General features: G+C 40.8%; 1 protein-coding gene and 1 pseudogene across 2 annotated transcripts; one reads left to right on the top strand and one right to left on the bottom strand.

Annotated features, from left to right (window-relative positions):
- Nucleotides 1–16,497: 16,497 nt before the first annotated feature.
- Nucleotides 16,498–16,598, bottom strand: LOC113247548 (U6 spliceosomal RNA; annotated as a pseudogene).
- Nucleotides 16,599–20,209: 3,611 nt separating this feature from the next.
- On the top strand, nucleotides 20,210–129,937 carry PHF8 (PHD finger protein 8). Of its 2 annotated transcripts, XM_026488669.4 has the most exons (21): nucleotides 20,210–20,308; nucleotides 45,051–45,136; nucleotides 45,503–45,611; nucleotides 51,243–51,403; nucleotides 52,021–52,162; nucleotides 53,779–53,965; nucleotides 56,182–56,344; nucleotides 62,637–62,724; nucleotides 63,093–63,199; nucleotides 64,733–64,824; nucleotides 67,284–67,373; nucleotides 69,225–69,527; nucleotides 70,288–70,391; nucleotides 74,724–74,902; nucleotides 75,193–75,278; nucleotides 75,825–75,958; nucleotides 76,559–76,872; nucleotides 106,067–106,162; nucleotides 121,636–121,745; nucleotides 125,989–126,325; nucleotides 127,302–129,937. In XM_026488669.4, exons 1-21 carry the CDS (start codon nucleotides 20,211–20,213, stop codon nucleotides 127,388–127,390), a joined length of 3,075 nt encoding a protein of 1,024 aa, XP_026344454.1. In that variant the 5' UTR covers nucleotide 20,210; the 3' UTR covers nucleotides 127,391–129,937. The 2 variants fall into 2 exon arrangements, with proteins under 2 accessions (XP_026344454.1, XP_026344455.1); XM_026488670.4 differs by lacking the exon at nucleotides 69,225–69,527.
- The last annotated feature ends 3,002 nt before the right edge of the window (nucleotides 129,938–132,939 follow it).

Here is a 132,939-nt window from a genome sequence, read left to right as displayed (position 1 = left end):
GGTGGTGACAAGTTTCCTTTCACAAATAGAACAGAGCACACCTGGTTAAAAGGCACAACATTCAGGCCAGGGACCAAACATTGCCCACAACGGGCAAACAGAGCCTCTGCCTGAAGGAAAAAGTGGCCAGGACATAACAGCAGAGCACATGCAGCTCACATTGGAGACACTCCTGGAAGCACCAGGCCCTGGAGAATGGGGTACAGCACAGGACAAGGCACCACAGGACCTCCTATTGATAAGGCCATTACCCTCAAGTACAAGAGACACAGATGACTTTCCTAATAAACAGAAACAGGCACAAAGACTTAGACAAAATGAGAAGACAGAGAAATTTATCCTAAATGAAAGAACAGGACAAGACCACGCCAGAGACCTAAGTGAAACAGATATAAGTAACATGCCTGGTAGAGAATTTAAAGTAATGATCATTAGGACACTCACCTGACATGAGAAAAGAGTGGAAGACATGAGTGAGACCCTTAACGCAGAGATAAGGAGTAATATAGCAGAAATAAAGGGTAATATACCAAATGGGAAGCAAGCATGGTGGAATGAATAGCAGGATGGAAGAAACAGAGGAATGAATTAGTGAGCTAGAAGACAGAATAATGGAAAGTAATCAAGTTCAACAAAAGAAAAAAAAGAATTATGCAACACGAGACTAGATAGGGAACTCAGTGGCTCCATCAAATGTAATAACATTTGTATTATAGGAGTCCTTGAAGAAGAGAGAGATTGGGGGGCAGAAAATTTATTTGAGGAAATAACAGCTGAAATCTTCCCTAATCCGGGGAAGGAAACAGACATCCAGATCCAGAAGGCACAGAGAACTCCCATCAAAATCAACAAAAAAAGATCCACCCCAAAACATATTGTAATTAGATTTGCAAAATACAGTGATAAAAAAATTATAAAAGCAGCAAGACAAAAGAAGACAGTTACAAACAAGCGGAAACCCCGTAAGGCTAACGGGATTTTTCAACAGAAATGTTGCAAGCCAGAAGCGAGTGGCATGATAAGTTCAAAATGCTGAATGGGTAAAATCTGTAGCCAAGAATGCTCTATTCAGCAAGACTATCATTCAGAATAGAAGGAGAGATAAAGAGTTTCCCAGAAAAATAAAAACTAAAGGTGTTCATGACCACTAAACCAGCCCTATAAGAAATATTAAAGGGGATTCTTTGAGTGTAAAGGAGAAACCAAAAGTGACAGCATAAATGTAGGAAACAAAAGCAGTAAAAATTAATATTTCCATAAAAAATCAATCCAGGGACTCACAAAATAAAAGGATATACAATATAAAAACCTATACCTAAAATGTGGGGAGGAGAGGAGTAACAATGGGTTCAAACCTAAATGATCAACTTAATATAGACTACTATATACAGAAGAGATTTTATACAAACCTAATGATAACCATGTGTCAAAAACCACTAATACATGTGCAAAGAATAAAGAGAAAGAAATCCAAATATATAAAGAAAATCAGCAAGCCATGAAAGAGAGAAAGACAAGAAAGGATCAGAGAAAGTATTTAGAAACAACCACAAAACAAATAATAAAATGACAATAAATACATATCTATCAATAATTACTTTGAATGTAAATGGACTAAATGCTCCAATCAAAAGACATAGGTGCAACCACTCTGGAAAACAGTATGGAGGGTCCTCAAAAAGTTAAAATTAGAGCTACCCTATGATCTGGCAATTTCACCACTAGGTATTTAGCCAATGGATACAAACATAATGATTTGAAAGGGCACACACACCCCAATATTTATAGCAACAATGTCCACAATAGCCAAAATATAGACAGAGCCCTGATTTCCATGGACAGATGAATGGATAAAGAACTGGTATATGTATATGATGAATATTACTCAACAATCAAAAGGATTGAAATCTTGCCGTTTGCAATAACTTGGATGGAGCTACAGGGTATTGTGCTAAGCAAAATAAGTCAGTAAGAGAAAGTCAAATACCATATGATTTCAATCGTATGTGGAATTTAAGAAACAAAACAGATGCGCATAGGGGAAGGGAAGGAAAAATAAGATAAAAACAGAAAGGGAAGCAAACCATAAGAGAAACTGAACTCTATTTTTAAAAATATTTTATTTATTTATTTGACGGAGAGACCAAGAGAGCATAAGCAGGGAGAGGGAAAAGCAGAGGGAGAGGGAGAAGCAGGCTCCCCTCTGAGCAGGGAGCACAATGCGGGGCTCAATCCCAGGACGCTGGGATCATGACCCAAGTTGAAGGCAGATGCTAACTGACTGAGCCTCGCAGGCGCCCCAAGACATGAACTCTAGGAACAAACTAAGGGTCGCTGAAAGGGAGGTGGGTGGGGGGAAGGGATAATTGGTAATGGGCACTAAGGAGGGCACTTGATGTAATGAGTACTGAGTGTTACATGCAACTCATGAATCACTAAATTCTACCTCTGAAATAATTTTTAAAAGTCAGTGCAAAAAAAAAGACATAGGGAGACAGAATGAATAGAAAAACAAGATGCTGCCTACAAGAAACTCATTTTTAACCTAAAGACACCTACAAATTGAAAGTGAAGGGATGGAGAAACATCTATCATACAAATGGATGTCAAGAGAAATCTGGGGTAGCAATACTTATATTGGACAAAATAGACTCTAATACAAAGACTGTAGGGGCACCTGGGTGGCTCAGTTGGTTTTGCCTCTGATTCTTGGTTTCAGCTGGGGTCATGATCTCAGGGTCCTGGGATTGAGCCCCACGTCAGGCTCTGTGCTCAGTGTGGAGTCCAGTTGAGGTTCTCTCCCCCCTCCCTGTGCCCCTCCCACTGGTGCTCTCTCCCTCTCTCTCTCTAAAATATATGAATAAATCTTAAATAAATGAATGAATAAATAAATGAATGAATGAATAAATAAATAAATAAATAAATAAATAAATAAATAAAACAAAGACTGTAATAAGAGACAAAGAAAGACACACATAAAAATAAACGGGTCAATCCACCAAGAAGATGTAACAATTATATATATTTATGCAGTCAACATAGGAGCACCCAAATACAGGAAACAGTTCATAACAAACACAAAAGAACTAATCAATAATAATACCGATCATCTAAACAGAAAATCAACAAGGAAACAATGGCTTTGAATGACACACTAGAACAGATGGATTTAACAGATGTATTCAGAACATTCCATCCTAAAACAGCAGAATACACATTCTTTTCAAGTTCACATGGACATTCAACAGATCACATATTAGCCCACAAAATAAGCCTCAACAAATTCCATAAGGTCAAAGTCATACCATGCATCTTTTCTGACCACAATGCTATGAAACTAGAAGTCGAACAAGAAAAAGTCTGAAAAGACCACAAATATATGGAGGTTAAAGAACATGCTACTAAAGAATGAATGGGTCAACCAGGGAATCAAAGAAGAAATTTTAAAAATATGGAAACAAATGAAAAAGAAAACACAACAGTCTGAAACTTTGGGATGCAGAAAAAGTGGTTCTAAAACAGAAGTTTAGAGCAGTACAGGCTTACGTCAAGAAGCAAGAAAAATCTCAAATAAACAAACTGACCTTACCCCTAAAGGAGCTAGAAAAGTACAACAAATGAACACTCAAACCAGCAGAAGGAAGGAAATAATAAAGATTAGAGCAGAAATAAATTATATACAAAATAGAAAACAACAGAACTGGTCAATGAAACCAGGAGCTAGTTCTTTGAAAAAAAATCAATAAAATTGATAAACCTCTAGCCAGAATTATCAAGAAAAAAGAGAAGGGATTCAAATAAATAAAATCACAAATGAGAGAGGAGAAATAACAACCAATACCACAGATATACAAACAAACATAAGAGAATATGATGAAAAACTATATATCAACATAGTGGACAACCTAGAAGAAATGGATAAATTCCTAAAACCATATAAATTACCAGAACTGAAAACAGGAAGAAATAGAAACATTGAACAGACTGATAACCAGCAAAGAAATTGAATCAGTAACAACAACAACAACAACAAAACCCTCCCAGCAAACAAAAGTCTAGGACCATATGGCTTCACAGGCAAATTCTACCAAACATTTAAAGAAGAGCTAATACCTATGCTCAAACTATTCCAAAAAAGAGAAAAGGAAGGAAAACTTCCAAATTAATTCTTTGAGGCCAGCATTACCCTGATATCAAAGACACCAGTAGAAAAGAGAACTACAGGCCTATCTCTAATGAACAGAGATGCAAAAATCCTCAACAAAAAACTAGCAAACTGAATCCAACAATGCATTAAAAAAATTGTTTACCATGATCACGTGAGATTTATTCCTGTGTTGCAAGGGTGGTTCCATATTTGCAAATCAATCCACCTGATACATCACATTAATATGAGAAAGGATAAGAATGATATGATCAAGATGACTGAATTAAGAAGATGTGGTCCATATATACAATGGAATATTACTCAGCCATCAAAAAGAACGATTTCTCAACATTTGCAGCAACATGGACGGGACTGGAAGAGATAATGCTAGGCAAAATAAGTCAAGCAGAAAATGACAATTATCATATGGTTTCACTCATTTATGGAACATAAGAAATAGGAAGATCAGTAGGAGAAGAAAGGGAAGAAGTAAGGGGGGGTAAAGAGAAGGGGGAATGAACCATGAGAGACTATGGACTCTGGGAAACAAACTGAGGGCTTCAGAAGGGAGGGGGTGGGGGAATGGGATAGGCTGGTGATGGGTATTAAGGAGGGCACGTATTGCATGGAGCACTGGGTGTTACACGCAACTAATGAATCATCGAACTTTACATCAAAAACCAGGGATGTACTGTATAGTGACTAACATAATATAATAAAAAAATTATTAAAAAACAAGAGTGATATGATCATTTCAATAGATGTAGAAAAAAACATTTGACAAAATACATCATCGATTCATGATAAAAACCCTCAACAATGTAGGTTTAGAAGGAACATACCTCATCATACTAAAGGCCATCTATGAAAACCCCACAGCAAACATCATCCTTTTTTAAAAAATTTTTATTTCAAGTTTTTATTTAAGTTCTAGTTAGTTAATAGATATGGCAAAATTGGTTTCAGATATAGAATTTAGTAATTCTTCGCTTACATATAACACCCAGTGCGAACATCATCCTGAATGGGTTAAAACTGAAACATTTTCCCCTAAGATCAGCAACAAGACAAGGATGTCCCACTTTCACCACTTTTATTCAACATAGCACTGAAAGTCCTAGCCATGGCAATCAGACAACAAAAAGAAATAAAAGGTATCCAAATCAGCAAGGAAGAGGTCAAACTTTCACTATTCACAGATGACATACCGTATATAGAAAACCTGAAAGACTCCACCAAAAAACTGCTAGAACTGAGAAACAAATTCAGTAAAGTCGCAGGATAAAAAAATCAATGTACATAAACCTATTGGATTTCCACACGCCAATAATGAAGAAACAGAAGGAGAAATTAAGAAAATAATGCCATTTACAACTATACCAAAAATAATTAGATAATAATAATAAGGAATAAACCTAACCGAAGATTGAAAGACTTGTACTCTGAACAGTATAAAAAAACACTTATGAGGGGCGCCTGGGTGTCTCAGTCGTCAAGCATCTGCCTTCGGCTCAGGGCGTGATCCTGGCATTCCGGGATCGAGCCCCACATCAGGCTCCTCTGCTGGAAGCCTGCTTCTTCCTTTCCCACTCCCCCTGCCTGTGTTCCCTCTCTCGCTGGCTCTCTCTATCTCTGTCAAATAAATAAATAAAATCTTTAAAAAAATTAAAATTAAAATGCTTATGAAAGAAATTGAGGATGACAGAAAGAAATGGAAAGACATTGTATGATCATAGATTAGAAGAACATATATTGTTAAAATGTCTATACTACCCAAAGCAATCTACACATATGATACAATCAAAATACCAATGGCATTTTTTCACAGAACAAAAATAAACAATCTTAAAATGTGTATGGAACCACAAAAGACCCCAAATAGCCAAAGCAATCTTGAAAAAGAAAAGCAAAGCTGGAGGCATCATAATTCTGGACTTCAAGTTATATTTAAAAAAATTATGGTATTACAAGAAACAAATAAATCATAAAATGGGCAGAAGATATGAACAGATACTTTTCCAATGAGACATACAAATGGCTAACAGACACATGAGAAAATGTTCAAAATCATTAGCCATCAGGGAAATTCAAATCAAAACCACACTAAGATACCACCTTACACCAGTTAGAATGGCAAAAATTGACAAGGCAGGAAACAATTGTTGGAGAGGATGTGGAGAAAGGGGATCCCTCCTACATTGTTGGTGGGAATGCAAGTTGGTACAGCCACTCTGGAAAACAGTGTGGAGGTCCCTTAAAAAGTTAAAAATTGAGCTACCCTATGACCCAGCCATTGCACTACTGGGTATCTACCCCAAAGATACAAACGTAGTGAAGAGAAGAGCCATATGCACTCCAATGCTCATAGCAGCAATGTCCACAATAGCTAAATCGTGGAAGGAGCCGAGATGCCCTTCAACAGATGACTGGATTAAGAAGATGTGGTCCATATATACAATGGAATATTACTCAGCTATCAAAAAGAATGGTTTCTCAACACTTGCTGCAACATGGATGGCACTGGAGGAGATAATGCTAAGTGAAATAAGTCAAGCAGAGAAAGACAATTATCATATGGTTTCTCTCATCTATGGAATAAGAACTAGGAAGATCGGTAGAAGAAGAAAGGGATAAAGAAAGGGGGGTAATCAGAATGGGGAATGAAGAATGAGAGACTATGGACTCTGGGAAACAAACTGAGGGCTTCAGAGGGGAGGGGGTGGGGGAATGGGATAGGCTGGTGATGGGTAGTAAGGAGGGCACGTATTGCATGGTGCACTGGGTGTTATACGCAACTAATGAATCATCGAACTTTACATCAAAAACCAGGGATGTACTGTATGGTGACTAACATAATATAATAAAAAATATTATTATAAAAAAATTACGATATTGGCACAAAAATAGACATGTAGATCAGTATAACAGAAAAGAAAACCCAGCAATGAACTCACAACTCTTTGGTCAATTAATCTTCAACGAAGCAGTAAAGAATATCCAATTAGAAAAAGACAGTCTCTTCAACAAATGGTGTTGGGAAAACTGGACCACTTTCTTACACCACACACAAAAATAAATTCAACACGGATTAATCGCCTATATATGAGATCTGAAGCCATAAAAATCCTGGATGTGAACACAGGTAGTAACTTCTTTAACATCAGCTACAGCAACTTCTTTCTAGATATGTCTCCTGAGGCAAGGCAGATAGAAGCAAAATAAACTGTTGAGACTATCACAATAAAAAGCTTCTACACAGCAAAGGAAATAATCAACAAAACTAAAAAGTAACTTACAAAATGGGAGAACATATTTGCCAGTGACCTATCCAATGAAGGGTTAGTATCCAAAATATATAAGAACTTATAAAACTCAACACCCCAAAAATGAATAATCCAATTAAGAAATAGGCAGGAGACATGAATAGATATTTTTCCAAAGAAGATATCCAGATGGCCAACAGACACATGAAAATATGTTCAAAACCATTAGCCATCAGGGAAATGCAAATCAAAAGTACAATGAGATATCACCTCACACCTGTCAGAATGGCTAAAATCAACAACACAAGAAACAAGTATTGATGAGGATGTGGAGAAAGGGGAACCCTCTTGCACTGATGGTGGGAATACAAACTGGTGCAACTACTCTGGAAAATAGTATGGAGGTTCCTCAAAAAGTTAAAAATAGAACTACACTATGAGCCAGCAATTTCACTACTAGGTATTTACCCAAAGAATACAAAAATACAGATTCAAAGGGTACATGCACCCTGATGTTTATAACAGCATTATCAACAATAGCCAAACTATGGAAACAGCCAAAGTGTCTACCGACTGATGAGTGGATAAAGAAGACATGGGAGATATATATATATACTTATAGATACACATACACATATACAGATATAATATATATTTATAATATAAATACCTAGAATATCTATAATATATCTATATATGTGTATGTGTATATATATCCCACATCTATATATCCCACATTATATATAAATATCTGTGTATATATCCATAAACAATGGACTATTACTCAGCCATAAAAGTGAACAAAATCCTGCCATTTGCAATGACGTGGGTGGAGCTAGAGAGTATAATGCTAAGCCAAGTAACTCAGTTACAGAAAGACAAGTACCATATGATTTCACTCATATGTGTAATTTAAGAAACAAAACAAATGAGCAAAGGGAAAAAAAGAGAGAGAGAGCAAACCAAGAAACAGACTCTTAACTATGGAAAATAAACTGACGGTTACCAGAAGGGAAGTGGTTGGGAGGATGGGGTTAAATAGGTGATAGGGATTAAGGAGTGCACTTATGGTGAGCACCTGGTGATGTATGGAAGTGTTGAATCACTATATAGTACACCTGAAATTAATATTACACTGTATGTTAACTAGTGGAATGTAAAGAAAAACTTTAAAGAATAAAAAGTTCTGGCTCCCTTTTCTGCAAATTCAATTAGTCATCAAAGTTTATATTTTTAGGAACCTCATTTTCTTTAAAAAATGTTTTTATTTTATAGTTTACACACAATATTGCATTAGTTCCAGGTGTACAACATAGTGATTCAACTCCTCCATACATCATGCTATGCTCACCTCAAGTGTAGCTACCATCTGTCACCATACAAAGTATCATTGACTATTAAAGTATCATTGACCATATTCCCCATGCTGTACATTTACTACCATGACTTACTCATTCTATAATTGGAGGCCTGTATTTCATTCCTCTACACCCATTCATTCCTCTACATCCCCCCAACCCCCTCCCCTCCAGCAACCATCAGTTTGTTCTCTGTAGTTATAGGTTTGATTCTGCTTGTCTATTCATTCATTTTGTTTTTTAGATTTAGCAACTTTATTTCCAACCAATATAATGGAAAGCACCATCAGTCACAATGTCGTAAATAATATTTGATAACTTTTCATTTTGAAAGGGAATTCTCTGTTGGTGCAACTGTTACTGGGACTGTTTTTTGTAGGCTGTGGCAACATTATGATGGATTTCTGATAAGTTATTTCAAAAGAAAAATTTTAATGCATCTAGAGCTGGTAACTCTTGTGAAAGAATTTTTCTTAAAAAAAAATTTACTTTTGGGCGCCTGGGTGGCTCAGTTGGTTAAGTGACTACCTTTGGCTCAGGTCATGATCCTGGGGTCCTGGGATCGAGCCCCACATTGGGCTCCCTCTGCTCTGTGGGGAGCCTGCTTCTCCCTCTCCCTCTGCCTGCCACTCCCCCAGCTTGTGCTCTGTGTGTGTGTGTCAAATAAATAAATAAATAAATAAATAAATAAAATCTTTAAAAAAATTAACTCTTCATACAAATCATTTTGTGAAAGTCTGAATCGAATTTTATTTTATTTTTTTTTAAGATTTTATTTATTTATTTAACAGAGACAGCCAGCGAGAGAGGGAACACAAGCAGGGGGAGTGGGAGAGGAAGAAGCAGGCTCCTAGCGGAGGAGCCTGATGTGGGGCTCGATCCCACAATGCTGGGATCACGCCCTGAGCTGAAGGCAGACGCTTAATGACTGCGCCACCCAGGCGCCCCTGAATCTAATTTTAAATATAAATTTATACAATGGCATTTGGTGTTTCCTCTGACATTTCCTGTAACTTGTGGAGCTCTGCTATAGACTGAATGCTTATGTCCCCCTGCCCAGCTTTATGTGTTAAAAACCTAACCCCTAATGTGATAGTATTAGGAGATGGTGCCTTTAGTAAATGATTAGGCCTTGAGGGCAGAGCCCTCATGAATGAGATTAGTGCCCTTACAAAAGAGACCCCAAAGAGCTCCTTCACCCCTTCTACCACATAGCAAGTAGATGGCCATAGATATGAACCAGAAAGTGGGCTCTCACCCGACCCTGAATCTGCCAAACCCTTGTTCTTAGACTTCCTAGCCTCCAGAAATAAAATTTTGCTATAGCAGCCTACACAGACAAAGACAAGGTCATACAAGAAATAGAAAATGGTTTCACAATTTATCCATAGCTCAAAATGCCTGTTTATGTATTCTAGCTCTGTATCTTTAGTTACAAGGAAAACACTTTTAAACTGTCTTCCTCATTAATAATCAGCTCGTCGGAAGCTTTCATCAAATGTGTCTAATGTGATGATCTTTAAATTTCATTTCCATTTTTATGCCTGTGGGTATTTGTTGCAATGTTGCAGCAGTTTTCAAAACCAGAGATTCTAAACTCTTCAAAGGATTGTAACTCCCGATGTTCTTTACTGCAACGTCCATGGATACACTTTTATTTTGTAACAATTTACTGACAAAGTTTACTGCCTGGGCACCAGCAGTTCCTGTTCCAGTGCTCAAGCCAGAGTTAATATTTTGCAGACGCTGCAAGGACAGGCTCTGCTGACAGAAGGGCAAGATTGCCTCTCACCCGGGCCCCATCACTGCCTCTAGGCAGAAGCCATCTTTCTCTCAGGGCTATTGCCACTTCCCCCCGACTGCTGCTTCTGCTACTGTTGCCACCATTGTCACTGGCCCACTGTCTCCCCTCCCGGCTGCATGGTGCACCAGACTGCCCCAGATGTGCTTGTGCACACCAGGCAGCCTGACCAATGCTCAGCATGCACATAACCTACTAAGCCCACGTGCTGTGCACATTGCCATCCAGCGTATCTCTACTGCTCGTGAGTAAACTCCATAGTCACATTGGACTACAAGTACAAAACACAAGTTCAAAGATAAAATTATTAAGAATGTCAAGACAGCAACCCCACAGGTGGCACATTCTTAAAGCTAGCCCTGGAGGAGTGGGTTGGTGTCCTTAACCTACCTAGTTTTGGCACCTGAGGGACCATCCTGCTAGTCTTTATCCCAAGTGAGTGTAAACCCTATTTTGCTTTCTGTGATTCAAATTATGCAAAGAATGGTTGATTACCTTCCCCCACTACATTGATCTTAGAAACACCAGTTGTTTTTAAATCCAACTAGTGGAATAATGGAGTGGTGAAGGGCCTAGACTCTGGACCCGGATCACCAGGAACTCCATCTTGGATACGTACTAGCTATATGACCTTGAGCAAGTGATAAAGTCTCTATAGAGGCATACCTCGTTTTATTGCACTTTGCTTTATTGTGCATTGCATATAGTAGGGTTTTGTTTGTGTGTGTGTTTGTTTGTTTTTACAAATTGAAGGTTTATGGCAACCCTGCAACCAGCAAATCTATTTGTGCCTTTTTTCCAACATTATTTTCTCACTTTGTGTCTCTGTGTCACATTTTGGTAATTCTTAAAATACTTCAAACTTTTTCATTATTATTATATTTGTTATGGTGATCTCTTATTAGTGATCTTTAATGTTATTACTGTTACTGTTTTGGGGCACCATGAACTGAGCACATATAAGGCAGGAAATTTAATTGATAAATATTGTTGTGTTCTGTTTGCTCCACCCTCCAGCTGTTCCCCATCTCTCTCATTCTCCTCAAGCCTCCCTATTCCCTGAGACACAACAATATTGAAATTAGGCTAGTTAATAACCCTACAATGGCCTCTAAGTGTTCAAGTGAAGGGAAGAGTTACGGGTCTTCAAATCAAAAGCTAAAAATGATTAAGCTTAGTGGGGAAGACACGTTGAAAGCCGAGATAGGCCAGAAGCTAGGTCTCTTACACTAAACAGTCTAATTGTGAATGCAAAAGATAAGTTTTTGAAGGAAATTAAAATTATTACTCCAGTGGACACACAAATGATAAGAAAGTGAAATAGCCTTGGGACGCCTGGATGGCTCAGTCATTTAAACATCTGCCTTCAGCTCAGATCATGATCCCAGGGTCTTGGGATTGAGCCCCACATCAGGCTCTCTGCTCAGTGGGGAGCCTGCTTCTCTGGCTGCCACTCCCCCTGCTTGTGCTTGCTCTGTTTGTCAAATAAATAAATAAAATATTTATTTAAAAAAAAAAAAAAGCGAAACAGCCTTAGCGCTGATATGGAGAAGTTTAGTGGTCTGGATAGAAGATCAAACCAGCTACAACACTCTGTTATGCCAAAGCCTAATCCAGAGCAAGGCCCTAACTCTTCAATTGTGGGAAGGCCAAGAGGTGAGGAAGCTGCAGAAAAGTTTGAAGCTAGCTGAGGTTGGTTCATGAGGCTCAAGGAAAGAAGTAGTTTCCGTAACACGAAAGTGTAAGGTGAAGCAGCAAGTGCTGGATGTAGAAGCTGCAGCAAGTTCTCCAGAAGATCCAGCTAGGGTAATTCACGAAGGTGGCTACACTAAACAACAAATTTTCAATGTAGACAGAATGGCCTTCGATTGGAAGGAGATGCCATCTAGGACTTTCAGAGCTAGAGAGGAAAAGCCAATCCCTGGCTTCAGGCTGACTCTTGTTCCGTGCAAATGCAGCTGGTGACTTTTAGCTGAAGTCAATGCTCATCTACCACTCTGAAAATCCTAGGGCCCTTAACGGGGCACCTGGCTGGCTCATTTGGTAGAGGATGTGACACTTGATCTCAGGGTCATGCGTTTGAGCCACACATTGGGCATAGAGTTTACTTCTTAAAAAAAGAATTATGTTAAATCTACTCTGCCTGTGCTCTATAAATGGAACAAAGCCTGGATGACAACACATCTGTTTACATGGTTTATTGAATCAAGTCCACTATAGAAGCCTACTGCTCAGAAAAAAAAGATTCCTTTCCAAAGGACAGTGTACCCAGTCACCCAACATTTCTGATAGAGATGTACAATGAAGTTAATGTTGTTTTCATGCTTGCTGCACAACATCCATTCTGTAGCCCATGAATCAAGGAGTAATTTCAACTTTCAAGTCATTATTTAAGAAATACCTTTCCTAACAGTATAGCTGCCATAATGATTTCTTCGATGAATCTAAGCAATGTAAGTTGAAAACCTTCCAGACCTTTCCAGATATCATTAAGAACATTCATGATTCATGGGAAGAAGTCAACATATCAACATTAACAAGAGTTTAGAAGAAGCTGATTCCAGGCAAAGCGTTTTCCCTCTCAGAATCTTGATTTGCCTTCAGCCAAAGAAAAGGTGATTGCTTTATAGACTTGTGCCTGCAACCAGGACCCTGCAATGGCCATCAGATGCCCTGTGGGGATTTCAGAGACACTGAAGGAGAAAGGGGGACTCACATTGTCTGCACAGCTTCAGATGGTTCCTCACCCCTCTCCCTCCACTCACTGCCACTAAGGAGTTGCTGATCAGGGTCCACCCCATGGCCCAGGAGGAGTGCAGAGCAGACAACCAGAGCTGCATAGCCCCTTCCCTTCACAAGCTTGGAGAAGGGCAGGGTGCCTGCCTCCTGAGCCCTCTCCATCAGGAGTCTCATTCTTCCTCTGAGGCTCTGGTAGAGGTGGGTGTCCTCTGCCAGGCCCAGCAGATGATGTGAGGAATGAATTACATGCCCAGTTCTTATTGTTAAGTTTTGTTGTGCAATCACAGCTGCCGTGATAGATATTTTTATCAGTGCTTAGTTGCTTTTAAATAAAATGTACGCTATTCTTTAAAAAAAGTCACAGATGACTTTTGACTTTGAGGTGTTCAAGACTTCAGTGGAGGAAGCAGTTGCAGATGTGGTGGAAACCACAAGAGAACTAGAATTAGAAGTGGAACCTGATGGTGTGACTGAATTGCCATGATCTCATGATAAAATTAACCAGTGAGGAGTTGCCTCTTATTGATGAGCAAAGAAAGTAGTTTCTTGAGATGGAATCTGCTCCCGGTGAAGCTACTGTGAAGACTGTTGCAATGACAACAAACGGTGTAGAACACGACATAAACTTAGTTGATAAGCAGTGGCAGGGCTTGAAGGACTGACTCCACTTTTGAAAGAAGTTTTACTGTGGGTAAAATGGTATCAGATGGCACTACATGCTACAGAGAAATCACTTCTGAAAGGAAGAGTCAATCCATGAGGCAAACTTCATTGTTGTCTTATTTTAAGAGATTGCCACAGCCACCCCGGCCTTTAGCATCTACCACCCTGATCAGCCAGCAGCCATCAACATCAAGGCAAAACCCTGCACCACCAAAAACATTATAACTCGCTGAAAGGTCAGAAGAATGTTAGCATTTTTGAGCAATAAAGGATTTTGTAAAGTAAGTTCAGTGCTCAACATGGAGCTTGAACTCATGGCCCCAAGATCGAGAGTCACATGCTCTACTGCCTGAGCCAGCCAGGTGCCCCAACAATAAAGTATTTTTAAATTGAGGTATCTATGTTGGTTCTTTTACTTAATGTTATTGCACACTGAATAGACTGGTATAGTGTAAACATAACTTTTATATGCACTGGGAAACCAAAAAGTTCATTTGACTAACTTTATCATAATATTTACTTTATTGCAGTGTTCAGGAACTGAACCCACCACATTTTCAAGATATGCCTGTATTCCTTATCCTTAAAATAGGCATAATACAAGAGGTACTTTAAAGACTGAGTTAATGCATGCATGTAAGGAGCCTAGAACAGTGCTTAGCACATAGTAAATCCTCAGATAATGTTATCTGTCATTATTTTTCTTTTGTTTTCACTGTCCTTGTACTTCCCAGTTTGTTTTGGAGCAAGCCTGTTCTTCCTTGTGCGATTTTTTTCCCATTTCCCCCTCTTTCTCCTGTACTTTACAGTAGTCCACTTTAGCCCTTATCATTTTTCATCTCAACAGTTAAATGTACATAACATATGCAGAGAGATGAATTAGAAAAGAGGCCACTGAGGTTCCCCCTAAGGAAGCAAACAGGGATTGAGTAGTGGTCAGAGGGTATCTTCAGCCTGTTTGAATGTTTACAGTGGGAATGCATTTACTATTGCATCTGCAATTAAAAGGAAATGTTCATAACTGTTAAGTGGAGGTGGGGTAGGGGAGGAAAGATTCCAGGGCAGCTTCCTTCTACGGCAGCCAGTTCACATCACTGACGGCTGCTGTGAGGGACACATCCAGACAACACATTTCCAGGGCTGCAGCCAGCAGCCTCCTACCCATGGCAGTGCCAAGAGTTCCTTTGTTGCAAAATCTGCCTCAGATTCACCTCCCTGTCTGCTTTGCCTTTCCCATTACCCTTTAGCACCCCCACCCTACCTCCCAAGAACACTGGGGAGGAACTTTCAGGGATGAGTACTATTGTACCTGGGTCAGATGCCAGCTCCTGTGAAGGCTTTTCCTGACATACTAAGTGAACATGTTTGAATTAATTGTGGCTTTTTGTTCCCACACATGTTGCTGATACCTCTATAGGCAACACTTAGGGTTTGACTTTTTTCAGCCTTGTGTTGTTCAGTGAACCTTGACTCCCTCATTAGACTGTTTACTTCTTATGGGTGAATACAGGGTCTCTTATTCATGGCTGGAGACCCCACCCCAGTCACCACCTGTATCCGGCCCAGTCCATCATAAATGTTCAGGAAGTGTTATTGAAAGGGCATCCTGAACTGCCCCCCCACCCCATTACGACTTTTGCACTTTTTATTCCTTCTGTCCTGTCCCTGGCCACTTCGTATTATTCAGATCTTGGATCACATGTCACCTTCTCCAAGCGGCCTTCCTTGAGTACCCTATCTAAAACAGACTAACTTCTACCCGGATCTTTATCTTCTTTTTGTTTTTATTATAATATTTTTTATTATATTATGTTAGTCACCATACAGTACATCCCTGGTCTATCTTCTAACTTGCTCATAGCACTCACTACAATCTGAAATTCTTGTGTTTGACTCACTTTATTGTCTGTTTCCCTAGCTGGAATGTGAATCCACAGGAGAGCAGGGACCGTGTCTTTTTGTGTTTGCCTTGAGTCCCCAGTGCTTAGAACAGTGACTGGTATATAGCAGGTGCTCAATAAATATATGAATAAACTGTATTTGTTTGGTTATTGACTGATCCCCGAGTACAATGTCAGCTCCATGGAGGCCAGGCTCTTATCGGGGTTACCGCTACATCCTCAGCACCTAGCATGGTGCCTGGTGCATAGTAGATGCTCAAGAATTTCTGGGTCAGTGAATTAATGTCCCCCACACACTTGAACTCAACGTGCTCCAAACTGAACTTAGTTTCTTCTTCCCCACCAAACCTGCTTTTCCTTCTGTGCACTCTAGTTCAGTCAATGGCACCCATTATCCACTCCAGACACCCAACCCAGAAATGAACTCACACTCCTTTCACTCCTTCACCTACTATTTTCAATTAGTCTCCAAGCTGCACTGCCTATTCAACCTCCAAAATATCCCACTTATCTAATCCTTTTCTACCTGTGTTGCAGCTATCCTGATTCAGGCCTCATCTTTTTTTTTTTTTTTTCATTACTAATGCAACAGCCTCCTCCTTCCTGTCTCCCTTTATTTTTCCTTTTTATTATGGAAGACTTCATAACATTGCATGTCATCCGTGTGCAGGGGACATGTTAATCTTCTTTGTGTCTTTCCAATTTTATTACGGCCAAAGTGAAACCCCTCTTTCCTCCTTGTGAAGCTAAGAAAGCTTTAGCTGCAGGACCTATCACCTGCCATATGGTCACAGGGTCATATGTTTTTATAAAGTTTGCAAAATATATTTAAAGCTCAATTGGTTAAAACTGCTTCACCTTCCACTGGTTTCCTCCTAGTCACACTTTCTCTTGTATTAGGTGGTGTTGGAGCTGCCCGGTTTTTTTGAGACCCAGCTAAATGGAAGTTGCTTTAGGGTTTACATTTAGTTTGGGTTTAGTGAGACATTGTATCTCTTCTATTTATAGCTATTATCCAGGTGTAGGAATAGCTTCTAGAAATACTCTACCTTGGAGCCTAATTTTGTATTCACAAGTCTATATTTTTTCCTTAAAGTCCTACCTCACAAACTGTACAAGCTTCAGGTCCCACTAAACCTCACTCCCACTAAACAGGGGAAACCTGGCTAAGACACAAGTGTGACTCAGTTGCCCTTGCTCAAACACTTTCAGTGGTTTGTTATTGCTTACAGGATAAAATCTAATATTTAACTTCTCTTTGGATGGTTTCCCATGTGCCTCCATGCATTTGTACATGTTGATCCTTTTATCTACAATGCTCTTGCTTGTTAATTTAGAGAACTTTCAGGTCTCCGTGAAACCTTCCTTGACAGCAGTAAGCAGCTTCTGGTGCACTTTCATGACTTTACTTTGCACTTTGCAAGAGGTATCTGTGTACCTACTGGACCTGGTAATCCAATTGTTGACTTGCAAGCTTGTCTCCTGCCCTGGCTAGCAATTTCCCCACTGCAGAGTCCCTCTTCAACACTGTATCCCCAGGGCCTAAGCCACCACCACTTAGAAAACTGGTGTGCACACACATGTTTTCTTGTTTAAAGTGGTGGGACCCTTTAAGAAAATGAAATAGTAAGAGGATTCCTAGAGAATATTCTAGAATGTCAGAGAACACCAGCGCCATCTTGAAGCATGTGTGTGGAGTTCCATTCATTCAACCCCTTCTCCCACCCCACCCTCAGGCTGTAGTCAGAAAATCCTGGACTTGTGCATGAAAATCCTTGCGCTGTATCTGAAGCAAGTTGAACTGAAACAATGGAGTCAAAGAAAAGACAATTCAGAGGGAGCTAGGAAGTCGACAGAAGCTTTATGGAGGAACTAGGAATGAGGGACCGACGGCGGGACCAAAGACTGATAGCGGGGGTAGTAGAGGGTGCAAAGTTCAACTTCCCGGCTCTGAAATTCAAGCCACTTGTCTTCCCTAAGCCTGTGTCCTCACTTGGGAATAACAACAGAGCTTTCCTTACAGGGTGAAGAATAAACGCTTCGGAGACCGTGCAAGGCAGCCTAGCCCGCTGAATATGCTCAAAGAGCAGAGGCTGCTGTGAGTACTCCACCCCTTCCCTGGCCAAAGCCCGCCCCCGCCGCCACCCGTTAGTTTTGCAGTTTGCAGTCGCTGAGTTCACCTCCTCTCATAGGACGAGAAGGCTGCGGAGGGGGAGGAGGGGGGGAGGTAGGGCAGGAGGGGGTGGAGGAAGAGTGGGGGTGGGGGGGGGGGGTAGGGAAGGAGTGGGTGGAGGAGGAGTGGGTGGGTGGGTGTGTATGTTGGTGCCGGGGGGGGGGGGGGGGGAGGTGGGGTACTTAACTCCCTGTTTACCCGGAGGGGGAGGAAGGCTGGGAAGGTTCTGGCCCCACTCAAAATGGAGCCAAGCGACTGCCTCGCCTAAGATGGTGGCTTAAGGTCCTAAGCCTCGATTGGTTACCTAGAGGAAACGAGCAGGTCCAAAGGTAGCCGAATCCCGTCCCCTTTTCTCAAGGTGGCGCCCCGCCTCTGCGGGCGTCACGCGGGAGCCGCTAGCCTCCCTTCCCCGCCTCTGCCACGGTTACCTCGTGTGCCCAGCCCTCATAAGATGGCGGTAGGGTAGCCTCCCCGCGGCGGCGCCGCCACTCTCAATATGGTAGCTGTTTACCCCATATTTCTCCTCCCCTCTCCGCTTCAACTTCCTCCTTGTTTTGAATAAACTTTATTGACTACTTCGAACCGCCTATCACCGCCACCAGGCTTCTCCCGGCGACTTTTCGGGCAGTTTCCCCTCCGACCTGGCCGCCGGCGCATCTCATTCCTGGTTGGTTTGCTCGCGGCGATCTCCTGCTGGCCCAGCGACGACGCCGTTTGCTTGTTCACCAGGCGGCCACCGGACTAGGCCTGAGTCGCGGACTCCAGTAGGCCCTAACGCCGGGCCCGGGGCAAAACCGTGTGGAAAGCTGCCCTGAAGCACCGCCGGGCGCCCAGGGCCGCGCGACCCAGCGGGTGGTTCTGGGGGAAGGCGAGCAAGGTTCGCAGCGTTGCCGTGACGATCCCAGAATTCGGCGCGCGCTGCCGGTGGGGCCGGAACTGCTGGCTGATCGTCCGCTGAGCTAGGCGCCCAGGCGCTCCAGAGCGAGCCCGGCAGCCGGCGCGTCGCTGGAACTGAACTCCGCGAGTGTGAGCAATCCCTGCAGCTTTGCAGATGAGGAGGTCTCTGTAGGGCTTGGGACGAAAGACATTCTTGTCAGGTTTGGGGCGTGAGGAGGTTCCTGTCATTTGGGAGGCGTGAGGAGATCTCGTAAGTTTCGGGGGCTGCAAGACTATTCCTGTCAGTCTTGGGATCTGTGATGAGATCTCTGTCAGTTTTGGGGGACAAGGGAGTCCTCGTCACTTTGAGGGGGCTGTGAGGAAATGCCTACCGGTTTCTGATCGGTGGGGGGAAAATCCTTGCTTAGTTGCAGGAGTGTGAAGAAATTCTAGTCAGTTTCAGGGGTTTAGAGGAGATCCTTTTTAGTTTGGGGGGTGCAACGGGAACCTTGTCGTCTTTGAAGTAGAGGACGATCGGATCAGTTCTGAAATTGAGATTTATTTCATTTGTTGGGGTGATGATACTCCTGATTGGTTGGGGATGGAATGATTTTGAGAGTGAAGGAGAAGACCATTTAAACTCGCAGCACGACCCCACAACTGTGATTTGAGTTGGGCGCCTAGTCTTGTTTGCCTTGTTCCTGAAGGCATCGAGGTAATTCTCGAGTAATCTGAGCCAACTTCCAGGGATCCCTCATCTCTCTCTACTTGCCCCTATTTTGGGGATGAGGCGTTTTCTGAGGTATCCCAGCCTATTTCTTTAGTCTCTGGTTTACGTCATAATAGAGCCCTGGGAAGAAAGGTTGTGAGCAAGGAGAGGGTACAGTGAGGGATTAAAGAAGCTTCCTGAAAAGGCGTCAGATATTTCCCTGAAACCCGGAAAGAAGTTATCACTGACTCTGGGGCCGAAGGAGGTAGGGAAGGGGAAAAAAAAAACCCAAAACCCTTGACGGTCAAATGCCGTCTTTTATTTGTTAAGGAAATTCTAGAGGCGGGTGGACTTTTCTCCGATTGCCCCCTACAGCCACACCAGCTGTGTTGCATCTCGGCAGCACTAACTGCCCATTCGTGAACTGAGGGTTGGTACCCTGGGGGACCTGATTCACTAGGTAAAAAGTGTTGTTTGTGCCCAGCCATCGTCCAGAAAGGACGCGTGCTGCTTGCTGCCTCCTGCTTCTCTTGACGCTACGAACCTGGCCCGCCGCAGAGCGCTCCAAGGCCGGGCGAAGATGGCCTCAGTGCCCGTGTATTGCCTCTGCCGGCTGCCTTATGATGTGACCCGCTTCATGATCGAGTGTGACATGTGCCAGGACTGGTTTCACGGCAGGTAAGGAGGGCAGGCCAGGCTGGACAGGTGCTCACTAGCTCGCTCCTTTCTCAGCCCAGTTTTAGGTTCCCGCTCAGAAACACACAGCCCCCCTTCCCGGACTCCGGCAAAGAATTACCTCCAACCCACCTCCCAGACCCAGGTTCTCTCATCCCTCCTTGCAGACCAGGGCCTAGCTGACATTGGCTTCTGGTGTCTCCCCTTTTTCTCTTTTCCCATATATGTTTCTTCTTTGCCCCCTTTTGAGTTTATTTAATTTACAAGATATTTTTTCTGCCACAAAGAATGTATCATTTTTGTATCCTGGCTATTTTGTTTTGCCTTAGACTCTGGCTTTGTAGGATACAGTACTATATTCTTGAGATAACTGAGTCCAACAAACATGGATTTCAGTTGTGGCTTTGCAACTTAATATCAGAGTGTCCTTGGGTAAGTTGCTTTGCCTCTCTGAGCCCCATTGTCTTTGCCTATAAAATATATCTAATACATCTGTCCTGGTTATTTAAAGCATTTTGCATGCACTCAGTGAGTGCAGAACCATCCAACTAAATTGAATTAAGCAGAAGAGATATTGGGTAAAACAGCAGGAGTAAAACCACTAATGAATTTCCTCTAGTTAACCATGTGTGCACATAAGCACCTGTCACCCAGGATCCCAGAGAGGTTAGTGTGTGGGGAAAAAACTGGTGTTATCCCATTATTGGGGCTTTAATCTCAGCTATGGAAAGAAAACCATGAGAGGAATTTTTGCACTGGAATACAACAGAACAGTATATGATGCCCTTCTCCTGTTGCATGTTAGAGTCTACAATTTTCAGTTGTCACTAGTCCCTTCCAAATGAGTTTCTATTGTTTCACCCAAGACCAAACTGAAGGTGCTGGTACTGCTAAAATTCTGCTCTCGGCAGGGATTGCCCCCTGCAGCGCATTCACATTCATGTTCAGCTGTTCTTTATTGAGTGTTTACTGTGTGCCAGGTGTGGAGTTCTGTTTGCTGCTTCATGTTATTTAAGAGAGGACAAACCTACAGGGTGGGGCCTTTTTCTTTCCTCTGGAAATAAGCGGGATTAGGATGATTTTCAGGATTCCTGGTATCTTTGCTAGTGCTGATCAAGTCACTCCTCTGTTTAAAATTCTTTTGGTGGTTCCCCTACAGAGTAAAATTCAGTCTCCTTTGTGTGACAGACAACACCTTTGTGATCTACTTGTTCAGTCTCCTTTCCCGCTACTCCTCCTCCCGGTTCTTTCTTTATGTCCCAGCAAAACTGAACTACTTATAGTTCAGGAAAATTTTATACTCCTTTATGCCTCTTTCTTTGTGTGTGCTATTCCCACTAATGTCCTCCCCTTTATAACGCACAGCATATACCTCCTCTGTAAAAAGCCTCCTTCCTCCTGGTTCCCATTGCACTTTGTGTACATCCTTATTGAAAGTAATTATTTCATCATATCATAGTCATAAATACACCTGTGTCACTCATTAGCCAGAGCTACTTGAGGGCAGAGATGTCCTCTTTTCAGTTTTGGTATCCCCAGAACCTAGGTCAGTGCTAAACATGTCGTAGATACTGAGTGCATTTTTGAATGAATGAATGAATGAATGAATGAATGAATGAGTGAATGAATGTATGTGTCTTGTTAAGAAAAGCCATTGCCTGTGGCCTTTGCTTTGGATTATGTGAGAAGTGTGTAGGTTCAAACCTGGGAGGTGAATTCCTTCCTGCCCACAATATAGAGACCCTAACTGCACAGTCTAGGAACAGAAAACTAGAACAAATGCTTTCTCATGTGCTAGGCCCCATGACAGGGACTTTGCATAAATTATTTCAATCCACACCCAACCCTGAAAGTTAGATATTTCTTTTTTAAGTAGTATTTTAAGTTTTTTCCTGATTACATATGTGAGACATGCTCACTGTAGAAAAGACAGAAATAATAAAGAAGGAAATAAAAATCATCTATGAATCTGCTATCCTGCATAATCCACTGTTAAATGTTTTATTGCATTAACTTCTGTCTTTTGACTTAAAATATGAAACTATATTTTTATAACACAGGACTGTATTATAAATACCATTTTAAAGCCTGATTTTTATTCCTACTTAACATTATAATGTGAGTATTTTACCAGGTTGTCAAATATTCTTCTAAACCTCATTTCTGTTATCCCACCATATATATGTGTCATCAATTACTTGGTCATTTCCTCTGTGGTTGGATACTTAACATTATTTCTACTTTTTTATAATAAAATATTGTGATATGAGGGAAACTTGGGGATTCTGGAAATGTTTTTCGTTTTGATATGGGGTGCTGGTTAAAACAAAAAGAAAAACGTTATGGTGAACACTGTTGCACAGTAGAGACTGGACATTTATAATGAACACCACAGAGGAGGGCTTCAAGAATTCCAAATTTACAAATACAGAGATGGGTTTATGGGTCAGGCTCCTCCTTAATCACATTTCTGTGGTGAGTCCTGTGTTTCTGTGAACACCCTGACACAGGTTAATTGCCTTAATTTGTTTTTTCTATGAAAGAGACCAGATTTTTATGTCTCTTCGTGCTTCTGTTTATGGACTAACAGAAAACAAGGAAGCCAGCTGACAACCAGGTCCTTGGTGGGTTGCTCGTGCTTACGCAGTGCGTTGTGTACCTGCACGCGCACACACTAGGCTCACAGTGCTCCATGTAAGATTGTACTTAAACACAGTTGAAAATGACTCAATATCGTGGACTTTTCATGGTTGCTCACAATAGGTAAGCCTACAAATGCCTATAGGTGATATAAATCTATGTTTCTGATGACTTCCATAGGCTGGATTTCTTCAGTTAGGGAACAGTAATGCCAAGTTACCTCCTGGAAAGGTTATAATGGAAGGTGTCTATTTCATTTTGCTGGTGAGAGTCTACAATTCATGGAATTACTTTCTAAGTCTGGATTTGAACTTAGAATTACCTGGCTCCAGATCCCAGGTTCAGAAAGAAATTGGTATTAGCTTAATTTCTCCTACTATAAAGGGCAGGGTTTTTGCAAATCACTTTGATTTGTAGAGCAGTGGTTCTCAAACTTTAGCATGCATCAGAATCATGTGGGAGACCTGTTAAAAGACAAGATAGGTGGGCCCCACTTATAGGGTTTCTGATTCAGTAGGTGAGTGGGGGCCACCCTCAGAACCACTGATTTAGAGCATTATTCTGTCTCAATTCCTTCCCTTTCTGTGGAGTGTGACAGCTTCTGATGTTGGGGGATGGGCAGGCTAACATATCGTTATTGTACACTGTTCTCAAAGTGTGGTTCAGTAATGGAATTTGTTAAACATGTGACTTCTTGGGCTGGGACCCAGTGATCTCTAACAAAAAGGAAGATTCTGATGCACCTTAACTTTTGAGACTCGTACACTGGTGGAGAGTTAGTTGGTGAGCATTTATTGATGTCTGGGGCTTTGGCAAAACCTCACCCCTTTGCGGTTTTCCTATCTATAAGGGAAGTATTGGTTGGGACATCCCCCCGGGATGACTCTAAACTCTAGAGGAAATAGCACTGGCTTCAGAATTGGGTTTGAATTCTGACTCTTTAGCAAAGGATTTCATATCTGCAAAGCCTCTGTTTCCCCAAGAGTCGTTGTGATGATTTAAATAAAATGATAATGAAAAAAATAGTAATGGCCTTTGTTTACCAAGTACTAGCTAATGTGCCAGCCACTATGCTAAATACTTTGCCTAATTAACTTTGTTTAATCTTTTAAAAATTTAATTGTTTGGAGATTATGGATTATATTTATTTAATAGTTTTAGGACTATTAAAGTTATGTATTTAATATCGAGTACGTTGTGGTAGTTTGTGCTTGCCACGGAATTGATACATTTCATCTAAGTTGTCAAATATAAATGTGTAGAATTGTTCACAGTATTCCCACAGGCTAGCTGTGTGGTGATATTTCATTCCTGATATTGAAAATTTGTATCTTCTTTTTTTCTTTCTCACATGGTAGACATTTGTCAGTTTTACTTATCTTTTCAAAGAACAAGCTTTTTGTTTCATTGGCATTCTCTATTGTCTTTCTGTTTTCAGTCTCATTGATTTCTGCCTTTATTATTTCCTTCTGCTTGCTTTGGGTTTATTTTGCTCCTCTTTACCTAATTTCTTGAGGTGGGAGCTTCGGTTATTGATCTGAGACTTTTCCTGTTTTCTGATGTAAGCATTTAGTGTTATTAATTTCCCTCTTAGTACTGATATAGCTGTGTCCCACAAATTTTGATATGTTTTCCTTTTTGTGTAGTTCAATGTAATTTTTTTTAAGATTGATTGATTTATTTGAGAGAGAGAGAGGGTGGGGGGCAGAGGGAGAGGAAGAGAATCTGAAGTAGACTTCACGCTGAGCACGGAGCCCAGTGTTGGGTTCGATCTTATGACCCTGAGATCATGACCTGAGCCGAAACCAAGAGTCAGATGCTTAACTGACTGAGCCACCCAGGTGCTCCTAGTTCAATGTAATTTTTAATTTCTTTAGAGACTTCATGTTTGACCTATGAATTGCATAGCAGTGTGTTATTTAGTTTCCATGTGTTTGTAGATTTTCCTGTTATTCTGTTACTGACTTCTGGTTTGGTTCCTAGTGGTCAGAGAATATACTGTGTGTGATTTCAGTTTCTTTAAATTTATTGAGGTCTGTTTTATGGCCTGGTATATGCTCTGTCTTGGTAAATGTTCCATGGTCAAACGAAAAGAATCCTGCTGTTGTTGGGTTGAGTTTTCTATAAATGTTGATTTACTCCTGTTGGTTGATGGTGTTGCTGAATTGTTCTCTGTCCTTGCTGATTTCCTATCTAGGTCAGTCAGGTGTTGAAAAGGAGGTATGTAAGTGTTCAGCTACAAGTGTCAATCCTTTCAGTTCTGTCATTTATTGCTTCGTATTTTGCAGCTTTGTTGTTTGATGCATATGCATTTAAGATTGCTATGTCTTGGTAGATTGACGTTTTGTTATTATTATGATGTCCTTCTCTGTCTCTGATAATTTTTTTGCATGAAAGTCTACTTTATATAATAATAAGATAGCCACTCCTTTGGATTAAAGGTTGCATGGTATATCTTTTTTCATCCCTTTACTTTCAGCTTACTTCATTATATATAAAGCTAGTTTTTTGTAGTTAGCATATAGTTCAGTATTATTTTTACCCAGTCTGCCCGTCTCTTTTAATTGGTGTATTTAGACCATTTCTACTTAATACAGTTATTGATATGTTAGGGCTTAAGTCTGTCATTTTGTTTTGTTTTATTTTCTGTTTGTTTCCTCTGTTCTTTTCTCGGTTTTCTTTATCCTGCCCTCCTGTGGAATTTTCTAGAATTCCACTTTGACTTATCTATTGTGTTTTTGAATATATCTCTTTGTATAGCTTTTTCAGTGCTTGCTCTTGGTACTCACATAATACATACATAACATACCACAATCAACTGTTACTGACATCTTACCAGTTTGAGTGAAGAGTAGAAACCTTACTTCCTTGAAACTCCTTTATGCTTCCCTGTTTATAATATGATTATCTTGAATATTTTCTCTACATACATTGAGAAGCATGTCAGATAGTGTTACAATTTTTGTTTCAACTGTCAAACATGGTTTAGAAAACTCAAGAGGGTAAGGAAAGTATGCTGTATTTACCCATATTTTTACTCCTTCCCCTGTTCTGTCTTACTTCCTGATCTTCTCAAAGATTCCTTCTTTTATCATTATCTTTTTAGAGAGCTTCGTTTAGCCATTCTTTTAGGATATGTCTGCTGGCAACAAATACTCTGTTTTCCTTCATATGAGAATGTCTTGATTTCCCTTGGATTCCTGAAAGTCTTTTTTTTATTAAAAATTTTATTTATTTGAGAGAGAGTGAGAGCGAGAGAGAGCACAGAGGGATAGGGAGAAGCAGACTCAGTGCTGAGCAGGGAGCCAATGTGGGGCTCGATCCCAGGACCCTGAGATTATGACCTAAGCTGAAGGTAGCCACTTAACCAACTGAGCCACCCAGGTGCCCCTGAAGGTCTTTTCATTTGATATTAGATTCTGGGTTTTTTTGTTCTTAACTTTCAGCACTTGAAAACTATCATGCTACTTCCTTTTGGCCTCCATAGTTTCTGATGAGAGATCGTCATTCACTTGAATTGGTGTTCTCCTTTATGTAATGTGTCATTTCTTTATCACTACTTTAAAGATTTTTCCTTTGGAGGTGCCTGAGTGGCTCAGTCAGTTAAGCATCCGGCTCCTGATTTTGGCTCAGGTCATGATCTCAGGGTTGTGAGATCAAGCCCCACGTCAGGCTCCCTGCTGGGCGTGGAGCCTGCTTAATATTTTTCTTTACCTCTCCCTTTGCCCCCCCCCCACCCTCTCCCTCACTCTGCTTGAAAATGCTCTCTCTCTGAAAAAAAGATAAAGATTTTTTTCCTTTGTCTTTTGTGTTCAGGAGTTTGATTATGCTATTTTTCAGTGTAGAAATATTTCAGATTGTCTTTGGTTTTAGTTTTATAGGTTGCTGAAGCTCTGTTTGTATTTTTTAATCTATTCTTTCAGTTTTGTTGAGATATAATTGACATACAATACTGTCTAAGTTTAAGGTGTAGAGTATAATTACTTGACTTGAAATGATTACCACAATAAGGTTATTTACTATCTATCACTTCATATAGACACTCCAAAAAAGAAAAGAAAACAAAACTCTTTTTTTCCCCTTGTGATGACAACTTTTAGGATTTACTCTCTTAGCAGCTTTCAGATATACCATATAGCAGTGTTAACCATAGTCCTCATATCATACATTACATCCCAAGTACTTATTTATCTTATAACTGGAAGTTTGTACCTTTTAACAGTCTTTTCTAATGCCCCCATCTTCAATCCCCCCACCTGTGTTAACCACAGGTCTTAGCTCTTTTTCTATGAGTTTGTGTTTTCTTGGGGTTTTTTTTGTTTGTTTGTTTAGATTCCACGTATAAGTGAGATCCTATGTTATTTATCTTTTTCTGACTGACTTATTTAGAGTAATGTCCTCAAGGTCCATCCATGTTGTTGCAAATGGTAGGATTTCTTTTTTTTTAATGGCGTAATAAAATAATATTCCATTTTGTGTGTGTGCATGTCACATTTTCTTTGTCCATTCATCTTTTTTTTTTTAAAGATTTTATTTATTTATTTGACAGGGAGAGAGACAGCCAGCGAGAGGGAACACAAGCAGGGGGAGTGGGTGAGGAAGAAGCAGGCTCATAGCAGAGGAGCCTGATGTGGGGCTCGATCCCATAACGCTGGGATCACGCCCTGAGCCGAAGGTAGACGCCTAACCGCTGTGCCACCCAGGCGCCCCCTGTCCATTCATCTTTTGGTAGACACTTAGGTTGTTTCTGTGAGTTGGTTATTGTAAATCATGCTGCAGTGAACATAGAGGTGCAGATATTTCTTCAACATAGCAATTTTGTTTCCTTGGATATTTACCTAGAAGTGGAATCACTACATCATATGGTAGTTTTATTTTTAATTTTTTGAGGAACCTCCATACTTTTTTTCATAGTGGCTATACCAATTTGAAATCCAGCCAACAGTGTGTAAGTGTTCCTTGTATGGACATTTTAACGATATTCTTCCAATACATAAACACAGGTTATCTTTCCATTTATTTGTATCTTCAGTTTCTTTCATTGATGTCTTACAGTTCTCAGTGTTGAGATCTTTCACCTTCTTGGTTATTTTTATTCCTAAGTATTTTACAGTTTTTGATGCTATTGTATATGAGCTGATTTTCTTTATTTTTTTTAGATGATTTGTTGTTAGTGCAGAGAAATGTTACTGATTTTTGTATATAATTTTGTATCTTATAATTTTACTGAATTCATTAATTAGATCTAAGTTTCTTGGTGGAGAATCTTACAATTTTCTATATATAAAATCATGTCATCTGCAGATAGAGACAATTTTACTTCTTCCTTTCTAATTTTGGTGCCCTTTATTTCTTTTTCTTGCCTGATTGCTCTGGCAGGGATTTCTAGTACTGTTTTGAATAGGAGTGGTGAGAATGAGCACCCTGGTCTTGTTCCTGATCTTACAGGAAAGGGTTTCAACCTTTCACCATTGAGTATGATGTCAGCTGTGGGCTTGTTGTATATGGCCTTTTTATGTTGAGGCGCATTTCTTATAAACCCTGTTTTTTGAGAGTTTTTTATCATGGACAGATGTTGAATTTTGTCAGATGCTTTTTCTGGGCTTTTTGAGATGATTACATGATTTTTTTCTTTTCTTTTCTTTTTTTTGTATCACCTTTGTTGATTTGCTTATATTGAAACATACTTGCATCCCAAGGCTAAATCCCACTTGATTATGGTAAATGCTTATTTTAATCTGCTGAATTCAGTTTGCTAGTATTTTATTGAGAATTTTTACATATAAATTCATCAGGGATATTAGTGTGTAGTTTTCTTGTAGTGTCTTTTAGTGTCTTTATTTGGCTTTGGTATCAGGATAATGCTGGCCTACTAAAATGAGTTTGAGAGTCTTCCCTCCTCTTTGATTATTTTTGAAGAGTTTGAAAAGAATTGAAATTAATTCTTCTTTAAATATTTGGGTAAAATTCCCTGGTGAAGCCATCTGGTCCTGGGCTTTTCTTAACTGGAAGTTTTTTGTTGTTGTTTTTGCTGATTCAGTCTCCATAGTAGTTATTGGTCTGTTCAGATTTTCTATTTTTTCCTGATTCAGTCTTGGTAGATTGTATGTTTCTAAGAATTTATCTACTTCTTGTAGGTTGTCCAGTTTGTTGGTGTAGAGTTGTTCATAGTTCAGTCTATTTTCTTTCTGTTGTTCAAATTGGGTAATCTTTATTTTATCTTCAGGTTTACTGTTTTTTCCTCTGTTGTTTCCATTTCGCTGTTGAGCCCATCCAGTGAATTTCCATTAAAGTTATTGTAGCGTTCAGTTCTAAAAGTGCCATTGGTTCTTTTCTGTATCTTCCACTTTGCAGAAATTCTCTATTTTTTTGCTGACATTTTCTGTCCATTTGTTTCTGGCATGTTTATAATTGTTCGTTGAAGCATTTTTATGATTACTCCTTTAAGATCCTTGTCAGATAATTCCAACATCTGTGTCATCTCAGCATTGAGATTATTGATTTCCTTTGTTCATTCAAGTCGTGATTTGCCTTGTTCTTGATGTAATGAGTACTTATTTTCATGATATCCTGGATATTTTGGGTATTATGAGATTCTGGGTATTACTATATCTTCTGTTTTTGCAGGCCTGTTTAGACACTGCTCTTTAGTGGCAGGGGAAGGGGGTGCTACTTAGTTACTGACAGGTAGGAGCGGAAGTTCAAGTCTCTTAGTCTGTGTTGACACCCACTACTTCAGGTTCTGCTCTCCCTAGTCAGATTGCCTTCTTCTCTCCGTCTAACTTCACACATCCAGTAAGTGGCAGAGGTGATTCGAACCCAGGCAATTTGGCTCCCAACTCTATTTTTAACCCCTGTGCTATAGTGCCTCTGAATACTGTACAGAATGCCCTGATTGATTGTGGAGATTAAATGTAATGATATATGTATAATTCATAGCTCAGTTTCCTCCCAGTTCCTTCTGTGCAGGCTTCAAATTCGTGTTTTCCCCTCATCCCCTTAGCCTGCTCTTTTACTTTTTACTACTTATGAAACTTGTGGCACCACTTGTCTGTCTCCGCCTCTAGAACGTCCACTCCATGAGGACAGTGGATGTTCTCAATCAACATTTATTGAATTTGTGCATTCACTCCTTTAACAAATACTGATTGAATGTCTACCATGTACCAGGCTCTCTGGTACACGCTGGGGATAATTCATCTTAATCTTGAGACCTGGTGCTAGGATAATTGGCCTCTTCACTAAGGAAGCAAATTAGCATTTAGGGCCATTAGTCCCAGGTGATGATTATTGAGACAGTGCAGCCAGAAGTCTGATTTTCATCCATCTTCCTGATGTGAGGAATTATCTAGCCCAATGAATGTTCATTGAGTTGAAGAATAAATAAAACAGGACTGGGAGATGGATAAGGTGAGGACTTCTGGTGAACAAGGTCAATGCTGTCTGCCAAATGTAGTGGGGGCAGATAACAAGTAAATAAGAAGCCGCAAGTCCATGTGGTGAGTGCTGAAGTAGGGATAGTGTGGGGGGGGTGCCATGGTGGCAGGAAAGAAGAAGAGCAGGAATGTTCTAGGCACAGGGAGCCATGTGTGATGAGACTCAGAGACCAGAAAAAGCATGGCACTGAGAGTCCAGCTGACTTTTTAGAGCAGGGCTGACTTCATGGGCATGTGACCAGTCACACAGAGCCTCATATTCAGAAGGGGACCCCATGCTTGAGGTTTAATGCTCTGTGATTGTTGTCTTGAAATTCTTAATAACTTTTTACCTTTGAATTTGTGTTTTGTATGTGAAATCCAGTGGAACAATGGAATGTGTCCTAGGGACTTAGAGCTTTCAGTCTCATGTGGTCCTCCCTCCTGCTGCCTCTCCACTCCCTAAACAGGTTCTCATTTGGCTGCCTGGGGCACCAGGCCTGGATGCAAGTGCAAGAGAGCCAGGGTTAGGTGCATACATCCTATGCACTGAGTCACGGGGTGTGGCCTGTACTTGCCCCTTGAGTATTCTCATGCCAAGGGAGCATGGCAATAAATAACAAATAAAAAGCCCTATGACAAGTTGAGAGAGAGACCGTAGAAGAAAGGAAAAAGCTTTTTTTTTTTTCTGTTTTATGAACAAGGTTTCCTTGGTTTTCGTTTGCACTGGGCCTCACAAATTATGTAGCTGACACTGCATGTCAGAGGTCATAGGTGAGGCCAGAGACGCAAGGCCTTTTAGACCCTGGTAAGTTTAAACTTTACTTTAAGAAAAATAGGAAGCCTGTGAGGGGTTTTGAGCAAGAGTTGACAGGATCAAGCTTGTGTTTTTAAAACGATCACTTCGGCTACAGTGTGAAGGTCCAGTTGGGTGAGGATGGAGTAGAGGCCAGGAGCCCAGTTAGGAAGGCAGGACAGTAATCCCAGTTAGAGATAACAGGGGCCTGGATTAGGGCAGGGGCAGGAACGATGACAGCAGGGCACAGTTGATAGCTAATCAGGAGATAGAACGATAGGACATGATAATAACTTGAATGGTAATAGCAACACATACAGAACACTTAACTGTGTACCAGGCACTGTTGTAAACACTTTGTATGGATTAACTCTTTATTTTTTATAACCTTATGATGTACTTAACAGTTTTTATCCCTACCTTAGGGATGAGGAAACTGAGGCACAGAGAGATAACATGCCCAAGATCCCACAGCTAATAAGTGGCAGGGACAGCCAGGATATAAACTCAGGCAGTCTGAGGTTATGGTGCCAATTGCCAAAAGAGGGAGCAGGTTTAGGGTGCAGGCAGAGGGAGAGATTGAATTTGGACATGTGAAATTTGAAATATGTAAGGAGGCTATCCAGTAGAAGTACCAGGAGGCATTTCGAGGGAGGGGTCTGAAACTCAGCAGAGGGATCTGGCTTGCTGTTATAGGTATGAAGAAGGCACAGGGAGCCCTGGGGGTAAGATCAACAAGGGAAAGTGAGGAGAGAAGAATGCCTAGGCAAGAAGGCCTCAGAAACATCAACCTTTAAGGAGTGGGCAGAAGAAAAAGAGTGCAGTGGGAAACAGAAGAAGCAGCCAGAGACATAATTAAGATAACGTCACGTCCCTGCTCATAATTGTCCCGTGGATTTCACCCAGTTTTTCACTCAGGAAAAGCCAATGTCCTTTATGATGGCCTACAAGACCCTACTACATGAGCCCATTACCTTTCTGCCCTATCATTGTCCCCCTCCCTACTCTCTCTATTCCAGAACACTGCCCTCCCCTCCATTGCTTCAATAATCTAGGCACACTCCTGCCACAGGGCTTTTGTACTTGCTATTCTCTCTAATTGTGATGCTCTTCCCTCGTGTCTGTATGGCTTGCTCCCTTACTCCCTTCAGGTATTTACTCAAAAGTCATTTTGTGGGGCACCTGGGTGCCTCAGTGGGTTAAGCATCTGCCTTTAGCTCAGGTCATGATCCTGGGGTCCTGAGATCGAGCCCTGCATCGGGCTTCTTGCTGGATGGGGAGCCTGCTTCTCCCTCTCCCTCTGCCTGCCGCTCCCCATGCTTGTGCTCTCTGTCAAATAAATAAATAAAATCTTTAAAAAAAAGTAATTTTGTCAGTGAGTTCCTACGTAAAATTTCAGTACCTACTGGCTTCCCTACCTAAAATTTCAGCACTGTTGTCATTCCCCCACCCCAGTGTGTGTGTGTGTGTGTGTGTGTGTGTGTGTGTAGTTATGTACACATGCATATATATTCCCCTTACTGCTGGATTTTTCTGGTTGGCTCTTCTCACTATGATACAATGTATTTTACTGATTACATTGATTTATTTTGTTTCTTGTTTGCTTTCCCCGCTAGAATGTCAACTCCATGAGGGCAGGGATTTTTGTATGCTTTCTTCTGTCTTTATCTCCCCGGCACTTGGACCAGGGCCTGGGAGATGCTCATTAATTGTTAACTGAAGAAATGGACATCAGACAGATGGGGTGTTCTGGAAGTCAAGGGTAGAGAGCTGCTAAGAGATCAAGTGAGATAAAGGAGAGAAGTGCTTATTGCATGTACCACTAAGGAGGTCAGAATATTGATGAACTCTGTTTTAAAGAAGGTGGGGACTAAAATCAGACTGCAGCAGTGGGTGAGAAAGTATACACAGCAGCTCTAGAAAATTCCTCTTACAGGTTTTGGCTCTGATAAAATGTCTCTGGACAATACCAGGTGGCAAGAAGTAGGTGGACTTTTCACTGTACACAGTTTTGTACCTTTTGAGTTTTGTACCAAGTATATGTGACAACTATCCAAGTAAGTCATTAGGATCCTGCACAAGTTTAAACAAAGAAGGTATTTGGCTGTGAAGTGGCAGAGAGGGGCAGAGAGGAGGGAATGTCTGTTCTTTTTTATCTGTAAAGATCCAGGTGAGCTTGTTTAAATGCTGTTGTGAAGGAGAAGGAAGAAAGGGAGGGCTGGAGAGGTTGAAGATACTGAAGAAAGAAGGGTTACTTGATTGAGAAGATAAAAAAGATGCGACCCAAGTGGAAAAGCTGACTTTAGAAAGGAGGAAGGGTATTCGTTTCTTTGTAACAGGAGGAAAGGATGGGTGCAGAAGGAGGTGGATTTGGTGTGGGAAGTTGAGATAGTTCCCGTCTGATTACTTCGTGTTGTCTAAGAAGTAGGCAGGGTCATTTTCTGAGAGAGAAGAGGGAGGTAGTGGAATCAAGGACTTGAAGGAGCCACTGTGGATAATGGGAGAGACGGGCGCAGGGAAGTACAGGAGGATTGTGAGGAAGCATGACCCAGATATTTTTTCAGTAGACTTGAAATTTTAGAGTAGTTTAAAGTTCACAGTCAAATTGAGAGGAAGGTACAGAGATTTCCCAAATTTCTCCTGCCCCCACATTCATAGCCTCTCCCGTTGTCAGCATTGCTCACCAGATGAATTCCTTACCATCAACGAACCTACATTGACACATGATTACTACCCAAAGTCCATTTACATCAGTGTCTACTCTTGGTGGTGTACATTCTATGGGTTTGGACAAGCGTATAATGACATACATCCACCATGATAACATTTTCGTAGCATACAGAGTAGTTTCACTGCCCTAAAAAAATTCTCTGTGCTCTGCCTCTTTATCTCTCTCTCCCCTCCTAACCTCTGGCAGTTGCTGACGTTTTTACTGTCCCCGTGGTTTTGCCTTTTCCAGAGTATCCATAGTTGGAATCATATAATGTGTAGCCTTTTCAGATTGGTTTCTTTCACTTAGTAATATGCATTTGAGTTTCCTCCATGCCTTTTCATGGCTTGATAGCTCATTTCTTTTTAGCGCTGAATAAACATTTCATTGTTTGGATGTACCACAGTTTGTTTATCCATTCACCTACATCTTAGTTGCTTCCAAATTTTGGCAGTTATGAATAAAGCTGCTATAAACATCCATGTGTAGGTTTTCGTGTGGACGTAGTTTTCAGTTCCTTTGAGTAAATGCCAAGGAGTGTGATTGATGGATTGTATGTTAAGAGTATGTTCAGTTTTGTAAGAAACTGCCAAACTGTCCTCCAAAATGGCCGTACCATTTTTGCATTCCCACCGGCAGTGAATGAGAGTTCCTTTTACTCTGCTTCCTCATCAGCATTTGGTGTTGTCAGTGTTCTGAATTTTGGCTATTCTGATAGATGTACAGTGATACCTCATTGTCGTTTTAATTTGCATTTTCCTAATGACCTAGGATGTGGAGCACCTTTTCATATGCTTATTTGCCATCTGCATATCTTCTTTGCTGAGGTTTCTATAGAGATCTTTTTGCCCATTTTTGAGTTGGGTTTGTTTTATTGTTAATTTTTAAGAGTTCTTTATATATTTTGGCTCACATCCTTTATCAGATATGTCTTATGCAACTATTTACTCCCAGTCTTTGGCTTGTCTTTCCTTCTCTTGACAGTGTCTTTCAAAGATCAGGTTTTTAATTTTAATGTAGTCTGTTTTATTAATTCCTTCTTTCATGGATCATGCCTTCAGTGTTACATCTAAAACATCATTATTGCTATACCCAAGCTCATCTAGATTTTTATCCTATGTGATCCTCTAGGAGTGCTATAGTTTTGTATTTTACATTTAGATCTGTGGTCCATTTTCAGTTCACTTTTGTGAAGTGTACAAGGTCTGTGTCTAGATTCATTCATTTGCATGTGGATGTCCAGTTGTTCTAGTACCATTTGTTGAAAAGACTATCTTTTAGTCACATTTGTTCTTTTGTCAGAGATTAGTTGACTATAGTTATGTGGATTTACTTCTGGGATCTCTGTTCTGTTCTATTGATCTACTTATCTTTCGGCAGTACCATACTGTCTTGATTACTGTAGCTTTATTTGTTTCAAATCTTTTTGTTTTTTGAAGATTTTATTTATTTAAGAGAGAGATAAAGACAAAATGCACATGAGCAGGGGGAGGGGCAACGGGAGAGGGAGAAGCACACTTCCCACTAAGTAGGGAACCCGACACAGGGCTCGATCCCAGGACCCCGGGATCATGACCTGAGCTGAAGGCAGCTGCTTAACAGGCTGAGCCACCCAGGCACCCCTGATTACGGTAGCTTTACAATAAGTCTTGAAGTTAGGTAGCATCAGTCTTCCAGCTTTGTTGTTTTCATTCGATATTGTGTTGGCTATTCTGTGACTCAGTTATTTTGGACAGGGTGAAATTTTTGTGGCACTGATCCAGTGGGTGATTTTTCTCCAGCCATGTCCAACGGTCCAGTGTTACGTAGCTGGATTGAGCCAGGGCTGGGATTTGCATGTGGGGGTGATGGAAAAGCAGTGGGGCAAGAGAGTTGAGAATGGCTGACGTGAGGAATGCTAGAATCTAAGCTAGATTGGGGAAGAAGGATGAAGTTAAGAATGGGTAAAAAGTAGGATCAAGGGATTTTGAGGGCAAAGAACAGGTATAATGAATGAGAGCTGGATGATTGCGTTTGTGGTCCTATTGTGTGATGTATGAATTTCATGTTCCAGATGTGGAGCAATTGCAGGTGTTGACAAGGTCTGGATGATGACCATGAGAATTGATAGCTGAAAGGGGAATAGGCAGTGCAGCCCCTGAAGATGAAAAGGTCAGAGAGCTAAGAGGCCAGGATGTTGGGCCTCTGACTCAATACTGATGTCATGTGGGATATTGGCAGGACGAGGGATGGAGAGAAATCTGTGAGCAGGTTCTTTAATGAGTGAAAGGGTTATGTTGGGGAGTTGAGTAGCTGACAGTGAAGAGGAGTGGGAAGAGGCATGGCTAGATGATAGGAAGCTCAGGAGTAAGAGATCTTACACAGGGGTAGAGAAGAGACGATCTCAAAGTCTCACTGGAAAGTGAGGGGAATGTCTACCCCCAGCACAGCCCTGAGTTGTAACGGTCTGGTAGAATTCACAGCTTCTGCCTGACAAGACTCTAGCACAGTGCTTCTTAGACTTTCTGTGGCTAAGAACCAGGCTGGTTTGTTTCTTTAACTTTCTAATCCATAATGGACCAATTATTTGGTAAAATCAAAAATGAATTACTAGAAAAATGGTCGAACAAAAAAAGCTATACGAAATGTAAGCCCCAATTTTTTTTATTATTAGATTCAACAATAGACATAAAATTACTCAGCCAAATTGCGATACAAGTTTATGGATACTTGCTCTCACTTTTTGTACTTAACCACAGAGCTGTGGGAAACAGCTCACGGATCAGCATTAGTCTGTGGACCACATTGAGTGGCACTCAAAAAGGGAAAATGGCTTTCTCCTAGGAGAAGCTGTTGTCAGTTAAGCCAGGAAGGTGAAGAAGGGGTTTGTTGAAGGGGGTGTGGATTAGAGAGGTTTGTTTACCAAGGAATGGGGTTGCCGGGGGTACAAGAGAAAAGTTAGGAATGTCGATGACCAGTGGATGTTTGGGGGCAGAAAATGCACATAGCTATATGGGATGAAAGTTCAGGAGAGAGGAACGACTGGAGGGGTTCCTTTTTGAGCAGTGTCCAAGGCTAACGGGGGTGTGAGACAGAAAGCATGTAGTCTGAGAAAGTGAATTAATGCTACAGGGTCTGGGGAATATATTTAAAGAAAGTTTAGGTAGGTGAAGGGTGAGGTGTGCTTCTCTGTGCTCACTGTGCTAAGCACTTTATATACATTCTCCGAGCCCTCAAAAAAAAGCTCTACCAAGTCGATGGTATACCAATTTATATTGATATGCAGCAGGTTTTACAGGCATAGTATTAGCGGTTGGGATGATGGTGGGGTCCTAATCCCAGGAAGTCAGTTTGTGAACGTGATCTCGGACAAAACAGTTATAGAGTTCTGCCCTATTTTTATGCTCCCTGCTGTGTGTGGCTGACCAATAATTTAGGAGTTTGATTTTAGCCAGATGTTATTAGGAGGGCTGCTGATGAATTCTTTGGTGAGGAAGGGTTTAATTTTGTAAGATTGCCACCTCACATACATGCAAACTCAAATTTTCAAAATTTTTTTTTTTTTTTTGGAATTAAAAATTTTTTTTTTTTTTTTTTTTTTTTTATTAATAATGATTTTTTATTATATTATGTTAGTCACCATACAGTACATCCCCGGTTTTCGATGTAAGGCTCGATGATTCATTAGTTGTGTATAACACCCAGTGCACCATGCAATATGTGCCCTCCTTACTACCCATCACCGGTCTATCCCATTCCCCCACCCCCCTCCCCTCTGTAGCCCTCAGTTTGTTTCTCATAGTCCATAGTCTCTCATATTTCATTCCCCCCTCTGATTACCCCCCCTTTCTTTATCCCTTTCTTCCCCTACTGATCATTCTAGTTCTTATGTTCCATAGATGAGAGAAATCATATGATAGTTGTCTTTCTCTGCTTGACTTATTTCACTAAGCATTATCTCCTCCAGTGCCGTCCATGTTGTAGCAAATGTTGAGAACTCATTCTTTCTGATTGCTGAGTAATATTCCATTGTATATATGGACCACAACTTCTTAATCCAGTCATCTGTTGAAGGGCATCTCGGCTCCTTCCACGATTTAGCTATTGTGGACATTGCTGCTATGAACATTGGGGTGCATATGCCCCTTCTCTTCACTACGTCTGTATCTTTGGGGTAAACACCCAGTAGTGCAATGGCTGGATCATAGGGTAGCTCAATTTTTAACTTTTTAAGGGACCTCCACACTGTTTTCCAGAGTGGCTGTACCAACTTGCATTCCCACCAACAATGTAGGAGGGATCCCCTTTCTCCACATCCTCTCCAACAATTGTTGTTTCTTGCCTTGTCTATTTTTGCCATTCTAACTGGCGTAAGGTGGTATCTCAGTGTGGTTTTGATTTGAATTTCCTTGATGGCTAATGATTTTGAACATTTTTTCATGTGTCTGTTAGCCATTTGTATGTCTTCATTGGAAAAGTGTCTGTTCCTATCTTCTGCCCATTTTTTGATTTGTTTATTTGTTTCTCGTGTATTGAGTTTGAGAAGTTCTTTGTAGATCTTGGATACCAGTCCTTTATCTGTAGTGTCATTTGCAAATATATTCTCCCATTCCGTGGGCTGCCTTTTAGTTTTTCTGACTGTTTCCTTGGATGTGCAGAAACTTTTAATCTTGATGAAGTCCCATAAATTCATTTTATCTTTTGTTTCTTTTGCCTTTGGGGATGTGTCATGAAAAAGGTTGCTTAGGCTGATGTCGTAGAGGTTGCTGCCTATGTTCTCCTCTAGAATTTTGATGGATTCCTGTCTCACATCGAGGTCTTTCATCCATTTGGAGTTTATTTTTGTGTATGGTGTGAGATAGTGGTCAAGTTTCATTCTTTTGCACGTAGCTGTCCAATTTTCCCAGCACCATTTATTGAAGAGACTGTCTTTTTCCCACCGGATGTTTTTTCCTGCTTTATCAAATATTAGTTGCCCAAAGAGCTGAGGGTCCATTTCTGGGCTCTCTATTCTGTTCCATTGGTCTATGTGTCTGTTTTTGTGCCAGTACCATGCTGTCTTTGTGATCACAGCTTTGTAGTACAGCTCGAAATCCGGCATTGTGATGCCCCCAGCTTTGTTTTTCCTTTTCAACAGTTCCTTGGAGATTCGGGGTCTTTTCTGGTTCCATACAAATTTAAGGACTATTTGTTCCAGTTCTTTGAAAAACGTTCTCGGTATTTTGATCGGGATAGCATTGAAAGTGTAGATTGCTCTGGGTAGCATGGACATTTTAACTATGTTAATTCTTCCGATCCATGAGCATGGAATATCTTTCCATCTTTTTATGTCTTCCTCAATGTCTTTTAAGAGTGATTTATAGTTTCTAGAATAAAGGTCCTTTACGTCTCTGGTTAAGTTAATTCCAAGGTAACGTATGGTTTTTGGTGCTATTGTAAATGGGATGGATTCCCTGATTTCTCCTTCTTCGTTCTCGTTATTCGTGTACAGAAATGCAACTGATTTCTGAGCATTGATTTTGTATCCCGCCACGTTACTGAATTGCTCTATAACTTCTAATAGTTTGGGAGCGGCTTCTTTTGGGTTTTCCATATAGAGTATCATGTCGTCTGCGAAGAGAGACATTTTGACTTCTTCTTTGCCGATTTGAATACCTTTGATCCCTTTTTGTTGTCTGATTGCTGTTGCAAGGACTTCTAGTACTATGTTGAATAATAGTGGCGAGAGTGGGCATCCTTGTCGTGTTCCTGATCTTAAGGGAAAGGCTTCCAGCTTTTCCCCATTGAGAATAATATTTGCAGTAGGCTTTTCATAGATGGCTTTTATGAGATTGAGAAATGTACCTTCTATTCCTACACTCTGAAGGGTTTTAATCAGGAAAGGATGCTGTATTTTGTCAAATGCTTTTTCGGCATCGATTGAGAGGATCATATGGTTCTTGAGTCTTTTCTTGTTGATATGATGTATCACGCTGATTGATTTGCGAATATTGAACCACGCTTGCATCCCAGGTATGAATCCCACTTGATCGTGGTGGATAATCCTTTTAATGAACTGTTGGATTCTATTAGCAAGTATCTTGTTGAGGATTTTGGCGTCCATATTCATTAGGGAAATCGGTCTGTAATTCTCCTTTTTGAGGGGGTCTTTGCCTGGTTTGGGGATCAATGTAATATTGGCCTCATAGAATGAGTTTGGTAGCTTTCCTTCTGTTTCTATTTTTTGAAAAAGCTTTAGGAGAATAGGTATTATTTCTTCTTTGAATGTTTGGTAGAATTCCCCAGGAAAACCGTCCGGGCCTGGAGTTTTGTTATTTGGAAGGTTGTTTATCACTGACTCAATTTCTTCATAATTAATTGGCCTGTTTAAGAAATCAATTTCTTCTGGTTTCAATCTTGGTAGTTTATAGGTTTCCAGGAAGGATTCCATCTCTTCCAGATTGCTTAGTTTATTGGCATATAGCTGTTGATAAAAATTTCTAATAATCCTTCCAATTTCAATGGTGTTCGTCGTGACCTCTCCTTTTTCATTCATAATTTTAATAATCTGGGTCCTTTCTCTTTTCTTTTGGATAAGTCTTGCCAGTGGTCTGTCAATTTTATTGATTCTCTCCAAGAACCAGCTTCTAGTCCTGTTGATCTGCTCTACTGTACTTCTGGTTTCTGCTTGATTGATTTCAGCTTTAATTTTGGTCAGCTGCTTCCTTGTGCGTGGATTAGGCCTGTCCCTCTGTTGCTGTTCCAGCTTCTTGAGGTGAGAATATAAAAACTGCATTTTAGATTTTTCTATTCTTTTGAGTGAGGCTTGGATGGCTATGTATTTCCCCCTTAGGACTGCCTTTGCAGTATCCCATAGGTTTTGGACTGTTGTATTTTCATTCTCATTGGTCTCCATAAATTGTTTAATTTGATTTTTGATTTCCTGGTTTATCGAGTCATTCCTGAGCAGGATGGTTCTTAGTCTCCAAGTGTTTGAGTTTCTTCCAAATTTTTCCTTGTGGTTGAGTTCCAATTTCAGAGCGTTGTGGTCTGAGAATATGCAGGGGATAATTTCAATCTTTTGGTATCGGCTGAGACCTGTTTTGTGTCCCAGAACATGGTCTATTCTTGAAAATGTTCCATGGGCATTAGAATAGAATGAGTATTCTTTGGTTCTGGGGTGTAGTGTTCTATATATATCTAAGAGGTCCAACTCGTCGAGTATGGCATTCAAAGCCTTTGATTCTTTGCTTAGTTTTTGCCAGGGTGTTCTGTCTATTTCTGAGAGTGGAGTGTTGAGGTCCCCTACTATTAATGTATTTTTATCTATATGTCTCTTTATTCTGGTTAAGAGTTGCCTTGTGTATCTTGCTGCTCCCCTGTTGGGGGCATATATATTTATAATTGTCATATCCACTTGTTGAATACTTCCTTTAAGAATAATATAGTGCCCTTCTGCATCTCTAACTATAGTCTGTAGTTTAAAATCCAATTTATCTGATATGAGAATTGCTACCCCAGCTTTCTTTTGAGGTCCATTTGCGTGAAAGATGGTACTCCATCCCCTTACTCTCAGTCTGAATGCATCTTTGGGTTCGAAATGAGTCTCTTGTAGACAGCAAATGGATGGGTCATTTCTTTTTATCCAATCTGCAACCCTGTGGCGTTTGAAACCAGAATTTAAACCATTAATGTTCAGGCTGAGTACTGAGAGATATGCTTTTAATTCTGCCATGTTGTCAGTAAAGTCTTTGTTTGTATTGGCTGTGACTTTCTGTTTTGTATCACTCTTGGGGCCTTTTTACTTTTATAGAACCCCCCGTAATACCTCCTGTAGGGCTGGTTTCGTGGTTACGAAATTGGCTAGTGACTGTCGATTCTGAAATGTCTTTATTTCTCCATCAATTCTGAATGACAGCCTTGCTGGATAAAGGATCCTTGGCTGCATGTTTTTCTCTGAAAGAGCTTTAAAAATGCTCCCCCAACCCTTTCTCTCATTCCAGGTCTGTGTAGACAGGTCTGATGTAATTCTGATGCCTTTGCCTTGGTACGTGAGAAATTTCTTTGCCCTGGCCGCTTTCAATACTGTATCCTTGGATCTCATATTTGCGAGTTGCACTATGACGTGACGTGGTGTAGGTCTGTCATGGTTGAGCTTGGGAGGGGTCCTCTCTGCCTCTTGGACACGAATTTTTGTTTCCCTTGCTAGATTAGGGAAGTTTTCAGCTACAATTTGTTCAAATATCTCTTCTAGACCTCTGTTTTTCTCCACCCCCTCGGGGATGCCGATGATTCTAACATTGGATCGTTTCGTTGAGTCAGTAATCTCCCGTAGCCAACATTCGTGGGCGTGGATTTTTTTAAGACCATCTTCTATTTTTAATTTTTCCTCTATTAACCCATCCTCCAATTCACTAACCCTTTCCTCCGCTTCCGTGACCCTGGCCGTCAGAGCCTCTAGTTTTGCCTGCATTTGGCTCATAGAATTTTTAATTTCTGTCAAATTCGCTCTCATTTCCGCCCTTAGGGATTGTATATTCTCAGTAATATTTTCCTGAATACTTTTTTCAAGTCTACTCATTATCTTGACCATTGTTACTCTGAATTCCATTTCTGATAATTTGGTTACATCCATATCCGTTACTTCTGTGGCAGAGGCCCCTGACTCACTGTCCTTTCTTTGCTGGGGGGGGCTTCTCCTTCTTGTCATTCTGATGAAGAGAGGTTGCGGGGTTTCCAGAGCCCAAAATTATTGACTGGGTCCCAGGCCGTGCCCCTTGTTTTATAGGGATCTTAGAGATGTGGGCTTCTTCTTTAAAGATTTTATTTATTTACTTATCTGAGAGAGGGAGACAGACAGCAAGAACGAAACAGAAGCAGGGGAGTGAGAGAGGAAGAAGCAGGCTCCCAGCGGAGGAGCCCGATGAGGGACTCCTTTCCGGAACGCTGGGATCACGCCCTAAGCTGAAGGCAGGCGCTCAATGACTGCGCCACCCAGGCGCCTGGGTTGTGGGCTTCTTGATTTTTCAGCCTGCCTTCTGTGTTCTGGGGGAGGGGCCTGCCGCGCCGATACTCAGGCAACCCTGTTTGGTTAGAGTCTCCGTGTCCCCTGCGAGGGAGGATGGGGATGGGCACTCTCTGAGCCGGTATTTCCAGGCTTTTGTTCTCTGGCGGCTTTCCCTGGCGGCCGGCTATGCCTCTTCTGAGGGTCAGAGCAGCAGAGGCTGCATTGTCGCAGAACAGAGGGATTGCGGCCCGTTCTCCACTGATGTTCTGGCCACTTTAACTCTGTTACTGTTGGTGCTGCTCAACCCTGCGGCGTCCCGGGATGTGCGCACCAACTCGGCGACCCTGCCCTCACTTCCAGGGCCGGCGCGTCTCTGTCCTTTGTGTTTCTAATGCCGCCAGCCACCGGCCGCCCCGTCTCTGTCCTTTGTGTTTCTAATGCCGCCAGCCACCGGCCGCCCCGCGCACTCCCGGGTCTCCCGGTCTCAGTCTATGCCCGGTGAGCACACCTCGATTCCGGAGTTTCGTGAGAAGCCTGGTGGCGCGCGCACCCGGTTCAGGGTCTCAGTCTGCTGTTTCGCGGGTGCCGACCGCGAGTCCGCCCGCTCCCCCGTGCAGGTGGCCCGCCAGCCGCCAGCCGCCCCGCGCGCGCTCCGGGAGCTCCCGGTCTCAGTCTGGATCCCGTGAGCACACCGGGATTCCGGTGTTCCGGGAGATGCCTGGTGGCGCGCGCGTTCACGGCTCACCGGTCTCAGTCCGCTCTCTCGCGGGTACCCTCTGTGTGTCTTCCCGCTCCCCCGTGCAGGTGGCTGCCGCTTCCCGGCGCCCAAACACGGCGGCTCCCTCCCCCTTCCGTTTATCTTCCGATATCCGTGCACGGTTTACAGCTCCCCTCTTGGTACCTCAATACTCAGCGCTGGAGATGTTCATTTGTAGAGATCCAGATGCATCATCCTGCGTCTCAGGCTGATTCCGTGGTTATTTAGGCTGGTCTGGTACCTATCCAGCTCGACTCAGGGGACCGGCTGAAAAAGGGGTCCCCTACTCCTCCGCCATCTTAACTCCCCTCAAATTTTCAAAATTAAATAAATCTTTTTTCAGACATTACAGTATGAAATAAGTAACACATGTTCATTGTGGAGAATTAGAAAATATAAATAAGGAAGAGAAGAATGATTGTGTGTGATCCTTCACTCAGAACCCGTCATTTATAAAATTCTCTTTTCAGTCCTTTTCAGTTAGTCAAATAAAATAGCTCAATAAAGTTTAAATTTTTTATTATATGTTGAAGTAAGAATATTTTGGGTATATTGGTTAGCATAAATATTAAAATTAATTTCATCTGTTTCTTTTTACCTTTTTAATGTGGCTATTAGAACATTTAAACTTACATATTTGGCTCACGTTATATTTCTCTTGGGCAGCACTGTTCTAGAATCTCTTCTAGCTTTGACCATTCTGAGTCTTCTTTTTAAAAACAGATTTATTGGGGCGCCTGGGTGGCACAGCGGTTAAGCGTCTGCCTTCGGCTCAGGGCGTGATCCCGGCGTTATGGGATCGAGCCCCACATCAGGCTCCTCTGCTATGAGCCTGCTTCTTCCTCTCCCACTCCCCCTGCTTGTGTTCCCTCTCTCGCTGGCTGTCTCTATCCTGTCGAATAAATAAATAAATAAAATCTTTAAAAAAAAACAAAAAAACACATTTATTTATTTATTTTAGAGAGAGAGAGTGTGTGTGTGTGTGAGCAGAGGGAGGGGCAGAGGGAGAGGGAGAGAATCTCAAGCAGACTCCCTGCTGAGTGAGGAGCCTGACGCAGGGCTCAGTCTCACAACCGTGAGATCATGACCTGAGCCAAAAACAAGAGTCAGATGCTTAAGCGACTGAGCCACCCAGGCTCCCCTTGACCATTCTGAATCTTAATGAAGCTTTGCTGTCTACATTTTTAGGTCTGTTATAATTGTTTTAGACCAGTGTGCTTCAATATAACTTTTTTGTACTGATAAATATGTTTGATAATCTGCCCAATATGGTAACTTTTAGCTATATGTGGCTACTGAGCTTTTGAAATGTAGCTAATATGATGAAGGGAGTGCATTTAAAATTTTATTTAACTTGAATTAATTTAAATGTAAACAGCTATGTGTACTGGACACCACAGTTCTAGACCTTGTGAAAAATAAAATTTCCATAAATCTTGATTGATTTTTTTCTCTTTTCTAGTTGTGTTGGTGTCGAAGAGGAAAAGGCTGCTGACATTGACCTCTACCATTGCCCCAACTGTGAAGTCTTACATGGGCCATCCATTAGTAAGTAGATCTTGGGGTTTCCAAGAGGAGATGGTCCAGAAGTGAGACAAAGCAAGGAGCTTGAAAGGGAGATTGCCTTTGCCTGAGTGCTTGGGAAATACCAAAAGCCTGTGTAGGTCCCCCACAGGCTAGCAGCTGTCCCACTGAGAGGGCAGAAGTGCAGAGCTTTATCTCCCTACGGACTTCCCCAGAGGAAGCACCAACCTCACCAGGAACTTTCCCTGAGTTTGTGAGGGCCTCATTGACTTCAGGTGCTCTAAGAGGTTATTAGATCGGAAGAGAAGCAGGATCTGCTGAAGCCTTTGCTCTTGGAACCATAGCTCATGGCCATTCTGACTCACAGTATCATGTCTTTTTCTGGCTTAGTGAAAAAACGCCGCGTATCTTCAAAAGGGCATGATACACACAAGGGGAAGCCAGTGAAGACTGGAAGCCCTACGTTCATTCGAGAGCTCCGGAGTAGGACCTTTGACAGGTGAGGGTTGGTGCATGCCAGGGCTCTGGGAGGCTAGGATCCATCTCTTCCCAGCTTTCCCACTGGCTGTCTTATTAGGTGCCTCCCCCGTTTGGGAATGTCTGCAGGGCTCTGTGTGTTTCTTTTGGGGAGGGATTGTCTGTTTTAGTCATTTTCTTTTTTTTTAAGATTTTATTTATTTATTTGAGAGAGAGAGATAGAAGAGAGCACAAGCAGGGGGAATGGGAGAAGCTGACTCCCTGCCGTGCAGGGATCCCAACACAGGGCTGGATCCCAGGACCCCGGGATCACAACCTGAGCTGAAGGTAGACGCTTAACCAACTGAGCCACCCAGGCGCCCCTGTTTTAGTCATTTTCTAAGAAACATTATTAGAGTTTGATTTAATATGCAGAGTATGTTAACGTCTACTTGTAAAAACTTTTGGTAGATTGGGAATCAGTTTTTGCCTGTCAGGAGAGGATATTTCCATGCACCCAAGGAATGTTTCAACTAGGAGTCTAAAAATCAGAAAGTTTAATTCTCTCATTGTAGAGAAAAGGAAACTTTTTAAAAATAAAAAAAATTTGTTCATGTATTTCTTTTAAATCACAAAATATTTTCCCTTTTTAAACTTTTTTTATTTTTAAATTTTTATTTCAAAATTAAACTCTGTGCCCAACATGAGGCTCGAACTTATGGCCTGGAGATCAAGAGTCTCAGGCTCTACTGACTGAGCCAGCTAGGTGGCTTTTTATCCCTTTTAAAAATATTAAAATGGGCTTTTTAAAAATAAATTACTTGAATAAAAATAATGAGTTAGAAAAAGTAATGAATAAAGCACTCTCTTTTGCTTAGTTGTTAATTCATGTGACCATTTTCAGCTTTCCTGTAATTGAAATGTTATTTAGAATTATGTGTTTCTTCAACTTAATATTCTTTGATTTGTTTTTTTTCTTGTTTTTTTATAATATTTTTTATTTATTTTTTATTTTTTTAATTTTTTAATTTTTTTTTGATGTAAAGTTCGATGATTCATTAGTTGCATATAACACCCAGTGCACCATGCAATACGTGCCCTCCTTACTACCTATCACCAGCCTGTCCAAGCTGTGATCACAAAGACAGCATGGTACTGGCACAAAAACAGACACATAGACCAATGGAACAGAATAGAGAACCCAGAAATGGACCCTTGGCTCTTTGGGCAACTAATCTTTGATAAAGCAGGAAAAAACATCCAGTGGAAAAAAGACAGTCTCTTCAATAAATGGTGCTGGGAAAATTGGTCAGCTACATGCAAAAGAATGAAACTTGACCACTCTCTCACACCATACACAAAGATAAACTCCAAATGGATGAAAGACCTGGATGTGAGACAGGAATCCATCAAAATCCTAGAGGAGAGCATAGGCAGCAACCTCTACGACATCGGCCAAAGCAACCCTTCTCATGACACATCTCCAAAGGCAAGAGAAACAAAAGATAAAATGAACTTGTGGGACTTCATCTTTGATTTGTTTATTCAGAGGCAGTGAGTCTCCTTTCTCCTCCCTCAGATTTCTTCTCCAGTCAACCAATGTCTTGTGCATTCTTTAAGAAATAGTTTTGTTTATATAAATGTGTGTGTGTGTGTGTGTCCTGCTTTTCTTTTTTTTCTTAAGAGATTTTATTTATTTATTAGAGAGAGAGAGGGAGAGAGCACAAGCAGGGGGAGCAGCAGAGGGAGAGGCAGGCTCTCCGCTGAGCAGGGAGCCGCATGTGGGGCTCAATCCCAGGACCCCAAGTTCATGACCTGAGCTGAAGATAGACGCTTAACTGACTGAGTCACCCAGGTGCCCCCTGCTTTTCTAAAAAAGCATAAATACACTCTATATTCTGCACCTTACTTTTTTCTTCTAACCTAAATTATATATCTTGGAGATTAATTCATAATAGCACATACAGATGTTTTTCATTCTTTTTCATGGACATTTAGTATTCCATTGTATGGATATATAATTTATTTAACCAGTCCCATATTGAACATTTAAATTGATTCTAATATTTTTCTGTTAGAAAAAAGTGCTGCAGTGAATGTCTTTGTACTTAAGTTTTTGCATATTTGGATAAGTATATGTGTAGATTTACTACCTAAAAGTGAAATTGCTAGACCAAAGAATATGTGCTTTGTTTTTGTTTTTTTTAATAATAATTTTTTATTATGTTATGTTAGTCACCATACAGTACATCATTAGTTTTTGATGTAGTGTTCCATGATTCATTATTTGCACGTAACACCCAGTGCTCCATGCAATACGTGCCCTCTTTAATACCCATCACTGTCCTATCCCAGTCCCCCATCCCCGCCCCTCTGAAGCCCTCAATTTGTTTCCCAGAGTCCATAGTCTCTCGTGATTCATTCCCCCTTCTGTTTACCCCCCCTTCATTCTTCCCTTCCTTCTTCTACTGATCTTCCTGCTATTTCTTATGTTCCATAAATGAATGAAACCATATGATAATCGTCTTTCTCTGCTTGATTGGGTATTTACCCCAAAGATACAGACGTAGTGAAGAGAAGGGCCATATGCACCCCAATGTTCATAGCAGCATTGTCCACAATAGCTAAATTGTGGAAGAAGCCGAGATGCCCTTCAACAGATGACTGGATTATGAAGATGTGGTCAATATATACAATGGAATATTACTCAGCCATCAGAAAGAACAATTACCCCACATTTGCAGCAACATGGATGGGATGGGACTGGAGGAGATTGTGCTAATTGAAATAAGTCAAGCAAAGAATATGTGCTTTAAAAATGTTTATAAATGTTGCTAAATTGTTTCCAAGGTGAGGATACTGTTTCATATTCCCACTAGGCAGTGAATGAGGGTGGCTGTTTTCCTATATCCTGGCCAACACTGTTTATTATCAAACTTTTTTTTTTGCCTTTCTGATAAGATAAAAGTGAAATGTTGTTTTCCCTTGCATTTAATTATGAAGAAGGCACATATATTTTTGTGCCTTTATAACTCATCTTTCTTTCTTTTACTGTTTACTGCCTGCTTATGTCATTTGACAGTTTTTCTTCTTTTTTCTATTTTTTTAATATTTTTATAATAATTTTTTATTATGTTAGTCACCATACAGTACATCCTTAGTTTTTGATGTAATGTTCCATGATTCATTATTTGCACATAACACCCAGTGCTCCATGCAATACGTGCCCTCCTTAATACCCATCACTGGCCTATCCCAATCCCCCACCCCCCTCACCTCTGAAGCCCTCAGTTTGTTTCCCAGAGTCCAGAGCATTTGACAATTTTTCTGTTGGGTTACTGCCTGTTTTTTACTGATTTATAATAGCTTTTCTTGCAGAAAAATTTTATTTAAGCTTTTATTGTTGAAGTATAATTAACATACAGTGTTATATTAGTTTCAACTATACAGTGTAATTGAGCAATTCTATGCATTACTCAGTGATCATTGTGATCCACATGAGTGAAATCCTATGGTATTTGTCTTTCTCTAACTTATTTCACTTAGTATTATAACCTCTAGGACAGTCCATGTTGCAAATGGCAAGATCTCATTCTTTTTTATGGCTGAGAAATATTCCACTGTATGCGTGTGTGTGTGTGTGTGTGTGTGTGTGTGTGTGTGTGTACGCACATCTTCTTTACCCATTCATCTATGAATGGACATTTGGGTTGCTTTTATATATTAGCTGTCGTAAACAATGCTACAGTAAACAATGAAATTATCACCTTACACCTGTCAGAATGGCTAGAATAAAAAAGATAAGAAATAACAAGTGTTGGAGAGGATATGGAGAAAAAGGAACCCTTGTGTACTGTTGGTGGGAATGCAAACTGGTGCAGCCACTGTGGAAACAGTATGGAGGTTCCTCAAAAAATTAAAGATAGAAATAGCATATGGTCCAGTAATTCTACTACTGGGTATTTACCCAAAGAAGATGAAAACACTAATTCAAAAAGGTAAATGCATCCCTAAGTTTCCTTGTAGGAAATTTTAATGTTTGTGTAGTTACATTTATTGCTATTTTAATTACTACTGGGGCTTGTCTCTCCCATGTTTTTTCTACTACTCTATGACTTCATGTTTTTCAATTTAATATTAGGTCCATCTAGAATTATGTAAAGAGTGAGATAGACATTGAGCTTAGTGTTTTTCCAGATGTTTGTTCCAACACAGCTTGGCCAAATAGTCTATCTCCAGTATGATTTAAAAAAAAAAAACAACTGTTTCCTAGTTAACTGAGTATATGTGTTGAGAAGGTGGTTGTAAAAATTGTTTTTTAGATCAGTCTTTTTCTTCTTTTTTAAATTTATTTTAATTCTAGTATAGTTCACATACAGTGTTATTTTAGTTTCAGGTGTACAATATAGTGATTCAACAATTCTATACATTACCCAGTGCTCATCATGATAAGTGTGCTCCTAATCCCCATCACCTATTTTACCCATCCCCCCACCCACCGCCCCTCTGGTAACCATCAGTTTGTTCTCTATAGTTAAGAGTCTGTTTTTTGGTTTGTTATTTATTTTTCCTTTGTTTGTTTTGTTTCTTAAATTCTACATATGAGTGAAATCATAAGGTATTTGTCTTTCTCTGACTGATTTATTTCGCCCTGCAGTATACTCTGTAGCTACATCCATGTTGTCGCAAATGGCAAGATTTTATTCCTTTTTATGGCTGAATAATATCCATTGTATATATATGCCACATCTTCTTTATCCATTTATCTGTTGATGGACACTTGGGCTACTTCCATAATTTGGCTATTATAAATAATACTACAATAAACCTAGGGGTGCATATATCCTTTCGAATTAGCATTTTCATATTCTTTGGGTAAATACCCAGTAGTGTGATTGCTGGATCATATGGCAGTTCTATTTTTATTTTTTTGAGGCACCTCCATACTGTTTTCCACAGTGGCTGCACCAGTTTGCATTCCCACCAACAGTGCGTGAAGGTTCCTGTTTGTCCACATCCTCGCCAACACTTGTTTCTTGTACTTTTCATTTTAGCCATTCTGACAGGTGTGAGGTGATATCTCACTATAGTTTGGATTGGATTTGCATTTCCCTGGTGATGAGTGATGTTGAACATCTTTTCATGTGTCCCTTGGCCATCTGTATGTCTTCTTTGAAGAAATGTTTGTTCGTGTCTTCTGCCCATGTTTTAATTGGATTACTTATGTTTTTTTTGTGTTGAGTTGTGTAAGTTTCTTATATATTTTGGATACTAACCCTTTATTGGACATGTCATTCAAAAATCAGTCTTTTCTCTTTATTTGCCAGTGTTTTAAATGGGTGATGCTGCTCTGGGTTAGATTAAATTAGCTAAATTTGCAGATGTATCTTTTCTTTCTAGGCAAGCTGTTGGTTGATTCCTTTTCTTGCCATCCAGAGAAGAGTACGCTATTGACAGGATATCCTAGGTTTAGCTCCCCACCTCTGCCAATGACCAGGCTTCCTGCCTAGGATAGGTCATTTCTTCCCTGACACATGGGGTATATGCCATTAGTTGCCAGCCCACATTAAGGTCCACTAAAGAAGGCCCCACCCCTTGGGTGAATGGCAACATCAAGTGAGGCCTTCAGTGGCAGAGCCTCTGGGGCTCAGGCTTTCTTTTGTGTGGCCCACAGCTCAGATGAAGTGATTCTGAAGCCCACTGGAAGTCAGCTGACCGTGGAATTCCTGGAAGAGAACAGCTTCAGTGTGCCCATCCTAGTCTTGAAGAAGGATGGATTGGGGATGACGCTGCCCTCACCATCATTCACTGTGAGGGATGTGGAACATTATGTTGGTAAGCACCATGGGCCCTCTTAACTGGGACATTGTTTATTCCTATCAAGTCCCATGACCCTTCCTCTCCAGTCTACCTTTGTATTTCTTTTCTAGCCATCTTGGGAATCTGAGGTAAAGTGATTTACCCAGAGTCATTCTTTGGCAAAACTAGAACCAAAATCCTGCTTTTCTTTTCCTTTTCCTCTGGGTGGGCCACAAACCTCCAGGTTAAGCCCCATTTTTCTTTTGCCTGGGGAATTCCAGGGATCATGGTGGTCTCTCTTCTGTTGAGATGAGAAAGCCTTTGACTTTTGCCCTCATGTGCCAGTTGTCTCCTGGGCATGAGTTTTTGGGGATAGAAAGAGAAGTGAGGAAATAGGGCCCCAGCACGTGGACTGTACTGTGAGTGAGGCTGTATGTCAGGCTATTCTGTTGCTCTGGCAGGCCTGGACCCAGGACATAGATCTAAGGAGAATGTGAGGGATTCCTGCCCCTACCTCCCAAACATGCACACACGGATACAGTGTCTGAGGTGAGAAGTTTTGAGTGTCAGTCCATTCTAGGGACAGATGAGGAGGGGAGGGAGGCTTCCTTGGTCCGAGACCATTTGGTGCAGAACCCATCTCGTTATTCCAGGTTCTGACAAAGAGATTGATGTGATTGATGTGACCCGCCAGGCCGACTGCAAGATGAAGCTCGGTGATTTTGTGAAATACTATTACAGTGGGAAGAGGGAGAAAGTCCTCAATGTCATTAGTTTGGAATTTTCCGATACCAGGTAGGAGGGGCAGGGGTAAGTAAAAAGCCTGACAAAGTCCCTGGAAACTTGTGATATACTGAGTGTAAGTGTTCCTTTCCCTCTTTCTTGGGAGTTTCTTCATTTGGAATGATGAGCTGGTTTATACTTTCTAGGGTAGGTGATCACATTATAACAACCAAATTGTGTTTCTCTTCTACAATTTCTAGCTTTGGATAGAGTGTACAGAAGCTATTTAAATTAATTTTTGTCTCCTTCAAGACCTAGGGCAGCTTTCTTATACCTTTTATTGGTATTTAGATTGTGGCATGGTCACTGTTTAACTCCCAGGATAGGTCCTCTGTCCCTGGAAATAGATTTACTGAATTAACCCCAAGTAGTTTCTCTAAGGATAAGGTTTCTTAGATTTAAAAGAAAAAAAGCTGATAACCTTTAAATGATTCTATGTGGACTAATGAACTCAATAGATATATGTAGTCTCCTCTGTGCTCAGAACTGTGGGAGATCCCCCAAAATTATAACATATCTGTTTGTACTTAGAAAGCTTACTGTCTGATTACTTTTTTAACTTTTAATTTTGGCATAATTATAGATTTACAGGAAGTTGCAATAAATACACAGGGAGGTCCTGTGTATTCTTCAGCCAGTTTCCATCAATGGCAACATCTCACAGAACTGTAGTACAGTATTAAAACCCTTGCTGTTGTTTTTTTTTAAAAAAAGATTTTATTATTTATTTGACAGAGAGTGAGACAACGAGAGAGGGAACACAAGCAGGGGGAGTGGGAGAGGAAGAATCAGGTTTCCCTCTGAGCCGGGGAGCCCATTGCGGGGCTCGATCCCAGGACTCCGGATCATGACCTGAGCCTAAGGCAGATGCTTAATGACTGAGCCACCCAGGCGCCCCCTTGCTGTTGGTTTTAACATGCAAAGTTAACAACCTGAGGATTTAAAAAAAAAAAAAGACTGTTTGTTTGTACCTCACTTCATCTTGCAAGACTATTTGAAGTGGCTTACAGAGATACAGAGGGAAAAAATAGACACAAGATTTGAACAAAAGGAAAATAAAGGTGGGGAAATAGGATGCATCTGTTGGGTAATCTACACACAGAATGCATGTGTGAGTGTCTGGATAGTTGGTAGAGAAGGACTGTAGAGTTTTCAGTGAATTTTGTAGGTCAGGACAAGGAAGGGAGTGCAATATTATAAGGTTTGTGGTTTTACATAAGATAAAAACAACCAGATGTTTGGGAGAAGTACTTCTTTACCTGAAACTGAGCCCTTGAGAGGTTTCTTTAATGGTTCCTCATAAAGACGCTGTGGGATGGGGACAGTACAGTAATTGTTATTGACCAAGTACCAAGTGAGTGGACCTGGGTTGGGAGAGTTGTGAGCATTTAGTGGAGGAAATGATCTCCTTTAACTGGGGAGTGCTGTGGAGCTAGGACTTGGGACTTCTAGAGCTGAGTGGAATGAGGATGCTGACCAGACTTACAGAATTAAGTGTCTTATGTGCCCTTAGGGATTCTGTGGAAAGAAATTCATTTGACTCTCACTGGGATGGGGAACATTTTATTCAAGCTCTAACCTTTAATTCCCAATCAGCTGACATCTGCTTTCCACCCCTTCCTTGCTAGGCTTTCTAACCTTGTGGAGACTCCCAAGATTGTTCGGAAGCTCTCATGGGTGGAGAACTTGTGGCCAGAGGAGTGTATATTTGAGAGGCCCAATGTGCAGAAGTATTGCCTCATGAGTGTGCGGGATAGCTATACAGACTTTCACATTGACTTTGGTGGCACCTCGGTCTGGTACCATGTACTCAAGGTAGGAATGACTGACTTTTAGAGGCAGCCTGGCCTTGGGCCTCCCTCTTTGTTTCAGGTGGCGCTGCTGAGGTCTACCTGCCTCCCGGATTCTATTTGGGTGAGATTTCCATATGACTATTCTCTTGGGGTTGGGCACTTAATGGATATGCCATATAAATTGTCTCTACAGTTTTGATGCTTAACATTTTTTTTGAATAACCTAAGGTTTTCTCTGACTGTTAATCTTAATTGAACCAATCTATACTCCTATGACTATGTATGGAAATGTCCATATTTACTGTAGAAATTCTTGGTAACATGAGAAACTTCCCCTCCCCCATCTTTATTGAGGTATAATTTATACACCATAAAATTAGTCTCCAAGTGTATAGTTTGATGAGTTTTGACAATTATATGTAGTCACATAACTGCCACTACCATCAAGATAGAGCATATATGACAAGTTTTTTTTTTAACGTCTGCCTTCCTATGGGTAGTTTCCCTTTTAGTGGTTGTTAAAATTTTGTAATTAGCATATTGATTGTCGGTGACTATGAAGGACTTTTGAGGTCTGGAAAACAAATTTCTTAAGTAATTTTGATTCTTTTCCACCCTCACACTATTGAATTTTCTTATCAGAAATGCCAAGGAAAGAGCAGAAAACTTGGATATGGCTCTTGTCCAAATGATCACAAATCCTGAACTACTTGTTGCCATTGGCTTAGCATGAAATTGGAGAATGTAAATCACTATTATGCAAATGTTAGATTTCACTTTTTTATTTTATTTTACTTATTTGAGAGAGAGCACAAGTGGGAGGGGCAGAGAGAGAGGGAGAGAGAATCTCAAGCAGACTTCTGCGCTGAGCGTGGAGCCCGATGTGGGGCTCAATCACAACCATGAGATCATGACCTGAGCCAAAACCAAGAGTCGGATGCTTAACTGACTGTGCCACCCAGGTGCTCCTAACTATTTTATTTTAAAATAATTCCTTTTTTATAGAAAAATTGCAAAATGGTAGGAAGAATTCCTGTGTGCCCTTCACTTAGATTTCCCAACATTACCATTTTATTATATTCTTTCTCTAAAGCAAACATAATAAAATGGTTCCCTCTATATATTTTTTTCTGAAACATTTGAGACTAGTTGCAGACATGCTGTCTCTTTATCTTGTAATAATTCAGCGTGTATTTCTTTTTTCTTTTTTTTAAAAAGATTTTATCTATTTATTTGACAGAGAGAGAGACAGCCAGCGAGAGAGGGAACATAGGCAGGGGGAATGGGAGAGGAAGAAGCAGGCTCCCAGCGGAGGAGCCTGATGTGGGGCTCGATCCCAGGACCCTGGGATCACACCCTGAGCCGAAGGCCCACGCTTAACGACTGAGCCACCCAGGCACCCTTCAGTGTGTATTTCTTGAAAATAAGAGCATTCTCTTATATAACCACAGTATAGTTATCAAAATGATGAAATTAATATCGATATAATACTATTATCTAATCTGATCTCATTCAAATTTCTCCAATTTTACAATAGATAATTTCTAGTGTTGTTGCTTTTCTATATTGAAATTTATTATCATGAAATATTGGTTAAACTAATCAAGCTGTGGGTTGGGGATATTTTTATTCTAGTGGGCTTTTGTTTCTTTTCTGCCAAATAATCTGTCTGGTGATCGTCCAGGCAAAACATAATTAGGAAATAAAATGTTTTTCTAACAGATAATTGCCTAACATATAATCTTCTAGAAGTCCTTGGGCAGTTACTGAACTTTTAAACTTTTATTAGCTTTGATTGCAGGTGTGAGAAGGAACACTCTCTGTAAATGGCATTTAAAGACAAATTCAATTTTCTCTTCATCAGTAATGTGGCCTTAAATTCTCTTAGGGCTAGTAGTATTGATCTACTCATCTATAGAGGCCATTTCTCATTCGGCATTGCATTTAAAATAGGAGCTTTTGGTGTACATTTGTCCTAAGTTGAACAATTTTGTTTGGAATGCCCTTTCCAAATCGTTTTTGTCAATCTTACAGAAGCTTAAAAGCACAAAGTGCAAAAGGACCGTTTAAAGTTTTTCAGATCCACATGAAAATGATCCTTGGATGGGTTTGGGAAAGAATTCTGTCATATTACATGGTCATGGAGCATGAGAGAGAGAATATCCTTTTGGAGACCCTCTGGAGGACTTTTCTGGAAACTCTTGATATTTTTGGCACTTCAACCTCTTTTTGTTTCAGGGTGAGAAGATCTTCTACCTGATCCGCCCAACAAATGCCAACCTGACTCTCTTTGAGTGCTGGAGCAGCTCTTCCAACCAGAACGAGATGTTCTTTGGGGACCAGGTGGACAAGTGCTATAAGTGTTCCGTGAAGCAAGGACAGACACTTTTCATTCCTACAGGTCTTCCCTGGGCCCCTCTGGGAGGGTTTCAGGAGGGCGGGAAGCGGAAGGGAGGTTGTGGCACCAGAGCCAGCTCCTTCCCGTGGTGGATTGATCTGATTATGTGGGATATCCCTCTCATATCAGCTGATAACTCAGAACTGGACCACAGAAAAATTCACATGATGGCCAGTGGACAGCATGGTCACTTCATGAAGCTATAAGTGGAAAGGTCCAGGAAAAGGTTGATAGATTTCCCTTGAACTGGGCTGATGTCAACTTGGTAGATGGATAGAGAATAGGTCTCTCAGCCCCATGACTCTAGGGATAGTGCCTGGGAGGCTAGCTTTGCAGGCTATCAATCAGACTTGGGGTCTGCCAAGTCTGCAGACTTGGGGGGGGCTTCCCCCCCCCAAACAATACATGCCTAGGCTTCACCCCTAGAATTATGAATTTGTAGGTCTGGGGTGGGATCTGAGTGTGTGTTTTGGAAAAGTGTCCCCAGTTGTCTCAATTTGGGGAAGTTGACATCTTTACCATGTCGAGTCTTCCATGAACTCAGAATGTCTTTCGTTTATTTATTTTTTATTTTTTTATTTTTTTAAATGTTTTTTTATTATATTGTTAGTCACCATACAGTACATCCCTGGTTTCCAATGTAAAGCTCGATGCTTCATTAGTTGTGTATAACACCCAGTGCACCATGCAACACGTGCCCTCCTCACTACCCATCACCAGTCCATCCCATTCCCCTGCCCCCCTCTCCTCTGAAGCCCTCAGTTTGTTTCTCAGAGTCCATTTATTTAGATTTTCCTTGATTTCTTAATCTTCATTCTTTGATTTCAGAATTAGTGTTAAATTTTCTCAAAACTCTGGTAGAATTCTCTAGTGCAGTCACGTGGACCTGGAGATTTCTTTTTTGGGAAGTTTTTAATTGATATTCAATTTCCATGAACGTTAGTAGGCTGTTCAAATTATCTGTTTCTGGGTAAGCTATGATAGTTGTGACTTTCAAGGAATTAGTCCATGTTATATAAGTTGTCAAATTTATGTATGTAAAAGTTGTTCATAGTATTTTCTTACTATCTTTTTGATGTCTTCCAAGTCTCTAGTGATATCCTCTGCTTCATTCCTGATATTAGTTATTTGTGCCTTCTCTTACTGTGTCAAGCTTGATGGAGGTTTGCCAATTTTTCGAACTTTTTAAAGAACTGCTTTCTGTTTCATCAATTTTTTTCTGTTGTCTTTTGTTTTCAGCTTCATTGATTTCTGCTTTTATCTTTGTTTGTCCTTCCTTCTACTTGCTGGGGGTATATTTTGCGCCTTTCTCCAGTCTTGAGACAGGAGCTTAGATTAGTGATTTCAGGTTTCCCTCTTTTCTAATGTAAGCATTTAGTGCTATAAATTTCCCCCTCAGCACTGATTGAGCTGTGTCACATATTTTGATATGTTGTGTTTTCATTTGCATTGGTTTCATTGGTTCATTTTCATTTCATTAGTTAAATGTACTTTTAGAAAAATTGGAATGTAGTTCACACACCATAAAACTTACCATGTTAGGAGCGCCTGGGTGGCTCAGTCGGTTAAGCATTGGACTCTTGATTTTGGCTCAGGTCGTGATCTCAGGGTCATGAGATCGAGCCCCGAGTTGGGCTCTGTGCCAGCAGGGAGTCTGCTTAAGATTCTCTCGCCCCCTCTCCCTCTGCCCCTCCCTGTCCCCTATGCCCGCTCTCTCTGTCTCTAAAATAAATAAATCTTTAGGGACACCTGGGTGGCTCAGTTGGTTAAGCGTCTGCCTTCAGCTCAGGTCATGATCCCAGGGTCCTGGGATCGAGTCCCACATCAGGCTCCTTGCTCAGCAGGGAGCCTACTTTTCCTCTGCCTGCCACTTCCCCTGCTTGTTCTCTCTTTCTTTTTCTCTCTGACAGATAAATAAATAAAATCTTTTTAAAAAATCTTTTAAAAAGCTTACCACTTGGCGCCTGGGTGGCTCAGTCGGTTAAGCATCTGCTTTCGGCTCAGGTCATGATCCTGGGGTCCTGGGATCGAGCCCTGCTTAGCGGGGAGCCTGCTTCTCCCTCTCTCTGCTGTTCCTCCTGCTTGTGCTCTCTCTCTCTCTCTCAAATAAATAAAATCTTTTTTAAAAAGGAAAAATCTTACCATGTTAAAGGGTGCATGCAGTTCAGTTTTGTTTTTTTAGGGGGAGAGTGAGAGAGGAATTGAGAAAGGGGGGCACAAAGAGAATCTGAAGCAAGCTCGGCACAGAGTGCAGAGCCCCACACAGGGCTTGATCTCACAACCCATGATCCTGAGATCATGACCTGAGCCGAAATCAAGAGTTGGACACATAATCGACTGAGCCACCCAGGTGTCCCTCATGCAGTGTTTTAATTTTTGTTTCAACTGTCAAACATAATTTCTAATACCCAAGAGAAGGAAAGTCTATTGTATTTACCTGTATTTTTACTCTTCTGCTGTTCTTTCTTCCTGGTGTTCCAGGATTCTTGTTTTATCATTTCCTGTCTATTTAGTGTGTGTGTATGTGTTTTTTTGTTTTGTTTTGTTTTGTTTGTTTGTTTGTTTGTTTTTTAGTGAGAGAGAGAGAGTGACAGGTGGGGGGGGAGAGAATCTGAAGTAGGCTCCCAGCGCAGAGCCTGACACGGGGCTTGATCTCACAACCCTGAGATCACCATCTGAGCTGAAATCAAGAGTCAGATGCTTAATCCACTGAGCCACTCAGGTGTCCCTGTTTAGAGTTTTAGGGTAGGCCTGCTGGTAGTAGATTTTCTTAGTTCTCCTTCATCTGTAAATGTCTTAATTTCCCTTTTATTCCTAAAGGATTTTTTTGCTGGTACAGAATTCTGAGTTGGTAGTTCTTTCCTTTACGCACGTGGAAGAATGTTGTGCTGCTTCCATCTGACCTCCATGGTTTCTGATGAGATTTTAGCTGTCATTCAAATTGTTTTTTCCCTTGTATGTGTCATTTCTTGCTATTTGTAATTTCTTTTTTTCTTTAGTTTCTAGCAGTTTGACTATAATGTGTCTTGGCATGTATTTCTTTCGGTTTATACTATATGTGTTCTTTGAGCTTCCTGAATGTGTAGGTTTATATTTTTTGTCATATTAGTGAAGAAATTTTTAGCTATTATTTCTCTGAATGCTTTTTCAGTCCCACACTCTAACTTCTTTTCTTTTGGGTCTCTGGTTATATGAAAGCTATATATATTTGCTGTAGTCCCACAGGTCCCTGAGTTTATTTTTTTCAGTCTATTTCCTCTCTTTTATTCATATTGAGTATTTTCTATTGTTATGTCTTCAAGTTTTCTGATTCTTTTCTCCATTGTCTTTATTTTTCTGTTGAGTCCATCTGTTTCATTATTTATTTCAGATATAGTATTTTCCAGTTCTAAGATTTCCATTTGTTTCTTATTTATATCTTCTCTTTTTCTTTTTTTTGTTTCAAGCATGTTTGTAATTGTTCATCGAAGCATTCTTATGATAGTTCCTTTAAAATTGTCATATGGGGTGCCTGGGTGGCTCAGTCAGTTAAGTGACTGCCTTTGGCTCAGGTCATGACCTCAGGATCCTGGGATCAAGCCCTAGGTCAGGCTGCCTGCTCATTGGGGAGTCTGCTTGTCCTGCTCACTCTGCCCCTCCCCCACTTGTGCACTTGCTCACTCTCAAATACATAAATCTTTAAAAAAATAAAATAAAATTGTCATATAGTTCTAACATCCTTGTCTAATATATTGTATAATGCTGGGTGTTCTTTTCTGTTGCACAGATCTATTTGTCTATTCATATATCACTATCATGTTGATTTGATTACATTGGTTTTATATAGAATGTTTACTATATGGTGAGGCATGTTACTGCCCCCCATAGCCATCTGCTTTTCTGTTTTGTAGTTTTCTGTGCCCAGGCATTTATTAATTCATTTATTCATCTTTGAATCCTTTGCCTAATAGGGTGTCACATAATACCTTTTCTACACTGGGCATTTAGTAACTGATTAATTGAATTTGCCTGTCAGAGATTTGAGTTGGATTAATTTGCTTATTGGTATGAAGTCCCATGAACTGGGTATAATCTACTTAGTTCCACAAGCATTGTATGTCTACTGAATACCCCCACATGGAGCTAGGTGCTAGAGACAAAAGATCGATAGGCCATTTCAGTATCATGTTCTAATAATCACAATAGGCATTTACCACAAGTTTTGGGAGTGTGGAGAAGAGCACTTATTCTAACTAGAAGTTTGTGAAAATCTTCTCAGAAGAGTGACACCTGACAGGTAAGTATGGACTGACCAAGGAAAGAAAGGCAGAAAAGTCTTCTCAGACATAGGGAAAGGCATAATAAGCAAAGCAAGGCTGTGTGAAGTAGTTCATGGATACTGGAGCCTAAAGATCAAGAGAACGTGAAGCTTAGAAGGTAGGCCGACTGAACTTACCCCAGAGGTGACTGGGGGACCATCAAAGATTTATTTGTTTATGTAGCAAAAGATACAAAGAATAATATAATAAACACTTATGTGCTTGTAACCTAACTAAAAGTATAAAATATTACAGATATATTTGGAACCTCCCATATACCTCTCCTCAATTCCATTACCATTTTTCCCTCATTGAGCTAGCCATTGTTCTGAAGTTGGCAATTATTATCCTCATGCATTTCTATTCCTTTATTATACAGGTAATGGCTCATCAAGCCAATATCTAGTATTGTTTTACTTATTTGTGAATGTTATATAAATGGAGTCATATTAGGTAATTCTTCCCAACTTGCTTTTTTCTCTGAACACTTTATGAGATTCATGTTGATACATGTTCACTCATTTTACTTACTTTCCAGTATCCCGTTGTATGAGTATATGGCAGTTTATCTGTTCTCCTGTGGATGCACATTTCATTGAAGCTTTTGAGTGGGATGACATGGGCAGATTTGTATTTTAGATATATCACTTAGGGTTCAGATGTGGAGGATAGACTTCAGAGATTGAGATTGGTATAGACCCGTGGTTTGCAAATGCTTTGGACTGAGGACCCCTTTATACTTTTTAATATTACTAAGGACCCAAAGGCTTTTATTGATGTGGTTTATATTCATCAATATTTACTACATTATAAGTTAAAACTGAGAAAAATTTAAAATATTTGTTTATTAATTCATTGGGAAATAAACTCATTACATGTTAGCATGAGTAATAATTTTTTTAAAGATTTATTTATTTATTAGAGAAAGCACGCAAGCAGGGGGAGTTCCAGGCAGAGGGAGAAGCAGGCTCCCCGCTGAGCAGGGAGCCTGATGTGGGACTCGATCCCAGGACTCTGGGATCATGAACTGAGCTGAAGGCAGATGCTTAACCTACTGAGCCACCCAGGCATCCCATGAGTAATAATTTTTATGAAAAATAAACATTTTCAAATCAAAAAATGTAGTGAGAAGAGTGACATTTACATTTTTGCAAACCTTTTTAATGTCTGGATTAATAGAAAATGACTGGATCCTCAAGTCTGCTTCTGCATGTTGTGATATCATGTTATTTACCCTCTGGAAAACTCCACTGTACACCTGTGAGAGAATGAGGGTGAAAAAGACAAATAACTTCTTAGTATCATCATGAGCATAGTTTTGACCTTGCATGTGCTCTCAAGGAGTCTCAGGGAGCCCCAGGATTCCCTGGACCATACCTGGAGAACTGCTGGTATAGAGGAGCTAGTTTGGAGGCTGTTGCAAGTAGCCTAGGGGACAGGTAATGGGGGATCTGAACCAAGGCATTGGTAGGATGGATGAATGGGGAAAGGGAGATGAATATGAGAGAGGTTTAAGAAGAAAAATTAGAAGGTCTCAGAAGGCAGTGTAGAGTCAAGGGCAAGGAAAATAATGGAGTTCCAACTAGGTGCATACTTCACAACCAACCTGTGAAGTAGATGTTTAGCTAGAAAATGGCAGACTTTGAACTTGGGTTTGTTCAACACAAAAACTTTGTTTTACCTAGAATAAGTTAGAAGGGAGAGACTTGGCAAGGAGGTGATGCCCTTCTAAGAGATGAGAGAGAAGATGGGCAAGGCAGCAAAGAGACTTGAAGTCAAGAGGAGGGAAGTAGAAGGAGTTTAATAACCCCATAAGTTGGTCCAGTTCAGGGTTATAATAGTGGCAGAATGGGTATTGGGAGAGTGGAGGAACTAGAACTTTCTGAGTCACTGCCAGGTTGGCTGCTCTAAGAAGTTGTGTTTGAGCTGAGTTGGGGCAGTGATGTCCAGAGGAAGTTAGGCCCTGCCAGCTATGATTTTGCCATGTTACACTGCAGGATGGATCCATGCTGTGCTGACCCCGGTGGACTGCCTTGCCTTTGGAGGGAACTTCTTACACAGCCTTAACATCGAAATGCAGCTCAAGTGAGTGCTAAAGCTGTTGTGATCCCAAGTTGGCCCTTCCCATCTGCTAGAGTCCTTGGGTTCTCCCCTTTAGTGAGGAGCGCAGCATAGAAGGAGGCGAGATGATCAGAAAGGAATAGATACTGGTTCCTGATAATGATCAGTGTGAGGATGAATACCTCTTCCTCACTTAGTCGTTTATGTGACTTTGGGCAAGTCATATAACCTTTGAGCTCAAATTTCCTAACCCACCAAGTTGGATTTTACAGGGTAATTGTGAGGATTAGAGATAATGGATGCACAGCATTCAGAACATACCCCATACATAGTAGGTGCTCAGTAAACAGGATCCTTGTTATCATCATTGTTGTTGTGCCTACTTCTTCTAGAGCATATGAGATTGAGAAGCGGCTGAGCACAGCAGACCTCTTCAAGTTTCCTAACTTTGAGACCATCTGTTGGTATGTGGGAAAGCACATCCTGGATATCTTTCGAGGTATGGATCCCTTTGCCAGCTGCCCCTTCTGCCCTGCTTCCCTGAGCATGTGCATGCATGTGTGTGTGTACATGCATATAACCATCACGTCAGTGAAGATACAGTACTGTTCCATCACCGCAGAGATCTCCCTAGTGCTACCCCTTTATAGTCTCACCCATTCTTTCCCCTTGCATTATCCATAACTTCTGGAAACCACTGATCTGTTTTCTATCTCTGTAATTTTGTCATTTCAAGAATGCCATAAATATGGAATCATATAGTGTATAAACTTTCGAGATTGGCTCTTTTACTAAGTACAATGTAAGGTAGAGCATGGATTTTAACTTTATTTAGCAAAGGTGGCTGAGAAAATTGAATTACAATGAAATTATCCCTATTTCCTGCTAATTAAAGTAACACTCAATCTGGACAATCTCAGAGTTTCCTGAATGTGCTTCCTCTGGGGTGGGGACAAGGCCCAGTGCTGACCATCCTGGCATCATCGTGTTGGTTCCCAGGTATCAGAACAGGTAGAGGCCAGCCTGCTGGGATTCCTCTTTTCTGGTGTGTTTTGAAATAGAGCAGCTGCCTTGCTCAGACCTGAGATTCTTCAAGGTAACTTGGCCATGAGGAATCAGTATTTGAGAGTTACAAAGAACCGCAGAGGCAGGGGTGTCTGGGTGGCTCGGTTGGGTTAAGCATCTGACTCTTAGTTTCAGCTCAGGCCGTGATCAGGCCATGATCTCAGGGTCATGACATCAAGCCCTGCATTGGCCTCCGTGCTCAGTGCGGAGTCTGCTTGAGATTCTCTCCCCTCCCTCCCTGCCTCCTCTGCTCCTCCCCCTGCTCACGTGTGCACACGTTTGCTCTCTCTCAAATAAATAAATAAATAAATAAATAAATAAAATGTAAAATGTAAAGAACCTCAGAGGCCAATGAGTACAGTCTCCTACCTCAGGCCTTTATTCTGCCACCTAGACAGGTTATCACTTAAGTGTTCAATCAGAGGCTAGATGACTAACCAATTATTACCTGTTCAGAACAGCTCAGTTCAGTAGAAGATTCTGTATTGAGCCAAAATCTGGCTATTTGTCCTAACCTCCTTCTGGAGTAACTCAGAATAAGGGCATTTATTAATGGTCCTTCAGGTCTGTGTAGGTGGCAGTCCAGGTCCTCCTGAGTGTGGTTGCATTTTGAAACCCAAGAAGCAGAGCACTTCCAGTGTGGTAGAAGAAACACAGGTCTCAGGTTCAGATAGACATAGCTTCAGTCTTGGCTTTGGCTCTTACTGGGTATGTGCCCTTGGTTAAGTGTCTTTGTCTCTCTGAGCCTCAGTTTCCTGAACTGTAAAGTGAAGATAATGATACTTGGTAGATATTAAATGTCTGGCATGTAGTAGGTACTCATTAAATGAACACTATTATAAGAACTGAGATCTGGAGTTGTGCTTAGAACCTTGAGTATTTTCTCTGGTTGCCTGAAAAAAAGTAACAATTCCTTCACTTCCCTGCGTGGCTTCATTGACCTTCACATTCCTCTTTCCCCCTTTAGGTTTGCGAGAGAACAGGAGGCACCCAGCATCCTACCTGGTCCATGGTGGCAAAGCTCTGAACTTGGCCTTTAGAGCCTGGACAAGGAAAGAAGTAAATATACATTTTTCTCTACTTCCTCTAGAGTTCTGCCCTCAATAGGGACTTGCTTTGGGTAGATGCTTTGGAGAGGTGGAAGAGACTGGGGAGGCTTGTGGGCTCCTGGATTATAATGAAGGACTAGGCTAGGACTCCTTGGATTACATTTTTAAACCTTTCTTTCTGATTATAAAAAGTAATACATGCTTACTCTAAAGAATTAAAAAAAATGCAGGAGAGTATAAGGAAGGAAAAACATCACCTGTAATTTTAACACTCAGAGGGAACTAACATTAACATTTGGGTATATTCTGGTCTTTTTTATATGCATTTAAGAAACATGATTGCTGTCACTCTGTACTTACAGTTTTGTATCTGAATTTGTTGGCTTATATTCATTTTCCTGTGTTCTCAAAGTTCTCCACAAACATTTAATAGTTAAGTGATATTCTTTTGCAGGGATGTGCCGTCCTTACCTAACCACTTGTGTATCGTTGCTTCATTTATTTGGGGGGGGTAGTTACAGAAAATCATGCAGTGACTGTCTGTTTGCACCAACCTTTGTCCCTCATCTCTTGATTGTTTCTTCAGGATACATTCCTAGAAGAGCAATTATTTGCTCAAAGTATATGAAAAAATTTAAGGCTCTTGATGTATACTGCCAAAATGGCTTTTTAGAAATAACACCAGTATCCATCTATCCAGTTGAATCTGAAACAGCTATAAAAGAGATTCAGGAAGTTTTCTCTGTACTGACTTGGAAAGATCTCCAGAATTTGTCAAGTAAAGGTGTACAACCATGTGTATAATATGCCACCTTATGTGTTAAAAGGTGGGGGGAAATCAAGAATTATTGAAGACACAATCTGGAGGGATGCAGAAGACAGTAATAAAGGTGGTTACCTGTGGGTGTGGGTTAATGGTACTGATGGCAGGGACAAACATATAGTGAGGCTTTTCGATATGTATCTTTTTATATTGTTCGATTTTTGAGCTATGTAAATGGATTACCTACTCAAAATGTTGACTTAAAAAAAACAATTTTAAGAAATGCAACAAAACAGAAGAAATATCAGTATACTCTCCTATGCTTTTGATATTCTTTATATAGACTTTTCCCCTGTGTACAGTGGCTTAAGGAGACCTTTCTGCCATTGTAGGCTTAATTTGTACAATCTCCCCATTTCCGTTGCCAACCTTCCCCCCAAGTCCCCTTGGACTTCATGTTTTGGGCCTTCTTTTCTCCCTGGACATACCTACACCTGGGACTTAGCCTAGCCTTCTGATTCTCCATATCCCTCAGGTGTGGCTTCCTTGGGTTTCATTTCTGACAGCCCCCCCACCCCATGAAGTGACTCTGTCCCAGGAAAAACAAAAGGATGGGGAGTCCTAATTATACTCATGCTCTGAGCCAGGATGGTCTCAAATAGCATGGCCAAAAGGAGCTGGAGAAGAGTAGAACACAGATCTGAGGAGCCCATTCTCATGGAAGTAGGCTTTTGTGAAGTGAAGATGACTTCCGTGGGAGGTACTTTCTCCCTTACCCTTCCAGAGCCCCTGGCAAGGAGGAGGGAGCTATTAAATTTATCCAGCTGGTTCACATGGGTTCGCATATCCCACCCCTATCCAGCCACCAAAATAGATTCCAGATGGCTTAAAAGAATTAAAGAAAAAAAAGACTGAGACCATGGGAAATAAGAAGGTAATGCTGAGGAAGTTTTATCAGTCCTCTGGATATAGAAGGGAAGTGAAAACTGGTAGAAGAAATCACAACGGAAAAGCTTGAGAGATCTGTCAGCATAAAGATGTAAATCTTGAGGACTCGAAAAGGTTGCAAACAAATTAAAAGAGAGACACCCGAGAGGTCTCAGCTTGGGTTGCTGTTGAGCTAGCTATGGACCTGTAGATGCTCAGCCCTGAGCTCTGTCCTCACAAGTGGAGAGGCTGGGGTTGTCCCCAGGGATCTCCTCCAGGTCCTTGACTTTTTGAGGGATATGGCCCAAGCCCACCACTGAGTTCCTCACACCCCTTGCCACTGTCCTTTATCAGATATAGGTTTTGCAAATATTTCCTCGCTGTCTCTGGTTTAACAGTGTTTTTCAAAGGGAAGTTTTTGTTTTTTATTAAGCCCAGTTTATCAGTTGTTTTTCTTTTAAGGCTCATGCTTTTTGTGTCCTCAGAAATCTTGGTCTAACCCGAGGTCACAAAGATTTTCTCCTTTGTTTTCTTCTAAAGGGGTTATAGTTTTAGATTTTACATTTCAGCCTTTGATCCATTTTGAATTTGCGTGTATGTGTGTGGGGGGGTACAAGATATGGATTGAGGGGTTTTTTTTTGCATATGGATATCCAACTGGTCTGGTACCAGTTGTTAAAAGAGACTACCCTTTCTCCATTGAATTACCTTGGTACCTTTGTCAAAAATCAGTTGTCCATTTATGTGTGTGTCTATTCCTCATGCCTTTTGTTTGACAGGCTCTGCCAGACCACGAGGATGAGATTCCGGAGACAGTGCGGACCGTACAGCTCATTAAAGATCTGGCTAGGGAGATCCGCCTGGTGGAAGTAAGAAGCAGGGGAGCAGGGGAGGCGTTTGGGAAGGGCTCAAGGCTCAAGTGGCAGGTCAGGCTTCTTCAGTTGGCTTGAGAGCTCAGGGGAAGGGTTGGGAAAACCCCCCACCAAGGACTCTATTTATTCATTTAAGTAATTATTATGTGCCTCGAGTGTGCCTCCCATTAGTCTAGGTGCTTATAATACAGAAATAATTCCTTGTCTGTGCACAAAGAACTCAGAATCTTATAGAGGACCCCGGGCAAAGTCCACTGCCTGAGCCTCAGTTTCCTTGTTTCTAAAGTGGGGATAATTATACCTACTCAGAGGTTGATAAAAGTAATACAGGCTGAGCATTAAGTGTAGTACTTGGCACATAGTAGGTGTTCAGTAAATTTGGATGGTGGGTCATGGTAGTGGTGGGTGGTGGAGGTCATAGTAGTAGCTGTTGGTATTAACCTTTTGACTCAGTCTCTGCATTCTACAAAATGACAGTTCTCCCAGGTTAAACGTGATTTCAAAGCCATGTTTCAACAGGTGGCTTATACCACGAGGCAGTAAGGTGTAGATGGTAAGAGACTCACAGAAACTTGGATTCTGGTTCCTGCTCCGTCACTTGCAAGCCTTTCAGAGCCTTAGTATCCTGATCTGTAAAGGGGGAATAACACCACCTTTTCAGAGTTTTGTTAGGCTCAAGGGCTAATGTATGTAGAGCCCCTCGCACAGTGCCTGGCAGAGTAAGTACTCAATAAATGTGAGCCATTGTTATTAATAGACTTTGCAGCAAAGAGAGAACTCGGTGTGGGCTGGTGAAGTAGCAGAGGCACCAGAGGAGACTTGAACTTAAGGAAGTTGAAACTCTCCTTTAGTTCAGGAGCTGTCAATTTCCATTTAGCATTCAGGATATAGGCACTAAGTCTATGCTGAAGGGTGGTCAGAGTGAGCGACTGGGAGGTTGGGCTTCTAGCCTCACCGCCTGCAGCATGTTTCACTGCCTACACCATTGCTTACATTGTCCACCTCCTACCTCCTTTTCCTCCATTCCCATCTGTCAGAATCCTTCAGAGTTTAGTTACAAGGCCTGCCTTTCCTCCAGCTCTTTCCACTTAAACGAATTTTGTATACACAAAACTTTGGGCTCATTAGAAAAGGACTTAGAGATGGATCATGTCTGGCCCTTGGCTTTCAAATGTTTTAAAGTGATGGAACCTTTTTTTTTTTTTCCGTCAAATGAGATCTTACCTGGAAGATCAGTATACAACTAATCAAAGCATGGCTGCTGTGAATAAGGTGAAGGCAAGAGGCTTCGACTTCCACATGTTCCTCTTGTTTGCCTTCCACCTACCTCCAGTCTTCAGGGCTCCTCCCAAGAAGTTCAAAGGAGCCACAGAGCATGTTTGAAAACCACCTTTCCAGTCTGCTCCTTTAATTTTGTAGCTGAGCAAACAGGGCCTCAGAGTAGTCAGACCACTTACCTGAGGTCGCAGAGCTAGCTAGTAGCAGAATTCGGACTAGACCCTCTCTCAAATGCAGTCCTTAGGGTTGGAACCACGCAGTTTAGTACTCAAGTATTTTCTGCCTCATGCCAGCTGCATTTGGAGTCTTTTCTCCAATGTTGACAGTAGTGCTGGGCTTTTTCTCTGCTCGTCTTCTCCTTACTTGTCAATGGCCGGGTAAAGAAATGCCACCCAGTAAATTCTTGATGATCGACTGATTGTGAAAAAACTAGGGTGCGCATCTAGATGTGGAGCATCTGTCAGCCACATCCATGGCAGTAGTGCCAGTGCCGTGAACGGACCTCTGCTTTTAGCATAGAGAGAACCCTTGAGTAAGCTCTAACCCCGTCATGTACTAATACTCTTGTAGGATATCTTCCAACAGAACGTTGGGAAGACGAGCAATATCTTTGGGCTGCAGAGGATCTTCCCAGCTGGCTCCATTCCCTTAACCAGGCCAGTCCATCCCACTTCAGTATCCATGTCCAGGCTGTCACTGCCCTCCAAAAGTGGTTCAAAGAAGAAAGGCCTGAAGCCCAAGGAACTCTTCAAGAAGGCAGAGCGAAAGGGCAAGGAGAGCTCAGCCTTGGGGCCTGCTGGCCAATTGAGCTATAATCTCATGGACCCATACAATCATCAGGCACTGAAGACAGGCTCTTCCCAGAAAGCAAAGGTGGGTGCTGGCCCATGGGTTCAGCCCAGTCCTTTCGGGTCCCTTGGAAGAGCAGGGTATCGAAAGGATTGTCCTGTCTTCCCACCTCCCTTAGGGCCCCTGGTGTTTGGCTACCAGTCCCACTCATATAACAGGCATTTATTGAGACCTTGTCTGTGCTGGGCACTGTGATAGGTGCTGTGAATGTAACCCTCAAGAGGCTGACAGGCTAGTGAGAAAGACAGGCATTAAAAACAAATGAGTGTAATGAGGTATTGAGGATGCCATATTCAAGGGTGTGTGTGGGACCCTCAGACACAGAGGGGGGATGAGTTTATGTGGGTAGGAGCAATGGTCAGGAGCTCTTCTCAGAAAGCATGACACTTGAGCTGAATCTTGAAATGCTGGATGGGAATGACATTTAAGAACATGGTGAATGAGTGTCAGGTTGGGGTCTTGAACAGGTCATTAAGAAAAGCCCTTCTCCAGGGCTCCACCTTGCTTCAAGACTGTGGTGCTCTCCATGGGCACATGAAGATGCTCTCCCCTCTTTTTAGGGAACATGTTTTGCAACATTGGTAGGTTTCCCCTGAGGTAGCTATATGTTCTTAACCTCCTATTCTTGTGATCATTTGGGGTGGGGGTGGGGAACAGTGTAGCAGGAGGCCTTGGTTCAGGTCATTTTAACAGTGAACTCAGCCGGTGAAACTGGAAGGAACTGGTCATCGTGATTCACATGGGAGTCCCAGACAGGTGACAACTGAGCCTCCTCCTTCTGCAGTTCAACATCACTGGTACCTGCCTGAATGACTCAGAGGATGACTCACCAGACTTGGACCTTGATGGGAATGAGGGCCCACTGGCCCTGTTGATGTCTAATGGCAGGTGAGGTGGGAAGAAGGAGCACAGAGATACTGGAACTGTCAGTGGCAACATGTCACTGAGACAGGGTGTAGAATTGGGACCTGGGGCTGAGACATGGGTGGGGGAGGGACTGTACTTCGGGAAATACCCAGATATTATCAGATATCATTGCTTAGTTCAGAGAACCATGGTAATGTTGGGGGAGAGGCCTGGAATCTAATTGGCAGTCTGAGAAAAGTCTTGTATAAGTTCTCGAAATTTCAGCAAGTCAGTGGGTCAGAACCACTGGCAGATATAAGAGGGAATATAGCATGCTGATTAAGAGCATTAGTTTTTTTAATATAGCTTTTGCTATTAGATTTTTAGGAATTTTGCAGAAATATTTGCACAGGTGTGTTAAGAGAAATATTCAGTGTTCACAGCATCATTGTAAGAGTAAGTAATTAGAAACGTGTTCGTAAGTGTTGGTTAAATGAATTATGGTACCTCTGTAGAACAGAATACCATGTAGCTGTTAAAGAGAATGGGTTTAATATCTGTTGGCATGGAAAGGTGTCCGGGATATATTCTTAAGTGAAAAAATCAGGTTACAAAATAATACCTAGTAATAGTTCTATTTTAATTTTTTAAGAAGTTGTGTGTGTGTATGCTTGTGTAGAAAAGTAGCATACAAGATTTCTTTATTTTTAATTTAACTTTTTTGAAGAGGTTTAAAATTTAATAGATGCAGTTTAAAATTGAAAAAGTATGCAACAATACAAGAGTGAAAAATTTTATTCCTGCCCCTCCCTGTTCCCCAGTTCCCCTCCCCACTGATAACCAGTGTCAATGATTTTCTTCTGGAGATAATCATACAGATTCATGCAAATAAATATATTCGTTATATATTTTGTACTTGTCACACCAAACTTATAAGAGTAGTTATCTCTGCAAAGTAGTATAAGGGAGCCAGGAGAGGAAATTTTCACTTCAATAGCATTTGAATTTTGTACAATGAGCATGTATTACTTTCTAACAGAAATAATAATTTCTGTAAAAATTCTGTAAAATTACTTTCTAACAGTAAAATAATTTCTAACAGAACATTTTCTAAAAGAATAAAATAAAAGTGTTCACAACAAAAAGTACGGGCTTGGGAATCAGACAATCCCAAGTTTGAGACCCAGCTCTGACACGAATTCACTGTGTGACCTTGGCAAGTTAATTAACCCTGCATCTCAGTGTCCCCATTATATCTCTTCTATAGATGAAGCTTTTACCCTAGGGTTGTTGGAGGACTAAATGAGATATGTCAAGCGCTTATCACAGGGCCTGGCACATAGTAAATGCTTAATCAATGGTAGCTCTTACAACTAAAATGTTGAAGATGAAAGGTGATAAGGGTAGTGGTGGTGATGATGGTATGGGTATAGCCAGAAGCTAAGTGGCAGGTGGTAGGGAGGCAGAGGAAGACAGTAAGTGTGATCGTCTGGACACTCAGAACACCAGATAGGAGCAGTCAAGAGCCAAGTAAAGTATGAACAGTATAGGAACACAAGCGCCAAGGATACCTTCATAGCCTTTTTGTGGGAAAAGGTCTTCAGATCCCAAGGGCAAGTATAGTAGGTCCACCTGGCTGGGAAATGAGGGAAAAGGGAGAGTGAGAGTAGGGCAGATTCTGAAAGCCGCAGAGCTATTCTTAGGGTTTGAGACCTAGTTACTAAACAATAATAGAAAGACTGTTGAGCACTGCGTTGGTCCATCGTAGGTCTCCTGGGGAGGAGAAAATTGAGAGTCCTAAGGGTCCAGCCTGTAATGGCTATGGAGGACATGATGAGATATTTTCCCCTTTCCCACTGGTCGTCTTTATGCTGCTTCTATTACCTCCTGCAGCTGCCAGAGACTGCTGTTATGTGAACCTAGAGAGACAAGATATAGAAATATTTACAGACAATATGATATTATGTCTGGGCTTTTCTCCAAAATTATCCAGTGTTTTTCAAGGACTGAGGGGTAGATGAAACAAGGTTGGCTATGTGTTGATAATTGCTGAAACTTAGCTGGGTGAAAGGTACATGAGAGTTAGTTATACTTTTATATTTTTGTCTGTGTTTGACATTTTTCATATTTAAAAGTTAATAAAAAATCAGTGTATAAATAGCTACCATTTATTGAGCTCCTGCTCTCCCTCAGACTTTATCTTAGCTGTTTAGTACACTATTTTATTTAGTCCTCACAACAACCCTGTAAGGTAAATGTTGTTATCCCTATTGTATTAATGTGGAAACTGAGGCCCAGAGAACTTAATTACAAGGTAAGCTACTGTTGGGCACTTGCCATGTGTTGGTCTCTGCATTAGCTCATTTAATCCTCCTAAAACCCTGTAGGTAGAAACAGGTCAATCATGGGGCGCCTGGGTGGCTCAGTCGTTAAGCGTCTGCCTTCGGCTCAGGGCGTGATCCCGGAGTTCTGGGATCGAGCCCCACGTCAGGCTCTTCCGCTGGGAGCCTGCTTCTTCCTCTCCCACTCCCCCTGCTTGTGTTCCCTCTCTCGCTGGCTGTCTCTATCTCTGTCAAATAAATAAAATCTTAAAAAAAAAAAAAGATTTAGAAACAGGTCAATCAAATGTCAGCCAATTTACTGAAAGCCAGTTCACCAAATGACTGTTAGCTGAATGTATGTATCAGGTATGCTGATTTACCAAAACTTGTTTCTTTTTTAAATATAAGGTTATTTCAGCAGTTTGTACTGGTTAATACTGTTTACCATATGTAATAGGATTACTTAAGCCTTTTTTTGGGTTTTCCCATTTCCTTTACATATTTTTAACAGCTTTTTTGAGGTATACTTTACATACCATACAATTAACCTGCTCTAAGTATACAATTAAATGACTTTTAGTAAATTTAAAGAACATGCAACTATCACCACAATCCAATTTTAGAACATTTCTATCACCCCAAGAAGATCCCTCATACTTATATTTAGTCCTTTGGTTCTCTTCCCCAGGCCCAAGCAATCACTAATCTACTTTCTGTCTCTGTAGATTTGCCTTTTCTAGGCATATCATACAAATGGAATAATATAGCATGTGGTCTTCTATGTCTGGCTTCTTTCACTTAGCATAATGTTTTTGAGGTTCATCAACGATGTAGGGTGTATCATTAATTGGTTCCTTTTATTTCTGAATAGTACACCATTGTATGGATATACCACACTTTGTTTATCCATTAACTAGTTGACAGTTACTTGGATTGATTCCACTTTTTGGCTATTGTGGATAGTGGTGCTATGACCATTTGTGTGCAAGTTTTTGTATGGCCGTATGTTTCTGTTTCTCACTTAGGAGTAAAAATTTTGGGTCACATGGTAACTTTATGTTTAACTCTTTGAGAAACTGCCAAAATTTATTCTGAAATGTCTGTACCACTTTACATTCCCACCCGCAATATACTGGCTAACAATTGTTATTGTCTGTCTTTTTTGTTATGGCCATTCTAATGGGTATTAAGTGGTATCTCGTTGTGGTTTGCATTTGCATTTCCTTAGTAACTAATGATACTGAGCACCTTTTTGTGTGATTATTGGCCATTTGTATATCATCTTTAGAGAAATGTCTATTCAGATCTTTTGCTCATTTTTAAATTGGCTTGTTTGTCTTATTATTGAGTTCTAACAGTTAAATATTCTGGATACGAATCCTTTCCCAAGTAAATGATTTGCAAATATTTCCTCCCAGTCTTTGGCTTGTCTTTTCATTTTCTTCCTGGTGTCTTTTGAAGCACAAATGTTTTGAATTTTACCTAATCCCAGGTCATAAAGATAGTTTCCTATATTTTTTTCTAGAAGTTTTATAGTTTTAGCTTTTACATTTAGATCTAGGATCCATTTTGAGTAAATTTTTGTGTGTGATGTAAGAATCCACGTTCAGTTTTTTGCATGTGACATCCAGTTATCTCCGCACCATTTGTTGAAAAGACCATCCTTTCCCCACTGAATTGCCTTAGCATCTTTGGCAGAAATCAATTGACCGTGAACTAAAGGATTGGTTCTAGACTCACAGCTGTGTTCCATTGATGTATATGTTTATCCTTTTGCTAATATCACACTACTTTGACTACTGTTACTTTTTAGTAAATTTTGAAATTGAGCAGATAAGTCCTCCAACTTTGTTCTTTTTCAAAATATTTTAGGCCATATTAAGTCCTTTGTATGCCTATATACATTTTTGTATCAGCTTATTAATTTCTATAAAAGAAATTAGCTGGATTTTGATAGGGATTGCGTTGAATCTATAGACCAATTTGGGGGGAATTGCCATCTTAACAATATTGAATATGACTGTCTTTATGCTCTCCTTCTCTTTCTTTTTAGTACCAAGAGGGTAAAGAGCTTATCCAAGTCTCGGCGAGCCAAGCTCACAAAGAAGGCAGACAAGGCTAGGCTGGTGGCTGAACAGGTGATGGAGGATGAATTTGACTTGGATTCAGATGATGAACTGCAGATTGACGAGAGATTGGGAAAGGAGAAGGCTACCCTGATAATAAGACCAAGTGTGTACCTGTTCTTTCTTGTTCCTTGCCTGCCCATTTCACATTTGTTTTGGGTCCTTTTGATAGGCCAAAGGCCTTAGGCCTGAGCTTGTCAACATTCTGACTTACCAGCTCTTTTGGCTTCCATGTATTCTTTGCTCTAGAGATTTATTTATAAACCAGTTCCTAACCTCCCTAAATTAGTTGTCTGTGGCCATTACTTTTAGGAAAATTATATTCTTTTTCCCCCTGAGTGTTTGGCTCAGATGCTAATCTTAGCTTCACAATATGTGCATTTCATTATTTTCTAGAATTTCCCCGGAAGTTGCCCCGTGCGAAGCCTTGCTCTGACCCCAACCGAGTTCGTGAACCAGGAGAAGTTGAGTTTGACATTGAGGTAGGAGCCTGCCCCGTTGTCTGGTCTTCTGACATTCTGGTTACAGAGACAGAAGACAGATTGTCGTTTTAGTTGAGGGGTGGGGTGGGGAAAGATACCCTGTGCATTCAATTCCTAAAATATTTATTAAATGAAAGATTGTGTGCTAAGTGAGTTGCAGCTGAGCATATAACTGGAAGACCAGAATTTAATTAAAATATTTTAAAAATCCTTTAATACAGGGTAGAATAAAAGGCATTGTGATGTAGCAGAAAGAGTATCTGATTTGGAATATCTGGTTATGACTTATTTACTTTCCTGAGCCTTAGTTTCCTTACCTGTAAAGCAGGAGTTAAAATACCTACCTCACATACACAAAAAATAATAATACCTACCGCACAAAGATGCTGTGGAGATTAAAATGAAATAGTGAATATTCTGCTTAGTACTTGGTCTATACTTGATGCTCAGAAGATATTAGCATCTGGAGTGAAAATGTCAGCACTGTACCGGGGCCTTACCAGACCAGCCCTCAGCAGCTGGGGTGATATCCTCTTTCCCCAACAGGAGGACTATACCACAGATGAGGACATGGTAGAAGGGGTCGAAGGCAAGCTTGGGAATGGGAGTGGCGCTGGTGGAATTCTTGATCTGCTTAAGGCCAGCAGGCAGGTGGGGGGACCTGACTATGCTGCCCTCACGTGAGTACTGGCTTTGATCTCCCCTTTCCAGGCGATCAGGCAGCACATCCTCCCACCCCCCACCCAAAAGGCTAGATCAGCCAATCAGCAGATATTTATTGAGACATTTAAAGGGACAAAGAATTAACAAGGGCATTCGGGCTGAGAGAATAAAGTAGACATGAAATCTATCCTGAGGAACTTAAGATCTGACAGAGAGTAGATGTATAAACTTCAAGGAGGATTAGTTTTGGGTTATTTGGGGGTTGGAAGAGGGGCTCGAAGAGGCATGGAAGGAAAACTGGGCCTTCTCTGGGCCCTTTTTAAAAAAAAAAATGAAAGAATTCGGCATGGGTGAATAGGGAGGGAGGTGAACCCCTCTTTTTGCCACCTTCCTTGCTGTCTGTGGAAAGACTTGGGGCAAGAAGGACTGGCCTTTACATGAAAACAGTCTTTGGTCTGTTGTTTTAATTTCTGGTTTCTCATCTGGAATGGTCCTTTCCTCCTTCCTCCCACCCTAACCCCCATAGCTGTTATCCCTCCTCCCTGACTATTCTGATGACTGGTTTCCTCCAACAACTAGAGAAACTCCCTCAAGCATTTCTCTTCTGTCCCTTGCAGCGAGGCCCCTGCCTCTCCCAGCACTCAGGAGGCTATCCAGGGCATGCTGTGCATGGCCAACCTGCAGTCTTCATCATCCTCACCAGCTACCTCCAGCCTGCAGGCCTGGTGGACTGGGGGCCAGGACCGAAGCAGTGGGAGCTCCAGCAGTGGGCTGGGCACAGTGTCTAGCAGTCCTGCTTCCCAGCGCACCCCAGGGAAGCGGGCCATCAAGCGGCCAGCATACTGGAGAACCGAGAGCGAGGAGGAGGAAGAGAATGCCAGTCTGGATGAACAGGACAGCTTGGGAGCATGCTTCAAGGATGCAGAGTATAGTAAGGGCAGCCGAGCACTTGGGTCCAGGCCAGAAGTACTCCCCTTAGCCCCAGTCTCAAACCCAGTCCCAATCCAGGACAGCCTGTGACAATAATGAGCAAAGACCTTGCTTTAAGCTTGTTGCTTGCTTTCTCTGGGTCATGTTTTCTTAATCTGTAAAATGGAAATCTGTACAGGTTGATGCAAGAATTAGAGATGATGCTTGTAAAATGCACCTGGCACTTTGTCTTGCTCATGGAAGACCCTCAGAAAATAATTAGCTATCATCCATTTTTTAAAGATTTATTTATTTATCAGAGAAACAGAGAAAGTGGGGGGGGGGGGAGAGGGAGAGAGAATCTCAAGCAGACTCCGTGCTGAGGGTAGAGCCCAGCACGGGGCTCGATCTCACGACCCTGAAATCATGACCTGAGCTGAAATCAAGTCGGGCACTTAACTGACTGAGCCACCTAGGTGCCCCAGCTATCATCCATTTTTAAAATTGTCTGATCTTCTTTGCTGGAAACTCTTTTTTCAAACCTTCTTTCCTATGTTGTTTCCATCACTTCCACTTCCTTCTCTGTTGTTTGGTTCATTCCTTGTAAAGGTATATAATGACTTTTGGCAGGCTTTTCACATTTGAGAGATGACCTTTTTTTAAAGCTAAGGTTTGTTAAATATTACATTATATAATGCACATTTTTGTATAGTGCAGCTGACTTTAATGTGTGTTTTAATATTATTATTATTATTGTATTTAAAATCATTTAGCCAACGTATACTACATCATTAGTTTTTGATATAACGTTCAGTGATTCATTTGTTGCATATAGCACCTTTAAATTAATTCTCATTGACTAAAATTTGAACAAGACAGAGAAAGCAAAAGTGCTCTTTGACTAATACTCTTCTTTCTCTGAGAAAGGTTACCCAAAGGTAAATTATGTTATCAGTTGATATATACCTTTCATTTTCTTGTACTTACAACCACATGTAGATACAAATAGATACAGTTGTGTGTAGTGTTCATGGTTCTACAGCTTGCTTGGATATCTTTCAACATCAGTACATAGAAATCTGCTTCATCAATACATTGAAATCTACCTGTTGTGTAGTAGTCTTTAGCATAGATGTGCCATCATAGTTTTAACCATTCTCTATTTAGGTTGTTTCTAATTTTATAGTTTGACTAACAATGCTGCAATGAAAATTCTTGTAAATAACTCTTTTTGCCCATGTGCCAGCTAACATTTCTGTAGGGTAGCTAGACCTGCTAGGTTGAAGGGTATATTCAAAATAAATGTTAATAGTGCCAAATTCCCCTCTGAAAGGGCCAGTGTATGAGCAGTGTATCAGCCTTACCAGCAGTGAATATTATCAGTCATCTTAATTTTTGGAAATCTGATAGCAAAAAATGGTGTTTAAGTTTGTTTTATATGTTTATTGGCTCTTCTTTCTTTTTTTAAAAAGATTTACTTATTTGAGAGAGAGAGCATGCGTGGGGTGGGGAAAGGCAGAGGGAGAGAGTCTCAAGCAGACTCTGCACTGAGTGTGGAGTCCAATGCAGGGCTCAATTCCACAGCCTTGAGATCACAACCCAAGCCCAAATCAAGAGTTGGCTGCTTAACCAACTATAGCACCCAGATGCCCCTTCTTTATTTGTTTTCTGTGAAATAATTCATTCAATCTTTCACCCATTTTTCTATTAGGGTGTTGGGGTTTTTTTAAATTGATTTGTAGTTCTCTATGTATTCTAGATTTCTTAGAGCGTTTTTCTAATATATATTCTGGAAATGTTGCAGAATGTTTTCTTTTAGTCTGTTGCTTGTATTTTAATTTTAGTTATGGTATCTTTTAGCATGTAGATTTCAGTTTTTGCATAGTTACCTTTATCAGTTTTTTTCGTATTTTGTCTTGTAAGAAGACTCACATATTTTTACCAAAAACATGTAGACACGTTAAAATTTTATCTCTTTCTCTGGAATTAAGTTTTGTGAATTGTGGGAGGTAAGAATGTAACTTAATTTTTTCCATATGGGTAGTCATTTGCCCTGACAACGTTTATTCACTAGTTCATCATTATCCCCGTGGTTTGAGTTCCTCTTTTGCTATAAATTAAATTCCCATGTGTATGTGGATTAGTTTTTCTACTCTTTTCCCAGCTCTGTCCCTTAATAGTTTTGTGACATTGGGCAAGTACTCTTTGCTTCTCTGTTAGAATAGTACCTACTTCACAGGTTGTTGCGAAGATTAAAAGAAGTAATATACATAAAGCACTTAAGACATTGCCTAGCACGTGGTAAGTGCTGTCTGTTAGATATTATTATTTTTCTGTTCTATAAAATTTGTCCATTTCTGTTGGGATATCGCATAGGTTAGTTACTATAGGCCTTGTATCTGAACTTGCATTAAACCTAAGGAGAGCACAGATGTTCAGCAAGCCCATCATCTCTGAATGGAGCTTCGATTGATCTTAGGGGCATGCCAAGTTCCCCTGGCCACTCACCCTACCTTCAGCAGACAGTTGCATCCACCTACAGCTAAAACATCTGCCCCTGGTCTAACTACTCCCCTCTGCTTCCTGCTCTGCCCAGTGACAGTAAGCGACAGAAAGGCAGTTTAATAAGGAGATGCCAACCTACTTGTTCTTATTTTTCCAGAATTTCTGGGCCATTATTGAGTTTTTTTCTATTCCAGATGGATTTTAGAATCAGTTTGTCAAATTCCATGGAAAATCCTTTTGGGATTTTTTTTTTATTAGGATTGCATGGCATTGGTAGATAAATTTGTGGAAACCATCATCTTTCATCAGAGGCCTTTCTGCTATGATGGGATGTATGTATTCTTGAAAAACTTCATGTCCTGAAAACTTGTACATTAAAAATAATAGGGCTTACAAGAAAAAGAGGGTTAGGGGCACATGCCTCAAAATTTCTGTGGCTTTGAAGCCAAAGCACCCAAATAATGGCAGTCCTAATAATAATCCTTGCCCAGTTAGCAAAGGCATTGGCATTTGCACCTAGCATCAGAGTCAGTGGGTTCTTTGTAGCTTTAACCCCTGAGCTGAGGCTTCCTTCTTGCAGATGTAGGTTTTTGAGGGCATTTGCTTAAGATAGATATCAGCATCATCAAATTAAAATCTGATCCAGGGCCTAATCTTCAGCAATCCTTCTGGCTTTTTAAACACAGGGCAGGTGTCTCCACAGTTTCCTCATCTGCTTTCTTAGCCATCCTCTTCTCCCACCAGAGCTTAATTTTGTAGAAAACAAAGGCACCATTTGCTCTTCCTCTAATGGGAGGCACTATTGCAAGATTTTGGGCTTTTGTCTGTAGGTATTCATATATTGCTAAGGCTTTCTCGGTAATTTGTGAGAAAATTCATTAGTGATTGGTTAAAAATAACATGCCAGGGAGAACTGCTTTTGAACCGGAGCAACTTCTGGATGGCTTTGATGTCATTCTGCTATTTACCTTTTGGGCACGAGCAGTCACAGAACAGGCCATCTTGTCCTTCTGTCTTCAACCATAGTCAGTCTCTCTATTCGGGTTTTCTTACATATCTCTTCTTCAGTTTATTTACTAGGTGTTTTTTAGTTTGATTCCTGTTGAAAGTGACATCTTTTTATCTATTACATTTTCCATTTCGCTGTTGCAAGTATGCAGGAAAATAATTGATTTTTCCATTTTGATCCTGTATCAGACTTCCTTACTCTACTCTTACGAGTTCTATTAATTTTTCAGTTAATTGTCGGGCTCTTGAGGTAGGTGATCTATGTCCCCTATCTTAGTCTGCTAGAGCTACCATAACAAAATACCACAGACTGGATGGCTTAAACAACAGAAATTTATTTTCTCACGGTTCTGGAGGCCAGAAGTCCAAGATCGAAGTGCTAGCGGTGTTGGGTTCCCTCTGAGGCCTCTCCTTGGCTTGCAGATGACCATCCTCTTGCTGCTTCCTCTTTTCATCTTCCCTTTGTGAACACTGGCCCCTGATGTCCTTGTGTATATCCTAATCTCTTCTTAAAAGGACATAGTCAAGTTGGATTAGGGCCCACCCTGTTGGCCTCATTTTAACTTAATTATGTCTTTGAAAGCCTTATCTCCAAATACAGTCATATTCTGAAGTACTGGGGGTTAGGAACTCAACATATGAATTTGAGGGGGGGGTGTGGGGAGACACAATTTAGTTCATAATATCCCTTTTCTTTCACATATTCATACGTCTAGATTTTTCTAGTTTTATTGGTGTTGAGCAGTCACAGTGATAGGGGGCATCCTTGTCTTGTTTCTGCCATTAAAGGTAATGCTGCCAGTGTTTTTCCACTTAATACATAGGGTTCTGTAGGTCTCTGGTAGGCTATGTTCATGAAGTTTAGGGGAGTATCTATCTCTAGTTTGAGAGGTTTTTGGTTTTTTTTTAAATCAGAAATGGAATTAGGTTTTAGCAAACGGTTTTTGGTGTCTTTTGATTATAAATATATAGTTTTTCTCTGTTAATTTGTTAATGGTAGTTTACAGTAAGTAATAGAATTACTGCTTTTGAGTTGACATTTCCTTCTTGTGATTGGCTATACTTGATCATGGTGTTCAACAATTTTGTTTAGTTTGATTACTAATCATGTTTGTTTATTGTTAATTTCTGGTTTTATTTTACTCCTTTCTCTTAATGTTCTTTGTACAACATCTCAGGTTGAAAGCTCTTTTCCTTTATTTTCAGTCTGTTTTCCCTTTTGATAAAGGGTTTTTAAAATTTTATTTTTTAAATTAGCATAAAGTAAAATTGGCTTTGTTGGTATACACATGTTTAGATTCTTGTAACCACCACCAAAATGAGCATACAGAACCTCCTCAAACTCCCTGATGTTGTCCCTTAGTAGTCATGCCCTCCCTCTACCCCTAACACCTGGCAACCACTGAGCTCTTCTCCATGCCTATGGTTTTTGCCTTTGCCAGGATGTCATGTAAATGGAGTTGCACCATATGTAATATTTTCAGATTAGCTTCTATCACTTAGCATAATGCCCTTAAGATTCATCCATGTTGCTGTGTTTCAATAGATTGTTCCTTTTTGTTGCTGTAGTCCATTGTATACCACAGTTTCTTTATCCATTCACTCACTGAAGGACATTTGGGTTTCCAACTTTGGGTGATTATGAATTAAGCTGCTATGAACATGCACATGCAGGCTTTTGTGTAAACATGACTTTTCATTTCTCTAGGTAAATGCCTTAGAATGGGATTCCTGGACTGTATGGTCAGTGTTTAAGAAATGGCCAAGGTGTTTCTCAGAGTGGTTGTGCCATTTTACATTCCTACCAGTAATGTGTGAGAGTTTCAATTGTTCCACATGCCTGTCAGCACTTGGTGTTGTCATTGAATTTATTTTAGCCATCCTAATAAGCATATAGTGAATAGCTCATTTAATGGCTTGTCTAATGGCTAATGATGTATCTGTTGCCCATTCATGCATATATCTTCTTTTTTGAGATGTCTTTAAAAGACACTTTGAATGACTTTGCATATATTTTTTATTGAGGTATAATTAACATAGAGTATTATATTAGTTTCAGGTATACAATATAATGATTCAGCAGTTCTGTACATTACTCAGTGCTCATCAGGATAAGTGTACTTTTGAGTGCCTGGGTGTCTCAGTTAAGTGTCTGCCTTTGGCTCAGATCATGGTCCCAGGGTCCTGGGATCGAGCCCCGTGTTGGGCTCCCTGCTCAGTGGAGAGCCTGCTTCTCCCTCTCCCACTCCCCTGCTTGTGTCCCCCACCCCATCAAATAAAGAAATAAAATCTTTTTAAAAAAGTAGGTGTACTCTTAATCCCCTTTATCTATTTCACCCATTCCCCCTAACCACCTCCCCTGGCAACCAGCAGTTTGTTCTCTGTATTTAAGATTCTGGTTTTTTGTTTGCTTGTCCCTTTGTTTTGTTTCTTAAATGAGTGAAATCATATGGTATTTATCTTTCCCTTACTGACTTATTTCACTTAGCGTTCTACTCTGTAGGTCCCTCTACATTGTTGCAAATGGCAGGATCTTATTCTTTTCTGTGGCTGAGTAATAGTCCAGTGTGTGTGTGTGTGTGTGTGTGTGTGTGTGTGTGTGTGTGTGTATAGATAGATAGATAGATAATATCTCAGTCTTGTATCTTCTTTATTCATTCATCTGTGGATGGACTTACCTCCGGCTGAGTTGCATCCTTATCATGGCTATTATAAATAACGCTGCAATAAACATTGGAGTGCATATATCTTTTCAAATTAGTGTTTCATTTTCTTTGGGTAAATACCCAGTAGTGGAATTACTGGATCATGTGGTAATTCTTTTTAATTGTGAGAACCTCCATACTGTTTTCCACAGTGGCCACACCATTTTGCATTCCCACCAACAGTACACAAGAGTTCCCTTTTCTCTGCATCCTTGCCAACAGTTGTTATTTCTTGTCTTTGATTTTAGCCATCCTGACAGATGTAAGATATATCTCAGTATAGTTTTGATCTGCATTTCCATGATGATTAGTGATATTGAACATCTTTCATGTGTCTGTTGGCCATTTGTATGTCTTTTTTGGAAAAATGTCCTTTCAGGTCCTCTGCCCATTTTTAAATCAGATTATTTTGGGGTTTTTTGGTGTTGAGTTGTAGAAATTTTTTTATGTTTTTTGGATATTAGCCCCTTATTGAATATATCATTTGCAAATATCTTCTCCCATTCTGTAGGTTGCCTTTTTGTTTTGTTGATGGTTTCCTCTGCTCTGCAAAAGCTTTGTATTTTGGTGTAGTCCAAATAGTTTAATTTTACTTTAGTTCCCCTTGCCTGAAGAGACATCTAGAAAAATATTTCTACATCCAATGTCAAGGAGATTACTGCCTGTGTTTACTTCTAGGAGTTTTATGGTTTCAGGTTTCACATTTAGGTCCTTAATCCATTTTGAGTATATTTTTGTGTATGGTCCAGTGAAAATGGTCCAGTTTCATTCTTTGGCATGTAGCTGTCCTGTTTTCCCATTACCATTTGTTGAAGAGACTGTCTTTTCCCCGTTGTATATTCTTGCCTCCTTTGTTGTGGATTAATTGACTCTATGAGTGTGGGCTTATTTCTGGGTTCTCTATTCTCTTTGATTGATCGGTGTGTCTGTTTTTGTGCCCATACCATACCGTTTTGATTACTGCAACTTTGTAATATATTTTGAAATTTGGGATTGTGATACTTCCAGTTTTGCTGCTTTGTTCTTCTTTCTTAAGGTTGCTTTGGCTATTCAGGGTCTTTTTTGGCTCCATGCAGATTTTAGTATTATTTGTTCTAGTTCTGTGAGAAAATGTTTTTGGTATTTTGAAAGGGATTACATTAGATCTGTAGATTGCTTTGGGTAGTATGGACATTTTAACAATATTTGTTCTCCCAATCCATGGGCATGAAATATCTTTCCGTTTGTGTCATCTTCAATTTCTTTCATCATTGTTTTATAGTTTAAAAATACAGGTCTTTCACTTTATTAATTTAGTTCATGCCTAGGTATTTTATTATTTTTGGTACAATTGTAACTGGATTTGTTTTCTTAATTTCTCTTTTTGCTACTTAATTTTTAGTATATAGAAATGCAACAGGTTTCTGTGTGTTTAATTTTGTTTCCTGCAACTTTACTGAATTCATCTATCAGTTCTCATAGATTTTTGGTGGTGTCTTTAGGGTTTTCTATTATAGTATTATGTCATCTGCAAATAATGAAACTTTTATTTTTTCCTTACCAATCTGGATACTCTTTCTTTCTTTTTCTTGTGTGACTGTAACGGCTAGGACTTATAGTACTATGTTGAATAAAAGTGGTAAAAGTGGACATCCTTATCTTGTTCCTGATCTTAGGGGAAAAGCTCTCAGTTTCTCCTGAGTATGATGCTTGCTGTGGGTTTTTCATAGATGGCCTTTATTATGTTGAGGTATGTTCCTTCTAAACCTACTTTGTTGAGGATTTATATCATGAATGGCTGTTGTACTTTGTCAAATGCTTTTTCTACATCTATTAAAATGATCATATGGTTTTATCTTATTGATACGATGTATCATGTTGATGGATTTGTGAATATTGAACCACCCTTGCATCCTGGGAATAAATTCCACTTGAGCGTGGTAAATGATTTTTTTAATATATTGTTGGATTCAGGTTGCTACTCTTTTGTTGAGGATTTTTGCATCTGTGTTTATCAGAGATACTGGCCTGTAGTTTTCCTTTTTTAGTGTGTTTATCTGGTTTTGGTATTGGGTTATGGTGGCTTTGCAGAATGAATTTGGAAGCTTTCCTTCCTCTTCAATTTTTTTGAAATAATTCAAGAAGAATAGGTAGGTATTAACACTTCTTTAAATGTTTGGTAGAATTCACTTGTGAAGCCATCTGTTCCTAGACTTGTTTGTTGGGAGTTTTTGGATTATTGATTCAATTTCATTGCTGGTAATCAGTCAGTTCAGATTTTCTATTTCTTCCTGAAAAAGGTTATATTTTTCTAGGAATTTATCCATTTTTTCCTGGGCTGTCCAATTTGTTGACATATAATTTTTCATAGTGTTCTTATAATCCTTTGTATTTCTATGGTGTGGTTGTTATTTCTCCTCCTTCATTCTGATTTTGTTTGAGTTTTTGAGTTTTTATAGGTATAATTGATTTTACTGTTTTTGTGCTTTAACCTCCCTACTGGTTTGATAAGAGATTCATGTACTACTTTTATTATGTGTTTACATTTTACCTGTGAAAATTTTCCCCATTATTTGCTTACTCATGATTATGGCCTTCTCTTTCCACTCAAAGATTTCCCTTTAACATTTCTTGCAGGGCTGGTTTATTGGTGGTGAACTCCTTTAACCTTTGTTTGGCTGGGAAACTTTTTTTTAAAGAGAGGGAGTAGAGAGAGGAACAGAGGGAGAGAAAGAAGAGACTCTCAAGCAGGCTCCATGTGCAGTGTGGAGCCTGGTGTGGGGCTTAATCTCACAACCCTCAGATCATGATCTGAGCTGAAATCAAGAGTCAAGATGTTTAACCAACTAAGCCACTCAGGCACCCTTGGCTGGGAAACTCTTTTTTTTTTTTAGATTTTTATTTATTTATTTGACAGAGAGAGAGAGAGACAGCCAGCAAGAGAGGGAACACAAACAGAGGGAGTGGGAGAGGAAGAAGCAGGCTCCCAGCGGAGCAGGGAGCCTGATGCGGGGCTCGATCCCAGAACCCCGGGATCATACCCTGAGCTGAAGGCAGACACTTAATGACTGAGCCACCCAGGCGCCCCTGGGAAACTCTTTATCTGTCTTTCTATTGTGAATGATATCCTTGGCGTGTAGAGTATTCTTGGTTGCAAGTTTTTTCCTTTTGGCACTTTGAATGTATCACGCCACTTTCATCTGGCCTGACAAGTTTCCACTGAAAAATCAGCTGATAGCCTTATGGGGTTTCTCTTGTATGTAACTGTTCTGTTTTCTCTTACTGCTTTTAAAATTCTCTTTATCACCACTTTTTGCCATTGTAATTACTATGTGTCTTGGAATGGACCTCCTTGGGTTAATTTTGTTGGGTGCTCTCTGTGCCTCCAGGATCAGGGTATCTGTTTCCTACCCCAGATTAGGGAAGTTTTCAGCTATTATTTCTTCAAATAAATTTTCTGCCCCCTCGTCTCTCTCTTTTCTTCTTCTTCTGCAATCCCTATAATGTGAATGTTCTCACACTTGATTGATGTCACGGAGTTCCTTAATCTATTCTCGTTTTTTTCTTTTGCTGTTCAGCTTGGTTGCTTTCCATTACCTTGTCTTCCAGATTGCTGATCCATTCTCCTGCCTCCTCTAATCTATAATTGAGTCCTTCTAGTATATTTTTATTTCAGTTATTGAGTTCTTCATGTCTCACTGGTTCTTTTTTATATTTTCTGTTTGTTAAAGGTCTCACTGAGATCCTCCACTCTTTTCTCAAGTCCAGTGAGTATTTTTGTGACCATTACTTAGAATTTTCTATCAGGCATATTACTTATCTTCATTTCATTTAGCTCTTTTTCTGTGGTTTTGTCCTGTTCTTTCATTTGATACATATTCCTCTGTCTTCTCATTTTGTCTGACTGTCTTTGTTTCTGTGTATTAGGAAATTAGGCTACATTACCTGATCTTGAAAGTAGTGGCCTTATGAAGAAGAGGTCTTGTAGTACCATGTAGCACAATGCTTCCTGTTCACCAGAACCAGGAAATTTAGGGGTGTCTCCTATGTGAGTGCATGTGCCCTACTATTGTAGCTCATCTGTGTTTGCCTTCAGTCCAATTGGTTGCAATGGCCCTCTCTGCCTACTTTGGGCACACAGGGCAGGGTTTGGTCCCTATGCTGTTAAAGGGCCTGTCTGGGGTTGCCACAAGCTTTTTTTTTTTTTTTAATGATTTTTTATTATATTATGTTAGTCACCATACAGTACATCCCTGGTTTCCGATGTAAAGCTCGATGATACATTAGTTGCGTATAACACCCAGTGCACCATGCAATACGTGCCCTCCTTACTACCCATCACCGGTCTATCCCGTTCCCCCACCCCCCTCCCTTCTGAGGTCCTCAGTTTGTTTCTCATAGTCCATAGTCTCTCATGTTTCATTCCCCCTTCTGATTACCCCCCCTTTCTTTATCCCTTTCTTCCCCTACTGATCATCCTAGTTCTTATGTTCCATAGATGAGAGAAATCATATGATAGTTGTCTTTCTCTGCTTGACTTATTTCACTTAGCATTATCTCCTCCAGTGCCGTCCATGTTGCAGCAAATGTTGAGAACTCGTTCTTTCTGATAGCTGAGTAATATTCCATTGTATATATGGACCACAACTTCTTAATCCAGTCATCTGTTGAAGAGCATCTCGGCTCCTTCCACGATTTAGCTACTGTGGACATTGCTGCTATGAACATTGGGGTGCATATGGCCCTTCTCTTCACTACGTCTGTATCTTTGGGGTAAACACCCAGTAGTGCAATGGCTGGGTCATAGGGTAGCTCAATTTTTAACTTTTTAAGGGACCTCCACACTGTTTTCCAGAGTGGCTGTAACAACTTGCATTCCCACCAACAATGTAGGAGGGATCCCCTTTCTCCACATCCTCTCCAACAATTGTTGTTTCTTGCCTTGTCTATTTTTGCCATTCTAACTGGCCTAAGGTGGTATCTCAGTGTGGTTTTGATTTGAATTTCCCTGATGGCTAATGATTTTGAACATTTTTTCATGTGTTTGTTAGCCATTTGTATGTCTTCATTGGAAAAGTGTCTGTTCTTATCTTCTGCTCATTTTTTGATTTATTTGTTTCTCGTGTATTGAGTTTGAGAAGTTCTTTGTAGATCTTGGATACCAGTCCTTTATCTGTAGTGTCATTTGCAAATATCTTCTCCCATTCCGTGGGCTGCCTCTTAGTTTTTCTGACTGTTTCCTTGGCTGTGCAGAAGCTTTTAATCTTGATGAAGTCCCATAAGTACATTTTATCTTTTGTTTCTCTTGCCTTTGGGGATGTGTCATGAAAAAGGTTGCTTTGGCCAATGTCGTAGAGGTTGTTGCCTATGTTCTCCTCTAGAATTTTGATGGATTCCTGTCTCACATCGAGGTCTTTCATCCATTTGGAGTTTATTTTTGTGTATGGTGTGAGATAGTGGTCAAGTTTCATTCTTTTGCATGTAGCTGTCCAATTTTCCCAGCACCATTTATTGAAGAGACTGTCTTTTTCCCACCGGATGTTTTTTCCTGCTTTATCAAATATTAGTTGCCCAAAGAGCTGAGGGTCCATTTCTGGGTTCTCTATTCTGTTCCGTTGGTCTATGTTTCTGTTTTTGTGCCAGTACCATGCTGTCTTTGTGATCACAGCTTTGTAGTACAGCTCGAAATCCAGCATTGTGATGCCCCCAGCTTTGTTTTTCCTTTTCAACAGTTCCTTGGAGATTCGGGGCCTTTTCTGTTTCCATACAAATTTAAGGACTGTTTGTTCCAGTTCTTTGAAAAATGTCCTCGGTATTTTGATCGGGATAGCATTGAAAGTGTAGTTGCTCTGGGTAGCATGGACATTTTAACTATGTTAATTCTTCCGATCCATGAGCATGGAATATTTTTCCATCTTTTTATGTCTTCCTCAGTGTCTTTCAAGAGTGATTTATGGTTTCTAGAATATAGGTCCTTTACGTCTCTGGTTAAGTTAATTCCAAGGTAACCTATGGTTTTTGGTGCTATTGTAAATGGGATGGATTCCCTAATTTCTCTTTCTTCGGTCTCGTTATTCGTGTATAGAAATGCAACTGATTTCTGAGCATTGATTTTTGTATCCCGCCACGTTACTGAATTGCTCTATAACTTCTAATAGTTCGGGAGTGGATTCTTTTGGGTTTTCCATATAGAGTATCATGTCATCTGCGAAGAGAGACATTTTGACTTCTTTGCCGATTTGAGTACCTTTGATCCCTTTTTGTCGTCTGATTGCTGTTGCAAGGACTTCTAGTACTACATTGAATAATAGTGGCGAGAGTGGGCATCCTTGTCATGTTCCTGATCTTAAGAGAAAGGCTTCCAGCTTTTCCCCATTGAGAATAACATTTGCAGTAGGCTTTTCATAGATGGCTTTTATGAGATTGAGAAATGTACCCTCTATTCCTACACTCTGAAGGTTTTTAATCAGGAAAGGATGCTGTATTTTGTCAAATGCTTTTTCGGCATCAATTGAGAGGATCATATGGTTCCTGAGTCTTTTCTTGTTGATATGATATATCACGCTGATCGATTTGCGAATGTTGAACCACACTTGCATCCCAGGTATGAATCCCACGTGATCATGATGGATAATCCTTTTAATGTACTGTTGGATTCTATTAGCAAGTATCTTGTTGAGGATTTTGGCGTCCATATTCATTAGGGAAATCGGTCTGTAATTCTCCTTTTTGAGGGGGTCTTTGCCTGGTTTGGGGATCAAGGTAATATTGGCCTCATAGAATGAGTTTGGTAGCTTTCCTTCTGTTTCTATTTTTTGAAATAGCTTTCGGAGAATAGGTATTATTTCTTCTTTGAATGTTTGGTAGAATTCCCCAGGAAAACCGTCTGGGCCTGGAGTTTTGTTACTTGGAAGGTTGTTTATCACTGACTCAATTTCTTCATAATTAATTGGCCTCTTTAAGAAATCAATTTCTTCTTCTTTCAATCTTGGTAGTTTATAGGTTTCCAGGGAGGATTCCATCTCTTCCAGATTGCTTAGTTTATTGGCCTATAGCTGTTGATAAAAATTTCTAATAATCCTTCCAATTTCAATGGTGTTGGTCGTGACCTCTCCTTTTTCATTCATAATTTTAATAATTTGGGTCCTTTCTCTTTTCTTTTGGATAAGTCTTGCCAGTGGTTGTCAATTTTATTGATTCTCTCAAAGAACCAACTTCTAGTCCTGTTGATCTGCTCTACTGTACTTCTGTTTTCTGATTCATTGATTTCTGCTCTAATTTTGGTCAACTGCTTCCTCGAGAGTGGATTAGACCTGTCCCTCTGTTGCTGTTCCAACTTCTTGAGGTGAGAAAATAAGAACTGCATTTTAGATTTTTCTATTCTTTTGAGTGAGGCTTGGATGGCTATGTATTTCCCCCTAAGGACTGTCTTTGCAGTATCCCATAGGTTTTGGACCATTGTGTTTTCATTCTCATTGGTCTCCATAAATTGATTAATTTGATTTTTGATTTCCTGATTTATCGAGTCATTCCTGAGCTGGATGGTTCTTAGTCTCCAAGTGTTTGAGTTTCTTCCAAATTTTTCCTTGTGGTTGAGTTCCAATTTCAGAGCATTGTGGTCTGAGAATATGCAGGGGATAATTTCAATCTTTTCGTATCGGTTGAGACCTGTTTTGTGTCCCAGAACATGGTCTATTCTTGAGAATGTTCCATGAGCATTAGAATAGAATGAGTATTCTTTGGTTCTGGGGTGTAGTGTTCTATATATATCTATGAGGTCCAACTCGTCCAGTATGGCATTCAAAGCCTTTGATTCTTTGCTTAGTTTTTGCCAGGGTGTTCTGTCTATTTCTGATAGTGGAGTGTTGAGGTCCCCTACTATTAATGTATTTTTATTTATATGTCTCTTTATTCTGGTTAAGAGTTGGCTTGTGTATCTTGCTGCTCCCCTGTTGGGGGCATATATATTTATAATTGTCATATTCACTTGTTGAATACTTCCTTTAAGAATAATATAGTGCCCTTCTGCGTCTCTAACTATAGTCTGTAGTTTAAAATCCAATTTATCTGATGGAGAATTGCTACCCCAGCTTTCTTTTGAGGTCCATTTGTGTGAAAGATGGTACTCCATCCCCTTACTCTCAGTCTGAATGCATCTTTGGGTTCGAAGTGAGTCTCTTGTAGACAGCAAATGGATGGGTCATTTCTTTTTATCCAATCTGCAACCCTGTAGCGTTTTATGGGAGCGTTTACACCATTTACATTGGCACTAAGAACTGAGAGATAGAATTTTAATGATGTCATATTGCCAGTAAAGTCTTATGTTTGTATTGGTTGTGACTTTCTTTTCTGTATCACTCTTTGGGCCTTTTTAGCTTTATAGAACCCCCCTTAATATCTCCCTTAGGGCTGGTTTCGTGGTTACGAAATTGGTTAATGACTGGCGATTCTCAAATGTCTTTATTTCTCCATCAATTCTGAATGACAGCCTTGCTGGATAAAGGATCCTTGGCTGCATGTTTTTCTCTGAAAGAGTTTTAAAAATGCCCCCCAACCCTTTCTCTCATTCCAGGTCTGTGTAGACAGGTCTGACGTAATTCTGATGCCTTTGCCTTGGTACATGAGAAATTTCTTTGCCCTGGCCGCTTTCAATACTGTATCCTTGGATCTAATATTAGCGAAATGCACTATGACGTGACGTGGCGTAGGTTTGTCGTGGTTGAGCTTGGGAGGGGTCCTCTCTGCCTCTTGGACATGAATGTTTGTTTCCCTTGCTAGGTTAGGGAAGTTTTCAGCTACAATTTGTTCAAATATCTCTTCTAAACCTCTGCTTTTCTCCACCCCCTCGGGGATGCCGATAATTCTGACATTGGATCGTTTCATTGAGTCAGTAATCTCCCGTAACCTACGTTTGTGGGCGTGGATTTTTTTAAGACCAGCTTCTATTTTCGTATTTTCCTCTATTAACCCATCCACCAATTCACTAATACGTTCCTCTGGTTCGGTGACCCTGGCCGTCAGAGCCTCTAGTTTTGCCTGCATTTGGCTCATAGAATTTTTAATTTCTGTCAGATTCGCTCTCATTTCTGTCCTTAGGGATTCTATATTCTCAGTAACCTTTTCGTTAATAGTTTTTTCAATTCTACTCATCATTTTGACCATCGTTACTCCTAATTCCATTTCTGATAATTTGGTTACATCCCTATCCATTATTTCTGTGGCAGAGGCCACAGACTCACTGTCTTTTCTTTGCTGGGGCGGGGGGCTTCTCCTTCTTGTCATTCTGATGAGGAGAGGTTGCGGGGTTGTCCAGAGCCCAAATTATTGACTGGGTCCCAGGCTGTGCCCCTAGTTTTATAGGGATCTTGGGGATGTGGGCTTCTTATTTAAAGATTTTATTTATTTATATGTGGCAGAGAGACAGCCAGCGAGAGAGGGAACAGAAGCAGGGGAGTGGGAGAGGAAGAAGCAGGCTCCCAGCGGAGGAGTCCGATGAGAGACTCCTTTCCGGAACGCCGGGATCACGCCCTAAGCCGAAGACAGGCGCTCAATGACTGCGTCACCCAGGCGCCCCGGGTTGTGGACTTCTTAATTCTTCAGCCTGCCTTCTGTGTTCTGGGGGAGGGGCCTGCCACGGGGATACTCCAGCAACCCTGTTTGGGTAGAGTCTCCGTGTCCTCTGCGAGGGGGGATGGGGATGGGGGGCACGCTGTGAGCCGGTACTTCCAGGCTTTTGTTCTCTGGTGGCTTTCCCTGGCGGTCTGCTGTGCCTCTTCTGAGAGTCAGAGCAGCAGCGGCCGAGTTTCAGCCTCTGTCATAGAACAGAGGGATTGCGGCCCGTTCTCCACTGATGTTCTGGCCACTTAACTCCGTTACTGTTGGTGCTGCTCAACCGTGCAGCGTCCTGGGATGTGCGCCCCACACCCGGCGTCCCAGCCCTCACTTCCAGGGCCGGTGCGTCTCTGTCCTTTGTGTTTCTAACGCCGCCAGCCGCCCCCGTGGGCTCCCGGATCTCCGGGTCTCAGTCTATGTCCGGTGAGCACACTGGGATTCTAGAGTTCCATGAGAAGCCTGGTGGCACACGCTCCCGGCTCAGGGTCTCAGTCTGCTGTTTCGCGGTGTCGTCCACGAGTCCGTCCGCTCCCCCGTGCAAGTGGTCCGCCAGCCGCCAGCTGCCCCATGCACGCGCTCTGGGAGCTCCCGGTCTCAGTCTGGATCCAGTGAGCACACCGGGATTCCGGAGTTCCGCGGGATGCCTGGTGGCGCGGGCTCCCGGCTCACGGGTCTCAGTCTGTTCTCTAGCGGGTGCCGTCTGCGAGTCCGCCCCACTACCCCGTGCAGGTGGCCACTGCTTCCCGGCACCCGAATGCAGTGGCTCCCTCCCTCCGTCTTCCGTTTATCTTCCGATATCTGTGCGCGGTTTCACGGCTTCCCGCTTCGTACCTCAATACTCAGTGCTGGAGATGTTCATTTGTAGAGATCCAGATGTATCTTCCTGTGTCTCAGGCTGCTTCCGTGGTTGTTTAAGCTGGTCTGGTACCTATCCAGCTTGCCTCCTGCCACAAGCTTTTAATCAGGTGGTGTCAGTAGTTAGATACTTGCCTGCTCTCAACCCACCTGCTGGGGCTGCAGTCACATTAGTCTGTAGGGCAGTCTCCCTATGTTGTACTCTGGAAGGCTTTCATTGCTTGGTGGGGCTGACAGACCAGATGCCTGCCCCCAGTCCAGGACTGATGGGCAGAGCACTATCTCTGTGCTGCCAGTTATAACGTTTCGGCGCTGGAACTAAGGGCATTCTGGTGTGTGTAGTTATCTTCACTTCTTCCCTGGGCAGTGGTCATTTTGGAATGGCACTCTTCCCTGCTGGGGTTGCTTGCAGGGTGTGTTGGGACAGGAGTAGCTTTGGAGGGAGGCCTGCCTCCTGAGTTGGGCACGTTGGATGGGCTGATTGGCAGGAGAGCATGGGGGTAAGGCACATGGTGCTAGCAGGATAGGTGGACAATGTTTGCACTGGTTCCCACAAGTGGCTTATCTAGGCTGGGGATGGGGGAGGAGAAATGGTGCCCACCAACAGTTTTGTTCTTGGAGAGGTCTCCTAAATATCCCTGCCCCTCTAGCACAAGTTCTGAGATTAGTAAATAAATCTTCAGTATACCCCAGGTGCTTTTCAGACTGCTGCTTCTGTGCTTTATCTTGGCTGGGTTATTTGTACACTGGCCCCTAAAGGTCTGGGACCCAGTTCTCGATTGCCCCCCAGCTCTTCAGGGTATAAGCCCTCTCTAGGATCTAAGCCTGTTGATTTTTAAAGCACCCAGAAGTCAACCCTGCTGATTGTAAAAACTCTCAAAGCCCCACTTGTTTTCAAAACCAACTGTTATGGAAATTTGTCTTCCCAGTGTGGGTCCGCTGTGCCTGGGGTGCCTGGAAGGGGGTCTCATCCTCTCACTTCTTTGTGCTTGTAGTGTCCCTTCTGTTTATGGTTAGTCTTGTTTCCATTCCTCCTACCCTTCTCGATGTGACCTCCTGTCTGTAGTGAACTGTGTAATGTCCATTCTGCCAGTCTTTGTTTCATTTTCAGGGTCAGTTGCACTAATGTGGCTGTTAACGTGGTGTGTCTCTGGAACAAAGTGAGCTCAGGATCCTCCTATTCCTCCATCTTCCAACCTTTGCCTATTTTTTAATTGCTTTTTTTTTTTCCTTAAATGTTGAGCTTGGAAAGTTCTTTATATAGTCTAAGTTCAAGTCTCTTGTCAGATACATGACATTTTCTCCTAGTCTGTAGCTTCTCTCATTCTTAACACTTCCTTTCTTAAAGCAAGCACTTTCATTTTCTAGAAAGTCCACTGTATCACTTTTATCTTTTAATGAGTATGCTTTTTATGTCTCATTTAACAATTCTTTATGTAAACTCAGGTCATAAGTTTTTTCCTCTCTTTTCATCTAAAAATTTGATGGTTTTAGGTTTTACATTTCTAACCATGATCTATTTTGACTAAAGTTTTACACAAGGTATGTTTAGGTTGAGGTTCACCCTTTTTTGGGGGTATGGATGTCCAGTTGTTCCAAGACCATTTGTTGAAAAGACTCTTTTTTCCCCATTGACTTACATTTGCATCTTTGTAGAAGATCAAATGGCCATATTTGTGTGGATCTGTTTTTGGATTGTTTTATTTTTTTTCATTGAGGTATGTATCTATCTCTTTGCCAATACCTCACTGTCTTGATTAGTGTAGCTTTACAGCAATTCTTAAGATCAAGTAGTATGAGTCCTTCAATTTTCCCTTTCCATGTAAATTTTAGAATGGGTTTGTCTGAATCCACAAAAATTTCCACTGGGATTTTGATTGGAATTGTGTTTAAATGTATACATCAATCTGGGGAGAATTGGCATCTTTATTTTTTATTGAGGTAAAATTCACAAAACATGTAGCTTAACCATTTTAAAGTATACAATTCAGTGGCATTTAGTGCATTTTCCACGACATTTTTTTCACCCCAGGAAAAACTCCCCAAATCCATTAAGTGATTACCCGTGCCGCCCCCTCCTCTTGTCTTCTGGTAACCACTCATCTGCTTTCTGTCTGTATAGATTTGCCCATTATAGATAGTTCATATAAAGGTAATCATGTAATATGTGACCTTTTGTGTGTCTGACTTGTTTTGTTTAGCAGTTTTTCAAGGTTCATTTAAGTTGTAGCATGTATCAGTATGTTGTTCCTTTTTATGGATGAATAGTATTTCATTGTATGGATATGCACAATTTGTTTATCTGTTCATCTGCTGATGGGCATTTGGGTTATTTCCATCTTTTGGCCATTATGAATAATGCTGCTGTAGACATTTGCATCTGCTTCTGTGTGGACATATATTTTCATTTGCCCTAGGAGTCGAATTGCTGGGTCGTATGGTAATTCTATGTTTAACTTTTTGAGAAATCATCAGACTGTTTCTACAGTGACTGCAAGACAATTGGCATCTTAGATATTGAGTCTTCTATGTATATGGTATTCCCTCTGTGTTTAGTCATTTTAAAATATCTTCCATCAGTGTTTTAAAGATTTTACGTATAGATCCTGCACATGTTTTGTTAGATTTATCCCAAAATTCTGTATTTTTTTGAGATATGAATGGTACCTTTTTTAACTTTTGGTTTCTAATTGTTTAATGATAGGATATATAAATGTGATTGATTTTGTCTGCTGACCTTGTATCCTGCAACCTTGGTATATTCACTTATTCTAGGAGTTTTTAAAATATATTCTTGAGATTTTTTTGTATAGATCATTTCATGTGCAAATATGGACAGTTGTATTCATTTCATTCTAATCTGTAAGTCTTTTATTTCTTCTTCTGGCTAGGACTTCCAGCACAACGTGGTGAGAGTGAACACCCTTACCTGTTTCCAATCTAAGGAGGAAAGCATTCAGTTTTTTCACTGTTATGATGTTAGCTGTAGGTCATCAGGTTAAGGAAGTTCACTTCTATTCTTGTTTTGCTGAGAATTTGTTTGAGTGGGTGTTGAATTTTGCCCAGTGTTTTTGTTCCATCAATGGATATGATCACATGGTTTTTCTTCTTTTGTCTGTTAATATGGTAGGTTACATTGATTGATTTTCAAATATTGAACCAGACTTAAAATTATAGTATAGACCTTACTCGATCATGGTGTATTATTCTTTTTATATATTACTGGATTTGATTTACTACAATTTCACTGGGGATTTTTGTGTGTATGTTTATGATGGATATTGGTCTGTAATTTTCTTTTACTCCCTGACTTTAGTTTTGGTATCAGAGCAGTGCTGGCCTCGAAGAATGAGCTTGGAAATATTCCCTTCTCTTTTATTTTGTAGAAGCGGTTGTGTAGAATTAGCAGTTCTTTTCTTTTTCAAATGTTTAGTAGAATTTGTGAGTGAAACCACCTGGGCCTAGAGATTTCCTTTTCAGGTTTTAACTATGGTTTTATTTTCTTTAGTAGGTGTAGGATTATTCAGGTTATCTGTTTCTCCTTGGGTGAGTTTTAATAGTTTGTATCATTCAGGACATTGATTCATTTCAGCTAAGTTGTAAAACTTATGGTTGCAGAGTTGTTTGTAATATCCTCCTATTATCCTTTTAATGTCTATGAGGTCTTTAGCATACCTCTCTTTTTATTCTTGATATTAGTAATTTGTGTCTTGTCTTTTTTTTTAAAGATTTTATTTATTTGACAGAGAGTGACAGCCAGTGAGAGAGGGAACACAAGCAGGGGGAGTGGGAGAGGAAGAAGCAGGCTCCCAGCAGAGGAGTCTGATGCGGGGCTCGATCCCAGAACGCGGGGATCACGCCCTGAGCCAAAGGCAGACTCTTAACGACTGCGCCACTCAGGCACCCCATTGTCTTTTTTTCTTTGTCATTCTTGCTGGCATTTTATCAATTTAATGGATCTTCTCAAAGGACCTGCTTTTGGTTTTATTTAATTTTTACTACCATTTGTTTTATTACTCAGGGTTTAGTCTATGTTGATAATTTTGCACTGTGAACTTGAGAAGAATGTGTATTCTACTAGTGTTGGATTAAGTGTTCTATAAATTTCAATTAGATCAAGTTGATTGATGGTTATGTGTTCTTGTCATTATGTTATTATGTTATTTCCTATCCTAGGTAATTTTCCTTGGTGTAAAGTTACTTTGTCTGACGATATAGTCAATCCAGCTTTCTTTAATTAATGTTGGTATGGTATATCTTTTTCTATCCTCATTTCTTTATTCATTCATTCATTCATTCATTCATTCATTTATATTTACCATGACCCAGAACTCAGTCTGTATCATTTATCTTTGGTTCCCAAGTGATATTTGATTCACATTCACACAGAATTAAGAGAAAAAAAGCTTGAATCTGTTCTCACTGCTATTCACTGAATAATTGAGAATAAGATGAGGCCTCATTTCTCTCAACTAATCCAAGAGGAAACTGGCATTCACTGTTTGAAAAAAGGAAAGGAAAATAAGCTTCTAAGATTGAACTGACCCATTCATTGGAGGTCAGGAAACATCTATACACCTCACTTATCAGCAAGAAAATGCAAATGGATACAACCGCATAATCACTTAGTGTAATTTAGAATTCTGACTTCAGTGCTTGCAGGGATGTGGTGGGACCAAACTGGTACAGTCTGGTGACAGGAACATTAATTGTGAAATCTCACTGTGGAACATGTAGTCCGGACAGTATCTCCCACAGATCCATCAGGAGACAAGTATGCCAATATTCCTATAGGGGGCCTTGATGCCCATCCCTTGGGGAAAGGAGAAGTCAAGAATGATAAATGTTAGCATAGAAATAATGAGCTAGATTTACACACAGAAACTTATGGATCTCAGATGTAGTGCTGAAAAACAAACTAAGAAACAATGACATTTTGACAAATTAAAATGCACAAAATGCTAGGTATTTTTCAGGGGAAATTTAAGTGGCTGACCTATCCTTTTATTTTTAACCTATCTATGTGATTTCATTTAATGTGAGTTTTTTGTAGCTGGCATTTAGTTGAATCTTGTGGTTTTTAAAAAAAATCCTTATTGATAATCTATTTTTAGACCATTTACATTTAATGGAACTAATGATAGGTTCAGATAAAGGCTTACCATTTTATTATGTCATTTATATTTGTTTCCTCTGCTTTTTGTTTCTTTCTTTTTCATTTCTCCCCCTCATTTGGATTGTTTGAATAAATTTTAATATTTTATTTTAATTTATCTTTTTTTTGTCAGTTGAGTTAAAATTTTACTGTTTTTCTTTGTATAAGACCAGGGGTTTTTTTAGGTTTTTTTTAAAGGTATTATTTATTTATTTGAGATAGAGAGAGAGCACAAGCAGGGAGGAGGGGCAGAGGGAGAAGCAGACTCCCCACTGAGCGAGGAGCCCAGTGCAGGACTCCATCCCAGGACCCTGAGATCATGACCTGAGCCAAAGGCAGATGAGTAACCGACTAAGCCATGCAGGTGCCCCTGTAACACCTGTAAAGAGACTGCCCTGTCCCCATAGGATGGTCTTGGCACCCTTGTCAAAAATCAGTTGATTTTTGGGTAGCTGGGGTGGCTCAGGTGGTTAAGCATTTGACTCTTGATTTCAGCTCAGGTCATGATGTCAGGGTTGTGAGATCAAGCCCTGTGTTGGGCTCTGCACTGGGCTTGGAGCCTGCTTAAGATTCTCACTCTCCCTCTCCCTCTGCCCTTCCCTCCCCCCCAATCTCCCCTCACACATGCTCTCTTTCTCTTGTTCTCTCTCTCTAAAAAATTCAATTGACTATAGATGTAGGGTTTTTTTTTTTCTGGACTCTCAATTCTATTCCATTGATCTATATATTTATCCTTATACCAGGACTACAATGTAGGATCATTGTAGCTTTGTATTAAGTTTTAAAATTGGGAAATGGAATCCTCCAACTTTGTTCTTTTTTAAGATTGTTTTTGCTATTTTGGGTCCCATTGGAATTTGGGGATCAGCTTTTCCATTTCTACAAAAAAATGCCATTGGTATTTTGATAGGAATTGCATTGAATTTGTAGAATGCTTTGGGTATTATTGCCATCTTAACAATATTAAGACATCCAATCAATGAACATGGGGTGGTTTTCCATTTATTTAGGGCTTCAATTTCGGTAATGTTTTGTGGTTTTCAGTATATAAGTCTCATACCTCCTTGGTTAAAACTTATTTGCTTTATTCTTCTTGATGCTATTGTGAATGGAGTTGTTTTCTTAATAGTCTTTACAGATTGTTCTTTGCTAGTATATAGAAATACAACAGATATTTTTAAAAAAGATTTTATTTATTCATTTGTCAGAGAGAAAGAGAGCACAAGCAGAGGGAGAAGCAGGCTCCCTGCTGAGCCAGGAGCCCAGTGGAGGACTCAATCCCAGCACCTGGGATCATGACCTGAGCTGAAGGCAGATGCTTAACCAACTGAGCTACCCGGGCACCCCTAGTCTTTCACTTTTAAGTGTGATGTTACCTGTGGGTTTTTATGAGTGCCTGTTATTGTATTGAAGAAGTGCCCTTTTCTAGTTTTCTGAATGTTTTTATCTTGAATGGGTGATGGGTTTTGTCATTCTTTGCCTGCATCAACTGAGATGATTATGTGTTTTCCTTCATTTTATTAATGTGTGTATTATACTGACTTTCCTTTTTTAGGAAAAGGAAATATATTTTTGTCATTAAAATTCAAATGAATTTAATTTTTTCTTTCATAATTTTGAAAAATATTCCTTTTTTCTTTTCTTTCAGTTTTATTGAGAAATAATTGACATACAGCATTGTATAAGTTTAAAGTGTACGGTATAATGACGTGACTTACATATATTGTGAGATTATTACCACAGTATGTTTAATTAACATCCATGGTCTCATATAGTTACGAAAAAAGAAAAAAAGAGGTTTTTCTCCCCTGTGATGAGAACTTTTAGGATCTATTCTCTTAGCAACTTTCAAATAAACCAGACAGTTGCATTAACTATAGTTGTCATGTTGTACACTAATCCTAGTATGTATTTATCTTATAACTGGAAGTTTGTACCTTTTGACCATCTTCATTTAATTCCCCCACTGCCCAGTTTCTGCCTCTGGTAACCACAAATCTGATCTCTTTTTCTATGAATTTGGATTTTTTCTTTTAAGTTCCACATATAAGCAAGATCATTACAGTATTTACCTTTCTCTGACTTATTTCACTTCGCATAATACCCTCAAGGTCTGTCCATGTTGTTGCAAATGGTAGGACTTCCTTCTTTTTTATGGCTGATTAGTTTTCCATTACACATATACCACATTTTCTTTATCCGTCATGCATTGATAGATTAATTTTGTTGTTTAATTTTCTTACTTTGAACCACTCTTGCATTCCTGGGATAAATTCCTCTTGGTCATGGTGTGTAATCCTTTTAATAGACTGCTGAATTTGCTAGTATTTGATTGAGGATTTTTTTCATCAATATTCATAAAGCGTATTGTCTGTAGTTTTCTTTTCCTGTAGTATCTTTTTCTGTCTTTGATATGAGGGCCTCAAAGGTATGAGTTAGAATGTGTTCCCTCCTCTTCTATTTCTTGGAAGAATTTGATAAGGATTGGTATTAATTTTTCTTTAAATGCTTGGTAGAAATCACCAGTGAAGCCTTGATGGAAGCTTTTTGATTACTTGTTTTTTACTGGAATTTTCTTTTTTTTTATTACATTCAGTTAGCCACTATATAGTACATCATTAGTTTTTGATGTAGTGTTCAGTGGTTCATTAGTTGCATATAACATCCAGTGATCATCACAACACGTACCCTTCTTAGTACCCATCACCCTGTTACCCTATCCCCTCACCCCCCTCCCCTCTGAAACCCTCAGTTTGTTTCCTGGGGTCCATAGCCTGTCATGGTTTGTCTCCCTCTTTGATTTCTCCCCTTTCAAGGATTTCCCTCCCTTCCCCTATGGTCCTCCGTGCTATTGCTTATGTTCCACATATGAGTGAAACCATATGATAATTGTCTTTCTCTGTTTGATTTATTTCATTTAGCATAATCCCCTCCAGTTCCAGAAGCTTTTTGATTACTGATTCAATCTCTGTATTTGTTATAGTTAGTTGAGATTTTCCATTTCTTTTTATGTCAGTTTAAGTGATATGTGTGCTTCTAGGAATTTGTCTATTTCATATAGTTTATCTAATTTGTTGGCATACAATTGTTCATAATATTCTCTTACAGTTCTTTTTATTTCTGGAAGGTCTGCAGTAATGTCCCCATTTTAATTTCTCATTTTAGGTGTTTGTGTCCTTTTTTTGGTCACTCTAGTTCAAACTTGTCTATGTCGTTGATCTTTTCTCAAAGAACCAACTTTTGGTGTCACTGATTCTCTCTATTGTTTTTTATTCTCGATTGAATTTATCTCTGCTCTGATCTTTATTATTTCCTTCCTTCTGTTAGCTTTGGATTTAGTTTACTTAATCCATTTACATTTAAAGTGATTACCAATGGGGAATGACTTATTTCTATTTTGCTATTTGTTTTCCATGTGTTGTATCATTTTGTTCCTCATTTCCTTGTTACTGCTTTCTTTTGGTTTAATTGATTTTTTTAATAGTGTACCGATTTGATTTACTCCTCATTTTTTAATGTTTTTAAGGTTTTTTTTTTTCCGTAGGGTAAGCCCTGGAGATTATTATTAGTATCTTAGCTATATAACTTTAGTTTGAATCAGTACCATTTCACTTCCATAAAATACAAAGACTTTGTTTGTATACAGTTTTCTTACTGCATCTGTTATTTTTGTCACAACTTAAAGCTTTATGTATTGTGTTTCTACTGATGTAGATTTATAGTTATTATTGTATGCACTGGAATTCTAAATCATATAGCAAACAAAAAGAGGAGTCAGAAAACACAAATTACAACAATATGGGCTTGTATATATACGTCTATACTTACTTCTACTGGTGGTTTTTGTTTCTTTATGTAACTTTGAGTTACTGTCTAACATCCTTTCATTTCAACCTGATGGACTCTATTCAGTATTTCTTAAAGGGCAGGTTTACTAATGACAAACTCTCTAAGATTTTGTCTCCTTGAGAATGTCTTAATTTGCCTTCATTTTTGAAGGTTAGTTTTACTTAATATATTATTCTTGATTGACAGCTTTTTTATTTCAGCGTTTTAAATATATCACCTGAATGCCTGCTGGTCTCCACTGTTTCTGATTGGAATTGATTGTTAATCTTATTGTGGATCCTCTGAGATGAGAAATTGCTTGTGTCTTGGTGCTTTCAAAATTTCTCCTTGTTTTTATGTATTGACTGTTTAAATATAATGTAGCTCAGTGTGGCTCTCTGAGTTTATCCTACTTGGAATTCACTGAGTTTCTTAGATGTTTATCTTCATGTATTTCATAAAGTTTGGAAAGTTTTTGGCCATTATACCTTCATATAGTCTTTCTGCCTCTTCTTCTCCATCTTCCCCCATATGAATACTTTGGTAAGCCTGATAGCGTCCCACAGGTCCCTTTGCCTCTGTTCATTTTTTCTTCTTTCTTTGTGCTCATCAGACTGGATAATTTTAATTGTGCTTTCTTCACATTCACTGATTATTTCTTCTGCCTGCTCAAAATCTGCTATTAAATCCCTGTAGTGAATTTTTCACCACCACGTTGTACTTTTCAGCTCCAGAATTTCTGTTTAGTTCCTTTTTGTCTTTTCTATCTCCTTATTTATATTCTATTTTGTTGTTGTTGTTGTTGTTGTTGAAACATGGCTCTCTTTGATCATATAGGACAGTTGATTTAAAGTCCTTCGTATAGTAAGTCCAATGTCAGCTTCCTCAGGGAGAGTTTTTATCAATTTTTTTTTCTGTAAGTAGGACATACTTTCTTGTCTCTTTGCATGCCTCATAAGTTTTTCCGAAGCTGAGACATTTTGAATATTATATAATGTGGTAACTCTGGAAGTCAGATTTTCCTCCCCAGTTTGCTGTTGTTGCTTATTGTGAGCTACAGTTATCTGTTTGTTTAGTGATTTTCCAAAGGACTTCTGTAGACTGTGTCCTTTTGTGTGTGGTCACTGAAGAATCCATTCTGTAGCCTCAGTGGTCAACTGAGATTTCTTGACAGAAATTTACTTAAATACCAAACTAAGCAGACTTTTTTGTTGTTGTTAAGCATTCGCCTTGTTGTAAGTTTTTTATTGTATTCCAGGTCCCCACAATGTTTATTTTTTTATAATAATTTTTTATTATGTTATGTTAGTCACCATACAGTATATCCTTAGTTTTTGATGTAATGTTCCATGATTCATTATTTGCGTATAACACCCAGTGCACCATGCAATATGTGCCCTCCTTAATACCCATCACCGGCCTATCCCATTCCCCTACCCCCTCCCCTCTGAAGCCCTTAGTTTGTTTCCCAGAGTCCATAGTCTCTCATGGTTCATTCCCCCTTCTGTTTACCCCCCCTTCATTCTTCCCTTCCTTCTCCTACCGATCTTCCTATTTCTTATGTTCCATAAATGAGTGAAACCATATGATAATTGTCTTTCTCTGCTTGACTTATTTCACTTAGCATAATCTCCTCCAGTCCCTTCCATGTTGCTGCAAATGTTGTGTAATCGTTCTTTCTGATGGCTGAGTAATATTCCATTGTTTATATGGACCACATCTTCTTTATCCAGTCATCTGTTGAAGGGCATCTCCGCTCCTTCCACAATTTAGCTACCCACAATGTTTATTCTTAACAGTTCTTGCTAGCTCTACAGCTGCTACAGTGGAAGGACAAATACTTGAAGCTCCTAACTCCATTTGGGGGGCATCACTCCTTCTACCTTTATATTTTTAATATGTGTATCTTAACTTGTATTTTCTTTAAATTTCTAGACTTACTTATTATCTACATCTTTTTTTTTTAAGATTTTTTATTTATTTATTTGACAGAGACAGCCAGAGAGAGAGGGAACACAAGCAGGGGGAGTAGGAGAGGAAGAATCAGGCTCCCAGCGGAGGAGCCCGATGTGGGGCTCGATCCCATAATGCCAGGATCATGCCCCAAGCCGAAGGCAGACGCCTAACGACTGAACCACCCAGGCGCCCCTATCTACATCTTAACCTCTCTTGAATAAGACATGAGCCTTAGAATGGAATTTCTTTTTGCATGTTACTTTATACTTATTATCTCTCAATCCTCACAACTTCTCAAGGCAGGTGATATTATTTCAATTTTGTGGGTGAAGATGGTGAGACCTAGAGAAGTTTTCCTAAGTCACAAAGCTAGTGGGTCAGTCCAGGATTTCAAAATAATATCTGATCCCTAGGTTCAAGGTTTTTCTACCATACCATGCTTCTTTCCTTGAGATGAAAAACGCTTTCAGACCCAAGAAAATAATATTGACAGCCACTGGGGCTATTAGGTATAGGATCTTTCTCAAACAACTCTTACCAGAAGTCATTTCTTTTGAGGGACAATCAATGACCCCTCTTCTTTTTTTTTTTTTTTTTGAAGATTCTTTAATAAGGTCAGAAGACAGGGGTTTTACTTCTTTGTTCAAGAAAGGAAGGCCTGAACAATGAACTCATTTTCCTATAAAGAGGTCCTACTAGAAGGAAGTATGAGACTGGATTCCTCTGATGAAGCAGAATTCTAGAGAAATTTGAGGCTGGTCATTAACAGGAGCAGGATCACTAGGAAGAAGTTTCACTCTCACTTTGCTTCTCTTTTAGGTTTAGAAGCAGTAGCAACAGCGTTTGACTTCATCAGTAGAATCTATCTACATCATTGTCCCATTAAATCCTATAGGTGTTGCATGTGGATTGCGAGGAGAGTGTGATAAAACTGGATGTTTGTGTATATGTGTATAAAATGAGATAATTGTATATGTGTGTTTTGCCATTCAGATCATATCAGTTTCAGTAATCTTGTTGCCAGTTCAGCCTAAGTGGTCTTTTTGTTCCCTTTGTGTGAATAATGTTATAGCATTTCTTTTTCCAATTCAGCCAACATTTATTGAGTACCTTCTCTGCATTGTGTTAGGCTCCCTTATTTGTAATCAAATAATACTTATCCCTGCCCTCACAGTAAATTGGGGGTGATGTATTTACTTTTCAACTCTTAAATACTATATAACAACTCCAGTAGAGGTATACCCAGGATACTCTGGAGAGTTGAGGAGACATCTGAATCAGATTAGGAGAATAAGGAAGGCTTATTTAGGAAGTGAACCTAGAGCTGAATTTTGCAGGGTCAGTAAAGTAACTCATGAAGGTTACTCACTAAATGGATGTTGAGTGAGTGAATCAGAATTAGGCGATACTTAGAGAAGGACATTTACAGCAAAGGTACAAATGTGGAAAGGTGTGAAAAGTATGTGGCACATTCAGGGATTCCTGCATTTGAGTCTGGATTAAGTAAAGGGTCTACTGGTAGGGGAGTGGGAGGAGCTGAGATGTAGGTATCATTCTGTCTTCACCCTTCTGGATGAAATCTCAGTTTACTCTGCTTTTCCCTCTCACTGCAGTTTACCCTTCCCTGGAGTCTGATGATGATGACCCTGCTTTGAAATCTCGACCCAAGAAAAAGAAGAATTCAGATGATGCTCCATGGAGTCCTAAAGGTGATCCAGTATTCTGTCCTTAAACTCTGTAGGTATGGTTTGGGGAAAATAGGCTGGGAGGTAGTTGGGATATATAACATAAGAAGACATGATTCAGTCACTCATTTATTTATTCAGCAAACATTTGTTGGGTACCACCTATGTGCCAGGGTACCATGTTAGGTGCTGGAGTGAAAATGATCAATAAGACCCACTTCATGCACTCAGTTCAGCCAAGTCAGAGGTAGTGGAGCATGTTGCTTCTGATATATGGCTTGAGATGAAAAGAAGACCTTGAACAGATTCCAGCAAGCAGTCTGAGGCTTCTGAGAACATTCTGCTACCATCATCCCAGACCTTTGGTAATATGTTGTCAAATGAGGGAAAGTCTGCTGACTGTTGAACTCCACAAGGCCCAAGACTCCTTAGACTGTCACCTGTACTGGCTGAGAGGCCAGCTCTGAGGAAGGAAGAAAGAATGATCATTGAGTTGAACATGGAGTTTAGAGGGTAATAAAAGAATTTTATTCATCTCACTAGTTGGGTGGTTTTCACATTGGAGGGTATGTCAGTTAGCTTTTGCTGCTTATCAGACTACTCCAAACTTAGTGGCTTAGAACAGTGACAGCTGATCATTTCTCATGATTCTGTAGGTTGGCTAAGTTATTGTTCTGTCTGGACTGGCTTGGCCCAGGCAGGGTGGTTTAAAAAGATGATCTTCAGGAGTCTAGACCTAATTTGGGGTGGCTAGTGCCTCTCTCCATGCGGTCTCTCCTGGTTCACCAGGAAGCCAGCACAAACTTTTTCACAAGAAAGCAGAAGCATGTCCATTAGCAAGAGAAGGAAAGCCCCAGTTTGCAAGCATTTTTCAAGCCTCTGCCTGTGTCATGTTTTCCGTTGTCCCACTGGCCAAAGCAAGTAACATGGTCAAGCCTCAATTCCAGGGGTGGAGATATAGATAACATCTCTTGAGAGAGGGAGCTGCAGGGAGATGTGAGCAAGTTGAAAGCCATTACTGCAACAGTCTGCCACAGAGGGTGCTGGAACCTCAGTACCCATGGTTCCCCAGGAAATCCCCTGCTGGCCCCACCCATCCTTATCTGGCATTTCTGCTGTTTGCTTGAGGTTGAGGCATCGGGTGGTAGGGTAATCCTAGGAAGTGTTCTCTTAGTGAGTCAGTCAGCAAATGTTACTATTTTCCGATTGTATTTTTTCCTATAGTTTCTGGCTAATTAGCAAAATAGAAAAGTTGGAAAGTACAGAAAATAGAAGAACATGTAAGGAAGAAACCACCCATGATTCTGCTACCCAGAGGCAGCCCCTGTGTTAATGTTTTGACATGTTTCCTTCAAATCTGTTTTTCCTATATATTTCTTTTTATGGTTGAAATTATACTGTGTATACAATCCTGTATCTTGTTTTAATTTTTTTTACTTTTAATCAAATTAATGTGTATATTTGGTAGCAAATCAAATAGCACAGAGGAGTTTAGGATGAAATGCAATGGTCTTCACCTCTACTTTCCTCACCTCCAATCCCATGCCTGAGAGACAACCTCCTGTTTTCTTTTTTCTGGTCATTACCTTCAAAACTCAAGATAATAGGATTTTATACCACTATTTCTTGATGTATCAACTTAGCCTCTGTTTCTCTTTCTCTCAGCTTCTGTGAGTCTCTCTTGATTACCCACTTTCTAAGATACAGACACTAGCACACTATTCTTTCTTTCTTCTTCTGACCTTCTGTGAACTGTACATTTTCCTTTACATTGTCAAGGTTGTTAGCATTTACATTGCCTTGTGATTAATACTCTATATTAGCTAGGGGTTGACTGTAAAAGTTGAAAACCAATACATATACCTGGCCTTTTAAATATTATTTCATAAGTATGTCCTTATGCCATTGTTTATAAATATTTTAGTGGCCACGAAATATTATGTCCTATGGATATACCTTATTTACCTGACTTCTTTAATGTGAGGCATTTAGCCTATTGCCAAGTTTTCACAATCACTAATAACATTTGGGGTGAACATATTTATATGTGTTGGTGTCTCTGATTATTTACTTAGGGTGGATCCCCATTAAATTCCAAAAGGACAAAACGTACATGTGGGTATATAGTAAAATATTTCCCTCTCACCCCTGTTCCACAGCCTTCACTTCCCCACTAGAATTCTCCACTGGAGGGTTGCTGTAAGCCTTTAGTTAATTTCCAGAATTCTGAAAAAGTTTATTCTTTTTTTTTTTTTTACCAGTTTTTTTCATTGTTTTAATTCAGGAATGAGTGTTTGGAGGTCCTTAACTTTGCCATTTTTGCTGTTGTCATCCATCATAACATACTAAATAGTTCAGTATGCATTTCCATGAAAATGACATTTTTTCTACTTCTTCCTTCTACTATAACCATAGTACCATTTTATGACACCTAAGTAAAGTAACATTTATTTTCTCATATCATTTAGTACCAAATCCTTATTCAAATTTCCCCCCAATTATACCAAAAATATCTTATAATTTGCTTATTCAAACCAGGTTCTATTCAAAGACTAAATTAAATTTAAATTAAAAAAAATTTTAAAAAGACATTTTGCAGGGCACAGTTGGTTTTGATTTGTATTTCCCTGATGATGAGTGATGTTGAGCATCTTTTCATGTGTTTGTTAGCCATCTGGATGTCTTCTTTGGAAAAGTGTCTATTCATGTCTTCTGACTACTTCTTAACTGGATTATTTATTTTTTGGGTGTTGAGACTGATAAATTCTTTGTAGATTTTGGATACTAACCTTTTATCTGATATGTCATTTACAAAGATCTCACATTTCGTCTGTTGCCTTTTAGTTCTGTCGATTGTTTCCTTCACTGTCCAGAAGTTTTCATTTTGATGAAGTCCCAATACTTCATTTTTGCTTTTGTTTCCCTTGCCTCTAGAGACATGTCTACTAAGAAGTTGTTGCAACTGAGGTCAAAGAGGTTGTTGCTTGTGTTCTCCTCTAGGATTTTGATGGTTTCCTGCCTCACATTTAGGTCTTTCATCCATTTTGAATTTATTTTTATGTATGGTATAAGAAAGGGGTCCAGTTTCATTCTTCACATTCTTTTTTCCATTGAATATTCTTTCCTGCTTTGTTAAAAATTACTTGATCACGTAGTTGTGGGTCCATTTCTGGGTTCTTTATTCTGTTCCATTGATCTATGTGTCTGTTTTTGTGCTGGTACCATGCTGTCTTGATGATTACAGCTTTGTAATACAGCTTGAAGTCTGGAATCATGATGCTTCCCACTTTGCTTTTCAACATTCCTTTGGCTATTCGGGTCTTTTCTGGTTACATACAAATTTTAGAATTGTTTGTTCCAGCTCTGTGAAAAATGCTGGTGTTATTTTGATAGGGATTGCACTGAATGTGTAGATTGCTTTAGGTAATATAGACATTTTAACAATATTTGCTCTTCCAATCCAAGAATATAGAATGTTTTTCCATTTCTTTGTATCTTATTCAATTTCTTTCATAAGTGTTCTATAGTTTTCAGTGTACAGATCTTTTACCTCTGTGTTTAGGTTTATTCCTAGGTACATTGTGATTTTTGGTGCAATTGTAAACGGGATCAGTTCCTTGATTTCTCTTTCTGCTGCTTCATTATTTGTGTATAGATATGCAACAGATTTCTGTATGTTGATTCTGTATGTTGAGTCACAATATCCTGTGACTTTGCTGAATTTTTCTATCAGTTTGCAATGTTTTGGTGGAATCTTTTAGATTTTCTACAAAGAGTATCAGGTCATCTGTGAAGAGTGAAAATTTGACCTCTTCCTTGCCGATTTGGATGACTTTTATTTCTTTTTGTTGTCTGCTGAGGCTAGGACTTCTAGTACTATATTGAACAACAGTGGTAAGAGTGGACATCCCTGTCATGTTCCTGACGTTAGGGAAAAAGCTCTCAGGTTTTCCCCATTGAGGATGATATTAGCTGTGGGTCTTTCATATATGCACTTTATAATGTTGAGGTACATTCCTTCTATCCCTACTTTGTTGAGGGTGTTAATCAAGAAAGAATGCTGTATTTTGTCAAATGCTTTTTTTGCCTCTATGGAGGGATCTTATGGTTTTTATCCTTTATTTTATTAATGTGGTATATCACGTTGATTGATTTGTGAATATTGAACCACCCCTGTGCAGCCCAGGAATAAATCCTGCTTGATCATGGTGAATAATCCTTTTAATGGACTGTTGGATTCCATTAGTAGTATTTTGTTGAGAATTTTTGCATCCATATTCATCCATATTGGTCTGTAATTCTCTTCTGTAGTGGGGTCTTTGACTGGTTTTGGAATCAAGGTAATACTGGCCCTGTAGAACGAGTTTGGAAGTTTTTCTTTCATTTCTATATTTTGGAACAGTTTCAGAAGAAAAGGTATTAATTCTTCTTTAAATGTTTGGTAGAATTCCCCTGGGAAGCTATCCGGCCCTGGACTTTTGTTTTTTGGGAGGTTTTTGATTACTGATTCAATTTCTTTGCTGGTTATGGGTCTGTTCAACTACTCTATTTCTTCCTGTTTCCCTTTTGGTAGTTTATATGTTTCTAGCAATGTATCCATTTCTTCCAGATTGCACTATTTGTTGGCATATAATTGCTCATAATATTCTAATTGTTTATATTTCTTTGGTGTTGTGATCTCTCCTCTTTTGTTCGTGATTTTATATATTTGGGTCCTTTCTCTTTTTGATGAGTCTGGCTAGGGGTTTATCAGTTTTGTGAATTTTTTCAAAGAACCAGATCCTAGTTTTGTTGATCTGTTCTGCTGGGTTTTTTTTATTTCTATATCACTTATTTCTGCTATAATCTTGATTATTTCCCTTCTGCGGGCTTTAGGCTTTATTTGCTGTTCTTTTTCCAGTTCCTTTAGGTGTAAGGTTAGGTTGTGTATTTGAGACTTTTCTTGCTTCTTAAGGAAGACCTGTATTGCTATATACTTCCCTCTTATGACTGCCTTTGCTACATCCCAAAGGTTTTGGACTGTCATGACTTCATTTCCATTTGCTACCATGTATTTTTTAATTTCTTCTTTAATTTCCTGGTTAACCCATTCATACTTCAGTATGATGTTCTTTAACTTTCATGTGTTTGTGGTCTTTCCAAATTTTTTCTTGTGGTTGTCTTCAAGTTTCATTGTGTTGTGGTCTGAAATATGCATGGTATGATCTCAGTCTTTTTGTACTGATTGAGGGCTGATTTGTGACCCAGTATGTGATCTGTTCTGGAGAATGTTCTATGTGCACTCGAGAAGAATGTGTATTCTGCTGCTTTAAGATGAAATGCTCTGAATATATCTGTTAAGTCCTTCTGTTCCAGCCTGTCTCTCAAAGCCGTTGTTTCCTTATTGATCTTCTGCTTAGATGATCTGTCCATTGCAGTGAGTGGGGTGTTAAAGTCCTCTAATGTTATATTATTCTCAGTGAGTTTCTTTAATTTTGTTACTAATTCACTTATGTATTTAGCTGCGTCCAAGTTAGGGGCATAAATATTTACAGTTATTAGGTCTTGTTGGATAGATCCCTTTTTTGTGATATAGCGCCCTTCTTCATCTTTTATTATAGTCTTTGGTTTAAAATCTAGGTTGTCTGAGGGTGCCTGGGTGGCTCAGTTGGTGGCTCATTCAGTTGGGCATCTGACTCGTGATTTTCGGCTTGGGTCGTGATCTCAGGGTCATGAGATCAAGCCCTTTGTTGGGCTCTGTGCTGGGCGTGGAGCCTGCTTGGGATTCTCTTTCTCCCTCTGCCCCTCCCCCTCCTCCAAAAAAATCTAGTTTGTCTGATGTAAATATGGCTGCTCCAGCTTTCTTTTGATGTCCATTAGCATGATGGATGGTTCTCCACCCGCTCATGTTCAGTCTGGAGGTGTCTTTGGTTCTAAAATGAGTCACTTGTAAGCAGCATTTTGATGGGTCTTTTTTAAAAATCCATTCTGATACCCTGTGTTTTTTAATTGGAGCATTTAGTCCATTTACATTCTGAGTAATTACTGATAGATGTGAATTTAGTGCCATTGTATTACCTGTAAAGTTGCTGTTCCTGTAGATTGTCTCTGTTCCTTTTTAGTCTTTGTTGCTTTTGGTCTCTCTTTGCTGCTCGAAGTGTCCCCTTTAATATGTCTTGCAGGACTGGTTTAGTGTTCATGACCTCCTTTAGTTTTTGCTTGTCCTGGAAACTCTTTATCTCTCCTTCTATTCTGAATGACAGCCTTGCTGGATAAAGTATTCTTGGCTGCATACTTTTTCAATTTAGCAGGTTAAATATTTCATGCCACTTCTTTCTGGCCTGCCATGTTTTTGTGGATAGGTCAGTTGCTAACCTTATATGTCTACCCTTGTAGGTTAAAGACCTTTTGTCCCTAGCTGCTTTCAGAATTCTCTCTTTATCTTTATATTTTGCAAGGTTCACTGTCATATCTTGGTGTTGGCCTGTTTTTGTTGATTTTCAGGGGAGTTCTCTGTGCCTCCTGGACTTGAATACCTGTTTCCTTCCCCAGATTAGGGAAGTTCTCAGCTGTAATTTGTTCAAATAAGCTTTCTGCCCCTTTTTCCCTTTGTTCTTGTTGCTTCAGATCATTTTTAAACAAATAAAATATCACCTTTAAAGAAAAAGACTTCAGTGTCCTGAATTGCTTCTAATTCTAGGATTAGAATCTGCATACTACTTATACAGAAAGGTTTTTATAATAATAATGATAATAATAATAATAATAGCAGCTAATCAACCAAGAAATCTTCAAATCTAGGTTGGTACCACTACCAACTTCTTTTTTTTTCTGTGACATTGACTTTTTTCATTAATTAAAATAGAACAGTAGAATAAATTCCCATACATCCACCACCAAGAATCAACAATTATCAAAATTTTGCCATGTTTGACAATTGCTGGAGAGGATGTGGAGAAAAGGGATCCCTCCTAGATTGTTGGTGGGAATGCAAGTTGGTACACCCACTCTGGAAAACAGTGTGGAGGTCCCTTAAAAAGTTAAAAATTGAACTACCCTATGACCCAGCCATTGCACTACTGGGTACCTAACCAAAGATACAGACGCAGTGAAGGGAAGGGCCATACGTACCCCAATGTTCATAGCAGCATTGCCCACAATACCCAAAGCGTGGAAGGAACCGAGATGCCCTTCAACAGATGACTGGATTAAGAAGTTGTGGTCCATATATGCAATGGAATATTACTCAGCTATCAGAAAGAATGAGTTCTCAACATTTGCTGCAACATGGACGGCACTGGAGGAGATAATGCTAAGTGAAATAAGTCAAGCAGAGAAAGACAATTATTATAGGATTTCTCTCATCTATGGAACATAAGAACTAGGAAGATCGGTGGGGAAGAAAGGGATAAAGAAAAGGGGGGGTAATCAGAAGGGGCAATGAAGCATGAGAGACTATGGAGTATGAGAAACAAACTGAGGGCCTCAGAGGGGAGGGGGGCGGGGGAATGGGATAGACCGGTGATGGGTAGTAAGGAGGGCACATATTGCATGGTGCACTGGGTGTTATATGCAACTAATGAATCATCGAACTTTACATCGGAAACCGGGGATGTACTCTATGGTGACTAACATAATATAATAAAAAAAACATATAAAATAAAGATTTTGCAATGTTTGATTATTTTCTTTTTTTTCAAAATAGTGCTTTAAAGCAAATCCTAGATATTGTGTCATTCCCCACTCCCAATGTACTTTAATGTACATCTCTAAAAAATACATTTTCTCATATAACAAAAATAACAACAAAATTAGTAATAATTTGATAATTCCTGTACATTAGTAGTAAGTCCATAATAAAATTTCCTCAATTATCTAAACAATAAAAGGTATTTTTACAGTGGGTTTATTTAAATCAGGATCTAGCAGAGTTCACATAGCATTTGGCTGTCATGCCTTTTTTTTTAATATTTTTTTATTATATTATGTTAGTCACCATACACAACATCCCTGGTTTCTGATGTAAAGTTCGATGATTCATTAGTTGCGTATAACACCCAGTGCACCATGCAATACGTGCCCTCCTAACTACCCATCACCAGTCCATCCCATTCCCCTGCCCCCCTCCCCTCTGAAGCCCTCAGTTTGTTTCTCAGAGTCCATAGTATCTCATGCTTCATTCCCCCTTCTGATTACCCCCCTTTCTTTATCCCTTTCTTCCCCTACCGATCTTCCTGGTTCTTATCTTACATAGATGAGAAAAATCATATAATTGTCTTTCTCTGCTTGACTTATTTCACTTAGCAATATCTCCTCCAGTGCTGTCCATGTTGCAGCAAATGTTGAGAACTCGTTCTTTCTGATAGCTGAGTAATATTCCATTGTATATATGGACCACAGCTTCTTAATCCATTCATCTGTTGAAGGGCATCTCGGCTCCTTCCACGTTTTAGCTATTGTGGACATTGCTGCTATGAACATTGCGGTGCATATGGCCCTTCTCTTCACTACGTCTGTATCTTAGGGGTAAATACCCAGTAGTGCAATGGCTGGGTCATAGGGTAGCTCAATTTTTAACTTTTTAAGGGACCTCCACACTGTTTTCCAGAGTGGCTATACCAACTTGCATTCCCACCAACAATGTAGGAGGGATCCCCTTTCTCCACATCCTCTCCAGCAATTGTTGTTTCTTGCCTTGTCAATTTTTGCCATTCTAACTGGCGTAAGGTGGTATCTTAGTGTGGTTTTGATTTGAATTTCCCTGATGGATAATGATTTTGAACATTTTTTCATTGGTTAGCCATTTGTATATCATCATAGGAAAAGTGTCTGTTCATATCTTCTGCCCATTTTATGATTTGTTTATTTGTTTCTCACGTATTGAGTTTGAGAAGCTCCTTGTAGATCTTGTTTACCAGTCTTTTATCGTAGCATCATTTGTAAATATCTTCTCCCATTCCGTGGGCTGCCTCTTAGTTTTTTTGACTGTGTCCTTGGCTCTGCAGAAGCTTTTTATCTTGATGAAGTCCCACAAGTTCATTTTTTCTTTTGTTTCTCTTGCCTTTGGAGATGTGTCATGAAAAAAAGTTGTTATGGCCGATGTCGTAGAGGTTGCTGCCTGTGTTCTCCTCTGGGATTTTGATGGATTCCTGTCTCACATCGAGGTCTTTCATCCAATTGGAGTTTGTCTTTGTGTATGGTTTGAGAGAGTGGTCAAGTTTCATTCTTTTGCATGTAGCTGTCCAATTTTCCCATCACCATTTATTGAAGAGACTTTTTTCCACCGGATGTTTTTTCCTGCTTTATCAAAGATTAGTTGCCCAAGGAGCCGAGGGTCCATTTCTGGGGTCTCTATTCTGTTCCATTGTTCTATGTGTCTGTTTTTGTGCCAGTACCATGCTGTCTTTGTGATCACAGCTTTATAGTACAGCTTGAAATCCGGCATTGTGATGCCCCCAGCTTTGTTTTTCCTTTTCAACAGTTCCTTGGCGATTCGGGGCCTTTTCTGGTTCCATACAAGTTTAAGGACTATTTGTTCCAGTTCTGTGAAAAATGTCATCGGTATTTTGATCGGGATAGCATTGAAAGTGTAGATTGCTCTGGGTAGCATGGACATTTTAACTATGTTAATTCTTCCGATCCATGAGCATGGAATATTTTTCCATCTTTCTGTGTCTTCTTCAATGTCTTTCAAGAGTGATTTGTAGTTTCTAGAATATAGATCCTTTACGTCTCTGGTTAATTTAATTCCAAGGTAACGTATGGTTTTTGGTGCTATTGTAAATGGGATGGATTCCCTAATTTCTCTTTCTTCAGTCTCACTGTTGGTGTATAGAAATGCCACTGATTTATGAGCATTGATTTTGTATCCCGCCACATTACTGAATTGCTCTATAACTTCCAATAGTTTGGGAGTGGATTCTTTTGGGTTTTCCATATAGAGTATCATGTCATCTGCGGAGAGAGACCGTTTGACTTCTTCTTTGCTGATTTGGATACCTTTTATCCCTTTTTGCTGTCTGATTGCTGTTGCAAGAACTTCTAGTATTATGTTGAATAATAGTGGCGAGAGTGGGCATCCTTGTCACATTCCTGATCTTAAGGGAAAGGCTTCCAGCTCTTCCCCATTGAGAATTATATTTGCTGTAGGCTTTTCATAGATGGTTTTTATGAGATTGAGGAATGTACCCTCTATCCCTACACTCTGAAGGGTTTTAATCAAGAAAGGATGCAGTATTTTGTCAAATGCTTTTTCTGTATCTATTGAGAGAATCATATGATTTTGAATTTTTCTTTCTGGATACAATCTAAGACACTGATAGATTTGTGAATGTTGAACCCCGCTTGCATCCCAGGGATGAATCTCACTTGGTCATGATGGATAATCCTTTTAATGTACTGTTGGATTCTATCATCCAGGATCTTGTTGAGGATTTTGGCATCCGTGTTCATTAGGGAAATCGGTCTGTAATTCTCCTTTTTGATGGGGTCTTTGCCTGGTTTGGGGATCAAGGTAATAGTGGCCTCATAGAATGAGTTTGGTAGCTTTCCTTCTGTTTCTATTTTTTGAAATAGCTTTAGGAGAATAGGTATTATTTCTTCTTTGAATGTTTGGTAGAATTCCCCAGGAAAACCGTCCGGGCCTGGAGTTTTGTTATTTGGAAGGTTGTTTATCACTGACTCAATTTCTTCATAATTAATTGGCCTGTTTAAGAAATCAATTTCTTCTGGTTTCAATCTTGGTAGTTTATAGGTTTCCAGGAAGGATTCCATCTCTTCCAGATTGCTTAGTTTATTGGCATATAGCTGTTGATAAAAATTTCTAATAATCCTTCCAATTTCAATGGTGTTCGTCGTGACCTCTCCTTTTTCATTCATAATTTTATTAATTTGGGTCCTTTCTCTATTCTTTTGGATAAGTCTTGCCAGTGGTCTGTCAATTTTATTAATTCTCTCAAAGAACCAGCTTCTAGTTCTGTTGATCTGCTCTGCTGTACTCCTGGTTTCTATTTCATTGATTTCTGCTCTAATCTTGGTCAACTGCTTCCTCGTGCGTGGATTAGGCCTGTCCCTCTGTTACTGTTCCAGCTTCTTGAGGTGAGAATATAAAAACTGCATTTTAGATTTTTCTATTCTTTTGAGTGAGGCTTGGGTGGCTATGTATTTCCCCCTTAGGACTGCCTTTGTAGTATCCCATAGGTTTTGGACCATTGTGTTTTCATTCTCGTTGGTCTCCATAAATTGTTTAAATTGATTTTTGATTTTCTGGTTTATCAAATCATTTTTGAGCAGGATGGTTCTTATTCTCCAAGTGTTTGAGTTTCTTCCAAATTTTTCCTTGTGGTTGAATTCCACTTTCAAAGCGTTGTGGTCTGAGAATATGCAGGGAATAATTTCAGTCTTTTGGTGTCGGTCGAGACCTGTTTTGTGACCCAAAACATGGTCTATTCTTGAGAATGTTCCATGGGCATTAGAATAGAATGAGTATTGTTTGGTTCTGGGGTGTAATGATCTATATATATCTATGAGGTCCAACTTGTCGAGTATGGCATTCAAAGCTCTTGTTTCTTTGTCGATTTTTTGCATGAGTGTTCTATTTCTGAGAGTGGAGTGTTGAGGTCCCCTACTATTAACGTATTTTTATCTATGTGTCTCTTTATCCGGTTAAGAGTAGGCTTGTGTATCTTGCTGCTCCCCTGTTGGGGGCATATATATTTATAATTGTCATATCCACTTGTTGGATACATCCTTTAAGAATAATATAGTGCCCTTCTGAGTCTCTAACTATAGTCTTTAGTTTAAAATCCAATCTGTCTGATATGAGAATTGCTACCCCAGCTTTCTTTTGAGGTCCATTGGCGTGAGAGATGGTATTCCATCCCTTTACTTTCAGTCTGGATGTATCTTTGGGTTCAAAATGAGTCTCTTTTAGACAGCACATGGATGGGTCATGTCTTTTTATCCAATCTGCTACCCTGTGGTGCTTTATGGGAACATTTAGGCCATTTACATTGAGACTGACTATTGAGAGATATGATTTTAATTATGCCATGTTGCCAGTAACGTCTTTGTTTCTATCGATTGTGACTTTCTGTTCTGTATCACTCTTGGGGCCTTTTTACCTTTATAGAACCCCCCTTAATATCTCCTGTAAGGCTGGTTTCGTGGTTACGAAATTGGTTAATGACAGGCGATTCTGAAATGTCTTTATTTCCCCATCAATTCTGAATGACAGCCTTGCTGGATAAAGGATCCTTGGCTGCATGTTTTTCTCTGAAAGAGCTTTAAAAATGCTCCCACAACCCTTTCTCTCATTCCAGGTCTGTGTAGACAGGTCTGACGTAATTCTGATGCCTTAGCCTTGGTACGTGAGAAATTTCTTTGCCCTGGCCGCTTTCAATACTGTATCCTTGGATCTAATATTTGCGAAATGCACCATGACGTGACGTGGTGTAGGTTTGTCGTGGTTGAGCTTGGGAGGGGTCCTCTCTGCCTCTTGGACACGAATGTTTGTTTCCCTCGCTAGATTAGGGAAGTTTTCAGCTACAATTTGTTCAAATATCTCTTCTAGACCTCTGTTTTTCTCTACCCCCTTGGGGATGCCGATGATTCTGACATTCCCGTAACCTACATTCTTGCTCGTGGATTTTTTTAAGTCCAGATTCTATTTTAGCTTTCTCTTTTACTAATCCATCCTCCAATTTGCTGATATGTTCTTCTGCCTCATCCACCCTGGCCGTCAGAGCCTCTAGTTTTGACTGCATTTGGTTCATAGAATTTTTTTTTTTTTTTAAAGATTTTATTTATTTATTTGACAGAGACAGCCAGCGAGAGAGGGAACACAGCAGGGGGAGTGGGAGAGGAAGAAGCAGGCTCACAACGGAGGAGCCTGATGTGGGACTCGATTCCGGCACACCGGGATCACGCCCTGAGCCGAAGGCAGACGCTTTAACGACTGCGCTACCCAGGCGCCCCGGTTCATAGAATTTTTAATTTCTGCCCGATTCGCTCTCATTTCCGCCCTTAGAGATTCTATATTCTCATTAACATTTTCGTTAAAACTTTTTTCAAGTCTACACATCATCTTGACCATTGTTACTCTGAATTCCATTTCTGATAATTTGGTTATATCCATATCCATCAGTTCTGTGGCAGAGGCCACAGACTCATTGTCTTTTCTTTGCTGGGGTGGATTTCTCCTTCTCGTCTTTCTGATGAGGAGAGGTTGCGGGGTTGTTCAGCGCCCAAATTATTGCCCGGGACCCAGGCCGCGCACCCTTGTTTTATTGGGATCTTAGGGATGTGGGCTTCTTGATTTTTCAGCCTGCCTTCTGGGGGAGGGGCCTGCCACGCCGATACTCAGGCAGCCCTGTTTGGGTAGAGTCTCCGCGTCCCCTGCGAGGGGGCATGGGGATGGGCACTCCCTGAGCCGGTATTTCCAGGCTTTTGTTCTCTGGCGGCTTTCCCTGGCGGTTTGCTGTGCCTCTTCTGAGAGTCAGAGCAGCAGCGGCCAAATTTCAGCCTCTGTCACGGAACAGAGGGATTGCGGCCCGTTCTCTACTAATGTTCTGGCCACTTTAACTCTGTCTCTGTTGGTGCTGCTCAACCCTGCAGCGTCCCGGAATGTGCGCCCCATACCCGGCATCCCAGCCCTCACTTCCAGGGCCGGCGAGTCTCTGTCCTTTGTGTTTCTAATACCGCCAGCCGCCCCCGTGTGCTCCCGGAGCTCCGGGTCTCAGTCTGGTTCCAGTGAGCACACCAGAGCTCCATTTCAATCTGGTGGCGCGCATTCCCCGGCTCATGGTCTCAGCAGCTCTCTCGTGGGTGCCGGTCCGTGAGTCCGCCTGGTCCGTGAGTCCGCCCGCTCCCCCCCCCCCCCCCCCCCGTGCAGGTGGCTACCGCTTCCCGGTGCCCAAACGCGGCGGCTCCCTCCCCCTTCCATTTATCTTCCGATATCTGTGCGCAGTTTCACGGCTCTCCGCTTTGTACCTCAATACTCAGCGCTGGAGATGTTCATTTGTAGAGATCCAGATGTATCTTCCTGCGTCTCAGGCTGATTCTGTGGACGTTCAGGCCGGTCTGGTACCTATCCAACTCGACTGAGGGGACCAGCTGAAAAAGGGGTCCCCTACTCCTCTGCCATCTTAACTGCCCCCCAGCTGTCATGCCTTTTGAGTCTCTCTTAATCCGGAGCATTCCCCCCTTCTTTTTCTGTGCTATTTATTTGTTGTAAAAAGTAGTATAATTGTCCTGTGACCCATCCCACCTTCTAGATTTGTTTGCTTCCTTGTGACATTGTCTTTTTAATGAAACCAGTCCAGTTAGTTATCTTGTAGAATGTCTGATTGTTTTCTCATGGTATCATTTAACTTGTTCTCTTATCTCTGTTTCCTGAAAACTGGAAGTAATATGAACCACTTACTTGATTTTAGATCTTTGGCAAAACTACTTCCAAGGTGATGCTGTGAATTTCGTATTCCATCGCATCAGGAGGCACTTGAAGTCAGCTGTCTCACTATTAGTAACAATCAGGTTAATACTTAGTTAAGGAGGTGTATGATCTTACCATTGTAAAGCTAGTTTTTTCCTTGTTGAGACTAGCAAGTAGTATGTGAGGTAATAGATTGGTACTGTGTCAGTATCCAGGTCCCTAGAATCAGTTGTTTTATTAGGGCTTGCAAAGCTGTGATTTTCCAATTTTGTCATTCCTTCTACATTTATTAGCTGGCATTCTTCTGTAAACAGGAGTTTTCCTTCATCATCTGGGGCTGTTTGGCAAAATACACTTGCTGTGTAAAATGTGGGATAATTAACTATTTTTTTAAATAACTGTTTTTTGATTCAAGGTTGTTAAAGCACTATAAAAGGGTTATACAACAGACAGTCTTCTTCAGGAGCTCACAGCCTGTTTGGTTGGCAAAATAACGTATGCACAACAGTACATCAAAGTTAGGGAATGAGACAGGATGGTATGGTGCTATATATTAAGTGACTGGTACACATCATTAGTTCAGGAGAGGGAGAGGTCAGTGTGAGCAAGAGTGCTCCTACAGGTTTTGTATAGAAGGTTGATTGCAGCTTGCCTTTTAAGGACGGTCAGATTTTGAAGAGGTGGACAAAGGAAAGAGGGTACTCTAGGTACTGTGGATGGTGAGGATGAAGGCAGGGGGAGAGAGGATGAGCTGTGTGTATTCTGGAGGTATAATAAGGAATCCATTCTGTCTAGAGAAGCTGAGAATATGGATGTGGAAATACGGTTGAGGAGGTAGGTGGGCTAGGAGCAGAACATGGACAATCTTAAATGCCAGTTCAGGAAAGTTAACTTTTATCCTGTAATCATTATGTGCCTTGTGTGCTTTGAGCATTTGTAAATTAGCTTCTTACCTTATGGTATACAAAATCGGACTTTGTAAAAAACTGGAAGCTGGGAGACCGATGAGACCACGTTTGGGGGAGGCTCAGAGGTAGGGAATATGCTTGACATTCAGATAAATGTTTTCATCCTGTTTCCTCTGCAGCCCGTGTGACCCCAACTCTACCAAAGCAGGACCGTCCTGTGCGTGAGGGGACCCGGGTAGCTTCCATTGAGACAGGCTTGGCTGCAGCAGCTGCAAAGCTGGCCCAGCAGGTAGGTGCTGACACCCGGGCAGTGGCCCTGCTACTGATCCCAGTTTGCCTTTAGGACAAAAACTAGAAATGTCTCAGAGGCTGTTGTTGGGAGCCAGTGGAAACCAAGCAGGCCAACTTCTCTCTGTCCTTGAATGAGAGCATACCAGCTGAGTATATTCGAGTTCTCAGCCACGCAACCAGTATCAGAATTTGTTTTTTGGGTAGAGGCTTTCTTTGTCCTCTATACCAAAATTATTACTGTTTTTAATTTAAATTCAATTAGCCAACATACAGTACATCATTAGTTTCAGATGTAGTGTTCAGTAATTTATCAGTTGCGTATAACACCCAGTGCTCATTACATCATGTACCCTCCTTAGAGCCTATCTCCCAATTACCCCATCCCCCCACCCAGCTGCCGTCCAGCAGCCCTCAGTTTATTTCCTATAGTTAAGAGTCTCTCATGTTTTTTCTCCCTCTCTGATGACTTCCCATTCAGTTTTCCCTCCCTTTCCCCTATGATCCTCTACACTGTTTCTTACATTCCACATATGAATATTTTGGTTGGGTCGTGGTTGATATTTTTGATTTTGTTCTCTTGTTCATCCATTCTTCTCTGGGCAAAATGACCAGAAGGAGGAATTCACAACAAAAGAAAGAACCAGAGGTATACCAAATATTATTGCCTTAATATTTACCCCTACTTCCCAAGAAAACTTCACCCACTAGTTTTTGTCCTAAAGGGTCACTTCACTAGAATCAACTTGGCCTCCTAGCAGGTTACAGTTTGCAAAGTTCTTTAATGTGTATACTATGCTCAGCAACCCTGGGAGCAGTTGGAGTTGAATTTTCTGATTCTCTCCTTATCAACATCCCCTTGGCTCCTCATGTGACATCCTATTGCTTACAGTATTTGTTGAGCATCTACTTTACGTTAGGTGCTTCCATGTACAATGTTTCATATAATCTGCCCAGTAGCCCTGTTCAATAGGTGATATTTTCATCATTTTGCAGGTGAAGAAAATGAGGCTCTCTTTAAGTGACTAGTCCAGGATAATACAGCCAGTAAATGGAGGAGACAAGATTCAAACTCATATCCTCTAACTTCAAATTTCCTGTTACTTGCTATTTCAATAAAATAGTAAAATGTTTATATAATTTAATAATTATATCCTATTTAAATAAAATTTAATAGAATGATGTTTTTAATATGCTGTTATATGGAGCTCTAGAGTTGCTTAGAAATGTCTCAGTGGCTGTTGCTGGGAGCCAGCAGAGACCAAGCAGGCCAAGCAGGCCTTCTTTGACCAGAACTTCTGTTATGTATATCCTAGTGCCATCTAAGATGTAATTTGGAAAAAAAAGGGAGGGGGGTTTTACTGTTTTAAATAAACAGATAAATTAATTAAAGGTGTGGAAACTACTTCTAGTGCCTTCTAAGGAGCTCACTTCTGTTTGGTTTGGTCAGGGATGACCTCAAAGAAGAGGATTTGAAATTTGGGAGGGGTTTTGCTGGCTAAGCTTTTAGAAGGAACAGGGAGGCATTCCAGGAGAAGGGAAATCCTTGGCAAAGCACCCAAGGTCCTCTTAATTTGGTCTCTAGTCACCTCTCCTCCCTAACCTCCTACCGGCCCTGCATGCACGTGCTTTGTACCAGCCGTACTATTGCACCACAGTGCTTGTAGTTCACCTAGTGTATACCATGTTGTCTCATGCCTCTGTGCCTTTGCACAGGTTGTTCTCTCTGCCCATTGGGGATCATCCCTTTCAGATGTCTTACCTAACACTCCTTCATTCTACCTACCACCAGTTTATTTCAGTGGCCTTCTGTGCTTCTGTAGTATTCTCTCATTGTACTTATAATCATAAGTATGCTTTTCTGTGTCCCTTATAAACTATGAGTGCCTCAAGGGTGGGGATGTATCTAATTTAACTTGATATCCCCAATATACTAAACATGTGTTTAGTCCATGTTGGGCGAGTGAGTGAATGGATGCATGGATGAATGAGCAGATCTTTCTGGATTGGAGGCTTCATGTTGGGGAATGGGGTAAGATAAATTCAGATTAAAAAAGGGATTGTAGAGCCAGCCTGCCTGAGTTCGAATCCTCACTCTACCACTTTAGCACATAACTTGATTTCTGTGTGCCTCTGTTTCCTCATAAAGTTTGAGGTTTAGATGAGTTAATGTGTGGGAAATCTCTGAGAATGGCACATGGCACAGAGCAAGTACTATAGACATGTTAGTTTTTCAGTGTTATCATTATGGGTTGGGTAAGTATGAATGACCAGACTATGGAAGACCATGAATGTCAGACCTGGTAACAGGTTTTTGAGCAAGGAAATTGACAAGGTGTAAGTGGTCCTGTCCTAAGACGGTCTAGTCTTCAGTGAGGGATCTGGATGAATTATACAAGGAGATTGGCAACGAAGATAGAAAAATTTAGGCTATGTGATCTAGGTGTGACTAGATAATTTCTGGATTGAGATGAGAGAAATGGGGGCAGAAATGTAGTTTCTGGTATGGGTGGAATAGCAGTGTGGTTGAGAAAAGAGATTCTGAAGCTAGATGGCTTAGGTCTGAATCCCAGCTTGGCCACATATTGGTCCTATAACCTCGGAAAAATGACTTAATCTCTCTGTGCCACAGTTTCTTCTCCTAAAAATGGGATTTTCATTCTTTCTTCTCATACTTCTTCTGAGTATTAAATGAGTTAAATTATAGAACAGTACCTGGCATGTATTACTAATATTATTATTCTTGTCCCCCAGAAATTCCTATGGTAGCCACAGCCTGTCAGATCTTCCGAAGGCAGGAGTAGGCCCGTGTTGCCAAGGCAAAGAAATGTAATCACTGAGTTGGTCTGTGTGGCTGTGTAGCATTTCAGAAGGTGAAGTCGTTCACATGCTCTCAGCACCACCTTTCCAGGTTCTCAGGGCTCCAGATGCCCACTATACAGGTACCCACTACACAGTGGATAGTAGATCCATAGAGCAACGGATGGATGAAATCCAAGATATTGGGAGAATTGACACAACTCCTTATTCATCCCTCCCATCCAGAGTTGAGGTTTTTAAGACCCAGTGATCTGGAGGACTGCCAAGTCCTCTATGAAAAGAAAAGACCAGCAAGAGGAGGAGAAACCATTGTAAGAGATGAACATAGAATAATAGTACACCACTTGTTGAGTACCTACTATGTACTGTGTGTTTTTACATCATTATTTAATCTTTCTGACAGCCCTAAAAAACAGATTTATTTTGCCCATTTTACAGATAAGGCGATTGAGATTCACAAAGGTTAGTAACTTGACGGAGGTCATCCCACTTAGGGAGCACAAACCTAGATTTGAACCCAAGTTTTTTTTTCATTCCAAAGCTACTATTCTTTCACTCCCAGAGGTCCCTTTTTGGGAAGTGTGCAGGGTGGGTATTCAGATAGACCTGGCTAAATCCTGGACCTAACAACTCTTCACCTGTGAGGCTTTGAGCTCAACTTCTTTAATATCCCTGCTCCTCAGTTTTCTCATCTATAAACTGAGGGATTTTCCTTCTCATGGCTACTCTGAGGAATAAATGAAGTAAAGTATACAGTTGGCCCTTGTACAACATGGGTTTGAACTGCGCAGGTCCACTTATATGTAGATATTTTTTTCATTACAATACTACTGTAAATGTATTTTCTCTACCTTATGATTTTCTTAATATTTTCTTTTCTCTGCCTTAGCTTGTTGTAAGAATACATACAACACAACAAAATAGATGTTAATCAGCCATTCATGTTATTCATAAGGCTTCCAATCAACAGTAGGCTATTAGTAGTTAAGTTTGGGGGATGTCAAAAGTTATATGTGGATTTTTGCCCACATCGGGGGTCAGTACCTGTAACCCCTACGTTTTTCAAGGGTCAACTGTATAAAGGGCCTTAACTGCTGTCATAAATTTAGCTATTCTTATTAGAAGTGTCCATGGTCCACCTCATAAATGGCAATGCTAGAACCAAAACCCAAGTCTCTGAATTCATTTACCCTTCTGTTACCACTGTACTGATTTGTGGCAGTGGTAACTTAAGGATGGATGGTACCCAAGAAATGACCTTAGGTGTTAGAAGGCCTGTGCCTTGTGTGTACATACACCCAGGCTAGACTTGGGGTGGGGGTGGGCTGCAGGACCACATTGACCAGTGTCTAGTTTCCTTTCTGGGCAATTCTCTTCTTTTCTCCACTTCTGAATTTTCTCCTCCCACTTGGCTTGTATTTCAGGAGCTGCAGAAAGCGCAAAAGAAGAAATACATCAAGAAGAAGCCTTTGTTGAAGGAGGTAGAACAGCCTCGTCCTCAAGAGTCCAATCTCAGTGTGGCAGCACCAGTCCCAACTCTGGCCACTACACCCCAGCTTCTCACCTCCTCCTCACCCCCGCCTCCTCCTGAGCCTAAACAAGAGGCCCTCTCAGGGAGTCTTGCTGACCATGAATATACTGCTCGTCCCAATGCCTTTGGTATGGCCCAGGCAAACCGCAGCACCACACCCATGGCCCCTGGTGTCTTCTTGACCCAGCGGCGCCCCTCAGTTGGCTCCCAGAGCAATCAAGCAGGACAAGGTATGACTGCCATATGGTTGCAGAACTGAAAAGGATCTTAGGGTCACCAGCTCCAAACCCTAAGCACTCTGGTAGATGAGAATACCTGGGAGGGACCCTGATGGCCAACCTAAGGTGCTTGGATTTGATCTCTTAGGCCATGAAGAGAGATTAACTGGGGTTAAACAGAGGCATTTCAGATGTGGGTTAGGGAGGAGCCTTCTGGTGACCAGAGTAGAGGGTGGGCTACAGGTGGGAAGTCTAGGGAAGAGGCATATACATAGGTTCAGGCTGCAGTGAAGAGAGGCTAAGGCTATAGCAGAGGGAATGGAAAGGGAGGGGATCAATTGATCAAGTATGGAAAAAGTCGCATGAGACATGAGAGGTGATTTGATGAGGGGAGAGAGAGGAAGAGGTGATGGGAGAGGTGCTCAAGCCCTGCTTTTCCTCACTTTGGCCCTCAAAGCCCGGTCCCTAGAGTATGCAGCTCAAGGGCGGTGAGGTCAGTGTGGCATTGGGTGACGAGGATGGGGCTTTCTTTCTTTCTTTCTTTCTTTCTCTCTTTCTTTCAAGATGGGGCTTTCTAATGAAACAAGGCTCTGGGGATGGCACCTTCAGGGACACTGAGCTATAACATAACCAGGCACTTATCTAATTCCAGTGGTCAGAATAAGAGGACAGGGAGGCATAACCACAGCCTCACAGAATTTAGGAAGAAAAATGATTGGGACCAAAGAAATCTGAGGAAAAGGAACCAGACAGACTAACCAGGGAGTCAATAGCTGCTGCAGGTCATAGGAGGAAGAGCCAAGGCATGTGGTGTTGGATGGAAGTGGTTAAGGAGGGCTTCTTGCCCAAGATGTGCCTGGAGTCAGCATAAGGATGGGGAGACTCTGGGCAGAGGAACAGAGGAAGGGGGTAGACTGAAGATAGTTGTGCTAGAGTTGCTGCTGAAGCCTGTGCCATAGCCTTTACTTACCTCTCTTTTCCCCCACAGGAAAGCGTCCTAAAAAGGGTCTGGCCACAGCAAAGCAGAGACTTGGCCGCATCCTGAAAATCCACAGAAATGGCAAACTACTTCTGTGAGCCCCCTAGTGTCCTGCCCCTCACCCCTTCACCCCCATTGCCTTCTCCATTGTCAACTCTCGGGGCACTCCTGGATCCTATCTGCCCCGGACAAGGTGCTGAGGCGCATTGTCCTGCTTTCTTGGAACTGACCAAAGGCATGGACTCCCCAACGGGCCCCTTCACCAACTCCCCTAACTCCCTTCCCTACTTCCACTAGAGCATCCCTTCTCCATACCTCTAAGTAGCAGGTAAATGGGAGAGGTTTCTGACTGACTAGAACCCTCTTTTTTGCTGCTCCAACCCATTTCCTTTTTACCAGCCTTGTCTGCCCTTTACTCTCATCCCCACTTAAAGCTGGAAGGCAGGATGGGGAGAGGCATAAAGTGAGCCTGGGCCCCTTGCTGTTTCCCTAGTCATGAAGTGGGAGGCCCAGTGCTCAGCACTTCCTGCAGCTCCAGCCCTGTCTCCAGAAGCCTGTCCACCTCTGCCCATATTTCCATCCCCTTCCTCCCCACAGCCCCGTGGACATGTCCCATTCCAGACTCGTTCCTAGGAGAAGGGTCTAGCCTCTGCCCCCTCTTGCCAAATGCTTCATGAAAATAAATAGGAGATTCCAGAGTCTCCTTACTGCCCCACCACGGGGCCATTTTCAGAGGTGGACTAGAAAGGTTATGGGCTGACATCACTCATCTTTGGGAAGAAGAGAGATTTCTGTCACTTCTCAAGGTGGGGAGAGGACCGACACCCAAGCCTTTGACCATGACTTTGTAGCCCACTGGAGGAAGCTACTTCCGGGTGGCTACAGATGAGGTCCCCTGTCCCAGGGTAAGCTTCAGGGATTTACCTGGATTTTGAGGTCCTGCAGAACATTATCCACATGGCTGTAGCTGGGCTCCAGCAAGTGAAAAACCATCTTCCAAAAGTCTGAAAGTTCCTACCACTGAAGCAGATAACCCTGGCCCTATGTACAGCCTGCTCTCTTCACCTGTACCACAGAGCACAGCCTGGACCTTCTGGAGAGGATGTGACAGGACAGCTCACCCCTGGGTTCTCTATCAGGAGCCTCCCTGCTTCTTTCCCCACCTAAGGTCTTGGTCTGAAGAAGACCTCAGAACTCACATCTTCACTTCTGGGTCTTTGTGCTCCCAGACATCAGGTCAACACTCAAGCAGAGTGCAGATGGGCTACTCGGGAGCCTGAGCCTGGGAGAGGAGATGCCCGTCTGTAAAGGAGCAGATCATCTGATCCTCCACTCCCTGTCTTCCCCTTGTGGATGTCTCTATTGTCCAGACAATGCCCAATGCCTCTCCCTCTTCTTTCTCCCCCCAGCTCCCTCCACCTCTGCCTGTCTTGCCTCCCTGGCACCCTGGACTGGATGGAGAATGCCCCACTCCCTCCATTTTGGTACTGCCCAAGTGGAGTGCATCCTTGCCCTCTGCTCCCCACTTCGACCTCACCCCAGTTTGCCCAGTGCTTCTGGGGAACTTAACAGCTACCATGCAGGCCACAGGAGTATGTGAGGCTTCCCTTGTCTTCTTTGTGTCTCTAGTTTGTCTTTCTTTTCTCTACAGCCCACATCTACTCTCCTTATTTGGAATCAGGGGTCCCTTAAACCCATCCGCTTTTTTTTTTTTATTTTGGGGACCCCAGGGGCCATGCAGTCCTCCATCTAGTCACACCAAAGGCAAAAAGCCTGGCTACCTCCCCCCTAGCACGTGAGGTCCCCACACCCCTCTCCTCTGTTTCCACCCAGCTTTGCTTTCTTGGGGATTTCAAGGCAGCAGAGGGTAGCGAGGGGAGGGAAGGGGGGCAGCCTGTGTCCCTGTGTAGGCAACTGCCTGACTAGGCCCTGACTGCTGTAACCAAGACCAGGACCCCAGCCCTTCTGCCCATTAACACCCACCCCCCCTTGATCTTTCAAAGGCAGCTAATTGCTAGCAAATCCCCCTGGTTCCGGGCCTCTTTCCCCTCTGTTTCTTTGTTAGAAGTTTCTGTGGGGCTGAAACCCAACCTCTGTTTGACTGGGTTTCCGTTTAGTTTAGTTGTGCTCTCAGAGCCTCCTGTTTGTTGTTTTGTGTTTTAAATGAAAAGCAAGTTTACCCTCAGAGTTATGCTTTTCCAAAGAGGCTAGTGTGCTTTTTTTTTTTTTTTAATGTTTCAGGTTCTAAGTGAAGTGAGTTGGGGAGGGGTTGGGAGTGGTAGTAACTAAGGTGTAGAACATGGTGAGAGTTACCTCTGGTCTCCAATTCCCAGCACAGAGCTGGGGGTTGGGTAGGGGGCAGGGAGAGAGGATTTCTATTCACCTTTAATATATTTTTACAGAAAAAGCAAACAATTTAAAAACAAGCCCACCGCTTCTGTACATGTCTAAATATATTTTTAGAAGTGGGTAGGATTGTGAATTTCTGATGCAGGGCCTTTTTATAAACAGGTTAGAATAGCATCATACAGACTTCTCTGTCGTTTTTTTCCCCTGTTTTTTTCTTATGTTGTGTTACTAATGTAATTTATATTTTTTTTAGATCCTCCCTTTCCTATAGAGATAAAAGTGATTTATCTTGGCAATTACTTTGCTTGGAATTCTTTTTTTGGTGGTTGTGGTGGTGGTGGGGGGTGGGGGGGGTGGGGGGTGGTGGGTGGTGGGATGGGTCCAGGCGTGCCGCCTTCTCTTTACATTCTCTCTGTCCCTCCCTTTCATGAACTCAGCACTTCCTTTCATGAACTCAGCACAACCTTACACCTGAGGTGGGAAAGGGACAGAATCCCAGGCTTCATGAGAGACACAGTCGACACACCAGAAACAGATAATCAGAAGTACAGTGAGCAGAAAAGAAGGGGGGCAATAATTCAAAGTGGCCTGACAAGTTTGATGGGAAGCCTTTCCATATCTCCCATGGGCTATTTTTAGTAGCTATACCCGTTCCTCTTTGAATGTGGAGTTTGGGGGTTTTGTTTCTCTTCCCTCTCTTTATCTGACATGCTCTTTCAGGCTGAACTTGGTTACTGTGTTTAGATCCAGTTTAAGGGTTAAAATATAATTTCTAGAGCTAACATGACACGCTCACTTCCTTGTACTAGACACTGCTCTTAGTATTCTATGTATATTGATTCATTTCATCCTCACTGACATCCTCATCCTGGTGATAAGAAAGCAGAGGCAAAGAAACCTTGCAGCATCAAACATCTTAAGTTGTAAGGCCAGCCTGGTTCCAGAGTCTGTGTTCTTATCACTGTACCACTGCTTACTGATAACCAGTACTATTTATTAAATGCCTTTTCTGTGCCAGGTATGGGCTAGGGGTTTTACTAAGATATCCCATTTAATTCTCACTGACAACGTTTGAGATAGTTGTTAGTCCTATTTTACAGTGAAGGAGACTGAAGTTTGCCAGTGGTCTTCCACAGCAGGATCTGCCAAAACTCACATTCTTTTTTTTTTTTTTAAGATTTTATTATTTATTTATTTGCCAGAGAGAGCGTGCGTGCGAGTGAGGGCAAGCAGGGGGAGTGGCAGGTAGAGGGAGAAGCAGGCTCCTCACTGAGGAAGGAGCCCAATGCGGGACTTGATCCCAGGACCCTGGGATCATGACCTGAGCCAAAGGCAGACGCTTAACGACTAAGCCACCCAGGCATCCCTAAAACTCCTGTTCTTTCCCCTGTCTTGGAAGATCTTTTGCAGATCAATGACCCAACAGATGTTTATTGAGCACCTGTTGTGTGCAAAATGTAGCATTGAGAATTATGTCCTGAGGAGATTCCTCTGGGATAATGTCAGGAGCCTCAGTTCCAAATCCACTATCACCCTGACCTTGTGTGACCCCGGATAGACTGTTTACTGTCTGAGAGTCACTGTAAAAGGAGTTTGGACCCAGTGAGAATTTCTTCATTCTAGAGATTCTACTGTGGGTCTGGGATGACTCTCTGGGTTGGGCACCTACTGGCTGAATGGCCTTCAGCTCTTTCAATCTGAATCTTGATATTAGGATCTAAAGAGAAAAGGTTCTTGTCTGGGGCATGGGGAACTGTGTCTTCTGGTAGAAATGCTACAGGAAAGAGGGGAGGGATTTCAAAGCCTTTGCAGGAATGGTGGGCTGGGTTCTCTTTGTCATCAACTCCCAACCCACCTTCCCTAGGGAGGGGCCCACGGACTGTCACCAGCCTCAGGTTAAAGGATAAGCTAGAGTCTTGGTCACCTTCTCATCCAGGCTCCTGTCTAAAAATCAGGAAAACAAGAGCACCCAACTTCAGTCTTTCCTTTTTCCAATATGGAGTGGAAAGGTACACAGGACTTGTCACTAAGAGCCTGCCTTCTCAATGACCAAGTAATTTGGGGGATATTGCTTATCATCTGGATCTCAGTTTCTACACTGCCCAGATGGAATTATTTCAACTATGAAGCCTTCTAGAAGCATGGTCACTCCCAAACTTTCTGAATGTTGATTCCCAAAGTGAATCTTCCTAGACCTGACCTGTCCTGAGTACAGATCCCAGTTCTGCTTGTTCATATTCTGTTCCCTGCCTCAAGTACACAGGCCCTTCCCTTTCCAACAGGACCCTGTTCATGCCAAGTTGACTGAAATGGCACTTGCCCTCCACTAAACTGAGTGAAACAGAAGAGCACCATATGGTACAGTGTGGTGATAGAGATGAGCACAGGGTGCTAGTCACGGTATCTGTCCTGAGGAAAAGCAGGGAATTCAGGAAGCAGGTAAGTCTTCCTGTCAGGGGTGATGCCTGAGCTGAAGCATTTAAAGTAATTAGCCAGTCTGGTGGAGAACAGTGGGAATAGTAGTCCAAGACAAGGCAATAGTATGAATAAAAACAAGTGGGGGGGGGGCACCCATGTATGTATAGAGGACAAGCAATTTAGTATAAATGCAGCTGTGACTTTCACCTGGGGGATCATCATGCAGAATCTCCAAGAGGGAATGTGTAGTTGGAGAAGACATAATCAAAGTTGATTAGTTTTTAGGCATGATATTTAATACCAGATATGTAATTGGAGGATATGTAATTTTGATGTTAGTTGAAAGACTTAACTGCATCCCATGAATGACAGAGAACCATTAAAGGGTTTTAAGCAGAAAACGACATGATCCAACTTGCTTTTTAAAAATATCCCTTTGTCAGTCAAAGTCAGGAGTGGATTACGAGGAAGCAAGATAAAGTCAGGGAGACTAGTGAAGTTACTGAAGAAGGGGTGGAGAGGACACCATCTCATCTTCTAATGCCCTATCAAATGCCACTTCCCTAAGGTAGCCTTCACCCAACTGTCAAGTCAATTCTGACCTTTTCCTGGACTTTTACATCTCATAAAGGGCAGAAATCCTAGGCTATTTCCAGGAGGCAGACCCATGGAGTTGTCCACTCATACAACCCACAAGACTGAAGTTGCACTTTATCTTCCTTTCACCTTTTTAGCTCTCAAAATAGCTCGCCTTTTGAGGCCCTCTCCTTCCCCATAGGACCACAACATAATGCCAGCACTCACCAATGAATGTGGTAGAGATATACAATACCTATTTTATATTTTTCTTGTCAAGAGCCCAGCAAGCCTCCCTCACATT

This window comes from Ursus arctos, chromosome X (assembly GCF_023065955.2).
Source record: "Ursus arctos isolate Adak ecotype North America chromosome X, UrsArc2.0, whole genome shotgun sequence".
In the NCBI taxonomy this organism is placed as follows: Eukaryota; Metazoa; Chordata; class Mammalia; order Carnivora; family Ursidae; genus Ursus; species Ursus arctos.
This window is presented reverse-complemented; position numbering and strand designations above follow the sequence as displayed.

Coding starts and splice junctions, on each gene's coding strand:
- PHF8 (XM_026488669.4), top strand. CDS start 20,211: ATGGCCTCAGTGCCCGTGTATTGCCTCTGCCGGCTGCCTTATGATGTG. Junction 69,528..70,287: donor GCTCTTCCCAGAAAGCAAAG/GTGGGTGCTGGC, acceptor CTCCTTCTGCAG/TTCAACATCACTGGTACCTG. Junction 75,279..75,824: donor AAGTTGAGTTTGACATTGAG/GTAGGAGCCTGC, acceptor TTTCCCCAACAG/GAGGACTATACCACAGATGA.